At 44.4% G+C, this 144,179-nt stretch overlaps 2 protein-coding genes across 2 annotated transcripts; both read right to left on the reverse strand.

The window, feature by feature from the left end:
* Positions 1–20,638: 20,638 nt before the first annotated feature.
* On the reverse strand, positions 20,639–35,045 carry LOC309406840 (annexin A8-like protein 1; the record flags this gene model as incomplete). Its single annotated transcript, XM_082002185.1, has 12 exons — positions 20,639–20,695; positions 22,922–23,044; positions 23,917–23,975; positions 24,222–24,317; positions 26,137–26,230; positions 26,762–26,821; positions 27,441–27,520; positions 28,153–28,243; positions 29,097–29,210; positions 30,428–30,522; positions 30,785–30,875; positions 35,025–35,045. 12 exons carry the CDS (start codon positions 35,043–35,045, stop codon positions 20,639–20,641), a joined length of 981 nt encoding a protein of 326 aa, XP_081858311.1.
* Positions 35,046–53,362: 18,317 nt separating this feature from the next.
* Positions 53,363–112,430, reverse strand: ANTXRL (ANTXR like). The gene is made up of 18 exons (XM_082002167.1): positions 111,591–112,430; positions 98,676–98,747; positions 98,466–98,537; positions 96,235–96,316; positions 96,098–96,131; positions 94,020–94,099; positions 93,840–93,908; positions 93,556–93,636; positions 93,393–93,453; positions 86,643–86,741; positions 84,270–84,339; positions 83,118–83,196; positions 78,795–78,890; positions 78,037–78,075; positions 74,853–74,951; positions 73,047–73,214; positions 71,875–71,955; positions 53,363–53,986 (listed from the first exon to the last, which is right to left on the reverse strand). Exons 1-18 carry the CDS (start codon positions 111,749–111,751, stop codon positions 53,756–53,758), a joined length of 1,674 nt encoding a protein of 557 aa, XP_081858293.1. The 5' UTR covers positions 111,752–112,430; the 3' UTR covers positions 53,363–53,755.
* Between the last annotated feature and the right edge of the window lie 31,749 nt (positions 112,431–144,179).

Below are 144,179 nucleotides of genomic sequence, written 5' to 3' on the forward strand. Positions count from 1 at the left end.
AAGCTGACAGGCACTGTGGTTAATATTTTTAAAGCTGATGAAGTCATCTAACAACACTGGTTCCATTTAAAATTCAGTGTGTACTCAACTCCATTCATCAGAAACACAGCTATACTAGTGCAAGATGTGAAATGTCCTTTCATAATAACCCACATTCCACAAGCCACCACAGAAGTCCCACATGACACACACAGGCATGCATAACTTCACACCAAGCAAGCTAGCCTTCACTAGCAGGCCAAAACGTCTGCTATTAAACTTACAAGCTGCTAGTATAGTGTGTGTATATCCCCTCAGGAATACACTATGAAACATGGGTCTCACAGGATGGATATATTCCCCATGCACTGCAAGGGAAATCTTCACGGCAGTATAGTTGCATTCTGTGCCTGGGCGAGTTGCTTACAGACAACAGGGTGGAGACGTCCTAAATAAGGAGTATCTCACTATTTGTGCTAAGGAAAAGAATTATTTGGCTGAAACAAAAGGAAGTGTTCTATCTGTACTCAGAGCGACAGGCAATATATTTGCAAGTAAAACCCTGATCCAGCACATGCTCAATTCTTTGTACTGCAGAACTAATATTATTACATTCCAGATTTGCAAAGGTTGAGCTTTAAGTGAAGACAATACGAGATTTTATGTTTCAAAACATTTTCACTGATCTGCTTCCCACAAGCCACAACTGATTAGAACAACAATATGCAAAGCATTCCAGGATGGAAATACATAAGATGAATCATAAACCCATATAATTTTTCAAAAACTAGGCCATGGAACAAGTGTAGACTATACATTTTAAAAACAACTCGTTAAGAAAAATCCATTTTTTATTTTGACAGTTTCCAAGCAACGCAGAAGGATGAAAAACAGTCCCTCATTCTGCAAGCAGGTTGAATGCCATAAAAAATTTGTTTTACTTGAAGTTATGTCCGGAACCTTGGTTTTAGTCTTCCTAGGTTGACACAAGAGCTTCACTAGAAAAAAACCAAAGAAATAGTACAGTAACGATAAACACTGTAAAGCACACAAATGCACTATTGTGACTGGACTGTTAAGTAAATGGTATGATTTGGTGCAGTACAGAACAGCTAATAGCTTCTCTTCAGTATAATAAGAAGGATGCGCCTTTATTTCAGCCAGCTTAACTCAGTATCACTTTTTACAAATAGAATTCACATGAAAGTAGTAGTAGCAGGCATCTGTGTGTACAGAGAGAGTATTTGAGCATAAGGAACAGATTTAAGACATTAACCTTAATCTTCTTGTACCTAGGAGACTACGTAAAGTCTTTATTAGTTTTAGACCTGGAAACAAATCAGTTGATGCTGTTGCTATGATTCAGCAATCAGCTGGACTGGCTGCCTTCACTTTTGTCTCCATAGGCTGTTATATTTAGGGAATGAAAATAACCACTGTGATACCCATTTTAAGCATGTTTATCAGTGCCAATCTCCCATTTTTATACTAAGAGCAAATGATACTTAATAGTTCCTTTTATAACTAAATACAAATTAAGAGGTATGGGGCCTATTAGTAGTACCAGCTTCCAGGAACATCCATTCTTTATCAAACTGTTTTTTAAAATAGCATTTATAATATCTATTCAGGAAAACAGTCAAGTGTTTTAATAGAGGTTTACAAATCGCTGCCCTGTTAGGAAAGAATATCTGCGTTGCACCGTCTGTTAACACGCATTAGTTGTTAATAATTACCAGCAGCATCTCCTACAATGAGTTCCAGGCCTCCCAGTGCCATCATGATACACAGGAATTAACTGTAGGCAGCTACGGGGAACACACCGACTTGGACACCACTAGGTGCTTTCCCACATGCCACAAGCACAGGCGTGGATACGTAGACGCGTTCAGGGCTGCAGACACAGCCACAGAGCACCCGCTCTTTGCCGCATGAGACAGCAACGAGGTGCAGATAATTAACTCCTGGGAACAGAATACACTAACAAATTAAATAGGTTTACAACTTACCTTTCTCTTTTCAGAGCCCTAAAGACACAGGTAGGTAATTTTGCTTATCTACCTGTGCTACAAATACAGCTCTCTGCTACCGCAGAAGCTGTGCAGGAAAGTGAAAGCCTCACGTGCACGGCCTGTACACCGTGGTACGACTCGGTGGTCGTATCAGAGCACAGGGGAAGGGTGTTGCCTTGCCCAAGCTGCTGGTGCACATCTCATGGAGCGGGTCTTTGGGGAAGCACAGGCTGGGCAGAACCTGCCCTGGGTGAATGGCTCATTGGTGGTGACAAGACCAAGGGGACATGGCCACAGCAGGATTTCAGGTGGACCAGGGAAGTGGCACAAAGCAGAGGTCTAAGGTTAGGAAGAGCTTTGAGGGTCCCATTTTGGAATACAGATGCCTAAGCTCCATCTAAATCTAATGGATAATTCAACTCCAAGGTGACGTGCTGAAGTCATGCAGGCAGTTTGTACCTGAGCAGGTGTTGAACTCAGTACTACACTAGCACACCAATCAATACTGCACCTCCACCTTAACTGCACCTGAATCTCTGAAAACTGCAAGCCCCAGCATCTTCAATCCAGAGTAGACTCGGGGAGTAAGAGCCTATTATTAGCCTATTGAAAAGGAGATGGGGCTGTACAAGGTGACCTGAATAAGGCTGGGCTGTCACACAATTAGAACAATTCCCCTTCTTGAGGAATCACTTGATTTTTATAACAAACTTTGAATGAGTTCATTCCTTGCAGGCTCTGTAGTACTAATGAGCCATCCAGCCCCTGAGGAACATGTACCTGTACAGAATTTGCTGGATATACTTTCATACAATTTTAATTTCTATTTGGTTAACTGTTAGGCTTCCTCAGCTGCACCTACAGAAAGCATACCTGGTTTTGTATGTTCTGCCTATCCCCATAAGATGAGTACTCAAGAGGTAGTCAGCTGAAGACAGAGGCCTGATTTTAATTAACATAACAAATATTCCTGCTTTCAGCAAGAGACAGTGCAAGTCAGCGTGCAATTATACAATAAGTTGGATCCAGGCATCATGTTGGTCTCTTCCCAGCTTTCCCCCCACCCACTTGTTCATCACACCATGTGCTGTGACAGTACATCCCAGCAGATCTAGGAACTGGATAGCTGAACTGGCATGCATTTAAAAATAACACTCAAAAAACCCAAACATTCTAAACAAAACTTATTTTTAACCTTGTCTCATCATTGATCCAGTTAATGCTGTGGCCCTATAAATAGTTATATCACCACAAGTAAAGAGACAGTGACCTTGCAGCATGGAAAAAAGCAGAGGAGGGAGCACGTCAGGGACAGGATTTCTTAAGCCAGCTTCATGACCAAAATCAACATTCTGCCTAAATAAACCCTCAGTCTCTGGATTTGTTCTTTACCCATACTGAGGGGAGTGTCATCAGAACCCTCACAGAATCACAGAGTGGCTGAGGTTGGAAGGGATGTCTTGAGGTCACCTTGTCCAACCCCTGAGCTCAAGCAGGGCCACCATAAGCAAGTCACCCAGGACCATGACCAGATGGGTTTTGAATATCTCCATGGATGGAAATTCCACAACCTCTTTGGGGAACCCTGTTCCAGTGCTGCCACCTTGCACAAGCAAGTGTATCACTACTTCATCTCACTGTCTTAAGCTACAGACTTCATCACATGAAGACCAGTATGTCTGTACTAATTGCAATGAGATGTCATTGATTTACATCAACTAGAAATCTGTCCCCTACTTTGTTTTCTTTAAGTCCAAGTTTCTCACTATTATTTGAAATTGCAAATTCAGCTGCAGGCTCATATTGCCCATCTGGGGTCACATTAGCTCACAGGCCAAGACAGAGTCTTAAGTTTGATCACAGAAAGTAGTGCCTTTGAACTTCTTCGTGAATAAGAATTCAGTAAGAAGTTCACAGGCACTACCTTTCTGTGATCAAAACATGACCCCAGAATGCTTGAGCAGTGCTGCAATCCAAACCTTTAGGAATGGACTGGATGCATCAGACCAGCAAAATGTCAGCTCATCTTTTCCTCTACTGGGGTCTTATTTTTTTGAAAGCAATTTTTTTTTCCTAAGCTGCCCTGATTAGATAGTACTAACAACATTAAGCTAAACTGGTTCCTTGGGAGATGTCCCAATTAAATGTCTATCCTAATTAAGCACATCCTGATTAAGCAGAAGATCCTATAATTATAATAATAGCATGTAATAAAAACTAGCCCATAGTTTTGTTCAGACAGAAAGCATTTTGCAAGCCTTATTTACAGGAACCACTTTATCCAGCATTGAAAAAACAAGCAGCTCTTGGGTGAAATGCTACATCTGTTTGACAATGTTCAGTAGAACTAAACAGTCTTTCAGGGCAGGAAACGAAAAATTCTGCGCCACGCTGACAATGCAGGCAGTGTTATCATAAGGCAGAAGGTACTTAGAATGTAATTTGGAGCAAGTATTTTGACTGCTCTTAGCAGAATTGCTGCAGTATTTACAATTGTTGCAAGTGATCACAAGTGTACCCAAAAGTGAAGCTCCTAACTTGAACCTTCAAGTTCCATACTGAATGGAGGAAAAGTACCCCATGTTGAACTTTTGCCTTATAAGTTCTAAAAAAATACTCATTCCTACATTGACACCAAGAACTTTTCTGAGCTTACAATACTGAGAGTGTAGCACAAGAAGCCCAGTAGCCTAGTGTAAGTACTAATGAGAATAAACTAGCAAGTCCATTTTCTCCAGCAAGTTGTAAAGTCGAGATCCTGACCCTCTGTCGTTGTTGCAAACGTATGGCATGGTTTTTGAGTGCCACTGTGCCAGGGGTAATTCCTACTGTGTTTTGGATTCTGTTCGTGTTCCAGCTTGCATAATTGTATTTAGCTGGCTCAGTTCCTCTCTGGATCACAGTGGAGTATGACAGCCTCATTTTCTAGTTTGCCCTACGCAGCAAAGTAGAGAAGATGTTAAGTAACTCTCAGGAAGGAGAGTTGGATAAACAACCTGAACAAACATATTTAGTTATTATAATTACTTTTTGTTGCCTTTTAGTGGCAAAAGAGCAGAAACAAGGAACCAACATGAAGCTCAAATGCTCAGAAGTGTCAGCTGATAAAAACCAAGTGAATACATATGTAAGCAGCCATGAACTGGTAAATTATCACTGAACAGAAAAGTTGGCAAAGGCCATCACAAATCATTATTCCAGGGAGTATGTATAACAACTCCCTACATCTCTCATAATTGTCCTGCCATTGTAATTTCTGAGCACTTGAGTACTATAGAGATATTGCTATACCTCTGTATTCAATATTATTTCAGTATTAGGTGGGTGTGGAGTCTTTAGAACTACCACAGTCCTGATGAGCAGAGTCTGATCCCTGCACAGGCTCAAGAATATTTATAATGCAGGTGCACAACAACAAGGTAGATGCCTGAGTACATCTTCGAGGTACCATCATAAGATACTGTAGTGCCTTTGGAAGAAAGCAACGGTTACTGGTGCTGCTAGATGACAACAAATGCTGTCCTTCCAGCATCACAGCACCTAACGCGAGGCAGCTCTGAAGTGCACGTGCAGCCTGAGGATGCATAGAGCAATGGAGCTGCAGTACCTGACAAGAGTGCTGTTGTACAAGGACGTCGTGCAGAGTACACAGACCCGCATTGAGGAAAGATCTATAAAGTAGTAAGATCACAAGGATCTACAAAGAAAGTAAGGTTACTAGGATCAGAGAAACAGCCAATCTATATACCAAAGATGACTAGAAGAGCTTTGCTATTCAGGCTGCAATTGCCATTTGTACCTGCATGAGGCAGATTAAATCAGAGAGAAATAAGAGGCAGTTCAGGTAAAGCAGTAATGTTAGCATGAAAACAAGTTAATGAAGGGTTTGAAACTGGAAAGCTTTCATTGAGGTATCTCTTAATCATATTACCTTTAAGAATAAAGCTTGGTTAGCCAGTAAACAAGTTTACCTGATACTGCAGCAGACCATAGCTGTGGACCAGCTCTTACAGTCCTGTGCTCTGCTGCCCAGTAGTTGTGATACCAGACTGACTATCACAATCTCAACGCCAGCCTTGCTTGAAGTCTCCTTCTTTTGTCCCAGTCTACCAAGTCACTGAGCTCTCCATACATTGATATGTCTTTCTGTGATGCAGAGAAAAATTAACAATTTTGCAGAAGCTGCCTGTGGGCAAGCTTCCCCCGTATGGCATTAGCTTGGGCTACCCTCCTTCTTAAGGAACTAGCATAAATCTTTTAGCAGTTCACAGCAGCACAACAGTTACTCCTTTTTCCCTTCAGGTAAAGGCAGGAAATTTTTCTTTTTGGATAGAAACATACCTTGAAGCTTCCAGATCACCAGATAAATATTTCTATAAGTAACAAGTGTCTCAGAATAGGACACTTAAAAAAAAAAAAACCCAAAAAAACCCCCACCTTTTAGTTAGACCTCCAACAATAATCACTCTATGGGGAAATACACCAAGCTTTAGTAACAAAGGCCACACTAGCTTGCTGCCTCTTTTCAAGTTCACCTTCCCCAGCAACACACCTAAGAGCCCCATGTTTAGCCCCTTAAATAACATAAATGAAAAGCAAGTCTTCTGGGTTCATCCCTAGCAATTAACACTCAATTAATTATCTTAGATTGGAATTATATGAAGTTTGATTTCCTCAGCTCTCCATGTCCTGATGTCTCAGGTGGTGATTTTATACCCAGGTGTACCAAATAAACTTCAATCAATGTGCTTCCTGATTTTATGACTTTTTTTCAGCATTAAAGATCGTAAAACTGCATCATGCTTAAAAAGCTACTTTCTCCACAGACATTCATAAAGCCTCAAAAAATCTTGAAAGTGGGGCAAAGTTTATGATAGATGAAGTGGCAGATACCCCAGTAGGGGAGGCTGGAAGAGTGTTTTATTTTAAAAAGCCTATTTCCACACAGTCAGGACTTTGCCCAGCCTTTGGGAATTAACAGCTGGTTGAATTAAAACCAGATTTTCAGCTGCTGTAAAGCAGCAAAGCACCATCCGGAGTCAGTGAAACAAGCTTCCCTCTGCAAATGGAAATGGATTCTGCAACTCTGCAAAGTCATTACCACGGGGGAGCTGGGCCAAAGCTCAGTCCCCACCGAGGCTAGGCAATTTTGAACCATCCTGAAGTATGCTTAGTTAGCAGGTTGTTTCATTCTTCATTTCAGTGAGGCATCCTGAACTGGGACCTCTGGCATGAGCAAACACACTATTTTTTTCTACAGGTACATCACCGAGTGAATCTGTGTCACAAAATATTTTTTTCTGTCAAAACAATGATCCTTTCCTACATCCTGTAAGTTGAAGTCTGCTCAGATTTCCATTCCTAAGTGATTCCATGACTACTGAGAATTTTGTCCTTAAAAGGAGCGTCGTAATTTGGGAGTAACCTTAACAGCGCTGTCCACTATTCATGTGAACCTGCTGTTTTTTTCTTCAGGCAGGCTTTTGTCTCATGGTCTAAAGATCAAAGTTGGTTGGGTCCTAACAGTATCACTCTTGTAGGATGGACAAAGGTTAATTTTTCCCTTATTATGGTATAAAAGGCATTGTACAAACCCTGTTTTCTTCAACAGGCCTTCTGTTAAATTGTAAGAGCTTCAAAATTTGAGGTGAATTTTCCTGCCTGCCCTACACATCTTTGCAAAATGGGGACCCATTCTTCCATGTGCCGTGACAAAAATATTATTATTATTATTGTGGTTGCCTTGGGAAGAGGCATGAAATAATAGAAGAAGCTTTACTTCTGAATTGACATATCAGCCAGCATGAAGTGGGCTTTATTTGTTTTCCAGTGACCTGGGTTCAGTTTTTGGGAGTCTTGGCACTAAGCACACTGCAGGTGGCAAAGCCCGGTCTGCGCACATGGCTCTGCTCTTCTGCTCATGCAGACCGAGCGACTAGGTGCTGATTTAGTTTCACTGTCTTTGACCTGTGTCATCTCTAGGGATCATCTCTGCCAGGAGGAGTGACAGGCATATGGGGTTTATGAACTAGTCACAGTATGTATGTTACCAGTATTACCAATCTCACAAATGAAACTCTAAGACACCCTTAATTAATATATCTGTTTTTAAAAAAATCCTCTGGTGTACCCAGACAACACCAACATCTTCTGATCTCATAGCCTGGGCTGTGTCAGAGCAGAAGTAGAAGCAAACTTCATACTGCATAGCCATCCAGTCTCTGCCTCCAAATTATAACACCTGGGAACCACAAGCAGGAGAAGCTGAGCTCTGAGAGCATGGTCAAGACTGCAGAGTGGGAAACCACTCTCAGGACTGTGTCCTGGTATTCACATGCAAATAATTTGAGCCTTTAGAAGTAAAAATCTTGTGTTGCATATGTTTCTAGGGCAGATATGTAGCACAATCTATAGCAAAAGCAGGACCCAGGTAGTGATCTGCCAGAGCTTGCACTAGCAGATCCTTCTGGAGAGTCCCTTCACATTGCTGTGATTCAGCATCTACTTCTGTCTGTTTACTATGACAAACACTTTATACACATATATTTATTTATTATTAGAGCTGTTCAGCCTCCACACTTCTTATTAAAGTCATTGGGAAAAGCAAGTTTTGTGCAGCTCTCTGCTCCGACTATAGGTTATGATCTTGAGAAAGATGTTGACTGGACCTCTGCACTCCAAAACAACTTCATCAAAATCCATGGTCCTTAGTCCTAGCATTGAATCTGTCCAGACAAATCAACTATAACGACTGTATCCCAGACAATCTCAGATGTTAATAAATCCTTTTAAAGAGAGTTATTTCTGTGGTAAGGTTTCAATTTACTTTGCACACAACGTCAAGGTCTCATTGATAGTCGCATGCTAAAATTAACAAGAAACATAAGTGTGTTTTTTCAACTGGTTTATTCTAGAGGAAAATGGGAAATATTTTAAGAACTATGTTGCAAGTTCAGTCTTGACCCCTGGGATTACTTAGCCTTAAGCCTGGATGTAATAACTTCACCCTGCCCTCAAGACAGAAATGTTGCTGTACTTGGTAGGATGTCCATCTCAGCACAAACTTTTGAGACTTCAGAATATAATGTCTCCACTCATCACCAGGTGAGGGAAGTGTCGTAACAAGTGTTATAACAATGATCAATGGGACAACCTCCCTCATTAAACCAACTCACAAACAAGTATTTTTAAAAACAGTTTTGGCTTCTCTTTAAAAGGCCTCTGGGTCTTGCAAAGTAGGACCTGTGGTGGTGTTAAGCTCCCAGTTCCTTGGCTGGAGACTCACAAAACCTGCAGGATGTATGAAAACATAGCACTATTCCACTGGTTTGCGAGAGGGAGGTCTTGCAGATTATTTGTTACATTGCCACCTCACCAGGTAGCATCATGTCAGGTCCTTACAGGTCACCTTTGCACTGGAGGAAAAAGGTAAGCATAGCAAACTGTATTTGTACATTATATGCAAGTCCTTGAAAAGCAGTGGTTACAAACACAGATGATTTGAGAGTTATGTGAGACAGTCCAAACATCAAAATTCAGTTCCCAAGAAGCAACAAGCCTCAAGAGCTGGTTCCAAGTAGACAGAAAGGCAAATCGTGCCACAGCTCTATCCAGTGGGGTGGCAGGTTCCTTTAGAGCTCCAACTCTATTGCCTGATTCAGAGAGCATCAAAAATCAAAGCAAACTGTACCACGTGGTGAATCCTGCCCTATATGTTTTATAGCAATTACTTACCTTCCAGCACACTTCATGTCTGTCAAAATCTACTGTTCTAGGAAGTGAGGATTTCAATTTATCCAGAATACAGAGAGCACAGGGGCAGCAACACCACAAACTTCCACTTTCCTGTTCTTACTCTGGCAATGGCACACAGACCTACCTTTTCTTGGTCCCTTTGACCATGTCAGCTTATGACTGATTCCGATGAAAGTTGTTTAGAGAGTGCAAATATTCACCTGGATCCACAATAAAAGAGGGAGAGACTGTTGGCAGAGTACCAGCCTTAGACCCGGGAAGATGTGATTTTGTTCCTTGCAGCGTCACAGTTTTCCTACCTGCCAAGCCCTACAGTAGGGAGTAGCAAAAATCCCCATATTCACTTAGTTCTATACTCTAAAACAGAAGCGAAATGTAACAGGGCTTTACACACACAAGGGAGTATTCAGATACCACAATAAAGGTGTTGTGTAAATACCTCCAACTAACAGCAAGAGATGTTTGTCCTGTATGGTTATCATCATGACATCCAAAACTCACTGCACCAGATTTATTTATCAGTAGGACACAATCATAAATACATGATGGCCTTCAAGCCCTGTGACATTCCCTTCCTGCAGATGGCTGGAAATGTTCTTAGATACAATATTTGCAATTAGCTTGCTGATGAAATTAGTGCTCTGAAATGGTTAGTTTTATAGATACCCATGTTGCTCCCTCTGTGGCTATTACTGCTTTAACCTCTTTGAGACCCTGGCGGAGAGCACTTTCTCAGGACTGCAATATTGAGAGCGTCGGTCAGAAAGAAACAGCCCAGCACAAGCAGAGAGAAGAGGTGGAGTCCCTGGGCAGGTGATTTGCCTGGGGCTCTGACAAACTGCATCACAATCCCTGTTCCACTGCTGACCCTGAACCAGTGGCTCTCCTCTGTTTCTGCCTCAGCAAAATGAGGACAGTGCTACTTCCTTCCTTCCAGTCGTGCTGCCCCTGGCAGAAGACATGCTATGGGAGAGCTCAGTCATCAGTGTTCCCAGTGGCCAGTTCTGGCACCTCATTTTTGCATGTGTAATCATAATTCCTGACATGTGCTGCCCTGCCCCCCTCATTTATCCACCAATAGGGTTTGGGACCTGTGTTAAAAACATTCAGGAAAAATCCCACCAATTCATCCTGGTGCACACACTGCGGAGGATACCTGTCCCTTGCCTGCCAAATGGAAGCATGAGTGATGGAAAGGATCCATCAGGAATACAGGGACTTCATAGGTCACATCAGGGGGCTCGAGGGGTCCCATACATCCAGGGCAAAGTTGCTTCAACCCACTTTGCCCCTGTTGACTGCTTCATGCCGTTGGGATGTACCAGAGCAGAATCTCTTCCACAGGAAGCAACCAGGAAACTCAGAATGTAATGAAGCCTGGATTCCTACTCTCTTTGCACCTAAGCCCATCAACGTCTTGGGCTGGTTTTCACCTTTCAACTGACAATAAAGTAATTTGTTCATAATAAACAGCTTCTCCTCTGAAAGAGGCCTGACATGAAGCATAGCAGAAGCATGAATCAAAGAGGACTGGCGTGAAAAGCTCATGCTCATTTTTGAACGCCGCATTATGCCCCGATTAATTGAAAGTGACTTATGGCTCTATCAATAGGACATGCTCCCTGGAAGTATGACACATTTCTGAGAAATCCTCAACAGACTCAAGGCTGTATTATTGATGAGCTAGGAGAAAATCACCTGGGTCTTGTTACAAACCCGAGGTTTAAATCAGTTTTCCTGGAAGGTCTGCCAGTTTTTTTGATTATAGCTCCCCTCTGAAATAAATTCAATTTCCCTTGAGGGAGCGGATTTAGTTATGGCCCTAACCTGCAGCTCAGGAGACCTGTACTCTCTCCCTGGTTCTGCTTCAGACACCATGGGTGATCCTGGACAAGACACGTTGAATAGGTTTCCTATGCCTGCTGAGCTGGCGTCCCATTTTTCAAAGCACCTATGGGGGCAATGTCAAAACCCAAGGAAGGCAACCCAGTGGGCTGGCTGGCATGGCCATACCCTCCCCTCTGCCCACCCTGCTGTTTCCCCTGTAGTGGTACCAGGAGTCTGATGATCCGACCAGGGGCCTGAGCTGGAAGGAAAGGGGTCTGAAAGGAGGGAGGCAGGTTTGTTGTTACTGAGCTCCCTGCCCACTGAAGGGCATTTCTCCCTTGCCTTGGCTGTGATTTCAGGCTAAGGTGATGCAATTCCCTTCCTAGGCAAAAAAGGGCTAAGCTAGCCTTTTGCTGTTTAGCAAGCTGAGTAGGGCCAGCGTGTGGTCTGGGAGCAATGACAGGCAGGAGTACCTGGACGGGACCAGGACGGTGGGGTGGAACAGCCTACTTTCACCCTGAGCAAGCTGTTCAGTTGGTTCAAACAATCCCTTGAAACAAATTTGCAGCCTGAGGCTACAAATATTGATGTAAGTTCTCTGCTGATTTGTCCCCAGAACCAGCTCATCACCGAGTCAGGTAAGTGCCAGAGTAAAGGGAGTAACGCAGGGCTACCAGGGCAGGAGGTAGCTACCACAGCAGCTAACCTGCATCATTAAACCACACCCTAAAACACTTATTTTCCACTTGGCTAGCTCTACCTCCTGTCCCATACATTGTGTGGTTTTTCTCTTCAGACTCGGCTTTGGAGCAGGAAATTCTCCTTAACGTACACTTGTGCGATGCCTAACACTATGGGGGTCTGATCTTAATTGTATGCCTAGAGTTCATAACTACTCTTTAAGTAGTCTCACAAAAAATGAAAGGCATTCAATAATCCTGGCTATCTAGTAGCGCTCCCTCTTCACCGCAGTATTTGCAGACATACTTTGGAGAACTTTTCCATCTTCTCCTGTTTCCTGCAGGGGTATTATCTGTGCTTGCGAGGATTCAATTAATGCCATTGATGTGAAATGTTGCTCCATTCATCACCAGCCACTGCATCTAATGAATCGGATAATCTAATTCTCCCCAAATAAATATGACACAAAATTAAAAGAGTTCATAAACAGCCTCCAAAATGGAGTGAGTTTGTTTCAATTTATTGCCTTTTAAATTGCACTGGATCCCTCAAGTATCAAACTAGCTATAAACAGGTCAGTGACTGAGGTTGAAAGTTTATTATCACTAATGTTTGCCTTTATTTATACTAGAATTGAGTATTAGTATTAGCTGGAATAACAGCAAAAGGAAGGTCATCCAAATGCCACAGTTTTTAACCACAATTTTCCTAAACTAGTGAGAGAGCTTTAAAGCACAGTGTATTCTAGACAATTATTTTTGCTGTGTTTACTGTCACTGAAGCATTTAACAAAGTGGTAATGACCTATCATTAGAACCATGTGAAAAGTTCACCAGGAACCTGGGAAAAAGTAGTAATGTCTACTGGGTACTTGCCTGGTTTAAGAAGAGACTTCTCTCCCTATCTTCCACCAAAACCCAAACCAACAGTTCTTCCAACTTTTTGCCTGATCTTACTCTGTTTGGGAATCAGCTGTTAGACAAATGATTATGTACGTGAAGACAAATGATCTTGTCAAGCTCTTCTTTGAATGTAGCCTGTCTTTCAGTGCCGTAGGTTGTCTGACCCGCATTTCCAGAATACTTGGCAGGAAAAGAGATAATTAGTGTGGCTGTGGATTCCTTACAGGATGATCTAGATGAAAGAGGAAGAGAAAGTTGACGGTTGGACTTGATGATCTTAGAGGTCTTTTCCAACCTTAATGATTCTATGATTAAAGGAACTAGAGACTTAGTTTGGTGCTACAAAGTATATCATATGGGATCACCAGTTTCTTCATTGTGGACAATATCTGGTGCTTCAGAAGAAACCGATCTTGTGCTTTAGTGCTTGCAAATCCGATTTGTTTAACAGCTTCTACCACAGAATCTGAACACTTTCCTGAAATTAATCAATTTAGCCGCACTACAGACACTCTTTGGAAGTAAAGATCTATCTCTACCTGTCTTTTACAGTTAGCATATTACTCACAGTAACCCAGCTCTGGCTTAGAAATCCAGAGCTATGATGTCTGCAGAGCAGAAAACTGCCTTGTGCAGGGATGATCTTTCAGTCCCAGAAGCATGACAAGCAGTGAGGAATAAGTGGATTTATATAATGATTTTCAAAGGACAGGACAGTTTTCATGTCAGCCCTAGGCTCAGCCTTTAATACTCCATGTGTGTGGCGTGGACTCCGAAAACATTTTCTGCCTTGCCTGCAAGAAAAGAGATAAGAGATGGTGACTGCATGGGGATAATCATGAGATCCTGTTGTATTTGAGCAGTAATTTCTTGCATTAATATGAATGATTTATATGATTTAAGGGAAAGGAGTAACTCTGTTTCTTTAGTAAGGCATCTTTTTTTGTGTCTAGGATACCAGAGTTCTGAATGAATATTCTAGTATTTTAGTTTAGGGGAAAATAATTCTAAATAGTTAATAAACTTCTGAACAATAAGCTGTGTTTGAAAATGTTCAGTACAGAGTGTGCACAAGTTTCTGCACCTTCCTTTTGCTGCTTTTCTGCTGCAAACTAGAAAGTTGACCATGACTTAGCGTTTCTTACAAAAATACTTCATATTCATGTGTCATAATTGCTTCCTAGCAAAGGAATGAAGTAAGGTTAAGGTGAAACCCTGGAAACTATGGAAAGGAATAGCTGACTAACACAGGAAGGTAGCAAAGCTGTTGGGTGATTCTGGTATAGAATCATAGAAATATTTAGGTTGGGAAAAGAGCTTTAAGTTCATTAGGTCAAACCATTAACCTAACACCGCCAAGTCCACCACTAAACCATGTCCCTAAGCACCACATCTACACGTCTTTTAAATACCTCCAGGGATGGTGACTCCACCACTCCACTGGGCAGCCTGTTCCAATGCTTGATAACCCTTTCAGTGAAGAAATTTTTCCTCATATCCAACCTAAACTTCCCCTGGAACAACTTGAGGCCATTTCCTCTTGTCCTATTGCTTGTTACTTGGCAGAAGAGACCAACACCCACCTCACTACAATCTCCTTTCAGGTAGTTGTAGAGAGCAGTAAGGTCTATGCTTCATAAGCTTTGATCAGAAAGTTTTGGCAAAGCCTGAAGTTGAATTCAGCTGTACTCTTTCTATTTTTCTTATCTAGACCTTTTAGGATATGTTTAAACTCAGAATTTATCCCCCTCAACACTGGTATTTTCTGTTGGAGCAGATTGCTAGTGATATTTAAAGTAATGACTCTTCCCTACCTTTTGAAGAACATCAGCTTTTATTGTGACTAAAATAACAAAGGATCTTTCAGCTCAGTTCAACCAAGGAACTGAAGGGGAAATTGTGGTTCTTTGGCTTAAACTAAAAGAAAAATTTAGGAGATATTTTGGAAAGTAAAAAAAAATATTCTGAGGCAAAGTGAAATATTCAACTTTCTTCCCTCCAAAATGTCATGTTTCAGCTTCAGATTAATGAAACCTTTTAATAATTGTTTTTCAGCTTGAAACAGTTTTTAAAATAAAGTTGCCATTTTTAAATCAATTCATAGAAGTGTTGACTTTCTTTTTTTCTCCTATTTTTCTGTCTGACATTCATTTATAAGCTCAGTTAAGTTTAATCTACGTCCTCCAAATGCCATTTTTCAGTGAATATACTACTGTCAATAATGCTTTGCCCAGTGCTGACTGTGATCCTCTGCTTCCCTAGAACATTGCTACACATGACTCAGTTCCTGCTTGGACTGTAACTCAATTTCAGAGCTCACTGTCATCTATAACTCCAAAGAGAAATTTCAGCTGAAATCCTAAATTGAATTACAGATTTGTAGTGCATTGCTCACTATTTATTAATAATATTGTGCCTACAACACATCCTGTTCTTCATTACCACAGAGAGAACAGTACTGGTTCCTCTGTGTGATCCAGAGCTATTTATTTCTCAGATGTTAGATCCCTGCATGTAGAGAGTCTACGGACATCTGCATTTCTTTTGTAATAAGTATTTTTGTCTAGCCAGTAATGAGGAAAAGGTTTCCCAGGACTATAAAACCACTTGGATGTATCCATATGATTTATATGTCATAGAAAATGATCACCACGCACGTTCTTCTAGTTTCGAAGAAATATTAAGTATTATAGGATAAAGTCTCTGGGAGCTCTGAACCCCCATACCAATGAGACTCTTAAGTGTCAGGCATGCAACTTTTGGTCAGAAATGCCAGTCCTAAGCCTCCAACAGGCATGAGCAGTCCAAGGCATGATGCTGACACACCATGGCTAATTGAGATTTGGAAAACAGAAGCACAGCTTGAACAAATCATACTCTCCTCCAAACAAACGGGAGCCCAGGTCCCCAGGGCTGCCTATTTCTATCATCTTCTGGGAGACAGACAGACAGACAGACAGACAAAATCTAAAGTACAAATATTTTCCTGCAGTCTAACATGAGGTTTTTTGTAAACAACAAATTCTCTACTGATAATTTCTTGGAACCTCAGGGATGAGTCTTTTGGGTTCAAATGGATGACACCAGAAGACTGAACGACAGCTACTTACAAAGCCAGTATTGTTTGCAGTGATGGGATTGATGCAGAATTGGAGTGACCTTCTTGTTTACATGTGGTCTGAGGTCTGAGGAGAAAAGGTCACTGCACTGTGCCAAACAAAACATCTTTGTGCTGCTGCGGTATCCAAGGCACGGGGATGTGCTGCACTTATTGACCCCAACCGCTAAAGAAGTGAAGAGTCTTTGGAGTCAGCTCGGGCATTTGGGTTCAGGGCAGAAGTTTAAGGAAAGCCTGTTAAGTTTTTAGCACAGTCCCATCTTAGCACCTTACAGTTTGGTACTATCTTCCCTGCAAGGGCGATACCACCTAATAGGTCCTGAGGAAAGTCTACAATTTCATCATCAGAGGGCCACCTTGCCAGCAAAACAGGCTCCTTCAAGAAAGCCAGGCAATAAGCCACAACACTAGGAGACTCCATTATCCCATCTGGATGCCTACGGCAGGCAGTATTTCCTCACTGCAGCACGTTACCTTAATAAATCATCACTAATTTACCATTAATTTATTAATTTAAGAATAAAAAGTAATCAGCAGGTTTCATTCAGAAAGCCTCCCATCTGCCCAGCAATGGGAGATGCTCCCCTCGAGCCTCCCTTCAGCCCACCCCAGAGCAACCGATGAGGCCATCCATGCTAGCACAACCCACTTTCCCTTCCCCCCCGGGCCACACTCTGTGCTGCCCTGTGTTTTGGCAAACCCACCCTCTGCTCTGAAGAGGAGCAGTGCTGTCTGGGCTGCCTCACAGATGCTCCAGTGCCAGCTCTGGTGCCTCAGGAAAGGCCCTTCCCCAGCCCCAGCTGTACACCAGCCATGGGTGCCTCCATGAGCTGCTGGGGAAACCACAGAGAACCAGGGAGATTGAACATCCTTCTCAGATGATTTCCTTCCCCTTAGAAAACATTCCTAAGCATGGGGAAATGGGAAAGAGACCTCCCAGTTTGCCAAACTAAGATAGTTGGTGTTCTCTTCTTCCACTTCCCAACAGGAAAGCTGGTTTTTTTTAAGCTCAGTTTGAACGCTTAAATACATTTTATCCAGAAATTACTACAAACTGTTGCAAAATAGAAATTCAAATGAAGCCAGACCCATCCAATCTTTTCTTCTTCTCCCCAGAAGTCACAGTGATGAGATACCTCTTAGGCAGAGTCTTTGCTTGCCTGTGGCTGGCCACTGTCTGGGGATCCTGCGGTTAGACTTCTGGGTCTCGGGCCACATCTGCACTGGGATTCTGGGAGAATTAAGCAGCACTATATAAAGTCAGCTTTCTATGGAATGGGAGCCCTCAGGGATTAAACATGATTTACGTGCATTGTCATCATATCTGGAATAGAATTTTGTTAGTTTTCTTAGGTGTCAGGAACAGAGCCAGTAGAGACAATTATTCCTACATACACCTGGGTGTGAGTTGAGCGGAGAACTAAAGTACCTACATCCCACCATGCTGCCGGTTAGCACAGCTCCTGCCGTTTGTGCGCTGTGTCCGAGGACACAGAGCAGCCATCCGCGGAGGGACAGCAAGGTGGCATCAGTGCAGTCCCTGGAGACTCCCCGCACTCAGGTCTTCCTGCAGCACAGGAGGTGGAAAAAGGCTGGCACACAGGCAGCGGAAGACCTGCACCAGTCCTGGGCATTTTTTGCATTGCCCCTGTTACCTTTTCCTTACTGAGCATTTATCTTGATCTTTTGTGCAATAAAATCATGTTAATTAAACTGTGAATGAATAGAAAGGCCCTAAGTCAATATTTGCATTTGGAAAAGACTGGTTAGAACAGCTTAGGAATTGATTCCACTTTATTAAAGCACCTGTTCACCCAGGGAACATTTTAGCGGCAATCAATATGTAATTAAATCTTTATTGATGTTTTACAATTGTTTTGTTTCCCAGCAATTAGGGTGATAGAATCAGCTTCCCTCAGTTGCTCCTCCTTCCCAGCTTTACGACTGATCTGTGAGCCTGTGGGCAACTCACCTTACATCTCCCAAGCTGTTATTAATAAATTGGGACTACAATCACACTGAAACAACTCTAATCCTAACCCACTGTGCTAAGCACAGGCCGACGAGAAAAGCCAACCTCTGGCCTGAGTAACAGGAGCTCCAAACGATAATAAGCACAAAAGTTTCAGTGAAATCAACAGACAACTCTGAACTAAAATATCTTTGAAGCTGAGCTCTTACTAGGCTTTTTCTGTTCAGATTTTAAGCCCCTCACTGCTGGGATCATTTCTCACTCGCTGTCTGTCCAATCTCAGGAAATGCAAATGCCAACGGTACAACCAGAGAAATCATCCACGCTCCCCTTAGGCAGTTACAAATTCCCATTTGCCCTTTCTTAAATAATACCCTAAACACTGAGGGAATGGCTTGTGTTGTCACTAAAGCCTCACCATGCAGAGCTAGTCAGAGGAGAGCATTTCTGCAGAGCCTCTTAGCCACACCAGAGCTAAGTGGCTGCAGGGTGAGAGTCCCTAAACTCCAAGTCACGAAGGGGACCCCAGTCAGCAGATGCCCCCCATCATTACAGATTTTAAGACAGCTGGGAGGGGAAGCACGCATTGCTTAAAGGAGAGCAAATCTCCCCACCCCGTGCCTGTTCTGCATCTCTCCCGCTGCAGCCCTGGCCTCTGCCCGAGGCGTTCGGGCACTGCGCGGGGCGGCCGGGAGGCTCACTCCCCTAACCCTAACCTAACCCTAACCCGTCCGCTTCGGCTGACAGGTCTCCGGGGGCGGGCACGACACGCGGGCAGGGTCCCGCTTGGGTCCGTGAGCTCCCCGCCGCAGTCCCGCCGGCCGGGCTGCACGCAGGCTGTCACCCACAAGATGGTGGTGTAAGCACGGTTTTCTCCGCAGCAGGCATCCCATCCCCGGTGCTGGCACCCCTCTCGCTAGAAATCAGCGCCTGAACCTGCTCTGGAGAAAAAACCGGGGGAGGCTGATCATCACTGTCAATGAGAGCAAGTGGCGCTCTGAAAAATCAAGTGGGTCCTCTGGCCAGCAGAAGGCACATGTCATTTCTGGTCCTTTGATGCCCAGAGCTGTCCCACATCCCCTAAAAAAATGAGTGAAGAACCTCCCCTTGATGCTCGGTTTAGAGATGTATCTCCAGCTCATTTTAGTCCATGGGAGAAATTGGGATATCACTGAAAACACAAGCACTTAAAAGGATTGGAGAGTGAAACCTCCTCCTCTCCAGCAGATACCCTGACCCCAGCTCTGAGTCCTGGAGTCCTTAAGACTTTTTCAGTTCACCACTCTCACTGCACCAGTTCCTGCTCATTTCAGCAGTGCAAGGGAGGAACAACCGTTCTGCCAGAAAATTGACCCACTCAATCAGAAAAGCTACTTCTCTGAGCCCAAGGGCTTTTGGTATTTACACGTATAAATGAGTTGTTTTAAGTGTGGAGAATCACTGGTCAAGGCAGACCTGAGCTTCTCAAAACATTTCATCCTATTCTCTCTGTATCACTGTCCAAATCTGGGGCATTACTCAGCAAGTGGTAGGTGCAGTCATGGAGATGGAGGTGAATTTCCAAAGGAGTCCACTGACCTCTGTGAAGTTACTGTGAAAATAGGAGCAGAAACTGGTCTGCTCCCAAGAGCAGGATATCCTATATTCACCAAAAACAAATCACCTGCCCCAGTTTTGATTTCCCCACAGTCTGACATTGATGTCACAGCCTGAACTTGCTGGTCGGCCCCTGCAGACACTCACACAAGCAAGAAGGAAAATCAGGCACACAGCTTTCAACTTTCACATGCTTACATGGAGTTTAGCTTTGCCCTTCCCTGCTCCTTGAGGAGTCCCCACTGAAGTTATGCGGATAAGGCTGCTAAACCAGCCTCCCCTGGGACTGAATTCTCCATTCTGATCCATGCCTTAAAGCCCCATAAATATCTGGGACTCCTTCCAGACCCACCCTGCTAGCACTAAGTGGTTGGTACTGTACCAGCTTGTCCTAGTGAAATTAGCAAGGTTTCAGAACAGCCCAAGCTTTACAGGGTTGTTCAGACATGTGAAACGCCTACCGAGGGCTCAGTGACTCAAAAAGCCCTTTAATTTCATGTCTAAGTGCCACCCTTCACAGTGCATTAAAAGGCAAGGGAAATTGCACAGAATGAAATGAAACAAAAAAGAAACACTCGCACATGCGTTTGAAAAACCATTAGGGAAGTGAATAGCTTTTAATGTGTAATGAGCATCCACATCCTTCAGCGAGATTTGGAGATCTTGACCATTAATTTGACCTTCTTTTTCTCCCCACTTGGAACAATAGAAGATTTTCCACATGTACATTTTCAGAGCCTTGTTCACTGTTGATCTTCCCTCTGTATCCATTTCAGCATCTTCCTTCTAAATTTTGTCAGTCACTGCCACAGAGATTCAGCAAGGCTGTCTTGTAGTCGCCACTGGTGTCATCCTGACAAGAGTGGGGGGGGGGGGGGGAAAAGGTGAGTGTGGAAGTTCCTCTGCACACTTTGAGTGCTGACTTTGTCAGTCCATGGAATATGCCTACACAGGAAAAGGACTTTGGAAAGAGCAAGGCAGACTTCAGAGTTACTGCCAGCTGACACACCATCAAAAGTGAAAGGAGAAATAAGGCTTGTAGCTGCTGCCTGAATAACATGTATTAAGTTCAATTCTTTTCTTTGGCATCCAGGTGAGCAATTAATCATGGCTCCATCCCACAGAGCTGCACAAAGTCAGCATGAATGAGAGCAACCAAGCCTCTTGTGTTCAAATCCTATGTCCCTGGGTGTTTGTGTAGCATTCGCTCTCCTACAGGAAGGGAAAGGGCAGTAGAGTTAGCCCTGACACATGACATTTTTTTAATGAGCCATAAATACGGTCATTTTGATCCAGAGAAGCACTACAGAGAATATCACTAGATAAAAAAAATTGCTCCCTTTGAATATTTTGTGACGACAGGTGTAAAGCCAGTTCCAATTCCCAGAAGGAATGAATATTCCATACAGACCCTTGAAGACTGATCATTAATCAACATGACAGACACTGACAGTGTCAATTAGAAGAAAGGGCCTTCATTACAGAACCAGATTTCCCATGGAGACTGCTAAGGATAGGGCTTCTGTGCCATTTGCACTGGATGAGAGGAATGTGCCAGAGTCCTTAGGACAAATAGAAAAACCCGGCATTTCAGCCCTAATACGGGAGGGTCATTTACTCAGAGCTGAGACTCAAACCCCAAAAGCTACCATAAGCTTTGACAAGGTTCAGTTTCTAAACCTATCTCACCACAGTATAGACCAGGCCTTCATATGGGATAAATAAGTTTAAAAAACAAAAACAAACCCCCCAAAACCCAACAAAACCCAAACAAACAACAAAAAGAAAAGAAAACAAAAAACCCAGCAGTTTTTACTTATATGGCACTGGCTTGAGGTAGTTAAGGACAGCAGAGAGATAGAGAGGAGAAAATAGCACAGCTTTGTGGGAAAGATGTAAAAGGGAGGATTAAATTAATGTAGATTCATCTAGGAGATCATGAAGTGCATGGGTAGAGTCTGATCCATGAAAAACCTAGAGCAGTTTCTCCTCAGGTTTGGCTTTTTCATAGAATAGTTCGGATTGGAAGGGATCTTTTAAGGTCATCTAGTCCAAACCCCCTGCAATGAGCAGGGACACCTTCAACTAAGGCAGGTTGCTCAGAGCCCTGTCCAACCTGACCTGGAACGTTTTCGGGGATGGGGCATCTATCACCTCTCTGGGAAACCTGTGCCAGTGCTTCAGCACCCTCATTGTAAAAAATCTCTTCCTTATATCTAGTCTAAATCTACCCTCTTTTAGTTTAAAACCATTACCCCTTGTCCTATTGCAACAGCTCCTGCTAAAAAATCTGTCCCCATCTTTCTTATAAGCCCCCTTTAAGTACTGGCAGGCTGCAATAAGGTCTCCATGGAGCCTTCTCTTCTCCAGGCTGAACAACCCCAACTCTCTCAGCCTGTCCTCACAGGAGAGGTGCTTCATCCCTCTCATTTTAGTGGCCTCCTCTGGACCCACTCCAACAGGTCCATGTCTTTCCTGTGCTGAGGGCTCCACAGCTGGATGCAGGACTCCAGGTGGGGTCTCACCAGAGCAGAGTAGAGGGGCAGAATCACCTCCTTCGACCTGCTGGCCACGCTTCTTTTGATGCAGCCCAGAGTACAGCTGGCCTTCGGAGCTGTGAGCGCACATTGCTGGCTCACGTCCAGCTTTTCATGCACCAGTAGCCCCAAGTCCTTCTCGGCAGGGCTGGTCTCAATCCCTTCATCATCCACCCTGTATTGATACCAGGAGTTGCTCTGACTGCAGGACCCTGTACTTGGCCTTGTTGAACCTCATGAGGTTCATGTGGGACCAATTCTTGAGCTTGTCCAGGTCCCTCTGGATGGCATCCCGTCCCTCAGGCATGTCAACCGCACCACTCAGCTTTGCCCAAGTCACTTATAGAGCATACAATCTACCTCACCTTTTGGGCATATATGGCTCTCAAGGAGCTGATTTTTAAAAGGCCTAATGAAGGAAATCTGTGATCCTAGCAGAAATGACATTTTTACTGAAAACAACCATGGAAACAACCCACAGTGCCAGACAGGTTAGGAATGTATATGATGGCTAAGAATCATCATAGCAAGATGCTGCTTACCAGAATCATACTGGAGAGAGACTTTCCTGCAATATGCTTGAATTCAACCTTTATAAGATTTAAGTCAACTTCACTTCGAGAAACAATCACCCTTATAAGAGTTCCATCATGGGTGCCAGCCCCCTGGAATAACAGATATGTCAGTCTGTGATGTTAGTGGGTGTTCAAAGAATAAGCTGTTGCAAACTGGTCCAGGACAGGAGGAGAGAGCTTTCAAACATTGCTTGGCACATGTTCTGCAGCACATCTGCTTCTCCTTCCAGAGGGCCAGCCCCCAGCCCCCTCGCAGGGGCCACTGTCAATACCACAAGCCCACCATGGAAGTGTGCTTTGGAAGTCTTTGCACATATCAAATGCAAAAGCAAACATGCTACGGAGTTGGAAGTGGGCACTGAATAGATATTGTCCTCCTGCAGCACCACCCATACAACACTTCGATTCAACCAATATTGTTTAAACACTGACAGGAAAATTAAGACCACATCAATAACAAAAATAATCACTCATCTCAGCTTTCCATAAAGTTGGGAGAGCTGACATCTTTGACATATCAGTTAAGAGTTACAGGGTTACAATCTGCAGATGTCTGATGTGTCCCAATTTGGAATTCTTTCATTTGATATTGCCATTGAGAGAATTGCTTCCTAAGAAGAAAATATTGTGGTTCAGTCCATTAAGTTAACATTATGGGCAAAACTCCACCATGATCAACTGCCTAGAAAAGCATCCTCCAGAAGTTTTGTCCATGTTCGGAAGGTGGGACTGGGCTCCTTGCAGACTCCTAAGTCAGAAAAGCCAGACTCCCTTGGTATCTCAAGTTTAAAGGGTACTTTTCTGCCCATGATGTTTGAAGGGATTCTGATATTACTTGCAACAATAGCAGTAAACTTGCTGGATTTCACCAAAACCTTCGCTTTTCTAATTTGAATTGGTGGAAGCCGGTTTACAAGTCAAGCCCAGTATGAAGACAAGTATGTTGCAATGAAGAGTCTTACCTTTAAAGCATGGTACAGCCTCTCTGCAAAGTAGCAATGGACATTCCTGGTGCATTTCACTAGGCATACAAAAAGGCTCAGTAAGAATTAATAGTAATTCCAGTCAGGGCAACAGGTAACAAAGATTCAACATGCTTTCCATTAATTCAGTGCGCCCCTGGGATCTGAGTTTATCTTACCTAAGAAGTACCCTTTACTTCCTACCAGATACCTTTATAAAGTAGATCCATCCCGTAACAGTCAACTGCTGCAGGAGAAAAGGCAGCAGACTCAGACCAAAGAAAGGGAATTGTAGCCACTCTTACCAATAGCCAGCATGGCATCCTCAAGTGAACCATGAGTTTCACTCTTGATAGAGTCTTCTATGCTCTTACCAGCCAGTTTCTGGTATTCTTCAAACACTGTTTGAAACACAAAGAACTTCATTTTTTTTTACCCAGCAACTGCTCAGGCATTTTGTGCCCAATATTTACAGCTATTATTTGTGTGGCGATATGAAAACATTGATCCTGCTAAAGCAATGGCGACATTTGCACCAACTTCAGGAGGCTTTAGTCAAACCCAGAAATCAGCTACAAAAATGGATGGCAACGTTCACAAAAACCCAACCCATCTATGGGTCTGAATTCCCTGCCTTCATTTGAAAATGCAAGTTCAGTTACCTCATATTCATGTGGAAATCTGACCCTTTATCACTGTCTTTAACCACAGAAATGAAGCAGACATCAGAAGGTTAGGCACAACTCTATCATTTGGTCTTGTGTTTGTTGATGTCACTAGCTTCAGGAGCCAAAATAAAATCAAATTAAATCTAGGACTATGTCGCTAATGGCCCTTGGAGTTTTAAATTATGAACACCGTTTGGGAAAACTTACTATTTCAACCACAATTTAAAAAAACAACTCAGGAAAGATGAGCAAAACACAGGTGCAGATTCCAAGATATTTGAACTCCCACATTAACAAAAGCTCAGCAACAGATTTGTTGTTCACCTTATACACTCTGGATACGCCAGGGTTCAGAATTATAGATCTCTGTTTTGATTTCTAGCTTTCAGACTAACAGAGAAGGAAAACCACTATGTAATGCAATGGACATTTTAATGATGTTTCCTCAGCATTCAAGATCAGATGCCTAAACATTAACACACAGATACTTCAGGGAAAGGCAATATCACAGAATAGACAGATGGATACAACCTTCTCAACTCAGGCCTACTCTCCATATTAAAAACAAACAAACAAACAAACAAACAAACAAACAGAAACCTGCAATAATTACATTCAAGATTTAAAGATAGACAGTTACAGGCTGCCATAGCACAGACGAAATTACTTGCTTGGTGATACAGTAGGTTCCAAAGATTGGTTGCATCCTGACAGTAACTAGCTGAAATTCAGTTCTTAAAGGCAGACACAGTCAGAGACTGGAGACCACTTTTTTTGTGTGTTTTCGAAGTAATGCTTGGAGATTACATTTGAAACACAAAGGGGAGCTGGGCTCCAGGGCCTAGAAAACAGCCTCAGAAGACCTCAGCTGGAAAAAACTCAGGCCTACCTAATTTATCAGCAGCTAAATTTGTCAGCTGAGGTCTCACTGATTTACACAATACTTGATACGCTTAGATTTAGCCAATATAACAAAAGGTGTTAGTCAGAGCCTTGGACTGCCTCAAAAGTCTTGAGATGACAAGGCCAGGTCTCTGCTGCACAGGGCAGTGGGAAGCTGAGGGCTCCCTTAGCTAGAGCTGGGTTAGTGTCTTCCCTCCCAGCAGCCTCTGATGCCCTCAGAAGAAGCTGGGGCAGAAATGCAGGGTGCACTCTGTGATTCTCCAGCACTAAGTAACCAGCTACTTTTTCGGTGATTTTTTCCCCAGAGGAGCCCACATCCAGAGTCATGGGTCTGTCCACTGCATGCTCTTACCTGGTTAGAAAGGGACTCTCTCTCTCCTTGGGTGTATAAAAACAGCTATACCATCCAGCCATCACCACTGTATAAGGACTCCTAGATAAGCCACTTGATTTTCAGCAGCCCTAACTCTCAATAAGTTTTCACAAAAGCTGCTGGCAGCTTTTGGTCACGGAGTGACCAAGGATTAGGAGATAGACTCAGGTACTTACTTCTGACCACGCATCTCTCCCATCTATAGCCCTGCCTCTTCTTTTTGGTTAGAGTGAGTTCTCATTTCAGAGGCTTGGGAGCGTGGGCTCTGCTCCATACCTTTCAGCAAGTGTGTGGCACTCCTTGTGCACAAGATGGTGATGAACTGTATCTCGTCAGTGCCCCGTATCTTCTCCCCAGCAGCATAGAGAGTCTGTAATTTAACATACAATTGTTAGAGAGATGTTCTGTGTGTGCAGCTGGTCAAGGAACAGAGTTTGGCTTGAGGAACTGCTAGGGTAAACGGGTTTGGAGTAACCTAAAACACTATGTGAACTAGCCTCTCCTAAAATGGATTACGAAAAGCCTTGACCGTATCTTCTAGTCAAATTGGAGCAGCCACTATCTTCACTCTGCCCAGCCCTCCTGCAGCAGCCGGAGCAGCCAACAATATCCTTGAGGTTTCTTCCCTATTCTTTGCTGACCCACTCCACCATATCCGTATATGTTCACATATCAAAAGCAGCTGAGCACAAGCACAGCTCTCATCACATCTCTTTGGAACAGCAAGGCTCAGCAGTGCAGGCAAAATTGAAGAACCTCAAGCGGCTTCTCTTGAAGACTCCTCCCCAAACTATTGTGTCTCTAACCCTCTGCTGACCAGGGCTCTGCTGCCCACTGAAGCACTCTGAAGATCGAGACAGGTGGAGGCAGGCATATCACTATCACAGGTATTTGAGAGTACCTCTGCATCCTGGAGAGCCAGTGCAGTGTCCACGTAGAGAGTGGCATTGTCCCTCTCACCCTGTGAGAAGAAAAAGAAAGGTAACCATTTTGTCTTGCGAAGATTCTTCCATATATAAGGATCACAGTGTACACTCTGGGAAAAGATCAATTATCCTTCTGGGCTATCTATTTCTGCAGAGTGGTCAAGCACTAATGTTTCAGACAGCACAAGTGCTAACCCCTTCACTGAAAGGCACTGAAATCAGTCATATGAACTGAGGCCAAAAAATTGCTAAGTTATTCTGCTGTTTGGCAGGAAAATTCAGAAAATGAGATAGGATAAATGCATCCGAATGCACTTAGTATTGAGGGGACAGACTGTGGAAGACTGGCGAATCATAGTTAAGGGGCATTTTTTCTAAGACCCTTGTAGAGTGCAATGGCTTTAAGCATATGAAGAAGTGAGGTGTCTCCCTGCAGCAGAGCTGACAGTTTTCTTACTGCCATGAAGGGAGGGGGTTTCCCCTCTTCAGTCACACTGAGGATGAAACACGGATCCAGTTCAAGTGACTTGTTTGTCTCTGCAGTTTACCTGGTGATCAGGGCTGCCTTGCCTCCTCTATTGCATGTCTTCTTCAGTAAGGAAGAGAAAAAAAAGTGAAGATCTTTATATTCTTATTTCTCTTCTCTAGCATTACCTGAAGAAGGCAAACCAGAATCTGTTCAAAGTAGCCACTTGTTTCTGATTTTATGTCTTCCTCCAGATCAGAACCGTATTCTACCCGAGGGAAAGAGAAAGATGAGGGAAGTATTTGTTATTTTGATGATACAGTCAGGATATTACCAGTCACCCAAGGACACACAATAGCCTGACACTAGTCAAGAAGGTCATTAGGGAAAAAAGCCAGGGCTGAGATCAACTCACACCTTCAGCGATACCTAGAACAGCATTCACATCCAGCTGAGTCACTAGCTCCACTGATGTCCAAGGCGTAAACACAGAGCTAATGTTAGAGATATAGTTTAAGGGACCAAATAGGTACCAAATATTTACAAATATGTATTTGATAAATTCCCATCTACAGTGTATTTGATGGGGAGAAAAAGCCAACTGCATAGCTATAGTTTTGTCTGCATTATGACAATAGCCTGTGTGGCCAAGCCGAACCAAATTTGTGATTTGTTGACCTTTTCCTCTAGCTGTATGGAGAGTTAGAAAGGGATTTTCAAATTCTATCAGCATAGCCATGTTCTGTTTGCCAAGCTGAAAGCAGAGTTTTGTTGCACCTTCTTGCTTTTAAAAATCCAATTTTCCTGCTGACAGTGCTAGTTGGTAACGTCATTCCTGCTGTGCAATCAGGCAGCCACACATTGCTCTGACCACACAAATCAGAGCCCCAGGCACTTTACCTTCTTTGTACGCCTTGATTATCTCTTTGATCTGCGCTTTTGTCCGGGATGCCAGGATCTCTATGATAACACCTTCACTTGTTCCCACACCCTTTAATAGAAAACATAGTGGAGAAATAAAGGTGGGGAAAGGCATCTAGTCATGGACTGTAATTTATTGCCAGAGAAGTATGGTCAAGTGAGGAGTCGGATGGCAGCAAAGTGTTAGGCTGTATGCTGAGCTGTGAGAAACTGTCAGGGTGAAAGCTGGAGACACAAAGCACATTTGGTTTGAACATGGTTTCTTTTACCGAGATACCTAATTCGTAAAGGATGATTTTATATAACCCTGCACTTCTGCAACGCATTTCTGTATCTGGGTCTTTGATGACAGACAATGTTAGAGGGATGTGGGGAGACCAATGCTTGCCTTGTCAGTCCATCTTTATACCATTTTAATAGACCTCTCTGCATCTGAAACTTGAAAAGATACTGTATCAATAGGTAGGATCCCAGCCAAACCCAGCCTGGCCCTCACACTACCCCACCTTGATTTCTTAAAGGTTTCAAGTCTCAGGTGGCATCAGGGCAGTAGCTTTGGCCCAAGGTCATTAAGCTCCATTCATAAGACGCACTATGGAAATCAGCAAAGAGATGTTTAACTGAAAATTGTCATCTGTAGATGTTCATTCCTTGCCAAAGCTGAGTTTAGTTTTGCCATTGCCTTCCCCAGACTCTGAGACATGTAAGTACAGAAACTCTCATACACCTCTAAATATTAAAGCAGCCTTTTCCCCCAGATATGCATTGATAGCACAATTGACTATTCCTCATAGGCTACTGCTAATAACAAACTTAATCACGTAGCAGTCCAGTTACTTATCGCTTGCGTTAATAAGCACGGTTATAGGAAATTAACACTGGATCCATGCTACTACTTAAATATCAGCATGCAATTCGCTTACCTTCATGGCATCGTGGAGCTCCTTGGCATCATACTTGAATGGGGAGTACATGAGAGCTACAATGAGCCTCTCAAAGTTGCCACTCAGTTCAGATCTCAGGCTTTCAATCAGATCCTGTTAAACATGTACCACACAGTTAGAGCCTCAGAGTATCTCTTTACTGCCCAGTGCTGTTTCCATCTCTGTGGCCTACAGCAACGAAGCTGAATGACAGTATTGTGTTGATGGTTTATTAGAAAAGGTCCTGGGACTGAAAAAGGCACCTAACTCCAAAACAGGATTTGTCTAGGTCCTTCCACATTCCCTGTTTTCCCGTTACTCAAGCTTCTCCCAGGTACTAATTAATTCTGCAGCAGAGTAAAGAAGATAAAAATCTTCCTCCGCCCTGCTTTACGCAGTGAGCAGAACCAGGCAGCTGAAGGCCTTGAACCGAGCAAGGGATGTATCTTCAGACAGGGCCGATTCCCAACGCCTGCATACACACATGCACCCAGGACTTTTGCAGAATCAAACATGCAGCCTGTGTGAAGGCAGACGTCAGACCTTCCTTTCGCTATAATGCGGGTTTTTAGGGTACGACTCACGCTGTTTTAGCGGGATGCAAGCACTCTGTTCATCGTCCCATACTGCCATACACCCACCTGCCATTTGCTTCCCTTTCTTCGGCCCTTGCACGGCAGTCCCCTTTCCAGCAAGGGTCATTGAGACTCCTGCTTCTGTGCTGACCCAAGAGCCTGTGTTGCTCTTTCCCAATACGTTTCCTTCTTTCCCCCTCTTTAACTGTGACTCTCAGACAACTGGCTCCAGAGTAGGGCTGGTGGAAAGGTTTTCCCAATAAATGTATGATTTTATCAAAGACAGAAAGATAGCCACAGGAAAACATGGTTGTCAATAACCCCAGTTTGTCTTCATTTTCAGAATTTCCAAACAAATGAAATTGAATAAATCTTTAAATTGAACTTTCTTTGGCATTTAAAAGGGCCCCAAACCAATGTTTTATTCAAAATGACATGCAGAAAAGTATCAGGTTTTGTTATAGCTTTGAAAGCTGTAAGAAGTTACACTAAGTTAAAATAGATTTAAAAAAAATATTTCTGGTCAAAATGCATTTAAAACAAACCAAAAAACATCCTTTGTGGGAAAACCAGTATTTCCAACCAAAAATTAATTTCACGCATCTACCCCAGGCCTTATAAATAAATATTAAACTACTTATTTGCAGAAGACCTGCATATTGTTTACATGATGCTTGCAGGATGAACTGTACGCCCATTTCCTACAGCCTGCATGCAGTGAAACAGTGACTGAATATGGCTTTGTTTTGGAAGGACCTTTCCAAACTGTCCTTTGAAGGATTTGGCAATCTGTTGACGCTGCACATTGCTCCTCTTGGTTAGGACATCAATTATAGCTTGTTCATCAGTCCCTGCGGAGAGCAACAATAAGCCATAAACACAGTGCATAGAATAAGTTGAGACTAGTCCAAAATCTCAATTCAAGTATTCAGATAACCCTCACTAGTTCATTGCCTTCATAATGTACAATTCTAAGTATGTATCAAGGAAACTTCAACTTTTAATTTTGCACATTAAAAAATGGTATGTCTGCAATTTTCTTAAGGAATGGCTTTCAACTGGGCAATTATAAGTAGAATATAGAATTTACAGATGTGGTTGAAGTCAACTCACCAAGCCCCTTCATGGCCTTGTACAGAGTCTGAGCATCAGGTGTAGGGTCAAAGTTTAAAGCACCTGTCACAGACTTGCCCTCTGCTTCACTCTGAAAGAAGAAGAAAAATATGGGACTTTTCACCACTGCTTTTCATCAGCTGAAGAAAAAGTATTCTGGAAAGTAAATTAATATCATTCATTGCCTACACAGGGGGAAGGCACAGAAGAGTGGAGGCATTGGTTGAAAGTGTCTCAGCAAAGGTCCGAAGAGAACACAAGTTTCCTGCCTCCACCTGCCTCTACCAGCCTTCAGCTCCTGTGCAAAGCATGACTGACAGTGCTGCAACAGTCAGTAGGTGCAGGCAGTCTGGTAGAAAAAGCTGAGTAGGCTAGACTTACTCACATTTATTCATATTCATTCTTATTCTTTAAATACAATACTTCATAACATGTATGCCATCGTATTATATGCTATAGGAACTGCGTTTGCTGGTGGTTTGATGCAGGGTAGTTTTTATCCATAGGTTTTTGATTTCACAGAATAGTTATGCTCTCACGGATCATTTTTCTAGGTAGCAGCTTTATTGTCCTGTGGGAAGGAAGTATCTCTGCTGGAAGGATCTGGGCCAAGAGACTACTTTGAAGGAAGAGATCCATTTGGAGAAGTGCAGGTTTGATGTTCTCCCCTGAACCAAGGGCCGACTACACAGGAAGCCTCCAGACAGACCCTTAAGGGACCAGTGCCAGGGGACCAGGGCAGATAGACACACTGAGACTTATTCCAGTCACCACAAGGTAGTGGAGCCATCAACCAGAACTCAGGCTTAAGAGCTTGAATTTAACAAAAGCTGTTAGTCAAGGGACTGGCTTGAATATATTGGCGCATGTCTAACAATAAGGTCCTATCAACAGGGAAGTACATGAGTGGTTAGTCATAGACAGTCATCACCTCCTTATTTCAATAATTGACGGAATTTTCTTTTCCTTAGCAGCAGTGGGATTTAAGTCACCCCAGGAAACTACTATATTCTCATAAATTTACTTGCAGGGATGTGGTTGATATTGAACTAACGGTATCTGTATGAGTTGATTGATTTTCAATGAGGGTGGCCTCAGAGTCAGGTAAAAAGCACCTTCAAATCAGAGCTTATAGATCGTAAGGAATCGCTATGGTTGGTGCCATCTGACTGGTATAACATGGACCACCAAGTGCCACACAGCAGATTTGCTATGGTATAAATCCCTTTTGCTCTTATCTCCTATGCTAAAGATGGCTCTGATCCTCTTCTCCTAGAGTCTCGTCAAAGTCCTCCCCAGAGAAAAAGCCTTCAAGTGATCCTTGCCAGGTAGAAAATCTTGCAGAAATTCCCTTCAGGACTTCTATTCCTGGTTTTTAATGAGAGGCTGGAAGATTAATTGCTGTGTGCTCAGGAGTGCCTGTCAACAAATGCCAGGTCTAGCCTAGTGCCATAGCTGAAGCATACCCACACTGTGCTGCACAGATGCTCAGGCTGGCTCCGGGCAAGCCAGCTCAGGTGTCCTTGTTGAGCGCTTTACCGGTAGATATAGCGGGTACATATTTGCATGCTGGCCCTTTGCCAGCCAAGCTCCGGGAGCAGTGACAAGCAAGCAAGAGGCAAGGACGAGTATCAAGAGAGGCAGTATGTTCATCAGTCAGGAAGATCTGGAAAAGGTCTTTGGTTTGCAGAAGTTTGCTTTAGAGCCAGCACAGAGACAGACTCTTGTGCTACCACACCCTGATCCCAGCGGAGAGCAGCTGCAGAGCAGACCGTGTCTACAGGGAACTTCTCATTAGATACAGCTTTGAATCCCAATGACTGCTGAGCAGCAAATTTAAGGCTGTGGTAGAGCTGTCACTGCAGAAAGAGCAATGAGAGACTAAAGCATTGCCACCCCCAAAGGTTTATCATCAGTATGGAACAGGAGGTTTGGCTGAGCTGGTAGGACCATTGCAAGAGGTCCTTTTCTGCTCCCCTGTGAAGTCAGCCAGCACCATCCCAACTGCCTTGGAAAGCAGGTTACACTCAACCATCTGATTCTGCTCTGAAAAAGATGCACAGTCCTCTAGCTTCATACAAGGGCTGATGTGAAACAAACACTCTGGACCCGTGCCCGGTGACTCAGAGAAAGAGGGAGTGCAAAGCTGAGCTTTCATTTGGCAACAGCGGAAACAACTTTAAACAATAGTCCTTTTTTTTGGTACTAATTCCAATAAACATTTACAGCCCATCCTGGCTCAGATAGCACACTCATGACTCACTCATACGCCTCATTCTCCATGTATTTAGTTGTTCCAGCACAGGTACAATCACAACAGGTTTCCAGAGTAACCCTGTTCAGTGTGGTCTTTTTTCCCAGACAAATTGATCCTACAGTTACCCAACTGAAACTCCTCAAGGCATCTGTGTAACACTTACATCACGCGAAGATGAATAATCGGCATGAAAGCAATGGAATCAGTGTACCTTCCAGCTGATGCTCTGGAAAGTTTTACCTATAAACAAGGGGGAAGGGAATTAAAAGTTTTCCTACCAAAATATTTTCAAACCTAAACAGTAGTTTATTGAAAAGCTGGGATTTGGTGGCAGGTGGAGTTACTGGTTTTTTTTCAGTGGAATGTTTCTGAAGAAGTTTCACATTTTTTCATTCTGCTCGCTTTTGAACTCCAAAGCAATTTTCTACCATCCACCCTTTGTCCTCTCCTCGTCTGTCTCCACCCCTTACAACACCAACAGGTAAGAGATCGCTGGAGCTTTCAAGGGCTTTTCTCCTTCTCCTTTTCTCACTCTAAGTTTTCAAAAGATTTCCAGCCTGGGGGGAGTGGGGTGGAACAGATCAGCAGAAAGGGAAACATTAAAGTCAGAACTACTCCAAGCTTTGGAAAAAGTCCGTTTTACTGTACTAAACTTCCAAAAGGAACTAGGGAGGCAGAGGGAGATCAACGGAAAGGAAGATAACAATTTTAATCTTTCGGGGGTGGCGGGGGGGATCATGATATGTTTTGAGATCAGGAAAGTTGCCGACCTGAAGTTTATCTGAAGGAAAGTAGGAATTAGCTTGGTATTCCCCAACCCCCAAGGTGTTTCATTTTGGTTTTGTTTCTCCAGTTCCCACCCTTGGGTTGCAAAATTGTAACTGAGAACCTGAAAAATGGTTGTGTCTGTGCAAAGTGGTTTCTCATTCCTTGATGATATATTGAACCTGAGGTAATAGAATTCGCTGCACGACAGCTCTCCGATGCTTCACGGGCACCTTCGGTGGCACGTGGCAGCAGGGGTCCTTTTGAGGGCCCCTGCTCAGCTCACCCCTTGCACAAGCTGCTGAAACACGAAGCCTTCTTCACAAGAAGGCAGAGGGGGGACAGAAATCTTTCCAAAGACACAAAAGCAGTCAAGAGAAACCCTGTGCACTACAGGCAGTGGTGCCGGGCAGGGGACTGTGCTGGGAAAGACGATGACTCTACCAGTATTCCTCCATTGCATGTCTCCAGCAGGTCTCTTCTAGGCCTTGGCTTGTAGGTATGTGGAGATAAGGTCCAGGGGTAAATCTGGCCTTCCACATCGGCAGCTCTCTCCTTAGCCTTCGATGGCGATGGAGCTACGCGCATCGCCAGAGCTGCCTGCCGCCGGGCGCGAGCCGTGCCCTAGAGGCTGCCTCAGCACAGCCCACGAGCATCCCCCATCCTGCCACATTCCTCCCAAAGCCACACGAGTGTGGAAGAGAACATAGACAGCATTTCTGGCTCCTAGCAGACAGGCAGGGTGTCCAAGTCCACATCGTCACTGCGATATTAAAAACCCACCGAGGAAAGAGACAACTGTGGCTTGACCACATCTCTCTCTGTGACCACAGCCTGCCAGCACAACCGGGGACAAACCAGTGCCCTGAACTCGCTGCCAGAAGAGAAGGGAGCAGATGAAGAGCCCACAGCTCTCAGGTTTAATGCAGACCTTCGTTACTTTGCTGCTCCCCACTACAGTCTCACCATGTACAAAGGCACACAAACACCCCCGCACCACTCAACTGAGGGACCAGGGAGAGTCTGCTTTTCTTAAAGCCAGCAATCATGTTAACACCTTCCTTAATCAAGGTTTTGGAAGTGCTGAAAACTATTTTATAGTCAGAAAAATCAGTAAATAGGTCTGGCTGCTTTTTAAAGGGAACCATTTCATTTCCACACAGTGCCTGATGCAACTTATAAATCAAGATGTCTTACTTCAGTATTTCCTCTACTTACCCAGGCCCTCCACCATGCCATTGCAGTCTCAGCAGTGATACCTGGGTCTGTTGGTGAAGAAAACCACATGCATCACGGTTAGGGAAACTGAGATTTGAAAGGTGTAGGGGGAGAAAGAAAGAAAGAAAAATTACTTTCAATAAACTTACCACAAGAAAATTGGAATAACTGTACTCCTCAGGAGGCTTATTCCCTCTGGAAGCTGCAGAATGTAACTGCTCTCTCTGTGCTGGGAACACACAGGTATAAACCACCTTTATCTACAAATTCTGTGGGGAAACGCCCTCAGACATGGCTCAACCTGTTTTCACATATGATCTCACAGGGAGCGATCAAGTTGCTTAATAAACCAGGCTTCCCTTGTCAGAAGCCCTACATTCAACCCTGTTGACTAAAGCTCATTGTAATTTTTCCACTGCTTCTCCCCCCACACACCCTTCCTTGCTAACATTTTGGCCTCTGGCACCAACACAACATGCAAATTACAACCAGGTAATTTCTCAGCATAAAACTCCACTAAGACTCGGTGAGTTCTGCTACAATGGAATAAGGCACTCACTCGTTACTACAAACTCTTTCTACTTCTACCAATCTGGAACACAGCAAAACAGGACCCTAGGAACTTAACAAACCCTCCTCTACCTCCCTTTCTTCAAAAAAAACTTATTTAAAAACGAAACAGATGAAAAACACACAACAAGCACAGCCACACACCACACGTCCTACATCTTACAGTAAAGCTCAATAAAGCAACAGACTGTACAGAGACTTGGGAGGTCCCCCCCCATCCCATACCTAGACTTGCATGGCATGAGCCAAGAAGCATCTCTAGGCTAACATAGGACCACTACATTTAAGGCTAACAACTTTCAGCAATATCAGTTGTCACAGGGCTTGCACTAGCTACTGTAACATATTAAGGCTTAGGAGTGAAGTGTGATACTTTTTTTTTTTTTTTGCTTTTTGCATTTGTTTTAAAAAGAGCTGAACAGCTCTTAGTGCTTTAATTTGGAGAAATGTTTCTGTGAAATCAGCTGATATCTTAGGGTTGTAGCAATATTTTCCTGTCTAGACTTTTGTCAGAATCCACCCATGCCAGCATTTATTTATTTATTTTAAATGGAAAGCTGCCCTGATGGAAACGTTCCCACCAGCTATATCTTAACCCTTGCTATATAGGAGCTTTGTCCCCTCTCACGTTTACAAACCCACATGGGACACTGGGTAAACACCAAACTCTGGGCTTCTCATTTCCTTCCCACACACTGCTATTTCATTTAACCCAGCAGGGTCCCCGATGGCCTGGGAAGCTGCCCTGGCCATTCCCAAGAGAACAAGCTGTGTCAGCTGCTCCAGCCTCAAACACATCCATTATATGGTCAGGACAAGTTGTGAAGGAGGAGGCATTGCCCTTGGAATAAGCATGTCGATAGGATCTGCACTGCCTTAGCGTCTAGCCACGTTTGAGAGGCAGGTTCATCAACAGCACACAGCAAGGAGAGCTCATGAGTGGTCCTTCACTCCCCCTCCTCCTGGAGGGAAGGTGGATTCACAAGCAGGGTGGATTTGCTTTTGCTGGATCCCAAGGCTGTGCCTGGCTGGTTACATGTGCCTTTTCCCTGCGTTGGGATTTGACTGGGTCAGCTTGCCTTAGAGGTCAGCTTTCTTGAGGACTCCAAGGACAAAGCAGCCCTGCTAGACAGAAAATTGCAGACTTAAAACAAACAGCTGTAGGTCACTGAGCAGAGCAGAAACCAAACCAGACTGAAAATGGGAGAAAGCCTAAGCAGTCGTTTTTGCCAGCATGAGCTACGAAGTCTGCAAAGAGACACAGAGAATTTTAATGCAGAGGATCAGTAGCCGGATTTTAAGAAATGGATGGGCTAGGTAAGGTCTGGAGAACCCGAACCCTGCAGCAAGGCTCAGAGCAGTGCTGCACAGTCTTAGTACAGGCCGGAGCAGTCAGCGGAGCAGCAGGCAGACACTACAGTCCAATATTCCTCTTGCTTGCACGGATGCTTTGACTGAAGCCGCTCAATTTAACATTTACAGACCCATCCTCACTGCACTTCTTGTCCCTCCCTTAACACACATGCCGCGCATGTCACTGAGTTTATCTGTGGTTCATACGCTTTGCTACTGTGTGCCAGAGACAGACACACGTCTTTCACAGCACCAGTAAGCTCTATAAAGCACAATCTCACATATAGCTCAATGATTACCCTCAGGAACATGTAAAACTTCAGAAAAGGGGCACAAGATGATGCATGGGTTCTCCCAAGCCTCATTGTCTCACACCCTGCCCACCCTAACCCCCCCCATCCCAGAGGCCCCAAGGCCATTTTTGCCTCTCAGGTTATACTCCTTTTTGGAAAATTAATTCCAAATCCACTAACAAGACTGTCAATAGAAACTCTGCCCAACATCATATTAAGGTGTTAGAATTTGACTGAGACAGTGATACTGTTTGCTTGTACTGTGGGGTACTGTAGTCACCTCTCGGCTATCTGCAAGAAGGCTACCTGGGCCGTGGGTCAGTTGTGCTGTGGGTACAGACACCCGTGAAGTGTCTCCACAGTGAACCCTTCTCGAGCCTCATCCACAGGCACTTACTTATTCCTGCCTCCTCTAGGCTTGCAGAGAGCCGCTGCTCCTGCCAATATGCCCAGCACAGCCATCAGCCAACAAGAGGGGGTAGAAACCTCCAGCAGAAGCAGCATATACACCATAATCAGGTTTGGTTTGTGGGTTTTTAAGCCATTTGGTCCAAATCAATTTTCAGATAGACAAAATGAAGAAGCTACCAGGGTACTTAGCTTTTCTCGATTCCACCCTTGGGACTTTCCAAGCTTGAATCAGTGACATTGGGGCTGCTCCCAATATATACTTAACAGTGTAAGGAAAGTGTCCTGGTTTCAGCTGGGATAGAGTTAAGACAGCCTCACACTAGCTTCTGTGAAGAAAATTAACTCCATCCCAGCTGAAACCAGGACAGAAAGTTATGGAAAAAAATCACAAGCAGGGTTTTGCTTAACCTTTTTCAACCACCAAAAATATTTAAGGCATGAAATAAAGTTGCTGATAGCCTTAGAACGGTGCATTACTGTCATTGTTTCAAGGAGCTTTTACCGCCCGTTAAGCTCTGACTGCTCTGTTTTAGGTCAAATGAGAGCAGTCTAAAGGGTACTCTAATTTAGACTGCGGGTGACTAAAGTCTTGTAGGGTGCAGAAGCAGCCCCCTTTTCCCATTTGTAGGTTTGTAAAGTCTGGCCCTGTACCTGGAAAGCTTCAGGCCAGGAGCTGACTGCTTTGGAACATGAAAGTTTATGAAAACCAGGTTCTCAACTGCTCAGCAATTTCATTTACTCCATGGCTTTCACTTCTGCTAGAACTTCTTCAAGCCTAATAGCAATGGCACAGCTCATTGGGAATTTCACCCCAAAGTTTGTAGTGTTTGTTTTTTTCAGCCAGGAACTTGGAAATCAAGTCGAATCATTGTGAAAACAACAGGCTAAACACACAGAGATTCTTTTGTGCAAAGTTATAGTCTGACAAATAGTATAACTACTTAAATTTGAGGAGATCAGAGCTCACTTCACAGACCAAAGAGGAGACAAGTATTCTGTTACAAGGCTAAAAGATTAATAACTTTCTCCAATCTAGTCTATAAGTAATACCATGTAGAACTGTAGCTCTGAGGAGGAGAAGATAGTTCAGAAAACTACAGATCTTTCTTTTATACATAAAAGAAATCACCTAACTTACGCAGTCCTATGCATTCCAGGTCTGAACAGTACCTCCTTACTTGCAAGTCTTTTAGCTCTACACCCATTATTAAACACTTTGCCCTACCTTCAAGTGACTTACACCAGTCTCTTACCCCAGCAGCTGCTGTGTTTGCAGACAGGCTTGTACTCTCCCGCTGTGCAAACTACACTGGTTTCATCCTGCAGATTTTAAGCCACTGTGTAAACAAGTCCCAAGACCAGGCACTATTTCACTACCTCCACCTCCTGCTGCTTCTACTTCTTCTTCTTCTACTACTATTATTATTATTACTACCACCGCCACAGACACTACTGCTCATGCTCTTTTTTTTTTTTTTTAAATTCCTGTGTATCATTACTTAGATGGATATGAGCAGCTGAATGCCCTCACAATTCTTAAGAGCAAATGTCCTTACATCTGCTAATCAGCTCACTATCACCTGGAATCAGATCATTATATGGGAGAGCTGTGTAAATTTGCCAGCAAGCCAATCCAAACAAGAAGTTATTGTCTGTTTATGAAAGAGGTGTGGGCTGGGGAAAATGAGCAGATGGGGAAGGCAGCAGTTTTGAACAAGGAGAGCATCTGTAATGCAAAAATAAAGTCACTAAAGCCTCAAAAATTTGTACTTACATACCTGGCAGCTCAGTGTGCCTTTGAACCATCTTTCACAGTGAAAATTACCCCAAAATAGGATTATTTTCACTTGAAAATCACTACCGCAGCTTAATTTTTCAAGTTTCCCTTACTACAGCAAGCAGCTTTGTGCCAAGTATCACAAGAGAAAATTCATGTCTATATGTTGTGGGGGGTGTTCAATCACAGAAGCAGCAATAGAGTGAAAACTCAGGGCTTGATTCCCCTCAGCACCTTCATAGCTGACAAGCCCTGGGGTCAGCAGGGACAGCCAGTGCCGCCGGGGACTGCACAGAGGTTCGCCCAGGTTAGCAAAGGGTGTGTTGACTTTGCCTTCCCAGAGCACCTTTGCTGCACAGGGCCCCTCCGCTGCTGGTGGGAGAGCCAGGGTGAGGCACCCACGCAAACACAGCAGAGCACGTCCCCTTGGCTTGCTCCGGCTCTGCTCTGCTTCTGGCTGAATCTGGCTGAGCGTTTTTCTGCTCATTCCTTTCTTGTACTAGTGCTGGTGCCAAGGAATTCCTCCCGGTCGCCCTAACAACGGTTGCCCACACAAAGCAAGCAATTGCTGCTCTTGTTTAACCCCAAAGGCCAGCAAAGAAAGCATCCCCACAATCAAAATGGGCAAAGGCAGACACTTGGGTCTGATGGGGACATGACAGATGCCAAGAGTTCAAATGCCACCAGCGGGTGAAAGGCAGCAATCGGGAAGCATTTGGGTGCTTGCGCATGAAATATTTTGTGCATGTCCCCATCTGCCTCTGTGGGGATTATTTTTGTGTAGTCCTTGACGGAATAAGTACAGGTGTCTGTACACGATTAAAGCCAGTCCTGCTGTTTGAAATGACCTTGCAATGGAGACAGACTTATACAGAGCAGTCTGAGGGAGAGGAGAAAAAGTCGCTGGATGTGCCTGAAGTCCAGCTGTTTGTAGCAAGGCAGCAACATACCCTTTACTGTTTGCACCGATTGGCATGTTGGACAGCATTTCTTGGTAAGATGTGCTTTTCTCCAGCTTTTACACACTTATTGGTAGTGGTGGAGACATAAATTGCTTTTACTAAGAGTAGAAAAATAGCATGTTTGTTAGACTGCTAGGATGGCGTACAATGTATGCGTCCAGCCTCCTTGATCAGCCAAGGTATCTACCAATGTCATTGTATGGCCAAGAGCCACAGATTACACGCTATCTAGCTCAGAGATGAGAGAGAAGCATTTGGTTAGGGACAGGAGACAATAATAACTCTTCAGAAATCCTGCTGTTCTGCTGAGGGCTGGGATAGGCTGGACACAGATGGGACCAGGGGCTACCACCTGATGCCATCCTTTGTAGCGCCTACTGACTTTCTTCACTTTGTGGCAGGAATTGAGCCGCAGCCCCTGTCACAGGCTCACCCTTATGCTGATCATGCACTATTGCCCCAAAAGTAGCAGCTGCATCTGTACGACTTGAGATCTACAGAGTTCAAGCATTGTGGAATGATCTGTGCCGAAGGAGGTTAAGATTAACAAACAAGAGAACATGATGTCACTTCTGATTTCCTGGTAAAATCAGAGGTAATACTAGTGCTTCAGGGAATATCCAGCTTTGGCATTGACTCCTTGTCTGCTTATATATCTCATTTTGATTGCATTTAGTGTTCTTTTTCATGTCCTTCTCTACAGCTAGATTTGCCTTGAGCTTTCAAGTGGCCATATTCCAGCCTAGAACTGGCTACACAGAAGAGAACATCCTGGAGCAGGCTCCATGAGATGCTACCAGTTTTTCTAGGCTAGGAAAGATAGCTTGTAATTGCTCAGTGGCACAGCCTAGGAACACTGCATAGTAGTACTGTGTCTGGACTCTAGTACCAAGGGCCTATAACACTCCAGACCATGGCCCTGTTGACTCTGGAGAAGTAGGGAGCCAAAGAGCAATCCCTGGTTTAAAGAGCTCACAGACTATTAGGGTACAATATTATCATGTCGTTGTCATCAAAATAAACAAGGATAGGATTGATACACTGGGAAGAACTTTTCCACTGGGTGCAGAAATTTCTTTGTGTACCTCTGCCACCTGTGAAACTGGTGGAAGCTCTTACAATGACTGCAGTGAGTGTTGAGACAGATCCATGGCCTTTTGGTTGACTTTGGTCCCCCTCCCACTGCTGCAGAATTGCTACTGAAGTCAGCATGGCCGTGCCAGCTACACTGGTGACACTGCAGTATCAGTATCCAGAGGTATCCAGACCTCTGCTGGCATACATTCAGATCTCTTGGTGGACATAACAAAGGCATTTGTGTCTCAAAATCTTGACAAAAGAAAACAGAGGAGAAGAGGCATGAAGTATTGCTTTCCTCTCCCAGGGACACAGCATTCAGTCTCTACTCAAGCACCTATGATCTTCATCACCTAAGCAAACCGCTGGCGACACTTTACATGAGCACTCACTTGTGCTTATGGGCAGGAGCAAGGTTTTGATAAATGGGTCTGCCTGTGACAATTTGTCATTCAAGGTATAGACAGGTCACTGAGCCAGACCTTACAACAATGTGGACACACACATCTTTCTCCTCACCTGGATGCCAGCTTCTAGGACCCATTGAAGAATTCACAGTTACTGGCAATGTGTGTGGAAGAATTGTTTGATTTTGCATTTTCTTGTGTTCTTACACAATGGCTGTTGGCAAGAGAAACCAACATATTTCACAGATTTCTTTTGTAGTAATAACAGAAAACAGGGCAAATAATCTTACAACAGAGAAGAATTTTGCATTAAAGCAAAATTGCACTAAAATTAGCAACAATGCTGCTAAAACAGCCAGCTCTCCTTAAGCTGAGGGCTGTGGTCTAGCTGCTTGTTGAAAATCTTTCAAGTGTTTAAGTTTTTTCTTGGAAAAAATATGGATGGGTGATCTAAGACCAGATCCTCTGTGATACTGGTGATCAGAGTCCACTGGGTCAAACCAGAGAGGATGTGTTTGGGGTCACGGAGGGAGCAAGAAATCAAAAGCAGCTCTCCTGAGAGCCAGACTCACAGTGCCATAGTGTCTCAGTTGCAGAATGGCATGAAATATTCATTCATACCTTAACAGACTACCTTGTGTCCCAAACTGTGTGTTATTTTCAGCATCAATTTTTGTCACAAAGGTGATAAATGAGGGCTGAACATTTCCGACATGTAATCATTGTCATCAGCTCATAGATCAGCTCAGTTAGGTGCAAGAACATAAGAGGGCAGATAGTCAGGGATTGCCCACCTGGAGGATTTTACTCAGCACATGTTTCAGGGTTGATCTGTGTCTCTTTGATGATGATACAGCAGCCGTCTCACACCTCACCAGTGACTGTACCTGTAGGAAAATTGCAGTGTAGAGAACTCAGCACAAGTTTATGCATGCTGCTACATTACCAGCTTGGTTCTGCATGGAGGCTGCAAGACGCAGGGGTATGGCCAAGGAAGGAGTGGCTTTGAGGAAGGTGAAGCAAAGAGCTGGGAAAGAGGGACTGACCATGGAAGGAGTTGAGGAGGGACCGGTTGTGGCAGAGGTCTACAAAGGCTGGAAGGAGGAAAGGTGGCAACCCCAAGGCCTGCCCCAAACTTTCTTCATGGGTCAGTCTGCAGTGGAACCAGAGAGCAATGAGCAGTGGATCTACCAGGCTACAGTTACCTAGCTGCAGTTCTGCTATTGAATGGCCCAGAAATGCTGAACCCTTCCAGGTCCAAGAACTGAACTTCAGTGGGAGCCCTTAGCCATCAGACTGTTTTTAATTGCAGAGATGTAGTTTGGTGAAAGATGTGTAACAAAATACGCTGTTGGCATAGAAGACAGACATCTTCTCCTATGCTGGGCATTAGCGAAAGCATCACATTGCTGCAGAAACTGTGTGATGTCTGGAGGCTTGCTTTTGCTAGGTCAGTCATGTCTGGTTCTATGAGCTTTTGGGAATCCCAACTAAGACTTGGGCAATTCCTATATGAGCAGGAAAAGTACTGCATTGCATCACAAGTTGATGGTAACTGCAAAACAAATGACAATTCTTATCCCACAGGACTTTTACGATTCTCATTTCCAATTTCCATTTGTATGAAAAGGCAGTTCTCCCTCCTGTGCCTGTGTGTGCCTGTGCGTCTACATGAAGCAGCAGGTCAACCACATAGATATGCATCTGCATTAACTCCCTTCTGAGATTATAGGTGAGCAACACTATGGACAAAAGCAACTTGACTACCAGGGCGAGCACCTATTTCCAGCCGCAAGCTGTTCTTTGCTCAGTGACTGTGCGAGCCCCAGCTGAGCACGTAGACCTCATGCTCCTTGCGGCTCCGATAGGTGCTGGTGGGTGGTGAAGGTGAGAGGGACCAGACGGAGAATGGCAGCGATGTGGCCCACAGGTTTTACAGCCAGGGAGTTGCTCGGGAGAGACGAACAGAGAGCACCCTGAGCGCATGTGCCCTTTGTGGGCGGTAGAAGAGGCTGTTGCAGGAGCTGGAACTGCTGGTTTAAGCAGGGTTTCCACAGCAACACCAGCTTGAAACAGATCCTTTCTGTTTTAGAGCAATGCCGATTTCCCACTCTGCTCCGGAGAAGTCGCTGCGCGCTGGGAAATAGGCTGTCGAGTCCTGCCCTCCAGCGGCAGCCCGGCCAGGCCCGCCTCCCCCGGCCACGGCCCGCGTCCCCGCCCGCGTCCTCTCCTCCGCCCCGGCGAGCCCCGCACAGCCCTTACCAGAGCACTGGGCGCTGTCGGGGGGCTGCAGCCTAAATGGCCGCTCAGGGGTGATGCCATGCGCCATAATGTCCCCACGCCCGTGTGCGGTGGCCTCTCCTCCGCAGGTGACAGCCCTGCCAAGGAGCATCTCCTGGCTGGCATTGACTTGGGTCTCACAGCATCGGTACTGGGAAAGGCTCTGCCAGCCCTCACAGGACAAACACACGTTAACTATTTCCTTGGTGTGTGCAGCCGGAGGGTCAGGATTCCCACCGGCGAGGGGAGAGAAACTCCATGCGTGCTGCAGGAGGAAGAGCTGGGGGGCATTCACTCCTCAAGCAGAGGGGCAGGGGAGGTGTGGGGCAGCCAGGGTCCTCACTGGGACTCCCACCTCTCGCAGGGATGCTCAGCCAACGTGACAGGGGTACAGTGAAGCTGCAATCGCTCATGGCCCCTTTTCCACCCTGGGATGTGGAAGAGCTCTGCTCAGAGCGGACAGCTTCAGGCACCTCCCTCTTTGTTGTGCTGAAGACAGGCAGTGACAGAGCACCTTGGGGCTCATGAGCAATCCTACAGTAACAAGCCAACAGGTTCTGGGGGCTGACATTGGCCCTCAGCCCGCTGTCTGACCAACAGCAGACTTAACAGGGGCAAGTGCTTCTCCACAGTTCGTCCTTTTTGTCCCGCTCTCCAAGAGCGGGTTAGGAAAGGGATGGCTGGGGCCAGATTCTGGCAGAGAGACATCATGCACTTTGCTTGGCTGCAAACACACTGACGGGCTATTTTTACGCTTATTTCCGGCTGTTGGGTTGGGGCTGCTCCTGAACTACCAAAAATACTGGGATGCCAGACGCGAGTCATGCACATGGCCAGCACCAGGAGCCTCTCCCGCCTCTTCCCTCTGCCCCAGGGCGAGCTGCAAAGATACACAGAGAGGAAAGCTGGCAGCTGCTGAGTCCGAGAGGAGCTACCATAGCTACAGCTGCAGAGACTGGCTGGCCAGGAGCGCTGAGCTGTACGGTTCAAACAGCTCGAGCTGGGCTCTGTCTTTCCGCCAAGGGAAACTGAGGCATGAAATGGAGGGAAGAGAAACAGTCATAGCCTGACTGGCTTGTGTAGCATCATAGGAGGGAAGGAAAGGCTTACCGGTGGCTGTGCCACCCCGCAAGAACGACTCAGCAGAGTTAGTGAACCCAGAGGCGCTCTGTCAGCTCCTCAGAGCCCCTCTTGGCACCAGCAGGCTCAGCTCAGGCCCCCGGGGAGCAGACAGCCACTGCCTCTTGTGTGGCTCAGGAAAAGGAGAAGAAGAGGATTCATGTGGGGTGCCGAAAATTCACCCTCCAGATACACCTTCCAGGAAACCACGGCAGAGCCGCTGTCTGAGGCCACCTGGGAAGCATCCCGCCTGCTCCTCCCAGGGCAGTGCTGGGTCCGGCTGGCCTGCGTTAGAGGCAGACCTGCTCCTGTGCGTGGCTGGGAAGGAAATGAGCTATTTCCTATTTTGACCTGTGAGTCACTTCAGCGATGCAAACCATTAGTATTGCCAAAAAATAGACAGAGGGCTGGGAAACTCCAGAGCCTGCAGAGAGCTGCAGTTTCTCCCTTCCCACTTTCTCCCCTAGAGAAGGTCAAGTGCTGTGAGGCACCAGTGGCATACCTGGTGGTATGCCATATGCCATATGGCACCGGGCCATACCTGGTAGCTTGGGAACAGACAGACCCCACCAGGGTCTCGGTGACTGTTCCAGTGGACAGGCTGTCACCCATGGTGTTTCAGACACAGGCTGAGTGCATTCCTGGAGCAGGTGGTTTCTGGTGACCCATGGTAGATCCAAGTCTACCATGATGATGATGATGGCTTGCAAGGGTTATTAACTACCTTCTGAAGGCACCTGTCCACTGAGGACATTGCAGCATTTCTCAGCTGGCACCAGGCATCACTGCTGTACTGACATCCTCTTAGCACTGAAGATCCCAACACACCTTACACAGGTGCATCAGAAAAGAATAGAAAAAACCCTAAAGCTGACCAGGACTAACCACTATATCTAGGCATGTTCACTTTTAATGTAGCTATCCCAACGCATAAGGAAAGAGAAGCACAAAGCAGCCACAGTTGTGTTTTTGAAGAGGATGAGCTGCCACATATGCTTGCCATATTTTCCCATTGGTTTTTATTGGTGAAATATTTCTTTGATGATGAAGGGGAATGTTGGGACTCCTGTTTTCAGCTCAAAACATCTTCCTACGTACTGAAAAAATGGAGACTAGAAAAACATTTGAGGGCACTTAGTATTTTACCTTTGTGCACGAGCCATGATCAATAAGGAAAGAGTCACTTTATTTAGTAACCTGCACCAAACATACGCGTGTTTATTACATGTGGTTATGTCTTGACTGCTGGGTTCCCCTGTGCCTTCTAGGAAGACTCATGCTCTAAATCCATACCCCTCTGCCATCAGAGGGAAAAGTGTATACCTCCAATGTGAGGTGTTCTGGGTCACAGGACCTAGAACATTTCTGAAGGTCCCTATTTCTATCATGAAGAAACAAGTCTGCATGCAAGAGCCGTGGCCCAGAGGCTCAGCAGGATGCAGGAGGAGCCAGCATGGACAAAGGGCAACTCAGCTGCTACATGGTAGTGATAGGCTGGTATGAGGAGAGCTCACTTCAATAACCTCTGTGGCAGAGACACAGATGGGACTAAGCACCTTCAGTGACATATTTATCCATGCACAACAATCATGCATCTCTGAAAGCTTAAAAGGAAACATTTCTCAATCTGTGTCGCAGGCAAAACCTTTCAGCGGGATGTTCCCTTTCTTTCAGGGAACTCTTTAGTCTCATCGTCTCACAGTTCTCCTGACCTGCAGTCAGAAATCGGAGTAATACTTGGGTGGGAAACTTCCAGTGTAGCCTCCCTTGCAGTGAAAAGGGGGTCCTCAGTGTGCGGGGAGGGAGGAACTTTGCTGCAGAAACTGAGGAAACTTGAGATGAGTCCTAACCCAAAGGGTAAAGCATGTTCACAGAGTAAAGATCAAACAGCTTCCAGCATGGGCAATATGCTTTGCCTGTGGTTTCTTAGGGAATGGGAGGATATGAGGAAAAGGGCATTTTTTCAGTTCCTGGCTTAGATTGCTGAAGCCAGTAAAATTCTTGCTGCTGACTTCCATGGAGCCAAATTGGGTATTGCTGGTGTATGTTCACATGTAAATGCCACTCCTGAGACTGTGAAGTATGATTGATGAAAGATGCTAAATCAGCACTAGGGGCTATTTATAGCCAAGCCTGTAACCAAAGCCCTGGATCTGCACATTCCCGGTCTCTGGGGAAGTTCAGGTCAAATCTGAGTTTTGTTGTCTCAGGCATGCATAAACCTAACCAGCCACAGCTGCAGCCAGTGTTGGGTTTTTGTTAATGCAGAACAAAAATGCCCAGAGCCCTGGCTCCAGGACCGCTTTTGTTTATCTGCTCTCTTTCGAGAGCCCAAGCCTGCCTTTCGCGGAAGGAGCAGATGGAGGAACAAAAAAAGAGCGAAGGCTACAAAACCATTCTGGCTGAGTATTGTCTTGCCGGCTTGGGGAGCAGAGCAAAAGCAAGCCGGGCTTTTTGTCAGAGCCCCTGACTCCACCAGGGAGGAGCACAGCTCCAGGCAGAGGATTTCGGCTCCCATTAGCAGCACAGCCAGTTGGAGCTGCCAGAGGGAGGGGGGTGCCCGGCTCAGCCACCACGCAACTCCCACCTGCTTTGCCACGATGACTTCATGTGGCTACCAGACCCCTAAAAATCAGTGCCCACCGTTTCTGCAGATGAGGCTCACATGGGCTCAGGGGGCTGCATGTGCGCAAGGACCAGCTTCCTTTCCCATTGCACACAGGGCTGTGGCTGCCATGCTGGGCAGACTGAATGCGTAGCAGAGCTCAGCAGCTTTGCAGCAGCCCTGATTACCCATAATTGCAGCTTGCTGGGGCTGGAGATTTTTGTGGCCTACCCCTGTTGACCTTCTTGCTTGTCTTATGTTTCCACCAGCCCCCACCCTGCTCAAATCTTCAATGGGGCTTGAAGAGATACAGAGGAAGCATTAGCAGCACCGAGGCAAGACAAAATTAACTTCACAGACAGTGAGGGAGAAGTGTTCTTATGATCCAGTCCTGTGTCCTTCAGGCAAGACTCCTAAAAAACAGTAGTTGTGCTTGAGTACAGACCTTGGTTAGAGGCTGGTGACTGCACTGCTTCCATAGGTGTAGGATTTACCATAGGATTTCTCAATGCTAAAGTCTTGAGCTCTAGCATCTTATCTTGCATGGCTTTTACTTTGCTGTTTCTATGTGTTAGATGATTTCTCTTCAAGATAGCAGCAGCAAGTTCAGATCCTGGCCCCTGTGTCAATCAATGTTTGAGCACTGACTCCAGTGGAATCTACTCAGCATTTCTACCCTGCTACCTGAAATCTAAAACGGTTTCCAACAAACAATGCCTTACCTTTGAATTAGGCAAAGATTGAAATTCTCAGGCTAGAAACAGGAAACTGGGGCACAGAACATACCCTTGTCTCTAGTCAAATAATGAATCAGTAGCAACTTGGGGATGGGAAGGCTGACAACCCAACCCTGTGTTCTCCTCCTGACCATTAGATGACTGAACTGATTAGAAAATAGGTAGACAAGCTTATCCCCTCTTAAAATGACCATGCAATGAAATTCTATGTAGTGTTTAACCAGTAAGCACTTTTATTGTTGATTTTGAATCCATTAAGACTACATTATGTTGGATTATAAGACTTTGGCTACATCTCCCACATTTGCATGCAGGCATTACATTTGCAAGGTTTTCTCAGAAAAATGGAGCAGGCGCATAAAATGCATAAAGGTTACATGGTTATAACATGGAAGCAGCATGTCAGTTACAGAAATTTGTACCGCATGTACCAGTTACAAACCCACACCCCATGTAAAACTTCTTTCTCCCTCAAAAATCCAACTGCTTCCTCTGTCCCGCATCTCCATGCCCCGGCTGTCTATCAGCCCACATCCCCACTGTTTCTGAAAACACGCATCTTTTTCTAAAAAAAGTTTAGTACAGTACATTTTTCCCCTTAAAACCTAAAACATTTCGCCTTCACTACCCCCTCCCCCCCAAAATGAAAAAAATCTATCATAATCTACACATCTGTTCAAGCACTGTTATATGTTAGGAATCTCTATTGCATTATTCAAAAGTATCAGATCAGTAACAAATTAGGATGACGCAAAAATTCCCCTTCCCCCAAAACTACAGAGAACTGAAAATGCTATACTGCATTATCACACTTGCATGCATGTATCCTGAGCCACCTGTATTTATTCACCTTAAGCCCCTTTTAATAAATAACTGTCCAGCAGTAACATCCAGAAGTGTGCTGTCTCCTCCAAATTAAACTCTATATTTACAGAAGTAGGGCTGTTTTCTCAGTGAAATGTGTTTCTTTTTTTTTAAACAAAACAACAACAATAAAAAACAGCAAACAATTAAAGAGAGAAAGCACATTATTGATCGTGTTGTCTAAAGACCAACAGGAGTAAAAAGCATTAGGAGCACCAGGTGCACATGCATTTGAACTGGTACAGTTCATGAAATAATGTCATTCATTGTTATGCTCGCTCATTCAGAAGAGGAGCTGATTCTTTTTCTTTCTTTTTTTTTCCTTTTTACGTTTAGGACCGTCTGCTCTGCAGGTTACTCCCACAGATGGCAATACATGCACTGAGGTTGAAAGATGGCCATAAATACGCTTTGATCAATGTGGTTCTGTATCAGCTTTAAACACATGGGGTTTCCCTCCCCGCTGCTTTGCACCTCGTGTCATTTCACATCTGTGCTAAGTGTGAGCCAAAGGTCCCCTGAATCCACATTTTTCTCTTGGATTTCGGGAAGCATTAGATACCCACTTTTTGTGAGTTTCAAATGATGCTACGTGCTGGAAAATACAGGGAGATCGTCCCACATGAGAACGTTTCTTAGCAGTGTAGCTACTGTAATCACAACTGACGTACAAGCATGCCGAAACAAACATACTGAAATATCAAGCCAGTTAGAGGATTTTGTCTCTTCATTTATTTTAAGCCAGCTCTCAGCTGATAGACACCAGTATTACTGCCTTGATTTCAGTTGGCCTATGTTGATTTACACCAGGTAAGGATCAAGTTCAATAGATGGTAAAATAGCAACCAGTTTCTCCTACTGCATTGTTACAGTGCCTGAGATCACTGCAAACAGGTACATTTCCTTTCTGTAGCCAGTGCAGCATATTCACGCCCCCACCTTTGCAAAGGCAATTCAGTTCAGGTTCACTTTCTCTTCTTCCCACTTCACTGGCAAACTAAACCTGCAGTACTCCCATCACAGAAGCTGCAGCCAAAACTTGAGTTACACACCAAATGCTTAATTTTATATAGTGAAAATGCTAGGAATTCCATTTATGCTGAATCTGATTTTCAAATTCATGGTGCTTCCTGCTTTATCATACATGGATCTGATCTCCTGGAAGCCCAAACCACTGCTGTCCTTGCTGCACTTTCAAGTTATGCAGAAATTGTTAGTATCTGTTATCTCCACAAGACTGACTATTCCAGTAAAGAAAAATATTCTCCTCAACCGCAAACAACAGGCATGTTGAGCGTGTGACCGTGAGAAGCCCCCCACCAACATCTCCATTCTCACTGGAAGCGAGTCAAATTCTAACATTAACATCAATGCAAATCTGCAACAAATCTACTGACCCCGCTCAAGATCTGTACAGGTGCAAGACAATACAAAAGCTGGCTCCCAGGCTTTTTTATTAGATGAAGTTTACTCCTGACCCATCAATTCAACTTTATTAGCAGATACTAATTATGTAAGTAAGCTTTTCCTTTTATTATTACATTATCTCTGAGGTTCACCATTGTTTCAGTCTCATCACCGCCTGCTGATAAGAGACTTGGCATCTACAGAACAGTGGTCTGCCCCACTCCCACAAGCAGCTAAACCTCAAACACCGTGTTTTGTCCTGGCAGGGGAATCAGTTTTATTACCCTCTGACATTTCAGTTCCTGGTAGCATTTGTTGGCTAATTATTCTTAGACAGACAACATGAGAGGCTGTTAGGTTCAACTGTACGTACACATTACAACTGGTCTCAGACCCAGCAAGTTTATTTCACATAGGCTTCCATACGACCAAAATAACGTCAGCCAAAGATCTCTGCTTGTAAAGCACCTTCCCCCACATCCAGGTCCCTACCCCCTCGCTGGAGTCATGCAGTTCCTTTCACTCGTGTCACAACTGCAGCTTCACCAGAACTACGGTGAAAATTGGACATATTTTAGTTTTACCCTTCAACTGAAAGAAACGCAGATAAGTGATCACTGTGTTTTGCACTGGCTGCAAAAGGCCTTTCTGTTCACAGAAGTGCTAGTCTCCGAGTGATTTTTGTCAAGGAAGAGAAACGAAACAAAAACCTACACAGTTCCCACACACAAACACAGACACACGCACACACATACACACTCACTTCTCTCTCCTACAAACAGAAATCCATTCTTATGGACCAAATTATGCAGACTGTATTCAAGTGACTAAAAAGAATGAGCATAGGGTTGAGTGCATCCCAATTCTCCTTTTTGATCACAATGAAGTCACAGATCAGCAAAGTTCTTGGGCATAAGGATGTTCCTCTTGACCCGCAGGACATTTTAATGCATGTAGAAGTCCTTTGCTGGCTCAGGCCTAAATTAGGAACAGCTCCAAGGCCAGCTGGCACCCACGAGTGTGATTCCACTACCTGCACCAATATACATGAGGTAAGAGCATAACTCAAGAGAGGAGAGCAGTGCAAGAGGAGAAAGAGGCTCTGTGGTCCTTCTGAGTTTATCTTTGACAGCCTCAGCTGCATACGCACGGCGTGTCACAGTGATCAGCACAGACTGATGAGAGCTTGGTATGGTGTTCTGCAAGTGGGACTTCCACTGGAAATAGTAGGCCTGATTTCTATTTGTACCAGTGCAACTTTATATGCCTGTAACAACTGCATGAAGAGGCCTTAAATCTGGAGTAACTGCACAATACAGTTAGTGTTTTATCTTGGGCTTATGTGCCAATAACTACTGTGATGTGCTACACACCCACACCTACACACAGGTGGAGAGATAGGTATATGCTGTGTCATAAATGCAACATAAACATTGTTTCTACAACTGTCCTAATAACACAGCCAGTGCCAAAGTGAACCAGCACAGGGATTTGCAGCCACCCTCTCCAAGACAATATGATAGGCAGTGGTGGAGAAAAAGCAAACTCAGGTGTTATTTTGATTCACTAGGGAATGATCCGGGCACAACCCATTCAGGTATCGCTTACTGAACACTATTCATGGGCTGTGCCACAGTCCCGCGTCGTAAATTCCCACCTCTGTGTGGGTGCTCGCATCGCTTTCTGATGACACACAGAATTGAGGTCATAGGTAAGCAGTCACAATGTTTGGGAACTCTCCTAGCCAAACATTGTATAAAACAGGGATAAAAGCTCATACTGAGACATCACGCCATGCCTCTCAACCACAGGTACACTGCAAGGTTACATATTAGTGGGATCTGGGCTGTCTAAAGAAAGAGCTACTCAGAGGAATTCATGTTTGAATCACAAGAGGATCTAGTTCTGCTTGGCAGTAAGATCAAAAGGAAATTTATCTGATTAAACAGCAGTGGAATCAGTCCCCCAAAGCTGCTGATAATAGCTGATAACATGTGCTGTTTGTATATTACAGCATTCATACTCAAATTGCATGTATATTTGCTCCATTTTGGACCATGTTTCTGTAAATGAAAACTAAACACCTAGACAAAACATTTTTCTCTGAACTTTGGACAAATCTGAACTCAGGTCTTGTTCAAGGTATGGATATCTAGAACCAATACCTGGCCTTCAGTGGCTATCCTGTGCAACCAAGTCTAAACATATGCAGAGATGGCAGGCTCAAAACTGATTTTCTCAGGAGAAAATGATACCTCTCTTCTATGCTAGATTACTGTTGCTAGATTATTGGCACATAGTCTCATCTTACCTCATTATTGTTATAGACTTCTTATAAACTTTCATGGAAATTCCACCTGCAGAACCAAAGACAGAAAGTTATCTTTGCAATTATTGTTCCATATTAACATCTGGATGCAGTACTGTTGGGGAAAAAAAAGCAAATTCCTCAATGAACTATTTTTAACCAACTTGCAGGTGGCAGCTATCAAAACGTGTACCGGCCTAAAGTTATTAATGAATAATCTGACATACCAAGTCAGACAAATGTCATATGTAAATAGATCTTCAAATGTATACATACAAAAGCTGCTACTGTATCTAGATGATCATTTTGGTTTGTTTCTATACCCCATAGCTCTGAATCTATCCACTGAATGCTTACTCAGCACGTGTGGTATAAATATATTCATAAACTAAAATTGACACTTGGCAATTTTTCTTTTTTTTTTTTTTTTTTTTTGTTCTTTCTTCTTTTGTTTTGCTGACCAGCAACAAATTCAGATATCTTTAACTGTAAACCAAAACTCAATAAATATGCCGTGTTCAGCAAAGAGACATGTTTTGTCGATCAGGGTTTTGCTGCACTCTAAGCCACAGGCTGCGGGGGTGGGCGCGAAGGAGGAGGTCCAGGAGGGGCTCGGGATGGGGGTGGTCCAGGAGGTGGCTGCCTGGAAGGGGGCTGCAGAGACACAGGAGGAGAAGGATTCCTTGGAGCATTGTTGAGAGGAACATCGTTGCGCCTCGGCAGCTTTGGCGGTGGGCTGTAAGGGGCAGAGGTTCCATCCGATTTCATCCGAGTGAAGTTTATGCATCTTCCCTAGAGGTAAAGAAAAATTCATTATCCATAAAAAGCAGGTGTTTTGACTCATCAGCACCTAGCCAAAGGGACTATAAGCAGACGGGTGAGGCTGCACTTAGAGATCTTAATCCAGTATAATTCACTGGGTCCTAGACATGACATTCAGACTATGCTGAACTGAAGGTCAGCGCTAGAAACCAATGCCTGCCTTGGGTTTCAGAGCTCCTGCCTACAGAGGATAGCCTAGGACTGGTTGAAACCAAAAGGGACCCCAGTGTGACTTTGCTCATACATGTCCTCTACTCTGCTACAAAGAGCTACGCAGAATAAAGCTACAGCTCCAAAGTCATTCCTGCCTTGGTGAGATCCCTGACTGACAAAACTCATGGCAGAGACAGGATTATACCAGAGGAAGAAACTTAGCAAAGACACCATCTGTAGCTTTCATTTTCACAGTAATGCTAGCCTAGCTGGTGTCCATGCTTTGAACACTATGCTGGGATAGTACATCTGCCTTCTGTGCTCCAGATGTAGCTGTGGCTTCCCTCACAAACACCAACACGGTGTGGGACTTGCACAAAGGGTTCTCCAATGGAGTGTTTTCAGAATGGATGTCTGCAGGCACGCAGGACCTGATGGGAGAACTGTGGATGGAGATTTTAAAACAAGAGTAGCTTGGGTTTGAAAAAACCGCAAACACCAGGCGTGACCTAGTCAACTAGGGGCTAAATGAAGTACGTCAGGGTTTCCTTTAGCCAAAACAAAGCTTTGTGTAGGTTCCCACTAACCAAGTTGTGGGCAAGAAGAGAAACAGAGACACCCCGAAGACCACCTAGGCTTTCCTGTAGGGAGCAGCCAGAGGCTCCCGGAAACTTCAAAACCTACATGGCAACCTCAGTCACACACCAAGATCTTTTCTTGTCTGCTGTACTTGTCCCTCCCCATGACCCCTAAAAGTTTTTTTATAAACTGACCCACTATTTCTGTGGAGACCGCATGAAATCCTGCAGAAACAACCTTGTGTGAGCAGATGCAACACTTGGCATCACTGTCTCTACCTCCTCACCTAGGGATGTGGGTGATGCTTATGAAAGAACCCAGCACCTTAAACTCAAAAAGGCCTCTCATCGTGTACGAAGGCTGGAGATGATGACTGCCTGAAAATGCAGGAGTGACACTGCCCACAGCCCATTTACAGGAGCCGAGATGTGGTTTCCAACTGCATAACTGTGGACTGGAAAACACCTATCCCATCAGTGATAAACTTCATTTGCCAGCAGGCCTTTTTTGTTCCAGGTAGCAATCATCCTAATGAAAATGGCCTCTACAGTTTAGCATGGAGGGGAACGTTACCTGTTTCTCTCTTTTCAAGGCAAACACTAGCTGAGGGAAAAGGAATAAACCTGTTTGGTTTGTTTAGAAAATATCTGTCCCAGGAGGCCTCTTCCCTCCGTTGTTTTGAAAGACCCACAGAGTCACAATGCGGATGACAGCCATAGGTTTAGGTTGCATGCTGGAATCAACAAACCAAATTCAGCTCATGGTTATGCCAACATCCCCCAAGAAAAATTCAGAAGGACTCCAGATTTAGAAAAGCTTATGTCAGAGCTAAGCAGCTGCGGGTCACAACCCCCATAGCTACCAATGGCTGTGATAACAGGTGAATACAAGAACCCGCACCACTGACAGATAGCTGCTAGCTCAGTGCTGCCTGGCATGAGGAAACTCTGAAGGTTCTTAGGGAATGGCCTGAATTTCTGTGGCAACACCACAAATCACAGTTTCCCCTGGAATCCAGGCAAAAGCCATCACAGCTGAACCACAGATATCTCTTTTGTTAAGTGACTTCCAATGCCTGCACCTTCATTCATGAAAACTACTTATTCAAAAAGAAGGGAATCACTTAAATCTATGGCTTCTCTGAAGAAAGGCAAGCAGCATATCAAGAGAGCTCAGAAAATGATTCAACAAATGTACTAACGCCCAAAGGGTACCGCCCTACCACTTACTTGGATTGGAAGGCTCAAGGCTTCAAGAGCTCAGCTGCAACAAAGGGTTGTTTGAATGGGCATGTTGTTGCCTGTACATGAGACATCATACTCAGTAGCTCTCAGTCCCAGCTTTCACCATCACCATTCACCACTACACTTAAACAGCTGCCTCAATAAGTAGGATAAAATCCCCTTTCTAAAAATCCAGGCTTGTTACAGCAGACTTTGGTCAGGAACCAGGTTCAAGGCAGTACTACACTGAGGTCAGAGCCTTTGCATGGAGGCAAAGGGCAAAAAGCCAAGGTCTTGGTTACTTCTGCAACAAAGATAAACCATTGGATCAAAAAAACTGAGTTGATACTTTGCTCTACTCCATCACAGAACTCAAGTCCTCACCAGCAAGCAGCCATCCTTGTCAGCTATTGTATTCTGCTGTGCTCCATTGTATTCAGAGTACACTTGGAAATTCAGCAACATTTACTGCCGTGCAATAAACATTACAGATATATTTAACAGCTGTACTACCAATATATTTAAGAAAACTCAGCCTTGATGTTTAGAAAGTTATGAATTTAAAACAGCTAAATAATTACCCAGGACAGAAAAAAAAAAAGTCAGAGATACTCAGATGAGATGCACCATATGGGGAAGGAAAAAAATCAAGGACAGAACGATCTCCCTCATAGTAAATGCAAAGCTGCAAACCCAACACCAGTGCTTTTGCCTAAAAGCCTTTCCTGCCTCTCTGTTGTGTCTCTCTCCCAAACATCAATCCCAAATATATTCATAGTCTATAATCAAAGGGGATCCCATAAATCTGTTTGCATTACTTTCACTTCAGTTAAAGTGATAGGCGACGTCAAACTGCTGCCAGTTTCTGCCACACGCACTGATTTGTCAGACAGATGGGTAATTTAAAGGCCATGCGCTGCATTGTGTCACGAAAAATACGGTTGGGTTGGGAGAGTCTGACAGATAGAGGCTTGGATGATCGATGTATGTATTGTGACACTTCCTCACAAAAGATTATCGGTGTTAGCCTACAATCACGTATATCAAAGACTTCTGGTGAATACTGGAGCAAATCCTCCTGAGCACTTCAAGCAGCCATTGATAAAATGAGGCCAACCTCTTAGCCAGTGTTGGGATTAACAGCCAAAAGGGAAAGGGAGGAACAACTGTTAATAAATCATAAGTCATAGTTTGGACTTACCAAGCATATTTCATCACAGGATTTCTAGGTTGAAGAATTAAGCCCTTCACTCATTACACTCTCCTAATAACAGAGTGCGACAGCTATTCTACCCAACATGCATATCCCTCTGGGGTTAGTTTATAAAAAAAATCCGTGTTTCTCAAACAAACATACTAGTCACAGGATTTTTAATATTCTGTGTTTGAAAGGATTAAGTAATGTCCTCTTCAAAGGTATTTAAAGGCTTTTAAACCATAGAGAACATGGACAGAAATCAGGTATCCTGCACAGTCACCTATGCTCTCGCTGCACAGGGTATTAACAGAGATTAAGAGCTACCACCACGTTAGTAGCGGTAACAGTATTTTTCTCCCTGAAGTATGGTATATACTAAATGTTTTAGGGAAGGTGTCAGAGCTGCAAGGTGCAGTAATACCATGATGATCTCGGGCACAACAGCCGTCAGTAGCTGCTTTATTGTTTCCTGGGAAGCAGATGATCTGTGTAAATCCAGTTCTGTCTGGTTTCAGCCCCGCTCCCAGTACAGCATCCCTCAGATGGTGCGACCTGCACCGCGTACTGTCATTCAGGCACCAACTGAAGGTCAGCCATGCGCCATATGGAGTTACGCCCTTACTTCAGCTCACATCTGCACGGTCTTCCTAATGCACAATTATTTTGCCTCCCCATATGTCCATCCACTTGTTAGGCTCTTGTTATGCTGCTTGCCAAATTGGCTTTTCAAAAAGTACAAATACTGAAGCAGCGGGATCTGCCCTTGTCCCGACTCCAGCTTTCATCCCAGTGTAACAATCACATGTGCAATTCAGGCACTTTGTACTTCTAGGCAATGCCTCCTCGACCACCTAGGATGTGTTTTTGTGTGTGGTTTAAGGGGGGAAGGAAGGGAGGGATGAACTTCTTGAAAGCCACCACATCTTGTTTCAGAGTGCTCAGTACACGATTCCCCACGACTTTTTCCCCAAAAAATCTTTAGCTACTACTCAGCAAGTTTTCAACGGAAAGGAACAATTGTTAAAAGGATCCAGGCAATTCAAAGAGTGCCATGGGCAAGCCTCTTCACCCACGATGCTAAGAGCACTTCAGCAAAAAGAATTTTAAAAATCCACCCCATCTGCCAGTAGCTGTCCCTTTTCTCTGTTCATTTTAATACATGCATTGGTGTTTGTTTAACAAAAATCAAATCCAGCTTCATCTCTGTGCATGCCAGGGTGTTTGGTACACAAAAGTATGTCAGTTTCTTATTTTTAGCTGCATTAGTTGACCTAATAAAAGATATCGTTCCTGTTACAAATTTTGCTTGAGTTTTCATTCACTCTTGGTTTTGCTTATGGAGTCTCAGTGGTGCACTTCTGACTAGCAGAGGAGGGTATCTGACTGAGGAAGAGTTGGCTTCACTTAAACGTTTATTGAAATTTCTGGGTCTTTGACTTTGTAAGAATATGATACTTGCTTTTACATTTTAGAATGGATTAAAATAAAATAATTCTTTAAAGTTTGCGCATAGCCATCCAAACCACTGGACCACTAAATTAAAAAAATAAAGTAGCTCCCAGTCAAAAGTATTACATTTAGCATGCTGAAATTTGAAATTAACATAATTTCCTTGGGCTCAAATAAGTAGTCACCTTTCTCCCCAATTTTGTTTACGAATGTCACTGGGATGACTCTGCCAGCTTGCTATAGATGTTGCTTGTCAGCCTGTAGCTTCACTTCTATCTATTGATAGTTCAGTGTAAAAGTGGAGCTCTAAAACTCAAAAGAATAGATTTTTTTATGCTACCTACAAAACCACAAGAGCAAGCATCTACAAAGTCAGAATCACGTTAGCTAAGTGAAGATTTTGATCCACACACCCAGAAAACAATGTGATATACACCTTTAAGATCAGTGACTTTTGCAAAAGTTGAATCTTGGGATTACCTTGTCCTCTAATAAAGAACAAAAGTGTTCCAGCAGAAACAGCTACAGTGAATGCACTTAAACAGCAACAGTACGGGAAATTTGTTTAGCAAATGTATTTATGAATGAGGTAGATTATGGATATAGTTAATTTTATAGAGAAAGAGCTGGACAGAGGTGGTACAGAGTTCCCACTATTCGAGTTCCCTGGGCAAGTGTCAGGATTACCAGCTGGCTCCTCAGGAGCCAGGATCTATGTGCATCAGGCTTTGCCAAAAGCTTCCTCACACTGCGCTGCTTCATGCTGACTGTGCACTGAACATGTCATGGCTCATTAAAACCTTCATGGATTTCCTGGGAATTGCACTGATTACCCTGCAGCATACAGGCTAGAAATTAGTGAGCTGCTGAAACAGTTTGTCACATAAAACCTAAGCCTGCCTGGTTTTCAGGCATATTCAAGTACTTCTACTAAGCCTCACTCTTACATTTGGGACCAAGGTACTGTTTTTGTGTTGAAAGATGAAGTACTGGAAATGTCAGAGATTCCCATATCAGCAGTTTTGTGGCTGATCATGCTTTCAGGTCAATAAATATGTAATTTATAATTAATTTCTAATTATATTAACAATTAAATTTTAATCATGACCATTAATAATACTGTGGTTGTTGCATTAATCATTAACAACTGATGTATTACCCTGTAATTAATTTTAATATGAAGCCATTTCAGTTATTAGGTCTCAAATCAAAACATTAAGCACCATCAACATAAAATATTTGTTTACATGAGAATCTAACTCTTTAAATATCTTCCAGTTTAGTAAGTCCTCTCTTGTTGAGAATTTTTTTTTGATCTATTAGGCAGCTCTGCGCTGATGCCTAAAATGCTGGTAATCCAAAACTATGAAGATGTAAGAGAAAATGGGGTTGACTGAAGAGCAGAGGATTTTAAAAGTAAGGTCCAGTAAAGTGGCAGTGTCCAACAATGAGAATATAATTATTTTCTTCAGTGCTGCTTTTAAAAAGGAAAATCAGTTCAGCCCTTTTTTTTATCCAGTGTATTATTTGGCCTCTTTACAAGTAAACTCCTATCACTTCTGTTCCCTCCTTCTGTGATGGAGTTATTGGAGGGGAAGGAAATCACTGCGTTGTGGATCACTCGTATCGTAACAGTGAGGACCCTATTATGGCCTTAGGTACATCACGAAGTCAAATTGAAAATTACAAAATGATGAACGCAAACGCACAGGGATGATCCAAGCAGCCACAGAACACTGTTGACAGCACAGCACGAGTGAGGTGATGCTGCCAAGAGGTGTAACCTACTGGGCTCACTCAATGTGCTTCACACCACAAAAGGAATTAGACTGAGCTTTAAGATGTGGGAGACAACACGATTTTAAGCAGGAGGCGTGTCCTGACCCAAGGAGGGGCAGTGATATTTAAAAGCAGCTGAGGCACGCATGGATCCTTCACACAGTCCACAAAAGACACCTTAGAAGCAACTTTTGAGCCTTTTCCCTTACTTAGCAACCAAACTAAACTGCTCACAAGCCCCAGCCACTGACTCCCAGTGCCAGGGAGGCACAGCACGGGAAGCTGGTCCCTGCTCCAGAAGGCCTGACGCCCAAGTGACGGACGAGCAGGTAGCTGTGCAGGGGCTGGCGGCAGAGCGCATGTGACGGCAAGACACAGCAAAGCAACGCCGTGGGCTGCTGACGCATTCCGAGTAAGACTGGTTGTCTTAGCCGCGACACAGCCCACGCCGCTGCCCAGAAAGCCCAGGCGAGAGCTGAAATGCCCAAGTCCCTCTCACACAGGCAAAGGGAGACCAGGCGTTGCTTTGTAAAGGGGCTGGGAGAAGAAATTCTTCAGAAGCCCAGTATGCCCTGACGCACCCTGACTACGGGAGCCAACCAGCTGGGAAAGTAGGGTTTATGGAGTGGGGAAGGGAGGAGAGAGCACAGGAGCTCTTCTTCTGATATGAAGTGTGTGATAACCCCAGCCAGGGGATCCCCCAGGGGCTGAGGGAGGTGCGTTGCCAGGGCAAACTCACAAACAGCCTCATGGCATGTTTGTGGCACATAAAAGTCATCTTTCAGTTCACTTGCTGGCCAAGGAAAAAAAGCCAACAACAACCAAAAGCCTTCATTTTTCAGGTAGAAGAAATATGTCAAAATAAGTTTCACTTGGGCTTGAAACACGTAAGTTGTTCAATTCAAAACATCTTTGAGTTCCGGATGGAAAAGGTGTTTCAAACCAAAAATTGAAAATATTAATTTTTTTTCAAAGGTATTTTTTCCACTTCAGATAATTCTACTAACACTCAAAAATATGTACAGACCATCTAAAGAAGCAGTTTTTAGCCAAAACAAAAAGAGTCATCTGGAAAACAGTGTCCAGATCTACTAGGGAATTATGATACAGATAGGAGCTGTTTTGCAGTGAGGTTAATAGCTGCAGTATCTCAGGCTACTGTAGCTTCTTTAATCAGAATACCAAGAGTTGAATACAATCAAGTACTGATAGGTTCCCAAGACATGCACATCTGCAGACACTACTCCCCAGTTCACAGTCGCAGCTGTGCATGGCACTGCTTGAAACCAGGGATGGGTCCTCTGGGAGCAGTCTCTTCAGTTAGCTTGAAGAGCGGTGCAGGAATTCGCTAAAGAGAAGTGGGTTACTTCCAACTTACACCTGGAGACATCAGCCAATACTGAGGAATCTGAAGGAGGAATAGTTTGGCCAAGGAAACTGGCCTTTTAAGCTAGGACCAGAACCCTTCAGCAAAATAAACTTTGTGCTGAGCACATCCCCACCATCCAGCTCTCACATGCCTGATACCACTTTTCCAGCTTAGGCACACAAGGAAAGCGACATGGAGAACCCATCCCAGTATTGAAGACAGGGCTATTCAAATGATTTCTACCACAATCCATTCAGCAGGGAGCTACACGTTGTTTCCAGCCCTGCCTTAGCAGGAAAACACAGAAATGGGCTACAGACACCTCCTGAAAGAATGGCCAGAGTCACAAGATATCTTGCAGGAATGCACAAAACATCACATCTTGGACCTTGCTGAGGTTGTGGCTGAAGTAACGCACAGTGAAGATCCATAAAAAAGCCTGTTGATTCTGAGCCCTAAAAAAGCTGAAGTGGTAAAGGGAACAGAAAAGGGTAACACTGGCATAATCAAAGTTAATGTCTATCAGGAATGCTTTATATTCAGTACTGATCTCAAAGTACCATCACGCCAGACCAAATCCCACCAAATCTGAAAGAAATATCTTAACCTAAACTTGCACTCACAATGCACAATTTACTTCCTCTTTTCTGACAGCTTTTATGGGTGATGCTCCCAGAGTGAGGAGAGCCACTGTCAAGTCATGTCATCTACCCAAGGTTATACAGCAGCTTCAGGGGGGAAAAAAAAAAACAAACCCACAACAAAAAACAAAAAACCCCACAACAAAAAACAAATGGTATTTACAAGTTCAGGACTCGTGACTCATATCCCTTGTTTTAACCACAGCACCACACATTTCCACACTTGAATGCTGACCAGACTAGAATGTGGTTCAAGAAGAAAACAAGAGTGGTTGGTTTGCAAAAGATTTTCTCTTTCCTTTGGCATTTTCAGGAAAAGGAGATTGCATTTGTCCATCACCTAGAACAGGGAGGGCTTTGCAGCATAGCAACAAGAGCAACAAACATTTGCTGGGTGCAAAAGGCTCAGCCTTGAGGTATTGGCGGCTTGCTGGGAGGAGCAAATTAGGCCACAAAGGACCATAACTGGTCTTGTTCAAACTGTAATTAAGTGTCATCATGCTTTCCAGGGTGAATTGTTTGACTGTCTTTTCAGGAGCAAACTGGGATTATGGTGTGCACAGAGGAAGAGCACAATGCTCTTTACCAACCTAGGACATAGGATAACGCTGGAGACTGTCAGCATTTTTTGGTGAAAATGGTTATTATTTTTCCTTGTCGCAGCCAAAAAGATAAGATCCTGGACCACCACACAGACAATCTGCCTTTGTTTAGAGTCTGGAAACAGCTACAAGTATCCCCAACCCATCTCTGGGTAACTGGCCCCTACATGACTCTGCTGCTACCTAGAGCAAGTAGATGCTAAACCCACAGTTCCCAGGTTCCTCTGTGCTTGTCACAAGGATTTTCTTCTCTTGGGATGAGACTCATACAGTTCATTACCAGTGATGGAGTATTTACAAAGCACAGAAAAGCTCTCCTCTGTCAAAAGCTCCTATGTTAAACTGGATGGAAAAGCTCTTTGGGACATCACCACCACATTATTTCCAGGAATGAACACACCAGGGAAGCAACTCAAGTACCAAAGTCCCCACATGGAGGTCTCCTTCCCATTTCAAGTATGCTATAGAGACCTAACACTCTATGCAAATATATCCCTGCCATGTTTCCGCTATGCAGCTTGACCAGTCTAACAAGCACCAGATCTGCATTTTGAAGTTACTCTTTTCCATAAGCACCCCATTGCCACCTCTCTCATACAAAGTCTGTTACATACGCTGGTATCAGCTTACCAGAGACAGTGGCCTGTCCTCCAGCAATAGAAAAAAAACAGGTACACCTCCTTTCATTTTTCAAAGCTCTGCTCCACTCAGAGTGCCTGGCCTTTAGCATTGCAAGAGGGACATTGCTCTTGGTAGGCTTTGCTTCAAAGTTCCTGTATATCCCACTCCTTAAAGTTCTCAGCCAGTGAAGACTGAGGTTTCTACTCAGGTAACTACATTCCCTAGAAGAAACCCAAAAATGAGGGGAAAAGAAGGGATATATTCACATTAAAAAAAAAAAAAAAAAAAAAAATCTTAAAATGCTGCAGAAGCCTCCAGCATTGCTGCAAAGAGCGCAAAGTGTTTGCAGTCTTCTTGTTCTAGTTCCTATCTGAGATTAAAACTGGCAAATAAAACTGGAGGATTTTATTATCAACCTGATGTTTATGTTCAAAGCAAGATGAAGTTAAGATTAAGATTTAACAGACATAGCTCACAAGCTCTTCAGTTTGGGTAGTATCTTTGTGTTATTTGTACAATGGCAGACACAGTGATTTGGGTTTTCTTCTGGTACCACGACATGAACCACAATAGTTTATACAAGAACAGAAGGATCCAGAACTACAGCTCCCCTGTAGCGAGCAATGATGCAACACCTTTTCACCTTCAGTTATCACTCGGTACAATAACTTTAGTATGAATAACAGTATTAATATGTTTTCTTACACAGTGTTTTTTATTTCTAGAGCTCAAACACATTCAGAGGAAGTTCAAAGCATTACTCATTCTGCATATGGGGAAACTGATTTGTACATAGTTACTAGAAGTATGTAAGCAGAGAGCTAAGGAAGGCTGGGTAGATTAAGTTCTGGACCCTTACCCAACTCAGAAAACAATGAGGAATGCAGAGCTCCCACCAATTCAACTGAAACAAGGTTACCATGGGGTTCTGCCCAAGGTCATCCAGGGGTGCTGCCAAGGAATGAATAAACGTATTTGCCGCAGCCTATCTGTTCACTTGCATGTGCAAACCATGGATCTGTACAGGCAATCCTAGTAAGCAACTGCATGTGCATTTGCGCACTTGTCTTTTCAGAAGAGATATATTTTCAGTTGTGGGCTTCCTCCTAAGCCCCAAGATAGTTACCTGACTCTGAGCCAGGCCTGCATAGCTTAGACACACTGTACTTTTAAGTGTGCTTGTGGAGCATCAATGAAATGCTGCCTGGAAAACTGTGATAACAACATGCAAGAGCTTATTCCTCCAAGGCAGACATGTCACAGTTGCAGTTAACAAGGGACTAAGTCACCAGTTCTTATCCCAAAGTCACGTTCCCTACAAAAAAAAAATGAGAATCAGACCTGATTAACCTGTTCCTTTACCATAAAAATCACAGAAATATCAAAGTGGTACATATGCTTTAAGAGTAGCAGAAGAGCCCCCAGTCCACCTAACAGACTCAATCTATGAAGTGCTCAAAGTGCCATTAGGAACATGGTGTCACCCTCCTAGAATTTACTGTTCATCTCATTTATTACTGTGGAACAGAACTGTATTATTACCGTACAGCAGAAGCAAAGTAACTTAGATCAGTTACAGCCAGGGTCTCTGAAGCCACAGCACAGTGTCTTAACCACAATTCACCTTCATCCTGGTGTGTAGCCTGTCCTAAGTAGCACCAGTCCTGGAATTTGTACCCAACCTTCAGAAGAGCCTCCAGCTCCCAAAGATATGGACACACTGCTAGTTCCACCCAGGGGCAGAGAAGCAGCATCCATCCCCAAAGCCCATTTGGGAATTCTTCTTCCACATCAGAAGTAACATGCTCCTGGCACAAGGGAGAAGTAATGCCCATACGGCGGCTTCTTACAGGACAGGAAATTAATTTGTCATCCATTATATATTTCCAGCTTCAGTGCTCAGCACATCCCGGGAACTGCACATTAGGACAGTGGTCCCACACCAAGGAGCTTCTTTCCCCATACAGCAGGAATAAACCTTACAGATACCGGTATCCTTTGCAAAAAGGAAAAAAAGGAAAATGGGGGCTACATGTGTCACACCTTCATTGAAAGTGACGAAGTGAGATCACCTACTGTGGCAGGTGATGTCCCCATCTATTTAATTTTTCATCAGCTTATGAAGGTAATTGGCTCCAGAAAGGTTAAGCAAAGGGAGAAAAGCCCCAGAACCAGGCAGCGGTCTCTGATGAATACAGCCTGAAGGAGCTCAGTGCTGCTTTTCCAGCACCCCCTGCAGCTCTGCCAATTACTACTTGGGTGATTACAACGCATCTCCAAGCCAGTGGCAGGGAAGCCTGTTAAAGGCCGTTACTTGGTCTTGAAACGAAGTAATTAGTATGAGCTCCAAACAGCACTGGTACACGGGCAGCTAGCATGGAGTGCCATCCCCATAGGCTGCATTCAGACTGACGACCACCTGTGGGCAGCAGCCAGAAAATAATTACTAGTCATTAATAATCCATAGGCTTGATGTCCCACCATTCATCTGGGGCCTTAACTAAACCTCGCAGCTGTAAGGAAGGTAAATACTGTGTTCTCACGATTATTTTGCCGTTGGGAAAACTAAGGCACATAGGTTTCATGGCCAGCATTACAGGGAATCACTAAAAATTTGAGGGTAATCAGACCTTCTGAGCTTTAACAAACTATCAGCTTAAGAGTGATCATTTTGAAAGGGACGCACAGGATAAGGAACCTGAGCAGTCCTGTTCTCATTTCAGAGGCTGGTGTTTAAAATGCCAGCTGCTGTGCATTGTTTAAAGTCACACAGTGACTCAATGGTGAGAACCTGAAAGGACCCAGAAGTCCTGGCTTCAATATGACCAGCAGCTCATAGTTTGTGAAATTTTTGCCTGCACAGCAGCCCTTTTACCTTCAGTTTTATGGAATGAAGAAGGTAAAAAAAGGCTTTCAGATTTTTGTACAACAGCCTGCTTCTAGTCCCCTTCCCCAGGAAAGGGCTTTGCATGTGCAAACCACAGGGTAGTACTGCTAAAGCATTGCTTTTTTCTAAGTCCCATGAGTATACAAGGGTGATGGTGACAGCAAAATCCAGTCTACACTCTCACTCTCTCTTGCACGTAATTTTCAGTGACAAAAATGAGATAACTTTCTAAAGCTTTAAAGTAAACAAGAGCAATTCTGCCTGGGGGGAAAAATGTCCGGTGTGTCGTCCCCCCCCCCCCCTTCCTTTTTTTAGTTGAGGTTTTTGGTAAACCGAGCCTCTGAGAATTTCCTGTGACAGTATGTGCCAAAATGCAAAATGGAATGGGTTTGCTGAAAGCAGCAACTAAGCAGAACATTTGAAAGACGCATCTCACCTTCCTCTCTGCACATATTGAGGCTTTTAATGTTTATTTGTTGGTGCTGGGAACAGGCCCACTTTTGATCCATAAGGCCAAGAAGAGGAGCTTGAAAGTTCCCTTTCGCAGAGATTATTGACAACCTGCCCCAGAACATACTGAGGTTTCTATGAGATACGTCAAGATAGCCAGACATTAATATTTCCCAAACTCCAATCTTCACAGCAGCGCCCTGCAAGCTCATAGCCAACCTCAGGAAGACACCAACACAGAGCGAAGGGGAAGTCCTCAAGGCAGCCTGAGTATCCTGAGCAGCGCAGAGCTTGCCAGGCCCTTTAGCCACTCTGACATGCTCCCTGTTGCTGGATGAGCACAGTGTCCCCACCTCAGAGCCATCAATCCCTTTGATGGGCCAGAAGAGTGACTGCTGGTTCCCTAAGTCCCAAATTTCTGGGGGAGGAAGGGAAGAATAGTAGCCTAGCTCTGAGGGATCCATCACTGCAGCAGTAGCACAAATGCCTATCAAGGCTTCACCTTTGTACATCACTGCAAGGAAGAAAGCCCAGCAATCTGCAGGAGAGCCGCTAGCTCTTTTTCATCTCTTTACTCCTCTGCTGATGCTGTCGGAGAGCTCAGCAAAAAGCCATCCCACAAATAGCAGCCTCTCTGCTAATGATGGGGTAGAGCTAAGTGCGTGTTTATCCCTTGCTGTCCCATCCTGGTGCAACAGGAGCTCCTGCCGAGGTGACCTGCAAAAGCCGAGTGAGCAGAGTCCCGTGACCCTTTACTGAGGTATTTGCCAAACTAATAACAACCAATTTCAGTGGTGGGACCATGACATGATCTTGAACGGAGACCAAGAGGAGGAGCTGTCTGCAAAGCCAAGCAAAACACTGCAGGCACAGCTTCCAGGACAAGGGGCATCAGAGCTTGTGCTTGGCTGGTTTTCTTTAGTCAGTTCCGAAAAGCACCTGTGGTTTTAACACATTAATACAATCCTGTTGAATACTGCTGGGCCATCCATCCTGCCATCCTTTTCTTGAGAAGTCCCTGCCATGCCCTGGAAAGCACCAGCCAGGACAGGAGAGCTCTGGGGAGCCTCAGTCAGCTCTGCATCAAAGCCATACCCAGGGCACGCTCCTACCAGTGGCTCTGTTCCCGCAGCATGGGAGGAACAGGGGAAAGAGGCTGGCCACCAGCCCATCGCTTTCAGGATGGGCTTTCCTCCATCGGGCAGGACTGCGGGGCACCAGTCTGCCTCATCGAGGGGAGGTGCAGGGAAACAAGGACTGACAGAGACCACACGGAGAGGAAGAAACCACAGAAGGAAACAGAAGAGAATGTCTAGGGCAGGAGTCCCAGGGGGTCACAAGTAGGGAAAAGAGCAGGTGGTTTGGGAAAGGCAACAGGATCATGATAAAGGAAGAAATGAGGAGGGACAGACAGCAGCCCTGGCCACCCAGAACAAAGGGCAACAGAGCCCCTTGCAGCAGTCAGCCCCGTATTCCTGCACACACACACACGCTTCAGCCTGAATTTCCACTTGCAAGGCTCTCACACACACTCTGGAATATGCTGCACCACATGAGGGCTCAAGAAGTACAAACAGTGCCATTTTTAACCTCGTATCATGATGGGAGTTGGGTAGAAGTCATGTTTTGAAAACCTAGGGCAGCAATACTGCCTTCCCTGCATGTTCTGCAGAGCCAAAGAGGGCTGTGTTGTGGGGGAAGATGCTGAACAGCTCTGAAAAATGTTTAACTTCTTTTTGCTTCTCTGACAAAACCAGATACATCAGTGAACCAATGAAAAACATTAACATCTTTTGTTTTTCACCAAAACTATCAAGGAAACTATCAAATACTTCTTCTACAAGTACTTTTCACATTTTTTGGGGGGAGAAAAGCTCCCAAATTGAAAGTACTCATTTTCAAATGAGGAAAGAAATTACATTTTCCAAAAGAGTTTTTAAAGAGTGTTTTAATGTAAAAAAATTCTGATTGGACATCTTTCCCCTGTCCCAAAAGCTTTGCAAAATATACAGGAAGAAAAATATTGTAGATGTTCTTTTAGTACTATAACTAGTATTTTCATTATGCAGAAAAAAAAAAAATGTTCTTCTATAATTTCCCACAATGGCTACAAAAAGTAGCCCCACTGTAGCAATAAAAATGGAGACTGACAACTTTTTTTTAGTGAGGTAAACTGTGAAAAAAAAATTTGGAAAATGTAACTTCAATGAGTTATCTTGTTCCAGTACGAAACAACCTACACCTCTGGTAATCCCTGAAAATGTAAAAATCGTAATTTGACTGATTTTAGGATATTCAGAGATCGGAATTTTTTGAGTTACAAATCCAAATGCCACTCCCAAAACACAATTAAAATTGTGTGTTCCTTCTGCCTTCTGAGCTCTAAGTTTTCCTGAACAACCAAGACAACTATGAAATTACCTTGAAATAAAAAAAAAAAAAAAAAAACAAACAAAACATCCCCAAAGAACTCTTCCAGCCTGCCCACCCCACCCCAACCCCCAAAAAAAAAACCCCAAAACCCAACCACAAAGCAAAGCAATGCCCCTCTCCAAGATCACCACACAGTCACCGGCGACTGGATGGTGCAGTCTGGAAGAACATGGTGCACTAAGGCACGTCAGGCTGTACTTTCATGTCTACCCAACAGTAAACCAAAATCCATCCACTGCTGCCAGCACACCTGTACAGGATGAGTGACCTTGTCCCCACTGGGGCTGGGTTGAGCGGAGCTGTGAGCTTGCTCCTGGGCTCCTCCAGCTCGGCACAGCCAGAGCTCCAGCCTCTCCATGCTGCTGGTCACTCATAGCACTGACTTGACTTCCTCATTCTTCAGCCACAAAGTAAGTAATTGCGTGCACGTGTGTGTATACTCGTATAGACGTATGTATGTACTCCCCTCCGCCAAAAGCCTAGCTCACAAGGAGCCAATTCTCCACCGAGGGATTGCTACTAGAAAAGCCAACCAATCAATAATAATCTTGCTCTTTTCTGTGCTAGCTTTCTCCATGAAATACAGGCCTGTGATATACTTTATTTTTTACAGCAGAAGGGTGTCTAGTCATTTTCTTGATTCACTTTCAAGATTCTTCAGCTTTAGCTAATTTCACAGGCCAGGGAACAGAGATGATCCTATTCTTCCACCAAATCCGGCTCAATAGGATTCTTTCCACCCTATTTCCCAGATGTATGTTTGATTTTCTAATGTTCTCCCTGGTACAATAATCCCTCAGCTTGCTCTGTTTTACATTGCCTCTTTTGAGTCCCTCGTCCTCCCCACAGCAGACCTGGAAGGCGAGGAACTGAGGATCCCTGTTCGGAGCCAGACCCCTGCATGTTTTTTGACCGCACAGGCTAACAGAGGCTCTGTTGTGCGCTGCACTGATCGAAACGTACCAACCCAGGGAGTGAAAAGCTGAGGATAGATTCACATTATACAATGTTAGTGCTATCAAAATACAGCTGGGCCTAAAGAGCCTTTTCAGAAGCTCTAGATCGTGCTTAAAAAGTAAATAAGGTGTCTCAAGGCACAGCTGCCTCAAAAATGCAGCTTAGTGAAACAGTTAAGACCATTTTACAACGTAGCATAGGAGGAAGCTGTATCTGTTCTCTTAGTTTCCTTACACACCAAAAGAAAAAGGGAAGAGACTAAACTTTAAATACTGAAGCTGCATATGTTTGGTTAATAACTAGACAAATGCCCTAACAGTATTTTGCCAAAAGTTATAGGGATGTAATATATTTGCCCTAGATACACAAATTAGGGCTGCTTTTTCAGACTGTTATTAGGTGTAAAAATCATCCAGGCAGACAAGCCCAGCACAAGGGCCTCTGCACCACTCCTACCCCAGGAAAGCGCTCCATGGCCCCTGCGGCTGTAACTCTAGCCCCTTCCCCTAAAGCAAAGGTGACAAAATGTATGGACTCTGGCCAGAGAAGGGCCACTGAAGGGAGAAAGATGGTGTCTCTGCTCGGTCCTCGTGCTTCAAAGCTCCACTGCAGAAAGCCAAATCTGGAGGTGCAACAGCCCAAAGCAGCAGCAGCACTCAATTCTTACAGAGTTGTGCCCCCAGAATAACAAGATAGAGACAACTATAACAGTGCCAGGCTCTCAGAGGGAAATCATGAGAGAGCTCTGAACTAAGCTCTCATGAGTGACCCGGGGCAGCACAGACTTCTCTGGGGCTCTGAAAGGCACAAACTCCCTGCATCCTCCCAGGAGGAATCTACTCCTGACCTATGTTTGGCCAATAGACTTTATCAAGGCAGGAGATGCTCTCTGCCTCCATATAGGATATGACCAAGAAATGAGTCTTTGCATGGAATTCTGCAGCAACTTTATTCTCCTTTATTGTTGCTATAATTTGTTCCTTCATCACCACCTGCACAGTTAATGAATTATATCTCATGAATCACTTAACTGTATTACTAAATCTGAGAAGAATCTTTATGAAGTTGGGTAGGAAGGATAATTACTGTTGTTGAACTACTGTATATTACATTCAAAACATTCTAGTTCCTCAGAACCCACTAAGAACCTCTCCTTTGACTTCAACACAAGTTCCCAGAAAAAAAAAGGCTAAGAGCTTATATGGCTGAAGAAGATCTCATACACTACTGTGGCCAGCCAGCTTCTTCCTTAGTCTGCTCAAATCATCACAGTGGAGACATTGCTGTTGGCCTCTTGGGGCAGTACTTTTAAATAGATGCCACAGCAAACATTTTAGCTCATTTTGAAATCTCTGGTTCTTATGACAAATTTTTAGACTTAGGGTAATATGAAGAGAGACAAGCTCACCAAAAAAAAAAAAAAAGAAGAAAAAAAAAAAAGATGGGGTGGTTGGGGGCAAAGAGCATTGCTGCAGCTAACAGAGAAGTGACATGCCAGTATGTTTCTGACACCTTACCTTATCCCCTGGCTGCGGTCTCATAAGAGATACTTGATCATAGCCTCGTCGAACCAAAGCCCACAGCGCATCAAGTTTGCCCTGTAATAATAATTAAAAACGTGACCAAGAAATTTGGGGAAAACAGCATGAGATTAAAGTACAGGTGAGTTAATCCAGTCTTTCTGTATTAAACCATCTGCATCAACATCGCTCCTGTGCCCTTGCCCTCTGTATACCACTCATCTGGACAGACAGAAAAGAGACCTCAGTGGGGTAACATGTACCTGATATGCAATGGGCCAAATTCAGCCTGCTCAAAACTCACTAAGGATGACTGTAGTTTAATGTGAACAATTCCCCTAAGAGGTACAATTAGACAGGTGTTATGTTAACAAAAGGCAGAACAACAAAAGTACTGTACTGATGGGAGACAAGCTGGAGCATGGATAAACAGCCACAAGACTACCTACCTAGGCAGGCTGTAAAATTCACAGGTACTTTCCAGACAATAAATTCGAGCACTGTTAAACTGATCTGTGCTCCCTTGGCCTGCGCTAGCCCTCCAGCTTCCTTCTCTGTGAGCAGAGGTAACAGCTCTGCCCTGCCTCAAGGGTTGTGTGAGGATACATACATTAAAAGACAGAGAGACACCAGATACTATAATGACATGGGAGAAATGAGGAAAGTGTGGAGAGACTGAGCGACTTGCCCAAAAAAATCAAACACTACATCTTGTGGCTGGACTAGAGGGGAACAGAGCTGAATCCCAACCCAAGGCCTTAGCCACAGTGCAGTCAAAGCAATGATGGTGCAGTTTTTTTGATCCTCTTTATATACTGTCTTGAGGTGGCACAAAACAGCACACGCACCCCCCCACCCTCCCTAAGAGTCAAGATAGCTGCTGTTGCAATCCAGGCTGTGCAAAAGTACTTGAAAAGAAGATGTGAGCTGAGAGAGAGAAAGTTTCTACTCATGCCCCCCCACACCCTCCAGTCTTCATCAAAAAGCCATGGCCACACAGTGCCAGGTGAAATGCATGTTCCAAGATACAGGCAAAGTTGAGGGTTACTGGCCATTTTTCTAAATAAGGTCTCCCAGCTCCGCTCTAAGAAAGGCTGCGCTAAGGAAGCGGGATGTAGTAACACAAGTGATGTAAGAGACTTAGTAGAAGTGAGGGGCAGATGCATTACCTTGATCGGAGTATACCATTTCCGCTGGGAAGTTGGTTTTCTCACATGGGGCTTTTTCGGCTTGGGTTCCCATGGCTCATACTCCTGTTCTGGCAACTTAATAATAGCATTTTTGGGTTTCTCCAGTTTTGCTCCTTCCTCTGTTGACCCCTTGTCTCCCCATCGCACCTGAAGTCAGGAGACCACACTGTAAGTAGAGACACTTCAGCAGTTCCCACCAGCAGATAGTTTTCACAGCCATTAATCTAGTTCCCCCAGATAACCCAGTGGCACCAGACATGAAACCAAATTTATGAAGGCACCAAACTCCCACTGTAATCAGAAATACACGTTTAAAAGTCCAACAGTCTCACTCAAATGCAGCTTGAACTAGTAATCTTTGCACCTTCCAGTAACCTAAGGTGTTGTGAGACTTCACAGCATCCAGGGCAGATTAACCCATTTCCAAGGGAAATCTGAAGCACTCTGCCCAGCTCTGATAGGACACAGGTGTAATACACTTCCCATTGCCTCATGCAAAAAGCAGGGAGCAGCACCACCAGCTGAAGGTAGACAGTCTTTACAATTAGCTCTAAGCAGCTCCTGTGGTTCAGTTCAAAAGTGAAAAAAGGGTCAATGGACAAGCATGTGAATGGTTTATCAGACCTCAAACTTGTGCAGCTACTGCTAAGAACAGCCCTTCCAAAGATGACCTTGCACAGTCACAAGAGAGGTCAGTAACTTTATCTTCACACACTATATGCTATTTTTTTCAAGCTGAAATTTGGCTGACTTACCTCAAACAGAAATGTGATCCTGCTTTCAAGGGCAATATACACTCCATAGGGTTACTCAGCATCAATGATAAAATTCTCTCAAGGGAAATGGTTAAGGATATTAAGATGCAATACTTCAAGTGCAGACTTGTAGAGACTTGCTGGGAAGCCATCACTTTTATTCTGTTAGCTCTAGTTTGGTCCAGATCCTCAGATGGATTACATTAGTCCCCCTCTCTCAGCTGCCAGTTAGATCTAGTGGGAGTTTCATTAGGCCCTCAGCTGATACAGGTGAGTGACAATTCCCTGCTTTGTATTATCCATGGTTAGGAATACTGGATTGATTTCACTAACATGGTTATTTACAGGAGTTATCAGGTGATCATAGCATTATGCACTGACTCTCTGGAGTATATATGCAATAGGACAGCACAAGGCAGATTTCTTTCACAGTAACTGTACACATGAGGACTGGCTTGTGCATGAATCCCAGGGCAAGATTTGATTTGTTAGCTAATTTCAACACAGATGTGCATTAGGAGCTAATGCTCAACAGAAAAAAAAAAAAGAAACCAACAAAAAAAGCTCCCAACAAACCCAAAACCAAACAAAAAAAAAGAAAAAAGAGGGGAAAAGAAAGAAAAATCAGTGGTTTAAATTCCCCAAACCAACTGTTTCCAGCCAGCCAGGCACAGTGTAGATGGTACCCTCAAATACTCAAAAGCAGTGTAGCTCTGCCTGAGACACGAGAACTGGACCCAACTGCACTGAAGGGTTTGGTTCAGTAAATCAAAACTTCTTTTGGTGCTTATCCCATTTCTTAATCTGCAAATTTTCTGTCTCATAATATTAGAATCATTAAATTATTCATGCAAATGATGGCAGCTTGCTGTCTGTTACTTGGACAGCAGGTGCAATCAGATGGACAAGCCCTAATTAAATCCCAGTCTCTAGTCCATCAAGGTAGCTTTAAGAATCACATAAGAACATATTGTTACAATTTATAATTAAACGTGCTGATCTTTACAACGCTAAAGAACAAGCCAAATACCTCCATCCTCTTAATCCCACCAACACCTCGACCTCCATAGTAAGATGCATCCACAGTTGGCCACTTTTTCTTTGGCAATCCATCTTCATCATCTGAGTCCTATGGGAAAGGCAGGGAGATATTACAGCTGTTCTCACATAAACACCATAAACTATGGAAAACAAATTAACATCCTACGGTCCAATCCTTGGATATCTGGCTTTCTGTGTTATACTTATTTGCTGACAAATAACAAAAGTCTCTTGTCTCTGCAGCTGCAATTTTAACTAGGGAAGCCAAAGAGGATTGCCTATTCCTCTCTCCGGGCAGCTTTTATTTAGTCAAACATGCACTGAGCTTCAAAATCACAACTGACTTGTAAGGGAAGGCAAAGTGGCGATGAATCATACATTATACTGACTTGCCACTATGCTATGCAGAAAATGCAGCCATCAGTTAGCCCAAAGAAATCGTTTATTAACTGCGCTTTTAGAACTTAATGTCACCTAACAGGGAAAAAAGCTACCACTGTGAGTTTTCTAACATGTGCATCAGACTTTTTCTCATGGCAGCTGTAACCAGTCATTCTACGCTGCCTGATTCTTTGTAGAGTCTGGTTCAAGCTGTACAGTTTTGAACAGACTCAGACTGGAGCACCTCCAAATTGTCAGGAAGCTCAGATCCAGTTTTTGACCCACAATTATAAAGACTGCAGATTATTTTTCTGGAACGTGGGAGAGCCTGAATCAGGGTTTTACTTCATTGTTCTGTTCTCGCTTAACTAAAAGCTGGCAAATGTTTCTGGTTTGACAACCCTGGAAACACATCTCCAGCTCTATCACCTTGAGCTGATAGAAGTCACTGGGATTTCTCAAACTCCCTATCATTACACTGAGTTGAGGCAGCCAAAAGTCACAACATGATACTCTCCAAGTACACACGTAACTGAGGAAAGGGCCCAACAAACCTCCCACAAGACCATATTCATCCCTCACGCCCTTTTAATAAAGACAAATTACTACACCTTATGCTGATATGCAGATGTGTGTGCTGCTCTTGGACTGGCCATATGCAGTGCTTGCCACTAACTTTCATCAGTACAAGTATGTTCCTAGAAACACTGCCTGGACTTATTTTTCACTAAAAAAAAAATTTAAAAATCAAGTGAAATCCAAATACTAGAGAAGGACACCAATTGTTGTCAGATTACTAGGTGACATTTTCTGAAAATTGCCCTACATGTTTCTACTGGAATATAAAAAGAATTGAGAGTCCAAAAGCCAGTAACAGCTTTTAAAAAGTATGCTTTAATTTTTGTTTGTTCATATTTAACTCTCAGGTTATGCCTTGGAGAAAGGTATTTCCATCAGCTATTCAGTGACATCTGATCTCTCAGCTATGGTTCATGGGTCAGTTCCTCCAACAAATTCTTTACTAAGTCCAGGCAAGACTAGAGTTGACATTTCCATTAACTAGTAAGGTTAATTTTGGCTTTGGGTTTTTTTTGTTTTTTTGTTTGGTTGGTTTGGTTTTTTGGTTGAGGTTTTTTGAAGTTGTTTTGTCTTTATCCTAAGTCAGGGAAATAAATATACAAGGAAGGCACTGTGGTTTGGTGTTAGGTTTTGTTGTTATTTTAGTTTGGATTTGTTTTTGTTTTTTTTTTTATGAAGAGTATAACAAATACACAAACAAGTTTTATCCCATTTCATGCCACATCTAAAACAGTACCCAGCGAACTACATCAGCAGTTTTAATTCATTTATATTTGATTTCATTGTGAACTTGAGTACTACATAAAATATCCTGCCTCTTCCATGGGATCTAGCACAGGTTTTTCAGCTGAGAAAGGATTTATATCAAATATCCCCTACACTGCACACACAGAAAAGCAACATCAACAGCTACTACATACATTTTGAAAAGCCAGGGAAATCTAATGCTTGTGGTTTAGAACAAGTTTTAGATAACTATATTCAGTTTAATAGCAGCAATACCAGACTATGTCAGCTAAAGAGCAGGTCACCATACCTAGGGAGGCTAGTGCTAAGTATAAGAAAACAGCAATCCATACTGGATAAAAACAAGGCCAAATAAAGGGATGGATAACATCTGTATTCTGTGTTATTCCTGGAGGCTTACATCAGCTCACAGTCTCTTTGATTGCGTTTAAAATCTCTGCTGATCAGAATAATTGCAAAGCATCTGGGAACCCTGCTGCAGGGGTGCGATGCTCTCTGAAACCTCCCCCAAACACAGCACGGCTGCAATTGCGTGCTTCGTGACAACACTAATCACCCTAAAACCAGCGTGATTTTTGGTGCCCGTTCGAAAGTCACAGTGCTGCTGCCTAGGACAAGCAACAGGATCACATACAGAGTAATGGTGGCCTCTGGCAACCTCAAAACAGCAGCTGTGGTTGCCTCCTGATATTCATGCCAAGTTACAGCAAGTTAGCAGCAAACTGTAAGCTTCTCTTGTGGGTTAGGCAAGTATTTTTCCATCATTTAACTGTCTAGGCCTAGGAAAAATAAAGGCAGGCATAAGTTTTCTCTGGAGGTACTTCTATTTATTACTTTCATGCAATTAGTACAGTCAAACTAAGCTGAGGTCAGAGTCAGTGAGGTCAGGGTCAGAGTGTTACTGTCCCAAAAAGAGCTAAATACAACCCTGCCTCACACAGCTCACAAGCTAAATGGAGAAAGACTAAATGTCCTTTTAAAGGTGACTCTTCAGCAGAGTCACAGCCAGGCCAGGCTCTTGTCTCCCTCTCCTGTACTAAAGCCACAAGAAAGTGGCCTTCACTGTCCTTTCTGCCAGCTGCCAGACTTTGTTCCTTACTGCCAAACCGGGCTAAACTCCTGCCGGGAACAACGGCAGCTTTACAGGAGGAGGGACAGCTTTCAGTACAGCTTGAGAAGCAAGGACTTGCTTACAACCTGTTTGATGCGCAGCAAAAGGAGCAAAACACCATAGGAACTGTTGGTCTGTGGACTTCTGAGGTACACAATTACTGTCCCCGTGGATGGAAATAATCTGAATGTATATAAAGAGGCCAGAAGGCAGAAATAACTGTCCTGACCCACGAGACTTCCCCTCACAGCCTTCATGGTGTCATTAAGACACCCACCGGGCTGATGTTCCCTGGGCAGCACAATACGCTACAGCGGCTGCAGACAGTGCAACGGCTCCAAAATAGCATACTTACAGGCTCTGGAGGTGGAGGTGGCGGCGGCTCCTTGATCACCTGGAATATATAAACAATGGGAGAAATCTGAGATAATGGTGGGGTTTATCCACCTGTCCTCTCTGCTTTCTTGCTCATATCACAGATGGGTTGCTCTGCTCCGTTCCCCCACATTCAATCCTCTCATTAGTCCCATTGCTTTTCAGCAGGCATAAAATAAATGCAGATGAGAAACTAAATCTATCACACTGAACTATCTGATTAGTCAAGAAGTACCCTATTAAAGTAACTCAGAATACAGCTTCATATTCTGGCAGTTCTGCCTTAATAATGTCATATAATTACTAAGCTAGTGCAAAGTATTCACTCAGAATCTGCAGCTCCTCTGAATAAAAAAAACCACAAATCTAACTCTTGTCTCTAAAAAGGACAGTTAACAGCTTATGCACATATGAGTAAATCAGTTCCATTACACTTTTCTGCAGCAGGTTTCAAATATTGTTCTAAGGAGGTCTCAATCCCTACAGAAACTTGGGTCATGTCCACGAGCTCACGCAAACTTCTCATTCGGTGTCAAAAATCACATAGGTCTTGCAGCGTTCAAAAACCCAGACCAGAGTGACTTCAACAAGCACTTTAAGTAATTTGTTGAATCAGGGCCTTACAAACCAGGCAGCATTTTTCTTAGACAAAGTTAACCACCCACTCCAACACTTTAACGCTGTGCTTTCACAGAGAAGAGATGAAACCAAGTCAAAAGAATAAAAACCTGTACTTACCACCGTGCAGCAAAGGGGCCAGAACCACCACAGAAGAGCCAGAGCCAGCAGCAGAAAGAGAATCAGGAGAGAAATGAAAAGGATGGTCCCAGTCAGCTGCAAACAAGATGATTACTTCTGAGTAATCTGTGCACGTCACAAACAAGGCAGGAGCCCTGAAGCTACACATTTAGACTGGGCAAAACAAGCCCGGTTTCACTCGCTACGAGGTCTCAGGTAGATCGTGCAGTCAATCACTGGTATCATTAGGGTCACATCAGTATTTGGTGTGACAAATCTGTATCTGAAGTCAGGATTCAGGGAAGCACCTCCTGTTTGTGGTGTGTATATGTATAATTGAGGTATAAAATTATGGTATGTTTATAGCCCACTAGATTCAAGGGTGTTAAACTTGTATACAAACCATTCCCAAATCTGTGCTGACACATCACTTAATACTGTCAGAGAGGCATTGCGAACTACACGACCACAGACTCTCAGGTGTGCAGAGTAACCCTTCATCACTAGAGATGCAGAATATGTAAATGCTGATATTCAAAGAATGGGAATATTGGAGCTAAGAGCTTATGGGTAACTGTTTGCATCTCAACATCAACGGAGCACAACTTACACGCTCAGCCTCATCAGCTCCCAAGTCTGCCCGTATTGCCTCTTGACTCAAAATGCACACGCAACCCCAGCCTGAGTGATTATGCAAACTAGTCCTTAATACTGCTCGTTCTTGGTCTGCTTCCTAGGGCTGGTTGGACTATTTTTAATGAGATGCTGTAATCTTGATCTTAAGCATTTCTGATTCTTTCAGAATTTATTTCTCTGCAGAAAACAGTGGGACTCTGGGGCTACATTCAACATCAAAGTTAAATTTTCTTTAAAATTACTAGAATCCAAAAAATGTCAAGTGTTAACACTTGAAATTAGCTTTCCAGAGCAGCCAGGCAACCAGAAAGAATCACAGCTCTCATTTTCCTGGGTAAATCTTGATGGATTCTTTGCACTTGGAGCTTTTCACGTCAGTGTGTTCAGAAGAGGTATTAACTCTGTGTACTGCTCTGATGACTACAGGAAAGCAGGTCTTCATATGCCACTTGGTCCCCGCAAAACATGCAGAGCACATGTTTTTTTGGAAATTAAACGTTTCTTGCAGATGGGCAGTGGTGTGCTGGGACATGCTCTTTCCTTGGACTGCACTCGGCTCTGGGATGAGAGAAAGATTAGCTATGGTGCTCCAGCCGCTTCTTTTATACTGGGATAAGAAACCTCTTTAATGGTAGATTTTCTGAGTTTGAGAAGAGGTTCAATTCACCAGCAAGAGAGGTACCAGAGAACAGGCAAAACCTGGCAGCAAACTAGAGGAGAGCCTGGGACTAAGAAGATGTGAAAAGAGCTTGAAGAAAGGTCTGTGAATCAAGCTGAGGGGATAGGAGTTGGCTAGAAAGGAAGCTGTACAAGATTTTAAAGAAGGATAGGTGGGAGGATAAATGGAAAGCAAGCAAATTCCAAAGAAGATTTATGGAGGATAAAGTCTATGAGATTCACCTTATTAAATCTGACACTACTTGCTGAATTTCCATGACACCAGAAACTTACGTCATGTTCGCCAGAAACTAAACTTGCTTAGCCCCTTCTTACAACAGGAGTTCCCTTCACTGTTACAACTGGGTTTGTTTTCCCCTCAGACAATGAAAAGGCCGAGGTGGAAAAGAAAGTACCAGCTGATACAGCTTTTCAAAGTCTGGATGAGATCCCAAGTGTCTGATTTGGGCGCTACCTAGTTCTTTCTCAGGCCAAATCCTAGTCCTGTCAGGACTGACACGTTCAAGACGGGACTAACACAACCACAGCTCTGACTCCGTGTTTTGTAGGCAGGTAGCCCAGTATCCCATATCTCTGTGTCACAGCACCACCATCTCTCTGCTGCGCTGTGTGGCTTCTTGTTATAGATGCCACAAACCATCCTGTTTTGGGACACACTATTTAGCTCACCTACTCATTTAACCAGGGAGCAGCTGAAAGCCAAGGTGGAGTGCTGCGACATGTGCCAGACCTCTCTGGCCCTCCTACAGCCCCATGTAGTACTAAGGCATCTGGAAAGTAGACACCTGGGCAGCATGAATTCCCAGTGAAGTCAGTTTGCTGAGAAAAAGATGACTTTTCAAGCATAACTTTAAGAGGTATTGCTGTACTCCTTAAGAACAAATCCAAGCAAAGCACCAATGCAGTGCATGAACCACAGATGCACATACCACTGCTGCTGTCACTCCAAACACACATTACCTCTTTGTTTTGTAGCCTTCGTTCCCAGGCATTGCTTTTCCCATGCTAAGCGCTCGTCTAAATCGCCAAGACGTTTGCCAGCAGCAGCTCAGGAGCTGCTGGCAGCAAGAAACTAGAGAGTCCTCTTTTAATGATTAAATATACAAAGCATCATAGTGAAGCTGGACTTCGAAAAGGAAATAGCAGAATTCATGCAGCTGAACAGAAATAAGCACAAGAATCACACAGAGGCTTTAGGAGTAAAGTGAAGAGAAGATACTTACTGTACAGAAAGGACAGAAGGGCCAGCTGGGGAGGAGAGCTGAGCAGGCCAGCTGACTGCCACCCACAGAAAAGGAAACGGGAGAGGAAAGGAAATGGAGGGAGTCTCTAAAACGAGAAGAGGAAAACGCATGAAATTAAGACAAAGTTGGAAACTGAACTGCCAACCTCCCTGCTTACGGGGTATAACTGGAGAGAGACAGTCTTTTTGTGTACCAGCTGAGGATCAGGCTCCCTGCCTCCTTCACATTCAATCTGCAAGAGGCTGGTCAAAAATTGTCAGATTGACGGGACTGGAAATTGGATTCCTCTCTCTGTCCTAAGGCTACTGAGAGGAAAGCTTCCTCCATCCATGTTCTGGCCTGCAGGAAGCCCAGCTAGGGCTAAGACATCAGTCTTCATCAGAAATAAACTACATATGGGTAACTAAATGTACCAGTTAACACTTATGTGTGACTGCAGATTCAAAAGGTTTTATTGTACCTGAGGTAGAAGAGAGGAATGAAAAAATGTGAAAATATCAGTCTTCAGTGTAGAAAATTTGGAGGAAAGTTTTGGAAAAACAAAAATAATCAGGTGAAGCAGCGAACACATCTCTGCTAAATTCTGAGTCCCTGCACCCCAGACTGTTCCAGTAATTTGATGTGAGATTTCCCAGCTTCATTGCTGAAAACATCAGAAAATCAGATTTGCAAGTTCCAGTCACTGCCTCTGTCTTCATTCCTGCCCTTCTGTTCTGCAGCTGTCAAAAAGGCCAACAATGATTACAAACCAATATGACAGCATTTGGCATAGGCTATGAAAGTCCTTTTGACAATAAAGCTCACCTTTGAAGCAAAGTGTTTGCTATCAGGTACTTCAGCAAACGTTGTTTAGTCCACAAGCACAAGGCCAAATCTTTAGCTACTGTATTTGCTTGCACCAGTTATGGGCATTACTTATTTTTTACTCCAAGGCAAGGAAGAAGATGGCTTATCTAGCAGGCAGCTTCTTCATTTTGATTCTTTGATTCTAAAATCAGATTTTGATAAAGGATCACTCTAGCTATTGGTTCCTGATACTCCACCTGGGGGTAGGTGGTCTTTTTGACAAGGAGACGCTCATATTGCAGCCATCGCTGTCCCACAGCAGCACATTCTCCCTCACCTGGGCTAAGCAGCAGTCTTTTATCCAGAAGCTCATCCCAGGATATGAGGCTGCTATCTCTTTCTGGTCATCCCCCATGACGCCAAGAGAAAAGCAACCAGCTCTTGTCCCTAAAACTGTAAAAATCTTGTAGCAAATCCTGGACTAGTAAAGGCAAATTGTGGTGATCTAAGAACAAATGCTGTAAGCTCCAACCAAAAAATAACCATATAAATTTAGAGGACCTTTCATGCTGTGGCCCCTCCAGATCCAAATCCTGGCAGTTGCACCTTCTACCCCAAATTCCAAAGGGCTCCCAAAGCTCAACAGGATGCTGCTTCCTGATGCGACTTCCCTCATATTCCCAGATTCCCTTCTAGTCAGATCCTAGCTTTGAAGATCTCTCTTTCCTGGGATAGGAATGGGTAGGGTGCCTTTTGTTGTAATTTTTTATTCAGTAAATCTCTCATGATCTATGCATCATTAATAATGATTTATTCTTAACTAGCCTTGGTCATTTTTCAAAGAACTGCTGAGATCCAGTCAATAACCGTGATGCAGAAGCTGTAGAGAGTTCATGCTCACTCAAGGAGGCTTTGCCTGAAGAGCCACAGTCTCTTTCCAAGACTGGTTTCTCTGTCAAGCCCCATTGCAATTACTTACACACTGTGTGCTGGTGATGCTGACAGAGCTGGAGATGAACGTTAGCCCGTTGTTCATGCTGACTTGTAGGAAAACCACCCTAAAGCACAAACCAGATACACTTATTTTTAGTGTCATCCTTATACCCATTGTTCCCTTTAATCTGGCTGTGTTCTAGCCATTGGCTCATGAATGCGCATGGATAAAATGTCCTGCTGAGTCAAGGCATTTTCATGGCTTCAAGTGCTTACCTGCATTTGTATTTGTTTGCCCATGAGCTAACCTTTTTACGTTGGCTTGAGTCGGGGCATATGCTCTTTACTAAAAAATCTCCATCCTACCTGGGGCAAAGGGCACTAGGACAGTGAGTCATAACAAAAGTCTCAGACATTTGCAATACAACCCTAGATAGCACAAGAAAATGTAAGGCTTTTTTTTTTTTTTCTTTTAAACCCTTCTGCAGCTTAAAGAGCCAGAATGTGTTTTCTTTCATATCCAAGTAAATCGAGAAGACCTGCACTGAGGTTAAGGGGTAAAAACACTGAAATGACAGTGAAATTAAAGAAGAACCTGGTCCTAGCTCTTCTCCAATATCACAGAAAGGGTCCAAGCAAAAAAACCCAACAACCAACCAACCAAACAAAAAACCACAAAAAAAAACACCAAACCACCTTCCCTCACCCACAAATAGGAAAGGGGAGGGAGGCATTTCCCCACACCCCCAGTATTTAAGCACCCACAAGATCACCCAGGGGGGAAGGCAGGGCCTTGTGCCATGTCTCCCAAGAGCCTGCAGGATTACAACAGCTTAAAAACCCGCATCTCTCTCTTCAATCCAAATGAAAAGTTTGCCTGGAATTCAATTACCTTTTGGTCTGAAAAAACGGGATATAGGAACAGAGAAGACATCACCATTCTATGATTCTGTGATATGGGACCATAGTCTAACAAGGCCTTTAGTTAAGCTGTGCTAAAGACCCAACCTTGAATAGAGCTGTGCTGGCTCATACCAGGAGAGGATTTGGCACAAGGGGGATGGAGATAATCTCACACACACACAAAAAAGTTTATTAGCTTGGCACTTTGAGCAAAATTCTGAACCGTTCGCTCAGTAATAACAACCTCAACCACAAGTCCCCTCTTCCTTGACACGTGCTGGAAAGCAATACTTACTGTCCAGCATCTTCTATCACTGGGGCAGGACAAAGTAAGTAAGTATCGTGAACAAGGGTCGGCTTTTCATCTGGAAAGAAATGAATATGACTGTCAGGGATGAAAAAAATAAATTGTCCCAAGCAGGCGAATTGTCCCCACTCCCTCAAAAAGCATTGACACCTATATACCATATTTGTCTGTGGCTCCAATTGCTAAGTACGAATATTCCCCAACGGTACTGACTACAAAGCCAAGTACTAGGATGACCATTCTTGTTGATGCCAATATAATCTTACTAGGCTAGAGATAGTACAGCTAAGAAATGGAAGTACACCTCTGTTCCTGACGGTAATGATCAGCCATTCTGAAGCCAGCTTTGAGCAATATCCATCTTGACTATCTCACAAGTGCATGCAAACTCTACTTATACTGAATAGTCTGATCCCACAAGTTACTCAAGGGGTCAAAAGTATAGAGTTCAATTTTTGCCTACCCGCTTCCAAACACACACACACACAGAGGAGAATCCAAGGCTGCACTGTTTGAGCCCAGCGAAAAGAACAGAGATGGGGTGGAGCTGAAGTGGACAGACACCAGAGGAAAAATAAAAAAAACCCCAAACCAAAACACCTGGTTAGTCACATACAGGAGACAGGCAGAGAGAGGCCATGACTAATGTGAGGACCTATCCTGCACTAGCTGCTGCTTCTCCTGTCCCCAAACTCACCTCTGTGGCAGCACCATCCCATGTTTACAGGGGCCTGGCGCAGGCAGAGTCAAAAGCGAGGCCATGGGTGTTCGCCGGCCTCCCTGCACTCTGCTGCTCCAAGAGTCAGCACTGCTAATCCTGTTGCTTACAAAAGCCACATCCAGAAAGCCAAGTCCCATGAACACAGAGAGGAGGCCCAGCAGCAATCCTGCAATGCCACCCCACTGAAAGTGTGTAAGCTGAGGCACAAGAGCAGACAAGTCACTGCTGTGACTGCACCTTAGCTCCAAATGGCCCAAAGCAGCTAAGGTACTAGTCCAGGAAAAGACTGGTTCACAGAAGTCCAACCCAAGTGAATTAGGGCCTGGTAAAAGCTGCCAGCTTATTTAAACCTTAGAGGCTTGATTACTCTTTCTACCTCGGAAAAAAAAATTAACTCGAGCAACAACAGATATGACAGTTGTTCTTCCATGCTTCACGCACCCCAAGCACACCTCAAGACAAAGCCCACTTCCTTGTTTTGGCAGAGATGAGACCATGGAAATTACAGCGGTGTTTTAGGGCCAGCTTGAGGGGAAAAAAGCCAGCCAGCATAGTTCAGCATCTCATCACAACATCTGCTGCAGACAACCCAAGGAGAACACAGCATGGAGGAGATGTGGAATTAAGGTAGCTTTCCTCCTGTGTACTTCCAGGCCCGGGTCAGCACTCACTGTGTGAAGTCCAGTCAAGGTGCCAGTGCATTAGCGACAAGGAAGAAAAAAACAAGTGTCTGTCTACCTGGTAAACCACACGAAAAACCCCTGGCAAAGGGCGTCTGTAAGTGGAACGAGAGTGAGACCACCACAGTTTATTTAATGCAGCCTCCACGTAGGCAACTAGGATGGGAAATGAAGGAGCAATTCATGTGCTCCCTCTTGTAAGTGAATTCACTGCTAGGGAAGGCACCAGTCTGACCACAACAGGATATGAAAGCCTCTACTGTGCTCAACCAACAAGGGTAGCATATACAGAAAAGGAGCAAAGCTCCCCCCCCCACGCCGTGCTTCACCCTGCCAGACATACACTGCTTCTCAGGAATGAGAGAGGACTGCTGAGAAACTGGACACTCAATCTTTTTTGGCCATTCAGTCCTTTGCCTGGCTGCTGAAACAGCAAACAAAAGACCCTGTTTAGCACAGCGATGACAGCGAGCTTCCGCGTTACATGCTCATTATGATGAGAGCAGCAACTGGCTGGGAAGGCCCTGCTTTATGGCGAGTGTCTCCTGAATTGGTGAATGAAGAGTCTGAAGACACCATTGGGGGATCAAGACAGCATTATTTCTTTTTACTGGTGATAAACAAAGGAATAGGGAGCAATTTTATTTCTCCCTCTTTAAAACCTGATACCCAGTCCTCACTGGCTGTATGCATCACCCCCATGCACCATTACAATGATGTCAAAATGCATCGTGCAGCAGCACACCCCACGGAAGCCCTCGTGAGACAAAGCCCACAGGTCACAGGATTGACTAAAAGATGCATTTCAAGCTTCTGTTAGGTGTAGGTCCCTACTCAGCTCCCCCCACACTGACTGTGAGGACTCCCCAACACGGATGAGAGGTGGGCTGTGTCACCTCTGTCATTCATGAGGTGACACAGTCCCGGTGGGCACTGGACTCCATCAGCCTGCAAACTTACTTATAGTAAGGCTGTCGTTGAGTTTGAAGCTGCAGAGTACCTGGTCGATATTTCTTGCGTGATAAAAGCCGTTGCCTCTTACCACAACTTGAAATGATTCTGTAAGTAAAAACACAGAAAAGTAATGAAAAATAGCTCAAATACCGCATTTTCTTCCAGGGTGATCTGGATTACAACATGACAATGGCTGCTCTCTGCCCTGTGCCTGAAACACAACAGTCACACTGACACTCTCAATATTCAGCAGCAATGGTCAAGAGTGCTACAGTGGCACTGGTGCTTCACAGAGCAACGCTCTTCTCAAGGTTGTTCCCGCAGGCATCCTGTTGAACCCCAGTGCCTTAATGAAAGGTGGCACAGCAACACTATAAGCCTGACACGGCTGATGAACTCTCACGGTTCTTCCATGGCTTTTGGGCCAGACCCTTTGCTAACCATAAGCACGAGGCCTTCCTCCTATCTCCACAGCAGATGGCACTTGGCTTTCAGCAGCAGCTCCGTTCAGACAGATGCAGACAGGACTCCCCTCATAACCTCCCTGTGAATCAGATAGGAAGCTTTGCATCTGGTAAAAGTCCTGGAAAAATACAGTCTTTTAGTCCAGGTAAGAACTGCGCCTGTGCACAGCCCTGTCGGCATCTGCTGCGCACGGGAATAACTAAAGACCCAGGTGCTGCAATTTTCTTTGCGCTCTTCCCCCACACCCCTGCCCCAGCAGCGGAAACCACCGGTGGCACAAGAGGAGACCTGCCACGTCGGACACACTGTCTGCTGGCCCGCGCAGGCGCTCCTCAGCCCACCCTTCAGTTTCAGCTGCTCTCGGCTTCCGTTGCTTCAGTCCTGACGGGGCGGCGGGGGGAACCCGTGGTTTCTGTCATTACTGTGATAAGCAACTGTGATTTGTTCATTCAAGCAGGAAAAGCATTGTCAGGGTTTTCCCAGCCAACCTTTCAATGGTGTTTTTACTGATAGAGCAGCTTCACACCTGAGTAAAGCCAGCCGAGGAAGGCTGCTGCCAGGGGTGAGATCCCAGCCGCACGTGCCCTCCACTGCTGGCACCAGCGATCGTGCAGCACCGCGCTGCGCACATCCCTGAAGAATAACCCTCTGTTTGTTGCGAGAGAGATCAGTAAGGTGACCTGCCTGGCTGAGCATCTGCTGGAAATAGGAACGTGCAGGAGAAGGGAAAGGACAGAGACAAGCCATGGTAGCATCAAGTGAGTTATGTCTACTGTGAAACCCCCGCGAGTCAGTGTAGCCAGGACAGTCAGAAAGGTAATTTGAGGAAAAAGGTATGAAGAAGCCTGGTTTGGTTTCTCAGCTTCTCCACAGCAGGCTTTTAAAATTATTTCTTAGTAACTTACACCGGTAGCACTTCTCAGAGCTCTGGTAACAGCACAACACAACTCTTTGCTGCTCTTCCTTCCCTTTTACTTTACACAGGCGGAGCCCAACACAGAGCCACAGTCCCCTTCCTGCTGGGGCCAGCCCAAGGCTCCGAGCCAGGCACAAGGTGTACCGGGGGGACACGGCACGCGAACCTCCCCTCTGGGTCACCAAATGCGCTGTAGCTGCTACAGTGACCGCAGAGGTAACACCTTTATCACAGGCCGGTGCAGAGACATCACAAACTTTTTCTGTGCCACATGTATTTTTGAAACTCCCTTTGATGCTACGTGCAAGAAGCCAGCTGGCGGCAGACAGCCGGGGCACGCAGCAAGGGAAAGCGCAGAAGCTGCACTTTCACACGTAAATCTCCTGTTTTAGCTGAGTCCTCCACAGAGCTCACTTACACCAGCTGCTGAGCAGCGTCCGAGACCAGCCCAATACCGGGGGAAATACCAGCACAACACAGGACCCATTAATCTTCAAGGTGCACACAGGAAAATAAGAATAAAAGTTCTCCACTAGCAGCAAGTAAACCCAGGAACAAGTCCACACGCATTATCAATTATATTTTGACCAACATACTAAAAATGAGAGGAAAACCATGTTGATAGGACTGAGCGGAGCAGTACCTAATTTTTAGTGATAAAAGATCTCGCTTTTGATAACATTTCATATAATGCGCTGCCACGTTATTTGTAAGCTTTGGAGGAAGGACTTGTTATTGGAAAACACTACATGAGGCCCAAAAGGTGGCTGAAATACATATTCAGCTTAGTCTGCCTACTCTTCACTATCAAGTTACTGCAAGGCAAGCTAGCATGAGGATGTGGAGTGCTTTAACTTCCCCGTGCAAACAGCTTGTTCTCGCCAAAACCAGACTCTCACTACATTGAGGTCTAATGCAACTCCGGGTAACCTGGACAAGGGCATGCACCAAGTTATGATCAAGCGCTGGAAACCCACACTCTGGTTTTCCTTGTGGTAACTTTCCTGTAGAGCATTGCTCTGAACTGACACAGGCTGCAAGGAACATGGGAATTGGAGAGGATATTTTGCTTTTCCTCTCCCAAAATATCCACTGGAGTGCATATCAAAGCGAAACACATGCGTTGGCACTTTGCAGAAGGAAGATGATTAAATTTGAGACCTCACTGAGCACATCAAGAGCCAAACGCACAAAGCCAGCATCAGAATTAGGCCTCTTTTTTAAGCGGACGGTTGTACCTCCTGGTTCCCACTGGGTGTGGAGGGCACTTCTTTAAACAAAAATGGACTGTAGGGCAGATTCAGCTGCTTCTTACTCCACTAAGAATCTGGAGTTACTCTGATTCATGCCTTGAGCCATGCCACATCTAACCCAGCTGATTTGCTGAGAGTTATTCTTGATGCGCATCCCTTCTTTTGCCAGGAGAGCTGAGAGTCATGGCCAGCCCTGAGGGCAGGTGGGCCTCTGCCCACCTGCCAGAGCTACCTGCCTGGGTCCACGCATTACCCCAGACTTACTTGTAGCTAGTCCACTCCATAATGACTTGAACACCCAGCTAAGATCGTAACTTCTTTTCTTCTCTCAATTTTATGTTATAAAAGCAGCTTGCTGAAATAAAATTGGACTTAAGATTATTTTTTTCCCTTTCCCTGAACTAGTGGTCTTCAAGGCAACTACCAATCAAGCCTTTGTGGTTGCTATTTCAGTGGCTTTAAAAAGATGCAGCAAGTAAGAGACTTCCAACACAAAACAAAGCTACATCTAGAAGTTTAGTCTTGTCAAGACAGTTTACCTCTCCTGCCGTTCTTTTCACCGTCACTGCCACTCTGCACAGTCAGTCGTGAACAACTGACTGGATAGTGACCTGTCTACCAACACAAGCTGACAAAATAGTTTCAACACCAGATTTGCATGGAAATGTAAACAGCTGGTACCAGATTTGGTTGTTGCGGTTAAGAAGCCTGCCCCTTCAGATGCTCCAGAGCATTAGCGTGTTCCGGATGATGGTCTGTTGAAATGGCTAATTCCATTTAATTTTGCGCCCTGGCTCTGGCTGCGTCCTTTTCTTCCTTAGTTACTGTCAGATCATAGATTGTAGCTTTTGACAAGACAGTGAAGGGAAAAAAGGTCAGCACTGAAATAACCAGGCGGCGCTGGCAGCGAGATGGTAGGTTGAGGCTGGTGTGCGCTAGCTGCGCTGTCGTCTTCGCTTCCGTGACTCTGATGAGAAGCTGACGGCTTGCATCCACACCTGGTAGTTGATGTGGCCAGTAGGATGCCGCATCCAACAAAACCTTTCAATCACATCTGCGTACCATAAGCATAATCAAAGCAATGATGCTGTCAAACAGGATATGAGGCACCTCCAGTTCCGCACTGATAGCCTGTTTACCGGCTGCATGTCTTGGTCACTTTAAATCAGAGCGAACAGGAGGGACCCAACTACATTGTTCCACATTGGGGATGATGAATTTGCAGGGTCAAGAAGCATTAAGCATCAGATAGCTGTCACTGAGATCAATTTATAAGCGGACTTGCCAGATAGCTTCGTCACAGAGAGCCAGAGTCACAACTGGAATTGCCACCACATGGAAATCATTTCATCAGCATTTTACTAAACCTCTGGCAAGGCAAAAATGAAGCCGAGATCACCAGTAATCACCAGCACAGTGGTAATTATGAGGTGCAAGAACAGCTATAAGGAGTGGGTCAGTCTGCTCTAGGCCCTGATCATGACTGGCTTCCACCGAGCAGCACAAAGCCCTCATGATCTCATATCAGATTCTAAAAATTAGAAATAACACTGAATAAAAGCCAAACCATTTATCTATTTTTTCTAAAAAACAATCAAAATTCCTAACTTAGAAAAAAGGGGCAGGAATGCTGTGTTTCTAGAAAATCTTATGTTCTAATTTTCAGTCAGTTCTAAATGCAGGTGTATGTATATTTTTATGTAGGATTCTACATCTATATAAATATATCTTACCTATACATTATCAATAAACTGTATTAGTAATTACCTAAATCTAAAATGCATTAAAATGCTGGGATGACTTCATAGGCTTCAGTATTTTTTGCATTAAAGTCCAAATAAAGTACATTAAAAAAAATAAGTCACATTACATATAGAGTAGAACCATATCTGACTGTCCAGTGAACTGGATTCAGGATCTGGATTTCCACTACCATGAAAAAAGTTTTTCAATCCCAGGAGATACCCTCCAGGAGACAGTGGTGCACACAGCTACAGAGATCAACCTCCGGCTACGCTGAAGTAAGTGAGATAATACAGGATAATAAAGCCAAGCACAAGTGTAAATATTTGCAGCCTCACACTGTAAAAGCTCTTGCAGGAGTTCAGTTCGGATAAGGCTTGCAGGACTAGACTCATAATAAAAGCTGTTACCAGCCTGACTCTTGCTGCTAGAGCCAGTTTAACCCACAACGACAGCATGCACCACTTGGAGCTGGAGTTTTGGCTTCCTCCTGTTTTCGGGCTCCCTGCTGCTATAAGCAAAGCTTCAAGCACGCAGGATCCAAGCCTTCATGCCCTGGTGACGCAGCACCGCACTTCGCCGTGTGCCAGCCTTGGCTGGATGGCTTTGTCCACAGGGACAGAACAAACCTCGGACTTTAAGCGAAGCAAGCGCTGTTATTTTGCTGAATCAGCAGCAATGCACAGAAACTGGTTCTGCCCGATTTATATTGGTCTGATTTGAAAGCCACAAAGACAGCGAAAAACTTTTACAGATGCAAGTAATGCAACAATTTTTTTTTTTAAGAAGGGCAAACTATTTTTAAGTGTATGTGTGTATTTTTAATCACATTTGTGATTAATTAGTTACCTAGCATACTTGGCAAAAAATGAAGTGCTTTTGAACTCATGAATCAGGAATCAAATTGATTCCTTTTGAAAAACAGAAATCTACTTCTTGCTGAAATATATCCATTTTTGAAAAGCAATTCTTTGCTTGAAAATTTATTTTCTAAAATACTTTAGAGTAATATTTTCAAATTTCCACTTGGAAAAACGGTTTCAAATGCAACTTTCCAATATTGTTAACATTGTCCCAAACAATTACAAGAATACTACTGAAATCCCTCCTATTGGAACACTCACATTGTCATGCAGCTAAAAGCAATTTTTGGTGGACAGGAAAGATTGCAAGAAGCTGTTGCACAAAAAATTGTCTGGTATACAATAAGAAAGCAAAAAAAAGAATTTATCACTGTGAAATAAAAAAGCTTTGAAATGTCAAAGCTTTAAAATTGTTTTCTTATCAACTCCCCAAGCAGATTTTTAAAAGCAAAACCATTACTTTTTTAATTTTTCCACAGACAGGATTTTATCACAAACGTCTATTCCACAACTATATATTTAGGAATAGTTAAATAAATAGAAAGATATTTCATTGTAAATGATTTTTAAAAAATACTCAGGGCAAGATCATATTGTGATCGACATGTGGAAGAGTGAACAATTTCTCTTCTCCATGATATTTATTAGATTCTTCCCGAGTTTCCTATTTTTATCTGTTTTCAAGGTCAGATTTCATGCATCATTGCTATTTTATTTTTATGTGCTCATTTTTACAGTCTATAAGGAAATGAACACAAGACAGGAAGCATCAGATCTAAATAACCGTGCTGTAAACCGTACCTTCCAGCAAACTTACGGTGTCACTCTTACTCTGCTGCAATAGCCTCTTAAGTAGGCAAAAGCACAGCAAGTGAATTGCTAACGCAAACCAGAACAAATCCCCGTTAAATATACTAGACATGAAAGGCATGAAATTATCAACAGCTCCCCTGGGGATTCTTCTTCTCTACCATATACACTCACGGGTCTTTCACTGCAAGTAAGTACAACATCAGTACTTTGGAAAACACACCAGCTACCTTGGCCTACACAGGTAATTATATCCGGTTCGATATAATTCAGGTTCAAACCTGAAATTTCTGTGAACGTTTTGCAAAATCTCATTGTAACTGCTCACAAGTCCTCGCAGATCCCAGGAATGCAGTCTTTCCAGAAATCTGAGAGACATCACCTCTAGACCCTAAAGCACCTCTGGCAGCCTGGCTTTACCATCCCTTCTGCCTCCTCCTCTCAGGTATTTTAAAAACCAGTATCCCCAGTTCCCCGAGTGCCACCTCAGCCAACTCTTCAAGCGGGCATTCAGCTGCAGCCGCTACGTGTTTATTGGCACAATTTTTTCCCTCAAGTCAGAGGGAACACACAGGGCTTTAGCCGCGGCCCGAAGGGATGCTCCAACACATCCACGGGCTTCAGCTCCAATATCACATTAGGTAGTTACTGACATTTCATCACTGTCGTTCGTTTGCCTTATCACATTGCTCTTGTGGAAACTTACCTCCTGCACAAACACTTGATGGTTCAGCCGCTAGGATCTCAATGCAAGACTTCTTGAGAATCTAGAAGATTTAGATAATGGCATTTTTGGCAATCATTTTTATCTATTCTTTATTCATACAGGAAGGGGTGCCTTTTTCTGGGTTTCAGAATATGCAACTTACTGAATCAATGGTTCCTCTGAGGGCATAGAAGCCTCCCGTAACTGGAAAAACATGATCGATGCTGTCAGCAATTGTTGACAGCTGCAAAGAAAGACAATCATAAATCATGAGGAAAACAAAATTACAGTGAACAAAACTGGGCCCTTTCATACTTGCTGAAAGACATCATACTGACATGAAATGATTTATGCCTCAAGTAATTAAATAAATGCCTTCATCCGATGCTGTTACTTGTGCACTAGTATAACAGAAAAACAAAACAAGAAGAAAGCAAGCAAAGTTACCTGAGTTTCATTGAAATCTTTCACTCCAACACAATAAACAATAGCTCCAAAGCTTCTGGCTCTGTTTGCCTAAAAAAAAAAAAATGACATTAAGTGTAACGCCATATAATCAGTGGCACCAGCAGTAAATGCCTACAGGTTTGACATAAGGTAGTTTGGATAAACGTGAAGGTGACTTACTTCTTGTTCTGCATAATAAAACTGAACATCTTGCAATTCTCCATCCGTCAGAGCAATAATCACGCTAGCAGTCCGAACTCCTACATGGAGGATAGTTAACAGATTGCATAGGTATGACACAAGATTCAGCAATGAAAAGAAAGTTCAAAGTGAGGCATTCCTTTTTGCTGACAAATAAACGCAAAACCGTAAGGCCAGTCTCTCGGCCTGATCTGTATGGACTTCACTGGAGATATACCAGCTGAAGGTCAGATGCATAACAGCATGCAATAAGCCAAAACCCGTGCACCTTCATATCACACGCATCACTGAAGGGGGAGCACTGCTCTAACAAGGTCCACGCACAAGCTTCTCCCTTCCAAGTAAAATACAGCACCCACCAAGATTACATCTAGACCCTTCATGTGGAGAAGCGGCAAATGGATCTGCAGAGAGGGAGAGGTTTCCTCTTTTGTCTTAACAAACGTGTCTCTACACAAACCTGGCCCAGAGATTGTGGTAGGAGATACCTCTGCAAAAGGAGCTTTCCTGCCTTCCCCTCCAGCAGACTTTCGAGGAGCAACCTCAGTGAACGTGGCACGAAATGTGCTTCTATAGGGGGTTCAGTCCTACACTTCTTGAGCAACAAAAGCTGCCAGTGAAGTTCATAGGAATTCAGAGCGTGTGAAAACCTTAAGATCAGGTTCATTGGATAAAATTCATGTTTTGTGATTGAGACACTTCATATCTCACCTCAGCTTAAGTGAAAAGGTTGAAAAGACTTTGGATAGCTATGTATGTAATGTAGTATAGAATACAACGCTACCTAGAAAAATGCAACATGCTAACAAAATTAAACCAAATTAATATGCAAACTATGGTTCAATCAACCATTCTGCTTCAATAGTTCTTAAGCAAAGTAACTAATACACATAAACATTACTTTCAGGGAAGTAGTTGTTATTTTTTCAAAATAATCTGTTACAATCTCAAGTGTCTTTCCCCATACTGTCTGAAATTAAAGACTGATCAGTTCTGACAGGTTTCTTATGCCGTTCAGTCCTTCCCATGTCATGTCAGGCACAAACATAAATCTTAAAAAAATGACCTGCAACTTGGGGGTAAAAAAAAGGTGGATTCCTGTACTCCTTTTTCTTTTTTTTTTTTTTTTCCCAATGCCCAGCATGTTTGAAAAAGGATGAAAAACCAGAGACCTTATTTTGTTTTCTTTCAAACACTTGTTTCTTCCCTGATATTTTAGCTTATAAATCCAGATCTCATCTACTCCTTTTTCCTTCCTAATCGACTTACAGAATAGTTGATTAGTTCTTAGTTATATGTTATGAAGAGGTAAAATAGTTTTCAGGTGGACTCCTCAGGACTCTTGATTTCACTGGCAGAAGTGCTGAAGAAGCCAAGCAGAGATGCTGCTGAAGACTCTACACTCACAGCCTATTTCATTAAAAAGGCACTGACCCATTTCTCCATCTTCCAAAGAGACCATCGGCCCACAAATGAGAACCACCTCACAGCAGGGTACAAGCCAGGCAAGAAGTGTTCCATTTAACCAATTAGACCTTCTTTTGGCACAGACAAAAAAAGACAAATGCATTTCCCTCTCAAAATTTAGTGAAAATTTACATTTTGAACTAAAATGTAGTTGTAGCTTCATTACAACTCAGATTCTGATCCCAAATCATTCACACTGATGCAAAGCTGAGTGCGTTCATACCTACACTAATGAGAACGAGGACTTGGACGCACAAGACAGACAGCGCTGAGTGCGTCGGGACAGAAGGGCGCAGGAAAATCTGGGTATTCCTGTCCCCTGGGGCAGGACAGGCAGTTCTGGCTGTAATGCTTTGGTCTGTATTCTGCACTGGGTCAGATCTGTGATCATACTGGTCTCCTCTGGTCTTAATAAACCATGAATCATGCATTTATAAGTAGGGCTGTAGTCAAAAAGGAATTTAGTGATTGTGTAACACCAATTCCTTCTCCAACACTTCTTTTGGCGGGTTTACTGCAGGTCATAAAAAGAACCCTCACCCCTGCCTTTTCAATGCAGATATATAACGTGAGTGATATACGACACATACCTCCATAGGTTTCATGGTAAATCTGCTCATTTGCCTGCAACGAAGTGTAGAACATTGTTAGCTCTTAAGTACACCGGCAGCAAGCAAAGCAAAGTTTATATGTATGAATCAGAGAAAGGAGGTACTGTGACGTGTACCCTTTTAAATCCTTCATGCATGAACGTGTCTCCTCCAGGCACTTCATACTGAAGAATGTCGAGCCCTCGTCTTATGGCTTCCCTTGGGATTAAAAAAAAAAAAAAAACAAAATAAAACAGGAGAAAGTGTTATTAAAAGTTCTTTTTTCATTTGTTGAGATATTCCTGTATCATGGCTAGATTATGCACCCTGTCAATACAGAGTGCGTGCACACCAGCTAAAACACTGGTAAACCCAAGATTTTTCAAAAAGCACAATTTTGCAGCCAAACAGCCATGGGAGCACAAAACTGGACATATGATACAATGTTAGTGTTAACACAGTTTAAGGGTGCAATTCTGTCCCAGCTCCCTCATTCTGGTGTACTGTCAGTCAGGTTAATATTGAATTAAAGCAAATGCCAGATATTAAACTCCGACAAACTGCAGACAGAATAGAATTTAAAAGCTTATGACCCTGTCACAAAAATGGGACAAATAAAAACTCCTTATTCAATCAATCATCAGGACAGCTGGGATAAAGACTTTTCCGTTATAAAAGACAGAGGCCAAAAGATAAGAGAACAGGATGAGAATGATGAGAATTTCCTATCCTAGACCAGGGAATGATCAACCTCCACGGAGCACAGATTGCTCCCTGGTAAGAGCGGGACTTTGATACCATGACCCCCTGTTGCATAGCTTCTTACTCCACAAATACCTGTTAACCAAGAGGATCACTCAGGGAAATTAATAATTTAATTGATCACTGGTCATTAGAAAGCCCTGATCCTTGGCAAAGTTTTCATTATATCAATGGAAAACAAATAAGGCAAATAAGGCACAAATATTCAACAGGCAAGATGTAAGCAGTCCATACATCAGCCCCAGATGCTATGGGGCATCCTTTTTTAAAAAAGATAGTTAAGAGCATCTCTAAGCTCCATTTTGTGATTGGGCATTTTTGGCAGCAAAACCTCAATTACAGAGGAAACAGGAGTCTATGTGGGATGAAAGTAAAATCCGGAGCTGGGATGGGGGATGTCCTTAGGGCAAAAAGGATGTTTTTGCCTTTTCTAAGTATAAAATGAGCTGAAAAGGCACACGTGGTGACCCATACAGAGAACAGGAGTTTGGGAGAGGGAACATTCTAATACCATGTTCAACATATTGGCACAGGGTTCCTGTCTACTTTCCACCTTGCAAAGAACAAATCCACCTGGGAGAAGGATTTGAGCAGGTTTGAGCTCTGTCACCAAGGTACAAGATGGACACCTGAGCCAAAACTCAGTGGAGCCAGAAGGAATGCAAGACCCCTGCGGGGTTTCTGGTTTTGGATGAGGCCCTGGGGTACAAAATGGAGGGGGGGGGGGTGTTATTCTTTCAAGACTGCTCCAGAGCCCCCCCTTATTTATTTGGTACACTGTACTACTGAGGTCCTCTCACACAGACAGAAACAATAGCAAAAGCAAGGGCTTTAAGCCAAAATTAAAAAAAAAATACTTGGAAACACCTCCACGATAGGCCTTTCTGTGCATGAGGCAAATTAGATCCAAAATTATTTGAGTGTTTTATTTGCTTTTTGGGATAGGGTTTTTGGTGGTTTTTGGGTTCTGGTGTTTTTTGTTGAGGGTTTGTTTTTTGGCTTTTGTTTTTTGTTTTTTTTTTAGAGAGGATTTTGTTGCAAAGGTGGCAACAAGAATTTTGATCCAGCCTCAGACTCTCCTTTTCTGAAGAAGCCTGTCGCTTGACTTTGCAAACCGTCTCTGGCATGGGTGCTGCCTGAAGGGTACTGCTCCAGCACCGGGTACGGCCGGCCGCTGGTGTAACGTTCGGGGCTTTGGGTCACCTCAAGGAGAACTGTGGGACTCTCACACAGTCTTTTGCTCATCAGCTGAGGGTCTGAGGTCTCTTACACAAAATCTGCCCTTATTTGGGTAGCTGGGGATAGCGAGGATATACAGGAATCCTCGACTGGAAACGCAGTTTCTCCCAAAAATACCACAATAAAGAACAAGACAGCCCAGCGCTGACTTTCTCTTACAAAGCTGGAAGCAAAATGGTAATGGGAGGCCCAAAGGCCTTCTAAGCCCTCTTCCAGCTGGGAATGGTGGAAAGGATTTCAGTTGGTGCCTGGGTTGGTGCCACACCAAGCACCGAGGTGGACCTCCGAATTCTGGTTGTGAGGCCACTCACTGCTTGAGAGGAGGGATGGAGGCTACTTCTGGATGAAAGCTGTGTGAAGTACTTGCCTGTTTTCCGTTAGTTTCATGACTGTAGTGCCTCGTGAAGAAAAAACGATGAAAGACATCCTCAACATTGGACTGAAACAGAAGAACAAGCCAGATCCACGTCACACACACACATTACTTCAGCAGATTTTCATTTGCTAAGAAGCAGTGAATAAAAAAATGAGTTATATATACATAGCAAATTAAAATATCCCCTTAAGAAAACTTTACCTTATGAACTTCTCAGCTAGGCTTTCCACAAAAGAGTAAATCTCAGTCCAATGATTTCTGACACTTCCAGACCTGTGTACAAAACATAATTGATTACATCAATCTTATTTCACATCGAAATTCCTTGTTCCACTCTGAATTTTAAGCCTGGGCTACTCCAAAGGTGGTTAGGGACACAAATTACATGGAGGTCTATGGAGACGAGGCAGCTAACTCTTGAGGCTTCTACAGCAGCTGTGTTGGAGGCTGTAACAGGGCCATCATGACAAAACCCACTGACTCAAAGAGAAGTAGAAATAGGTCTGAAATGGTTTACCATACAAATTTGAAACAAGTTCAGTAACTCTTCCATCTGCTTTTGTTCCTTTTATAACATAAAATATAAATATTTTCTTCTAGTGTAATTACTTTTATTTGACTTCACTACATCATCTGCTAGCAGATTATTTACTTTCCTAGAGCACAGCTCTGCCCTTGCAGCCACACAGAAAGTCTTGACTGATCTTCTATTCCCTCAGAATGCGTGGGAGAATGTTTGCATGAATTACTGTTTGTTTCAAAAGAGAAAGCTTTTGAAGTAATTCAGAAAGGAAAGGCAGTACTCATAGCTAATTCACTGGGCTAGCATTCTGGACAGTCAATCCCTGGCTCTGTTACAGATTTCTTCTGAAAACTTGGGCAGCTTAGTTCCATGGACAAACTTACACGTTCGTGCTGCTGTTCCCAATATATGAAGCTGCATTACTGGCACTCCCTGGCATTTTTCCTGCTTAGTCTTATATTCTCAGGGACCCCCACAGTCTGCTGGGACTCAGATCACAAACAGAGCCTTGCACGCAGCAACTCTACAGTAAATGATAAGTGATTTCTACCACGTGGATCTAAGCCGTACACTTTCAAGCTATTAAAAAGGCCACAAAGCATGAGAAGCCAATGGTGTTACAAGCCCTGCCGAGGACTGTGGTGTTTATGAAAGAACAGCTCGTTCGCTTTCCTTGCCAGGCAAACTCACGTATCAGGTGTCTTACGCAGAAAGATAACAGAAAACAGCACATACAGCAGGATTGCAGGGGCTTAGACACAGAACTAAAAAAATTCTGAAATTTAACTATGGTAAAGCAGTAGGTTCCCTCTAACTGCTGTTAAACAATTTTCTGTGTAAATGTATAAAAAAGTGACAAAATGATCCTATATTACAATCCTCAGCTCTACTATGGGTTTTCCAAGCAACCCTGTGCCAGTCACTCCCACCTCTGTATGTCAGGTACAGATCAGCATACAGACGCCCACGTCTGCAATACAATATGATGCTGCCTGCCCTGCAACAGTGCTGCTGAAGTGGAGAAGAGCAAAGATAAAGAGACAAGGACCGAAAGGAGACCCCTGAAATAAGCCAGAATAAGCTTGCTCATGTAACCCTGTGCTTTCACGCTGCTCTTCTGGAGAACTGGTCATTCATTCGCAGAACAAACCGGTTATGGAAGAATGAAGAAATTGCCAGGCAGTCTGGCAATTGCCTCTGCAGTCTTCGACCCATGTGTGCTACGCAATGACATGTTTATATATGTGTCACCAGCACCAGTGAAAAGTGCTGGCACTACCAGCAAACGAGCCCTTTTCTCATCATTAAAAAAATAAACCATACTAGTGTGAGGTATGTACTTTAACGACTGCTTTTCCAAAAGGGATTTGAGGCAGTCCAACACCTATAGTTCTCCTGGATCTTTCTGAAAGTCCCAGGCTAAATTTCTAAACATGATGAACTCAAAAAGATTTTCCCTGAATCTATTCAAGATGCATTTACAGCTCCCCAATTCTTTTTCATTCTTCCCCCCCCAGGAGTTGTCACTTTCAGTTTCATTCTGAGCTTGCCATCCCACTTAAATCCAGTTCCTGCAATTTCCAATGGAGTCACTTCCTTACATAGAATGGCCACAGTTTCTCACTTGGAAAAGGCTGGCCTATTTTGGATGAGGTATCAAATTTCTGCTGCCTGCTGCAGAGGCACTAACGTAATCCAAAAAAGAAAGTAATGAATTTTCTTTCTAACAGCAACAAACCACAATTTCCAGTACCTTCTTCAGACCGTCAGAATTACATCTTTTTTCCTCCTTCTTTTTTTAAATCTACCCCTCAGGCAAAGAACAGCTTAGCAAAACAGCCCAGACATCAAAAATTTAAGAAAATCATAAGCCATTAATGGTGGAAAACCATGAAGACTTTTAAAGGGAAAATGCTCGGATAACCTTAATACTATGTATTTCCATGTACTCCGACTATAAATGGAACACCTTCTTGGAAACAGAACAACCAGTGAGACTAAGAGTAACTAGAATTGGCTGTAATAAATTAATAGATGTCCACCACTGAAAAGCTAGGGAGATCTCTGAGGTCTCACGGGAAGCATACTGTGCCCTCAGAGTGCCTGGCTCTACATCGCTGAGCCACAACCCTGTTGAGCAGAGGTCCTTCAGCATGGCAGTGGGTCTCCTCCCCTAGGAAAAATTCTGCACCCACGTGTTGCTTCTCAGCTGGGAAGTGTCAAAGCCGGGCATAAATACCAGCAAGAAAATTCTCATGTTTCAAAATCTCAAATAAGGAGTACCAGTGGTCAGCACTTAATCTCTTCCCTCACCACACTCCTCCAAGCCCAGGTGTCTCATCTCCCTCTGCAAATGATGCCCAAGTGCCACTGACACCAGTCATGTCATACCCTCCACAAACACCAGTGGGGGTGGCCTGACTTACAGAAGAACCTGATTTCCCCTCCCTCCCCCTTAAACTTGCCTCTAAATATCCCTGTTTGTAAAGTCTTTTTATTTGCTGTTTTGTGTGAGCGTGCGTGCGTGTGTGTTCTGGAGGCTTCTGGGGTTTGTCCTGATATAGTTTCATCTGTTGCCCCAGAGGCCTGACCCCCCATCACCAGCAACAGCAGTTTTAATAGCAAATTAAACAAAAAATTTACAACAACAAAATATTTGCTAAACTATATTCTAAGTTGCCAAATACTGTCAAATATCACTCCCAACACCGACAAACAGAAGCTGCCCAAGACTATTGAAAATGCTGATGTACTTCACTGCTTTTGGGATCTTGTCTTTCACACTGTACAATCACTTTTACTGGCAGCATAAACTAAACTGCTGTGCTTCACGGCTGGATCAGACTAGGAGGTTTCTGCCTTGGTTTCCCACAGCAAATAAGGAGGCTCCAAGCATACTCTAAGCACCTTTCTGACCATGCCCAATGCTTGAAAGCCATACTCACTTTTAACTTCGCAGTTACCAAGCCTGGAGAAAGCACGGGGTCTTACAAGTGATGCTCTGCATCACAGGTTATTCTTGAACACCTACACAAAATTATTTTTACAGCAGTTTTGGTGCTTTTGTTGTTTCCCTTCGAACTTTACAGTAACCAAGAACAAGCTCCTGTTCATCTTATACCTATGCTAATCCTATACCTGTGCTAATAGGAGCCTCGGACACAGCTGGCACGTTGTCCCAAAGTGCCATCAGTAAATAAACACAAACAGATTCCTGGCCCAGCCTGTTTGGCCACCAAATGATACACTCCTGTAGGATTTCAGAGGAACTGTGAAGAATTCTGAATAATGAGGAAAGAATAATGAAGCATGGAAAAGACGAGCACTGTGCAGAAAAAGCACTGGGCGTGGGACGCACGCTCATCCGTAACTGGGGGAAGCAACGCAGCCAGGGAATCCTACGTATCCTGCTGTGGAGGTTTGCACCAGTGGATCCACTGAGCCAGTGCTGTGGCTGTCTGCAAAGACAGACCGTGTTACAGATAGACCTATCTTGTTGGCTCGCGCCTTAGAGACGTCCTGCTGTCAGTCATCAGATACCTGGTTCAACTCATCACCTCAATCAAAACGGCCGCCATCACCAAGCCGAGCCCCAGGCTTCATCCCTGCGCTCTCCCCGCTGAAGAAGTCCAGTAAGCCTGACGTTCTCTGCGCGGTACCAAGCCCCACAAGCCAAAGGTCTCTGTGGGTAGTGACCCACAGCTTACAAGCGGTTCGTGTGCCTCGGAGTCAAGCGGGGTGGTGAGGTCTCAGCCCACGGCGGTTACATAATTCCCATGGCAAAGGCAAACGCAACGCAATAAACAGCTGCTGCGGCGGCCGGAGCACGGCAGAAAGTACTTCAGGGCCTGTTTCTGCTGCCGGTTCCACTGGGGTGAACCTGGAGTGGGTCCAGAGAAACAGCAGCATTTTCCCAGGTTCATACCTACGCAACCGAGACCAGAATTAGGACCAAGCAAAGTGAAAAAACCCACAGGAGCCATTTGTTATGAGCGTGCTCCCCACTCCACGAGCCCTGTTCCCATTACACACGAGACAAAGAGAAGAGTCAGCAAACCACAACATAGGAAAGAATGTGCTCCCGGCCTCATCGGGACTCAGCTCGGAGGAGCAGCTGCTGCCGCAGCTCCTGCTGCTGCTGTTTCCCTGAATTTCACATTGCTACCGCTTGACGGGAGGGAAAAAGAGGAGGTCAGTGAGTATTTCTGGGGGTGGAAGGAAGTGATGCGATTGCAAGGCTTGATTTTGCTCCTGCTTACTTTGGAGGGACCACTCCTAGCTTAGCAGAGCTCTGTGTCGGTATAAAAACAGCGAGCACGCTAGAGCCATGCCTACCTCAATCTGAGGTATTTCACTGTCTGTGAAGACAAAGTGTGAGATGGGCTGGAAACCTCCTTGTCTTTCCCAACAGCCTCCCACAGGCGGTGGAAGCCGGAGCCCAGAGACATCAAGCAGCACAAACCTGGCATCTGGGTGCCGCGCTCGGCCCCCCGACTTCAGCAGCCAAGGCCCGGGAGGGCCAGCTGGAGGCTGCCTGTCCCAGGGCAGGCGCGATTCACAGCCACAGCTGAACTCACCGCCAGGAGCCCGTACAGATCAGCCTACCGCAACACACATCAGACCTGCAGCTTAGCAGCGAACGTTAAAAGCCCAGCACTACCCAAACGGTAAACACTTTCATTACCATGTGTACACAGGGAGAAGGTAGAAGGATCCAAAACCTTCCTCCGTGCTGAAAGTGAGAGAGCGAAACCCCTTGAAGATACACAGCTGCCCCTAGGCCTATTCCCCCACCATGCACATTTGCCTCTGTTACAGATTAGCTGAAGGCAGCAATTCCAGAGATCCTGGAGCAAAAAGCTGCCCCGTTATTACTGATGCTGGCTTCAGTTTCAGTATGGTGTCAGGGGAGTACAACACCCATTCGGTTTGCAGGTCCCTGTAAGGCTCTATCCCCTCGAGCTAACGGTGGCCCTGTACCCGGCCCATTGCTCAGAAACGTGGCACTTTGTTGTCGTTATTTGGAGAGCTCTTTGTGGCCACAACCACATTGTAGACAACAGAATTCTTGCACATGGCTAATAACGGCTCTGCAATAAAAGCAAACCCTGGGGCATCTAGTTTGTTGTGGTTTCAGACACGCACAGGCGTGTTCATCCACCCCTCTGCTCCCTTCTGAGCCAGCGGGGCATTCAAAGCGACAAGAATCCTCCTCTCCCAAACAATGCTTCTTGCAAGCATGGAAGGGACCTTGACTGGGTGATTCATCCAGGCAAGGAAGGACTAGTTTACATTATCTGCTCCAGAGGCAATTAGAAACGCTGGCAGAGACAGCCATTCTGAGACGGTCCTTGCTTCAGAGTGCCGGCAACATTAATGGGCAAGACAGGGGTTGGAATGGGGAGGGGAAGATGTGGAGAAGTGACTGGAAAACGGATTTTAGTCCTAGGCCGGCACCCCAAGCCCAGGACCCAAAGTACTTGAATCCAAAAGGTTTCATAACCAAAACCATTAATTTTTATAGATAGCTTTTCTCCTGTAAAACTACGTCTGCAGCAACATTACAGACTTCTGTAAGTCATGCTTCAAAACACTGCCCTTTGCTCCTACAGTAATCCAACTAATCCACAAGTCCTGTCCACCTGGTGCTATAGCTCTCGCTATGTCCCCAGCCAACAAAAGAGCGCAAAGTGAAATTCAGAAGCCGTGCTCAGACTGCATCCAACCACTTCAGGTCTCCCTGCAAAGCTCCAGAGTTGCTCTGAGCAGCATCAGGGCTGGAAGACCCACTCTGAGCATCCCGGTCCTCTTCAGCACAATGCAGGGAGCAAAGCAGGGCGCTCAATCCCAGTCACGCTGCAGCACTCTTAACAAGGTGGAAAGGATAGCCAGGAGCAGGAAGATACAACTCTTGAGCTGTGAACAACTCACAGGAGTCAATTGATCTTCTCTGCATTTGAGACGAAAAGCTTCAGTCCTACTACGTCTCATACAAACTCACAATTCACGCCGGCGCTTGGCCTGCAAGCTCAGACAAAAGTAATGAAATTCTCAATCACTGAGCGCACGCAAACAAAAATCCTAGGTCAGTGGGAATCTTATGGTTTACTTCCTTGGCTCAAGCCCCAAATAAATCAGATTTAGTTACATGCATAAATAGACTGCAAATGACAAGCTGCCACGGCTTTTTCTTCCTGTTAACTGTACATGTTTTATGTTGAATAACCACTACCCATTAGCTTTTCCTTGTGTTGTACAAAGATTTGGGCGGGGGGGGGAGGCAGAGGGGAGGAGAATTGGTTTTCGTGAATATTTTTTTCCTGCCAAATGGCAAATCTGGCAGAATAATATCAGACAAAATACAAACAAATAAAACCTGGTTCCAATAACATAGGTATGTCTGAAGCTGAATGAAAATTTGCTTTGGAACATTCCAAGCAATTATACCTTGTTGTAAGAAAATCGCAAGCACCGGCTGCGATATAACCACAACAAAGAAAGATGCAAAGGCAAAATCCAACAGATTATGTTTTGAAAACAGTAAAGAATATTGCTTACAGGCAGCTGGAGAGCATGAGAGGTGTCATGTAGATGATGTGGTTACATTCAAAGGAGAAAAAAAAAAACTCAGACAGCAAAGGAGGAAGACGGATAGACACAACCATTTTTAAATATACATGCATAGTAATCAATGCCCTTTAAGGAACAAAGCTGATACTTTTGTTCAGACAGAAACTCCTCTCAATCTCAACGGGCAGCTGACCTGCATCAGGGTCCCACACCTTTCGATGAAGTCTGGCTGCAGTAGGTAGGCAGTCTCGCTTACAGAAGAGGGAGTTCAGCAGCGGTTTAAGTCAGTCAATACAAGATGTGCAAATGCAATTAAGTGACAGAACATATGTTCAGGCATTTATCTTTGCCAGCAGTCTGATTTCCAACCACAACAATGCCGATAGACACACCCTTCCCCTCCTCACACGCTGCGCACAGAACAGCATCAGACCGAGACAGTGCAGAGAAAGAAGCCACAGAAGTTCCTACAGGTCCAGCTCCATCCTAACACTCTTGGGCTGGGACTATGTGGGTGCTGGAAGAGAGGCAGAGGGCTACAGTGAGAGCCTAAGGCCAAAAATACTTGCTCTCACCAGTACATGTAATTCATGAGTGCTAAATTCATTCAAATCATCGGCAAGGAAATCATGGGAGGGCAAAATGTGTTTACCAAACTACCATCTTTATTTTAAATATGGCATGTTGTGAAAAAACAAGGTATGTGGAGACTAGCAATTCACTGTAGTTGCCTTAAAATGCTAAAAGCTGGCCCAAAATAGCAGCTCCTGAAATGCCTTTTGTTCTGATGTCTTTTTGGCTTGCCTGAAGTGAATTAAGAAGTATCATAGAATAGTTCGGATTGGAAGGGACCTTTAAAGGCCATCTAGTCCAACCCCCCTGCCATGAGTAGGGACATCTTCAACTAGATCAGGTTGCTCAGAGCCCCGTCCAGCCTGACCTGGAATGTTTTCAGGGATGGGGCATCTACCATCTCTCATTGTGAAAAAGTTCTCCTTCATACCTAGTCTAAATCTGCCCTCTTTTAGTTTAAAACCATTACCCCTTGCCCTATCTCAACAGACCCTGCCAAAAAGTCTGTCCCCATCTTTCGTACAAGCCCTCTTTAAGTACTGGCAGGCTGCAATAAGGTCTCCCCGGAGCCGTCTCTTATCCAGGCTGTACAACCCCAACTCTCTCAGCCTGTCCTCATAGGAGAGGTGCTCCATGCCTCTCAGCATTTCTGTGGCCTCCTCTGGACCCTCTCCAACAGGTCCATGTCTTTCCTGTGCTGAGGGCTCCAGAGCTGGACGCAGGACTCCAGGTGGGGTCTCACCAGAGCGGAGTAGAGGGGCAGAATCACCTCCCTCAACCTGCGGACCACGCTGCTTTTGGTGCAGCCCAGGACACAGTTGGCCTTCTGGGCTGTGAGCGCTCATTGCTGGTTCATGTTCAGCTTTTCATCTGCCAGCACGCCCAAGTCCTTCTTGGGCAGGGCTGCTCTTGATCCCTTCATTCCCCAGCCTGTAGCAATCTGTGTCCCTCCTGCCGCCTTCCTCCCCCACAAAAATGGCATTTCAAGGGGACGTTGGGGAGGGGGACACAGACACAAAAACCAAAACCAGGAAGCAGATGGGACAGGGTAGGTAATTTCCCATCTAATCAGAGGTTGTGCTTTTCCCCATCAGCTCCCTACCAGTGACACTCGCCTCTGGAGCAAGGCTTACCAAGTTTAAAGAGAGGCAGCTGGAAAATGGATTACAAGTGCGAGGCTGGCCACATTGTAGTGATGTCTTTATCAAAGTTGCTGTTGACAGGGATGCTCTTGGGACCACAGGAGATGAAGCAAAACTGATGTGAAGGGCAATATTGTTGTGGGCCCGAGAGACCTGAGTACCATGAAGAGCGAGTACCCAGAAGTTCAGAGGGAAGATAAGGAGTGGAGAAAGGATAGTTAGGCCAGCCTCCCCCCAAAAAAAGAGTTATAATCACTGCTCTAAAAGAAAAGCAGCCAGGGCCTTACTCAAGACATTTGCGCTGCCATGGTCTGTGCTGTGGAAAAACAAAACTAAACAAAAAAAACCCAAAACACAAACATTTTCCCAAGGCTGTGCAGCTCATTTTTCCTCAAAATCTAAGCAATTTCTTAGCAAACATCCCAGCAGGAAAAATGAGAAAATACTTTTGACTACCAACATTCTCCCCGCCCCCCATTTCCCATCCTGTCCTACAGTCAAAAAATAATCAAAAAGATTTCTTCGTATTTGGTAAATATAAAACACAGACAGCTCTGCAGCTCAGATCTGTCATGTCAAGCATCGCCAGCAGCAGATATTTATGGCAGTTGTAAGTCCTTACTTTAAAAGGGTTTCTATTTGTTGCACTAATAAACAATCATAACGATGCTACCAGGCACTGTTATAATTAGAAAACACTAGAGGTCAGTCATCCTTTCTGCTGTGCAAGTGCATTTCAATACGATTACAAACAACAGCTGGATGTTAACAGAAAGGCAAGGATGAAAGGGAGTTATTTACACACTCAAGCACAAGGATGCCGCTACAAGACCTGATAGCCAAGCAATCAGATCCCGAAGAGGACCTGTCCTCAGCAATTTGGGATGGGAGTGAACCAAATTCTTCACGCACCTGGACAACCAAACCAAATGAAGCAACCAAAGCAAGAGAGAGCTACTTAACTATCCATTATGTTGGTCTTAAAAGCTATACAAGTTTGAAGGTAAACATGCTACCTTTGACATCACATGTGGCTTGATCTTATTACCACATGCCACAGGAGAGACAGGTATGCCAACTACACTGTATACTGCCTTACCTCATGCAGAGGGAGTGACTTAGCTGCAAACCGAAAAATTTCTGCTGCTTCAGTATTATACTTTAACGTCTTCCACTACACCTCCAAATAAGCTCAAGCCTGCATAACTGGTAAAGTATGACATACAGACAGCACACGATGGCAGACTCTAGGCAGCTGCCTCTGCAGCCAGCAAACACCCAATTCTCCTAGCTTCAAGAGATTTGCTCATTTAAGCATCCCCAGAGACGAGGTAGTCCTAACGTGGCACCGGCACGGTCAGACAATCCCAAGGAGGATGGTGGCAGGTCTCCCTCTCACACATGCTGCTTTTCCCTTTTGCCATGCCAGCTGCTTGGGCATCCAAGGCTTAGTTCCACTGCTCTGATCTTACCCATCCCACGGAGTTAACATAACGGGCTGCAGTCAACTTCATGCAGAGAAAAACTGTAAGAAATCAGTGAGTTTCTTTTTCTAATTGGCAGCATATATATTATACCAATAACTTCACCGGCAGATGATCTTTCCCATCTGATGGTTGTTGCCTGCAGGATTAAATCCCCACAGACTTTGCCTGGCAGAATGCAAAGTAAAAATCATGCCCCAATAAAGTCATTGCAGTAACACACAGTGCTTACATACATAAGGAGAAAGGTTTGTCGTCGTCTTCCAATTTGCCTCCTACTGATGTGAGATTACATCTTTCTATGAAGAAACAAAGAAGCGGATTTAAAGTAATTTTGGTTCACCCAGGCTGACTTTAGAGATGGGGCCTGTCATTCAGCTAAAGAGCGTGCTACAGGGTCGCAGGATTAAAGCCTGGAGTTTTCGCAGAGCCAGCGCTTCAATCCCGTTGTCAGACAGCTAATTAAGACTGAATGTATCTAACTCCAGACTGGCAAGGCACCAATGAAGGGTGGAAATCCCCCGGCCATGTGGGGCTACTCTGTGTGTACAGGGCTGGGTTTTTCTGGGGATTCTCCCATTAGAAATTAGAGCCAGAATTCTTCCAAGATATGTATCAGCATGGATCCAATTAAAAAAAAAAAAAATGCATCCACTGCATTTTCAGAGTTGACCAGTTGCTTCTGATTGGCTTCCTGCTTTCTCCCTTACCAGGAATACCCCAACCCTTCTCAACACTAATGGAATACCCAGATCCTTCCTGATGAACTGTCCAAAGATCCAGAACCTATCCACTCAGTCAACTCTCCCTGCCTCCATAAAGCTGCTTGTGCTGTGCCAGATGTCACAGAGTACAGCTGGGACTAAATATACCCTCAGCCAGCATGGGACCTATGGCTCCTAAGATCTGGCCCTCTTAATATTACCCATATGGATTGTAATGCAATCTCATTGAGGCCAAAAGCAGCTTTGCCACCACATTGTCACAGACTTGGTAGAAGCAGGGGTGGATTCGAACACCACTCGGGCCCAAGTAGCGTTTACTACAGCTTTTTACCAAAGAGGAACCCTTTGGTGTAACTCTCAAAGGTTAATGCAACTGAAACCACAGAGAACTTTCCCACTAGAACCAAAGTGCATGACTTTTACTTCAACCATAATCAGGTCCAGTCTCCAGTGGATCACTGTACTGAGTGGATAGCACCTGAGCCAAGATACAAGACCTGCAGCCCGCTAAAAGAAAACTTATGATTTCATGTCCACAATACTGAGGAGGAACTTGCTTACACAAACAACTTCCTATTGCTTGACATAACAGTAACTCTGAGCAAATCACTCTCTTCTCTGTCTTGATTACCCCAAATACAACGTGAGTGATAACAGCCATCACCCCAGTAGAGATCAGTGCTTTCTGATCTACAGATGAAAAGCAGCATAGAAGCACAGTGTGGTGATCGCTAGGGGTACACAATGCCATTGTAAACAAGGAAATTGCACTGTAGAAGACAAGTATCATGCCATGGAGAGAACCCATACTGCAATCACCAACATCTGTTGTTACAGGGAATTTAATACGGGAAGTGAGCATAACAACAGTACCAGTCAAATCTTGAAAGCCTGGCGAGAATGAATTTGAGAATTAACAATAGCCCCCCACAGAGCTCTTTCTAGACACGAAGGTTACTTCAGGAACAAGTTCTTAGTGAAAGAAAACAAAACAATGACCACATGGTGTGTTGATGTGTTAATGCATCTTTTAGAAAGGCAGAATGTCTTTGGTCTTCAGATCCTTTTGCTCTAAAAACAGAATTACTACTTAATGATACTTTTTTCTTCTTCTTGAATATAGGAATACACTGGCTCCTGGGTGACAGTGGCTTTTTGCCTCATGCAGGCTGTGCAGAAGGCCTGATGGACTGAACAGTTCTCCCAAATGGGAAACAGCACAATGCAGACTTCATGCAGACTTCATACCAGGCTTGTGGGTAAGAATCACAAAGACAAGGCTTCTGTCTTTCATAATACCACACACATAACCTAGGATGTATTAGATAACAGAACCATCCCACTGAGTATATGTGTAAGACTAACAATTTACTCCCTGAGTTTAACCCGTGGCTGTCAAGCTGGAGCAGTGCACCAGGAGAAACAGAAATTTGTGCCTTCTGAAAAACACCTGTGGGTGCACTAGTTTACCATTCACTTTGCTAGTGCTTGCTATAACATGCCTATAAATGTGAGCTTAACCACACCCTCTGGCCATACCTAAAGCAGGCTAACATAGTATTAAAGTATTTGCCAACCTATTTTAATAGATGTAACGCAAACACAGGTTTAGATCATTATGAAGAAGTTAAATAGGCAGGTTTTATAAAACCTTACCGTCAGTCTGAAAAAAAGCAACAACTACATACAAGCAGTCTAGTCTTAACTCTAGGTAGGTCTGCACAGACCTGGTGCTGCTAAACCCCACAGGTGACATCTCGGCGCTTAGCCCAAGTCTTGACACCAAACTCCAGGGGTGCTGGGGGCACTGACCAACATCCCCTCAAAATCCAATGCTCACAGCCCACACACCACACGCTACAACCTGAAGGCGACCCAATTTCCGGGATTTGCATGTGCAACTAACCCAGGACAAAGCACAGTGCTCCCCTAGATGCTCCGCTTGGGAAACGTGCAAGTTTTGGGGAGCAAAAATAGGGACCATGCCGCACACGTCATGTTTGGCACACGGGGAGGTGAGGGGAAGGCAGCCGAGGGAACGGGGCTGCAAGGAAGCACTGAAGGGGGAATAAACGTTTTTAAATGCGACTGTCACTTACTTATCCAGGACGAAGTAGAGATCAAAGGCACCGTGACAGGAGCGCTGCTCTTCTTGCTCTTCCTCCTCCTCCGGCCGGGCGCAGGAGGTTAGGCTCCCCACTGCCAGCAAGCAGCAGCACAAAAATGCTGCTTTCTCCACGCCGCTCCTGCAACTCGCCATCTTTTCCTTTCCTTAATTCTTCCTCCTCCCCCAGTCTCCCTCTCTCGCTGCAGACCTTACGGGCTCTTCGGAAGCACCGAGGGCGGCGTGGGAGGGAGAAAAGAAAAAAAAAAAATCGCTAACTTCAAGATCTGTGCTCTGCCCCGCGGGCTCAAGGCAGCCCTGCCCGCCGGGCGCCGGACTGCTGGCTCAGGACAGGGGGCTGAGCCCGGCCGGATGGTCCCCGGAGCCCCGTCCCCATGCCCCGCCGCCCCGGCGGCTGCCCCGAGCGGCTCAGCCCCGTCCTGCGCGGAGGGGAGCGGCTCCTCTCGCAAGGGCCGGCGGCAGGAAGGGGCAGAGGGAGGGGAACGGGGGGCGGGAGACAGGATCTTATGGGGGAAAAGTTGAACTGGGACTTTCCTGTTCCGGGATACCGCGGGGGGGAAAGGCTGCTGCGAGGCGGGGACCGAGGTTAGGGACCGCTGCGCCCCGGACCCGCCGCCCCCGCGGGCACAGGGCGGGCGGGCGTCCCTCCCTCCTTCCCGGGCTGCCCGCGGGGCGCCTGGCAGCCGCAGCGGGGAAGGGAGCGCGGCCGCCCCTGCGCGCTGCTCCGCAGAGGCGGCTCCGCGCCGGTTGCCCCCGGGGCAGGGCAGCGGGGGAAGGGACCGGGGTGCTCCGCCGCCGGCGGGAGGGAGGGAGAGCGGGCTGTCCGGCCCAGGGCAGGGGCAGCCCGGCCGCTCTCCGTGGCATCGCAGGCTCAGGGAGCGGCGGGGACCCTGAGGTGCCTGGCGCCTCAGCCGCCCAGCTGTGGGGCCCTCAGCACGGGAAAGACATGGACCTGTTGGAGAGAGTCCAGAGGAGGCCACAGAAATGCTCAGAGGCATGGAGCACCTCTCCTGTGAGGACAGGCTGAGAGAGTTGGGTGTGTTCAGCCTGGAGAAGAGACGGCTCCGGGGAGACCTTATTGCAGCCTGTCAGTACTTAAAGAGGGCTTGTAAGAAAGATGGGGACAGACTTTTTGGCAGGGTCTGTTGAGATAGGGCAAGGGGTAATGGTTTTAAACTAAAAGAGGGCAGATTTAGACTAGATATGAAGGAGAACTTTTTCACAATGAGGGTGGTGAAACACTGGCACAGGTTGCCCAGAGAGATGGTAGATGCCCCATCCCTGAAAACATTCCAGGTCAGGCTGGACGGGGCTCTGAGCAACCTGATCTAGTTGAAGATGTCCCTACTCATGGCAGGGGGGTTGGACTAGATGGCCTTTAAAGGTCCCTTCCAATCCGAACTATTCTATGATACTTCTTAATTCACTTCAGGCAAGCCAAAAAGACATCAGAACAAAAAGAGACGGCGCGATTGGGGCACTTGTGAAAAATTTAATTGCAGGAGATAAGTGCAATTAAAAATGTTATTTTCTGGGGGCGGGTGTATGGGCAGGTTTTAACGACCCTCTCATGCCACAGCAAATTGTTTCTCCTCCGTGTCGAAAAACCTCCAGCCTTAGTTTACTCACAGTGGAGTCTGCACACATCCTTGCAGGCAATGAGTAATGATGAAATGAAATCTCTTAACGGAGGCTTTGCACAGTAGCTTAATCGCTCCCCGCCTGATACACACAGGTTACAAAGCACGGCCCCTAAAGAGCTGACCCAGCTCATCTGGATGCGGTCTCCACAGTTTGATTAGTGGCTTCCAGCCGCTTCCCCCTCCCCCACAACCTTTGCAGCCCCTAATTAATGAAAAGAGCCACGGGGAGAGATGCGAGCAGAGTCACTTTGCATGACAGAGTGGGGACTAGACGTTTCTCTCTCTTTCTGCGGGGGGAGGCTTTTGAACGCGAGTCAAGGTGGAGGGAATCCATTCCTTGTGGGGTGCTGGCACGCTGCGCCATCGGGCAGTAGCCCGCCCCGAACACCCATCGCTTCGCCGGGGTTCTCTCCATCCGGGGAGCCGAGCGGTAACGCTCCGGCCAGGAGCCGCCCTTACGTGCCAACAGCAAAAAGTGACACCTCCTCTCCCCGACTACGCTGGTACCCGGGGGGCGCAGGGCCCACCCGCGCGGGGCTCAGCCCGCTGTCCTGCAGCGAGGCGCTGGAAGGGCCGCGGCGTGCGAGGTGTTTCTCCGCGGCTCACGGCAGCTCCGTCCCGGGCCCCGCCTGCTCCACGGCAGCGGTGCGGCTCCACCGGGAGGCGGCGGGATGCCCCCACGCAGCCGGCCGGCCCTTTCCCTCTGCGCCCGACAAGGACACGCGGGGACGCGGCGCGCCTGCCCTTGCCGCGCAGAGCTCCTTCCCCGGCGGACCCGGTGCCCCCTCCAGCAGCCCTTCGCGTGTTTTGCGCGGCGTCGGTTGCCGCCCGAAAGTCTGAAACAAAGTTTGCGTTGCGGGGAAAGCATCTCGGTTTCAGTTCCCTGTTCCTGTGCCGGACGAGTTCAGAACATCCAACCGCGGCGGTTGCCGGGGACTTAGCAAGAAAAGATTAGAGGGTGAGCGGGTTTGCAGCCCGCTCGCCCAGCTTCAACTATGCGCAGCTCGAATTCGAAAGCACTGCTTGAGCTAACCACTTTAAACGGTTTTTGTGCATTGGCCAGTTGAGACCCAGCGATTACTTAGATCATGGAGAAATACAAGAAACCCACATCCTCCCTGGCGACATTCACAAAAAATGAGCAAGCGGCTGCTGGGCAGCAGGAATCCCCCTTCCTCCTGCTCCGCCGGGCTTCGGCCTCGACGGTGCCCACTAGCGTCCGCAGCCTCCGCGGACCCCGGGAGCCGCGGCCCCGGCCGCGCGTCCCGGCCGCCACCGCTACCCCCTGCCCCAAGCAGCCGTCCTCCCCCACAGCCACCGCGACCCTTCAAAACGAGATAAAGGTGCGGATAGCTTCAGATTGCCTCGGTGCTTCGTGAATGTCCGATTGTTTCGTAAAATAAGGCGACAGACTTCAAGGGAGCCTCCAAAGCAGAATAAGGCATCGCAAAGAAAAATTTGGCTATGACTATTTTCCGCTAACGTGCATTGCCCTGCTCTGATCGCTAATAAATCATCTTACTCTGCAAGGAGAGCAGGCTGCCTGACCTGCCTACTCCAAAGGATATGCGGTCCCAGCGAGGGGGGCATGTTTTAGGGCTCTGGGCGCAGGCGAAAGCGCGGGTCCCGCCGCGATGAGCGCTGGCTGGCCACGGCCACGGCGCCGGGTAGTGCCGAACGGCCAACACGCGGGGGAGCGCCCAGCCGGCGCTCCTGCCCTGCGGGGCGGGCCGGGCACGGCGGGGGGCTGCGGGAGAGAGCCGCCTCCCGGCCTCACAGCCTCCATTTTTCGCCGAAACAGGTTTTCCGATCTGCCTGAGCCCCTCCAGTGGCTGTCACACACACCGGGCAAGCCCGAGAGGTCCGAAAGCCGGAGCGAGGTGCGCGGGGGGTGAGTGCCGTGGCCCGAGGGAGGGCAGCGGGCGGGGCGGGCGGGCCGGGGGCGCCGCCAGCGCCGGGGCCAGGCCGGGGCCCCGGGAGTGCCGGCGACCCGGGCGGCCGGTCTCATTTGCTCGCGTATTGCTCGAAGGAAAATCAAACCAACCATCAGCTGAGCTGACCGTAAGGTGCGGATCTTACCCTGGGACACGGGTTACCTCAGCGCACTGCCTGACAGGGGTTCAGGCTCCGTGAGGCAGGTGACAACGTCTAATTAGCCCTTCCTACGCCTTCTATAGCAATTTGCATAACGGCTGCAAAAATGCAAGCTCCTGCGGTATGAAGCGCGGTGGGAATTGCTCATCTCGGTTTCCTGAGGTCTGCACCCCAAATCAGGAAGCGTTCCCAAAGAAGGATTAAGAGATGCTACCGGCACATAAACCCGTCCCTGGGAGGGTGGCAGGATGCGGATCTTCCCACAGCGGTGGGGCAGCTACCAAACCCCCGTTATGCTCTATAACGTTGTTCCTTCTGCCTGAGCTGAATTTTAGGAGGAGACACAAACTCTTGACTTCATCCTCCTCAATCCCTTCAACAGCACAGAACACGTAGAGGGTGATTCACTCTCTTTATTGCTATAAGATTACTCTTTAATTGCAGAGAAAATCCATCCTTTCAAAAGCATTAAAGGATTGACGTTTCTTTTCCCCAATACAAGCCAATATTCAGATTACATGGACACTAATCAAATAACCCGGGTTATTTCATTTGTCAACATGTTCATAAGAATTTTCTACCAGGCGTTAAAGGCGTTTATATGGAACGACATCTTTCAAAAGCAATGTCGCCAGTCCAGATTTAGGGAATATTTGATTATGACAAGACGCTTGATGGTTTTATTTTACATACCAGCTGTGCCACAAATCGTTTCATACCTCAGAAAAATTCCTAATTTTGTATCCTATGAGTACCTTCTGTGCAGCAGTAATTTTCGTTGTAAGCCATTCTTGTCACTACCTGCAGCTCCCAGAACAGCCTTATACTTAAACGTGTTGTCAGATGCTCTGAAAGACAGCAGGCAAGAAGCCTTTGGAGGAGGTTTTGGGTTGTTCGGGTTTTTTTTTCCCCAACTTTAAAAGAAACTCCTCTTTTTAACGTGCGGTTTCAAGGGGGAATCCCGTCCACCTTCTGCTCCCCCCGCGCTGCGGTTGGCAGCCGCCCCGGGACGGCTCCTGCCTCGGGAGAGGCTCCGCGCCCCGCGCGGGAGGGGGTGGCAGCGGGTCCCGGGGCGGGGGAGAGCCGGGCGCGGGGCCGGGACCGAGACCAGGGACCGGGGACAGGGGGGCCGGCGCTGCGGTGGGCGTTCCCCGGGGTCTGCGCTGGGCGGGGAGCCGTGGCGGGGGAGGTGGCCGCCGCCGTGCTGGGGCGGTGCGGCGGCGGGGGGGGCTGCCGGCCCCGGCGGCGGCGGGGTGAGCGGGCGCGGCCGTAGAGGGATCCCGGGCGAGGGCTGCGCCCTGCAAGCTGGCACGGCGGGGACGCCGGTGCCGGAGACCCCTGCCCGCGGAAAGGCGGCGGCGGGACCCCCAGGTGAGCGTGGCCGGGGCAGGGGGGGCCGCGGTGGTCCCGCGGGCGGGGGGGTGGTGTACGGCGCGGCTGCCCTGCCGCCGGCAGGGCGCAGGCAGCGCGCGGTGAAGCGGGCAGCGCCGAGCCGTCCCTCCCGCCCAGGCTGCGCGGCCGCGGAGCGCGGCGCTGCCCTCCCGGAGCGGGCAAGGGCGGCGGCGAGGAGCCGCGGCGTTGCGGGCCGTGCCGGCGGCCGGTGCGCACCGAGGGGGCGGCCCGAGGGGGACCCCTGCCAGCCCGGGCGCTGCCGTAGCGCCGGGACCTGCGGCGACCGGGGCCGGGCTGCCACGGGGGGGTTTGCCGGGGGGTAGGCGAGGGCAGGGGGCTGCCCCTTGGTGACTAGCGCTTAACCCCGACCTTGTCACCGCCGACTTCAGTGCGGCGACGAGGGGCCCCGGGGAGAGTCCCCCGGGCGGCGGGTACCGTCCGTGAGCTGCGGGGGGCGATGGGGAGGCGGCTGAGGGCGGGGGGAAGGCGGCCCCCCCGACAACCCCGAGGGCAGTAGCCCTCGTCCTCCCTCCCGGCTCCTCTTCTCTCGCCGAGACCTCTCGAGCATCAGTTGCCCTTTTCGCTGGTGGCAGCTCTCCTCATCCTTCCAGCCTCGACAGGTGATCGGAGCATCGCGGCGGTTTTCGGTACTGACGTAGGGTCGCATTGCTTTTAAGAAATCGATGAACTTTCTCTGGAATACCTGACATTGTTGTTCTCTATTTGTATCTAATAGCAGGATATCCGTGTTCCCTAGCAGAAATTTCCTACTGGCTAAGTAAGTTAGAAGCTGCTACTGTTGTCACTTTAAAATGTCACATTGGTCTTTATGTTTGCAAATCCTGCCATGAAAAGGTTTCTGTAGGAATTCAGTCCACTACAAATGTTTGAATCATTTTAATGTCTTTATTCTGTGATCAGAGAGGTACTAGTTGGAAGAAATGTCAATAAAAACTTGACGGAAGACATGATTTTTAAATAGTTTTATACTTTTAATATAGTTGATCTTAAGGAAAAAACAGTTGCTTTCATGCATGAAATTAGACATTTAAAAATAAATTGTTGCTCAGGAGATAGCCCTTATTTCTTGCTTTAAAAAAATGCAAATTTTAGTGCTCAGCAGTGCTTGTTGCCATTTATTAAATATAATTGGTACTAGAGAGAGGGATTTATTTAGGCAATGGGAAGATCGGGAGATTAAATTTAAGATTTATGTCTTGTAATGTGTATAACTACACCAAAGCATAAGCTGCTCTTTGAGAAAGCAAATTTAATCGGTATTTAAGCATCTTCCAGTATTTCAAAGGAAAGTAGAGCTGCCTTATAGAACTCTGTAGAGATATAATCTTATAGAAAAAAATTGCTTTATAGCCATAGCAATATTAGTGTAAAGTCAAAATATTACTTTAGCTTCTATTACCTGGAACGTAACATAACCAGATGAGAAAGTGTAAAAATAAATTCTGTGTGAAGAATTATAGAATGTACAGAAGATTTTGCAGAAGAAACTGCTTGGCTAAATCCTAGTATATTACATGCAGATATTTCCATGTCTGTAATGCTGTGAATCAGTTAATATAATTTTCCTACAGGACAGATATATTTACTTGCAAATGCTGTTAATAAACACCAGGTCAAAGAACAAAGTATCTTGTTGGGAAACAAATTATTTTAGGTCAGACCTATTACAATTTACAAAATGAATTTTCCATTGAAAGGTTTCTTTGCTTCATTCTAGTGTAAAATAAGTTATGTTGTTTCCTACAATTTCACATTACATAGTTTTCTTCAGCTCAGTTACTTGCTGTTAGTGGAGTTGACATTATGTAGTATTACTATAAATAAGATTAATGTAAGTTAATGTTACTTGGTACTGTTCAAGAAATCTCCAGTATTAACCATGTGAAAGTGACTGCTCTTAGTTTTTAAATATTCCTCTTCAAATACAGGTGATGAACAGGCAAAATTGGAAAAGATTATATAGCTGTATTTGTAGCTATACATATAGTTGTGAATGCATGTATGTCTATATATGTGTGTACATACATATGTATGTGCTTATACACCAATATATTAGTTTCCTGCCAGAAAGAAACGTTTGAACAGATATAACATTTTTTTAGATCAAGAGCTACCAAAAATAAATAGCAGGACTGTTAAAGAAGAACGTACCGTATATATCTTGAACATGAATCAGATGATAACATAATTTCTTGTAATCTGTGAAAAGGAGGCAGGAATGTGAAGTGTATGAAGAGAAAGGAACAATGATTTGTGGCTGTTTTCACAAGTTACAAGTTTTGGTTCAGTCAGGTTGTGTTTGGTTCAGTCTGGTTGGGTTTGGGCTGTACTGGTTGGTTGGCTGGTTGTTTCTCCATTTTCTCTGGCTACATGAAGGGAATGGTGGTTTTGTCTGCATGGATGCCTGGGTGAAGGGACACATGCACAAATCTGTGTGAGAACAAATGTTTTAGCACAGATTGGCATGGTCAGGGCTTTCTTGCACAATGTTGACAGATGAGTAGTTGCCTTCTCTCTTCCCCCTCCCATGGAATAACTTTGTTGCTTTAAAATCCATGTTTGTTGTGTGCTTTTTTGTGTGTGAGGAAAGTAGAGGCATTTTTACATCTACCTTCTCTCCCTTCCTGGTTGTCCCCTGTAAAATTCAAAACTCCTCTGACATTTTGGGGCATTATGCCTATTGCTGAATGCTGAACAATGCCGGAGCAGCAGGAGCAGAAACCAGACTAAGTTCCTGAGGTGGCCATGAGCACAATTCAGGTCTGGCATATGAAACACTGTGTGTTCTGAACTGCAATATATCCATGCAGTGTACTGCATGTACTGTGCAGCTGGCAATGATGTTAATTCGTAACATTTACAGTCTGATAATCCTCAAACCTGTCTGAAGAGTTAAAACATGGTGTCTTTATCCTCCAGGAACCCTGTTTTTTAGGTCTTAGGCCTTGAAACCACAAGAGCAAAGTGGTGGATAAAGGTAATGCTTCCATTAGATGGAACAGCCGTAGTCCAGTGAAGAGTCAACCCTTCAGTACAGTGCCCTGCGCACAAAAATTAAGTCTTTGAAAGCCAGCAGACTACAGAGCTGTAGTCAACTCCTCTTTATCCACACGTGGATTGTCTGATTTATGATTGACTTGTACAAGCCAGTACCATCCACCAGGGTCCGTTAGATCAGATGCAGTGCCAAACAGAAGCACTAATTCTGCCTTTGGGGCCAACCCAACTGGAAAGGAGTATTGACATTTTGTGCATCGTGGAGCCAAACTCCTAGACCCAGACTGTCTGAACCACCATAGCAGAAAATAAAGATATTTCATCCTTTCTAATTAGGGTAGCACGGTATTACTATTGCGCATTGTCCAGCTTGAAATATCAAGAGCCCTCCCAGTGCCTGCACTGCGTTTTTTTGTATTCAAGCACTGGGATGTGTGGACTCAGTGACTCTGTCACTCATGTTCCCCCAGATTTAAAACCTCCAGTTTACAATCCGGTCTGCTAAATCGAAGAAGGCTTCACATGGAGCTATGCAGACACTGTTGCATCACACATCCCAGCACATCAGTATTAACGAGGCTTTCCTCTGTGTGGGACAGTCCATTCCTCTCCTGCCTACCCCGTTTCCTGCCATGGAAGATAGTGGCAGTAGAAATGAGGGTTCAATGTGGAAATTTCCTAAGAACATAGAGAAGTTTGATGCTGAGCTGCCATTTGAAAGTCACTGGGGCTAGGGTACATGACTCTCCTGGGATTTGTTCAAATCTCAGTTATTTTCTCATCAGGCTAGATCTGACACTCAATCTCAGGCATTTTGTTCCTGGGATTCAGGTAAAGAGTGGAAATTGCATCCTTGGTGGTGATCTTGGAGAAGTGATTAAATCCACATCTACTTTGGAGAGGCAGCTCTGCATGTCTGTGGGGCAGCTACCATGCATCAGGAGAGATCGCACTTCAGCTTTCCCTATCTATCCTCAGGGAAAATAGGAAGAAACTTGGAAGCTTGTCTTTTAATGTCCACTTCCAAATGTCTCCTGTATTTCATAAGACTTGCTTCAGGTAAATATGGAGCTTGAGGTATTTACTCATTTCCATGCAGGGATTTTATCTCTGTCTTCTTCATTATTCCCACTGAAGTTTGAGAAATTGTTCATAATAAAAAGATTTGGCAGCTTCATGATTCACTAGGCTGGGTATCCAGCCAAGATATAATGATGGTTCATCAAGAGCTGTCAGCTTACATTGCATGTACTTGGGATTTCAGGTGGTGGAAGACAGTCTGAAGACCATGGAGCCTTGAAATAGTAAGAATTGGACAACTGCTCCCTGAAGATATCCTGACGATATAACAACAAAATTGTGAGCACCCCATAAGCTTGGAGGTCTCTGATTCACAATAAAACCTCCAGACTGGACTCACATTCCAGAAAAGGCCAGTTTCTGGAAGCTCAAACTAGACACCAGGCTCTTCAGTCTGAGCTGCCTCATGATCTTTTCAGGGGATGCTAGGCAGTGAGTTTCCCTGTTTCTCCCCACTGTTTTTAGGGGCTTGTGAAGTCAGAGTTGTGCAGTTGCTGTACAGGAAGGTATGATGAAAGCAAGCTGGGGATGCCTGGAATGCCAAGGGAAAACCATTTTCGGGCATCAGGCTAGTTCAGTCCCAGTTTTATTTCGCTCTCTTTAGATTCAGTTCATCACTGCAGTCAGCAAATTCCTCCTTGGTGCATAGCTGTATTTCCTTCTGCTTCTTCCCAGATGCCTAGCTCAGGCAAGGTGCAGGGACTGAGTCATCCCAGGAGTACAGGGGATATGTTCAGAGCAGCAGTACATCAAGGGCTGTGAGGAACTGAGAAGAGATGTACTCACAGTATGCTCCAGTTTTAGTCCTGGACAGCAAAAAAATTCCTGTCTTCACAGATTTTATTATCATTAGCTCAGGTATTTTATCAGTGCCCACCAGGCTGTTCTTAATGCATAGATGGGAAGTGGCTCCCTGGCAGGCAAGGGTCCTCTTTGGATCAGCTGCCCCTTTGCTTCCATGCAAAATCATTGCTGGGATCCAAATTTGCCACCAGTGAAAATTGGGAGGATGAAAGAGGTACTCAGAGCTCAGGAATTCTAGGAATACTGTCTAGGGGCTGCTTCTCAAAGATGGACAGGTTGCTAAACTTGAGACTCAGAAACAAGTGACACGTGACTAGTTTTCTTTCTTGAAATCAACAGCAATTCTCTCCTTTCTAAGGTAATCCAAAATTTTATGTACCCTGCTTGGGATATAATGGCTGTCCAAGGGGTAGCAAACCCACAGCTGGCTTTGTTCATCCCAGGCAGGCTGGGAATGGCAGCACGTAGCTGTATCTACCTGTCCTCTCCATGTACACTGGTACAATTTTATTCCCATATGTGGGATTTTCAGCAGGAAAGGTATGAAGGAACCACTTCATGCCCGAAAGCAAGCAGCTCCCAGACCTGTGCCCATGCTGAAGCAGAGAAGCTCTGTCTTGCAGCAGCAGTGAGCTAAAAGAAACAACTTGGTTAGACTTTTTATGCTTTAAAAGGACCTTCTCAGCTCGTAATTTAATAGATTTAGGAAACAGGTTGCAGTTTCTTTCAGGATTTATTTTGTGGGTTCTGGAATTACTTATTTTATCTTTTAAAAGAAGAATTTTCCATTCCTTTCTTTGATTTCCTGCCAGTGTCTTTCAGTTTTAGTTTTGATTCTTCTCCTTCGCAGTTCACAACTTGAATAAAAAGAGAAGAAAACCTTGCACAGAAGGAAAGTAAATGTATAAAACCCAAGAAATGGGTTTTCTCAATTTTCCATCTCTGACTCCCTTGGAATTCCCTTAATGTGTTAAGAATCCTCAGTTCCCTATAACAACAGAGAATAATAAATGCTGCAGACAGAAGCACTCTGTCTGCATCAGCTCAATTCCTTTAATATCTGTAGTTTATTGTGCGTGACACCGCATGTCTGATCACGGATTCCTCAGACCGACAGACCTACTATTGAAATCAAAGGCAGTTTTGGCAGCGGCCACAGGAGTGCATTGCCATGAAGTCATAGGTTATGTGCCTCAGGGAAAATGCCATCACACTTTTGAGTAGGGAGGAGTAAGTTAAAAGGTAAAGGAAATGATAGTTCCAGTATTTAATAGTTTTTTATTGGTTTTTTTTTCCTTTCAGTTTTGTTGACATGGCAAATGCAGAGCTATAATGTTTACGTTAATCCCTGCTCTGGAGGAAGTCTGGAGTAGGTGTAAAAATGGTTGGGGAGACTGTGGGATGATGATTTCCAGGATCAAATACTTTCATTAGGTTTTATGAGTAACTTCTGTGTTGGTTTTTTTTTTCCAAATAGGGTAATTGCTTTGAAAGTGATATCACTGTATGCAAATTAATCCACAGTTAAAATGGAATGTAAAGGTAAAATAGAAGCTATTGATTTTTTTTTAAATCAAATTAGTATAAGGGAAACAATTTTTATTGTCGCTTTCCATTTATGATTGTGAAGAGCTGAACTAGTTAATTAAGTTCTGACTGAAAAGGTTCCCCTCTTGCAGAGGTGATTCATTTGTTTCCTTCACACTTGCAAAGTCGATCATAATATTAAGCAAGGCTACCAGTGCTTTTATGACCACCAAGAAACTGCAAGTGATGCAACAGTTCAACATTGTCACGATGATAAGGAGAATCGGGCCAAGTCCTATGAAAATAGGAAGCAGGGGAGTCCTTGTTCAGATTGGTCTTTCTACATTTGGGCATTTCCAGACATTTCTTAAAAGAGCTTGCAGTGACACCTGAAGGCCATATTGCGGAAAATCAGGGACCTGAAAATCAGTTCAGAACTATTCCTGTGCCCTTCTGTCACTTCCCCTCTCTAGAAATATGTTTTTCTCATGAGGTGAGGGAGCTATGTAAAATTTTTTCAGGAAGGCAAGAGTTGTAACCCTAGTTAGTTAACGGGATGATATGCAGGTGCTAGGAAACGGGGAGAGAGGAAGGGAATGCTTTCTGCAGGGTTCCAGCTTGGAAGAGCATTCAGGAAACCAAAAGATGACCAGCAATGTGCGTGCTGCTTCTGGAAGCAGGCAGGCTGGGAGCAGTTGCTGGGAGCACCATCTATTTCATGTGCTTTTTGATGGAACATCCACAACTGCATAAACCATAGGGAGTTGCCTGCCCACAGGTACTTGTTGTTTGACAGATCTGTCACACTTCTCAGAAATCAAGATGCAAAATCTATCACTCAGGGACATGGTATATGTGGATCAGATACTCTCTGGGGGATGAAGAGTCCATTAAACAGCAAGTCCGTAAACTCATCCATATGAAGAATTCACATCTGTGACAGATAGAATATGGAGAGTACCCATCGTCTAACAGGTGATCTGACTCTCACGTGCTACTAAAGCAGTATAAATATTCATTTTATTTGATCCTTTCAGAGATGTGTGCGGGTGAGCCCAGGGGTATAGGAACTGCTTATGCAGAACATGAGCGAGAACAGCAGGATTATGTTGTGTGAGGGGGATCATGTCTCTGGGAGGCAATGGCACTCCCAGTACTGGCAGTTTGAGGCAAGCATATCATTGCCTGCATGATACAGAGCTGAAAATATGACCTTCACAAGGAGGCTTATGACAGAGTTCTGTAAGCTTTGCTATATAGTAGAAGAAGAGTGAATTAGCCAGATGTGTGACAGCTAGCAAATCTGTAAGAAATGAGAGCACGGCAGAATTATCGCTACTTAAAGGAGGTAGCCAAAATGTGGAAATCAGTAACATAAGACAAGAGTAATAAGTTAGGTAGAGTCTTGGAGAATTCCGTTATGATCATTTTCTCTGTCCTTCGCTCACTATGAAGAATGTGAACCATTCACCTACTTCAGCCCATCGAAGAAAACTGCCAGGCATTCTAGTATACCTTCTCCATTTCTCATTATGACTCCCTTTGTAGATTCTTAATAAGTATGACTTTCCTTAGACTATGAAGACTGTTGGCAAAGATGTGAGAGTTGCATTGAGACTCGATTTAGAATTAAAGAAGAGCTCAAGTACTGGGCTCATGGGTTTGTGTAGAATTCTCATTCAGGTTCAAGTCTGAGGTTCCTGAAAACTAAGGAAAGTTTTGCAAAAAACCAAGCATTCTTGGTTGTGGCTGAAGTTTTGGCTTTAGATTTAAACCAAATGAAAAACATGTGGAGGTTAGTCTAGATCCAAATCAAACCTCCATCCAAATTGAGAGGTCTTTCAGATTTGTATTCTGGCCTACTTAGACGTGATCTTACTTTGTTCTAGCTCATTTCTATCATCCGTTTTAAGCGCTGCAGGTGTTGCTGCTGTATTTCAGCAATGCTACGCTATCTGCTGGTGCTCTCAAGCTATGAGTTGCATTGACTGTTCCACAGCAAGCCTTCTGCACTGCGTGCTGCCGTAGTGTAGTCACACACCAGCTGATCCCCTCGGAGAATCCAGCAGATGCTCTTCTGGCAGCAGTCGGACCTGACCTTGCACACAGTCATCCCTCAGCTATCTCTGGGTTTGCAATGAGTGGTGGCAGGACTAGAAAAGAGCAGAGCTGATTAGGGCCCTGAGCAATCTCATGTCCATACCCTGTTCAGATTTACTCCTGTAAAGTGTCAATGAGTATTTTAGTGGACTTAGGGAAGAGCACTGGGCGGATTTAGGCTTGGGATACTGCTACACTTTCCCGAGCTTTGCTGAAAAGGCACCTCTGTGTGCATTTTCCAGACACTACCATCCTCAAACTCATGGGACAAAGGTAAAAACTATGTTAGTAAACTTTCTTAGAAAGTGCCATGCAGCCTGATAAGTTTCTTTAACACCATTAAAAAGTTATTTTAAAGTCTGCAGTGTAGAAATACATTGCCTAGGTTATCTGCGTGTGTGTGTGGGTAGCCTCTTTTATGCTGCAGCTGCTGAGTTGCACAATCGAGCCATAATATTGCAGTGATGCCTGTGAAGCTTTTGTAGATACTTAGCCCCCCTTCACCTCTTGCTGCTGTTGTCTGTGGTCCTTTTATCTCCCTTCAGCTCATCTGCTGTGCTTCCTTTGCTCCACCAGAGTGTTCAGAAAGTAAATCAATTCGATTTCTCTCTCTCCTCTCAAGTCATGTTTCAAGACTCAGCCTTTACTTTGGAGGAGGTCAGTATTTCAGTTCTCCAAGATAAGGGCTGTGGCTACCCGAGGGACCCCCCACCACCCCTTGCCTGGGCAGGAGGCAGGACTTGTTCCAGTATTGCCCTGTGGATGAATCTGCACTTTGCAGTGGAGACCTCTGAGCTAGTGCTGGCCCAGGTCAGAAAGCCCACAGGAAGCAGCACAGTCCTTTGCAGAGGTAGCAGCTCATTTTTGAAAGCAGTGCAGTCATGCTTGCTTGCCATTACCCCTCAGGTGATGAACCTGCCTCTGTAACACAAGCTGAAAACGCATCCATGCAGAGGGAGGAGCTTTCTCGTGCTATTTGGAGAGTGTAGAAAAAAGATTCACCCTTTTTCTTCTAAAGATATTGCAGAGTGACCACTCTCCACTCTGAGTACCAGCAGCACATCTTCAGCCTCCCTTCTCTGCTTCAAAAAGATAACGCTGTAGATTTATGTTACAGTCCCTACCTGACATAACAGTGACCAAACCCTATAAAATCCAGTACCTTTGGAGGCACCTAACCTCCTGTTGGGGCAGAGGGTGGCAGAGAAAATGACCTACTCATGAGAAAAGCGATTCATGCCTGACAGGGTGCTCAGGAGCTGTGGTGATGCAACAGGCTAAAACCACCAGGGACTCGGGGATGTCCTGCTGTTGCTTTGTCTCTTTGTCTTGGGACACTGTGTTATACTGAGATGTTACACTAGATGGTGCATTCGACAAATTATTTGAAGGGATTGATCTTCCCATGCCAAAAGCTTTTGGTGCAAGGCTGACCATAACAAGCCCATTTGGTGTGTACACACAATACATCCTTTTCATAACTTTTCACAAAGTTGACCCTTCCGTGCAAGAGTTGAAAACGGCCACAGCTACCAAGGCGGCACTTTGAGGCTTTGGCATTTGTGCCTGTAGGTTTGGGGAATTTTTTTATCCATCACAGATCTGTGACTAATTCAGAAGTCACTTAGAAACAAGCAAACCGTAATGGCATATTAAATTTGAGGGTTGCTTGAGTTTGGATAACAGAAAGATCTGTTAGAAAACCTCTGATATTCCTTATTAACCTGCATTTCCCCATATCCCATCAATCTAGGCCAATTAAATGGAACTTAAGATGTGCACATACTGTTTTATTTTCTGGAGAACAAATATAGATTTATTTGCCCCGTGGCCAGATACCTTTGCCGTAGGGCAGTGCTTCTAGTGAGGAGTGATGGCTTCCCTTCCTCTCCCCAGAAGGGAGCATTAGCCTGCAGGCAGCCCGTGGGACAGTGCGTACAGGACGAGACTCCTGTGTCCAGGGGATTAGTTCCTGCCCTTCCCTTTGGGTGTGTGGAAGCCCTTCTGTATTCAGGATTTGGGGCAGGGGAGCAGGCAGCACAGCAAGCAGAGCACACGTTGCGGGGAACTGTTGACAGCTTCACCAGGGAGCTCAGAAGAGCTGAGGGCTGGGAGCTGAGGGCTGCAGACCCATCCTGCAGGTGACAGTGCTAACGCATGTCCTCCCGCTTTGTGACTCTCTCTTTGGGAGTGTATTATGACAGAAATCACTAGGTGCTGCGGTTACACGTAAATCCTACGGTTTTTCTTGGCACCCGCAAATTTTCAGTCGTTGGACAAAGGGTTCTTGTTACGGTTGGGTTTACGGTACCCCTTTGAAAAGCTTCTGAAATAAAGTACTGGGCAGCAATAGAGCTGGAAGGGATCGTAGCTTCTTCAGACCCTCGTAACTGTGCTTGGGCTGAGATTTCTGGAGGAACAGACTGACTGCACACATGTAGCACCCATCCTCTTTCTAGGAAAAGCGCGTGTGCTCAAACCCAGCATCCTTCCCCATTGAGAACTCAGCTTTGAGGGCCCTGGATTTCTGTTTCCTCTGGGGTGACAGCAGTGCGCCAAGGCACAGCACTCTCTTAGTTTACATGGAGAAATTCAGATGAATTTCACAGAAAGGGAAATCTTAGTGAGAGGAGTTGCCTTCTAGAGTCCTAAGTGGGTAACTAAAACAATGTCAGAAGAGATTAGGAATTTCATTAATGTGGATTCTTTAGAAAAGGAACTGGCTCAGGTTATAATTTATTTCTAACCTTTTTCTTATTTAGAGAGATTTTTAAGCATTCTAGATCTCAAATTTATTTTTTGATTGGTTTGAAACTTTTTTTTGGTATTATTTAAAATAAATATGCCTTCACTGTTTCCCTTTATTAAAAATTGTTATAGTTTAAATGGAAACACACACATACATATGAATATGTTGTATTTATTTAGGTAGATTCTATATATTGTACAAATGTACACATAGATCCCATCATTCCGTTCTCACACCAACACTAACGTTAGGAGATTATTGGGAAACCAGCCAATGAAACTCCTTATTAACAGAAAGCAGAAACCCAGTTTGTCCTTCTTTTAGCGACTATCTCTGGCAAGCCATCCAACCTTTTTTTTACCTTTTACACCCCACTCTTTGCCTTGATTGTCTGGTTTAGGCCTTTGTCCTTCAGATGTTTACTACTTACTGCATATGTAAACATGTATTTTAATATTTTCAGGGTAGGATCTTAGACGTTGCCTACCAGGAAGAAATTACACTGAATTAACTATACTGATTTAGAAATTTATTTAGTTAAATCAGTGCAACTCTCCTGAGCACGTTATATCACTGCAGTTTAAGTCATGAGTCAGTAAGTAACAAATCAATTCTGTTGGCAGAGAGTGAGAAAGATTAGACTGGGTCTTCAGCCCTTCTATCTCATTATTTATTAGGCTAAGGCCTCTTCAGGGCTTGTTGCTGTTCTCTTTAATTTTCTTTGCCTAATGGACCTGATCCAGCTCTTGATAGTGTGAATTAGGGTTTTTCCATGACCTCCAGCTGGGAGCTGGAGATGGCAATATCTTTATTAAAAACCTAGAGAAGCTTAGAATGACAAATAACTCTAACCTGCCTCCTCACTGCATACAGAGTTCCCAGATTGTAGCTCATATTACAGAAATTGTTTCTGCTCTGAAAAACGTAATACTCTACATTCAGGGCAGGAAAACTCATGCTCTGAAGACAGCAGTTTCTACTAACATTATTCTAAGAGTATCACCATGCAAAGAGTCATAATCTGAGTCGATTTTTCCCACAACAGCAAATAAGTAAGATCTCATATATATTTTGAGATGCATTGAAAATAATCTTTTTGTCAATCTCCACAGATTTTGTGCATTCAGCTTGAATAGACTCAAGACTCAGATCATTCCTGGTTTTGTATTGGCTTAATCAGAAACTAGACTGATGTTGCACTCCCGAATCAAAAAGCACAGCTTTTTCAAAATGCATTTCAAAAAATGCTTTCTTTTTTGTTGTTGTTCTCCTTCTCTACCTTTCTTCACACTTTTGTGAACTTGTAATAATAAATGAGGGATACCTGAGAATATGCTGAAGAAGAATTTGCTGAGTTCCACTGGCTGAAAATTTTGCTTACTGTTCCCAAAGCTTCTTATTCCTAGCTGTAGAGAGTAGCAGTGTAACAGGAGTTGAACTCTTGGAGTGTCTGCCTATTCCAGAAAAGAGTAACTCACTTGTTTACAAACCTAAGATTTTGGCTTAGTGCAAAGTCATTTTTCTCTTTCTCAACTGGATGTTAATAAAGCTGTAAACTCTAACCAGCAAAGTCCTGGCATGCTCTTATAATTCACCTACAACTCCTGGAGAACTTTATATTGTAAGTAGTGATGGCCCCTTCCATTTCCATCCCCATTCCAAATGTGATTTCTTGTTTATTTTACAGGCTTATGATGGAACTTACATCTTTGCCGAAATTCCTTTGGACAAGTGACAACAAACTTCTGCATCACCATTTTCCGGACATATTGGCTACTGTCCATACCACACAAGACATTCCTGAAGAAGTTGTTTTTGGACCATGCATGCTCCAGAACACCCTGCTGGACACTGTAGCTTTTATTGCTCTCAAGTGTTCTGATAGACGGAACATCCACTATGTATTTACGGTAGGAGAAAGCAGCATTTAATGTTAGTCATATCAAAAAGGGTTGCACCATCCCTGAGAAGGTAACTTTGCCAAGGAGTAGATTTCTGTTTTGTTCAGCACAACTAACAGCTCTTTCAAAAGGGAGAAGTAGCCAGTGCCTTTCTGATTTATCAGCTATGGGCTGGGGGGACCTCAGTGAAAACTGTTTCCTTTGCAGGAAGAATACAAAGTCCCACTTCTATGCTGACGATTGATGACCTGCTTCAGCGCTGACTGGCGACAAATAGTTTAGAAACTTCACGCTCACGTTTTGTCCTTCCAAAGTACAAAGGAGGCTTATCAGGAGGTGCGACAGCCCTGTGAGAGCAGAGAGGGAAGACTGTGGCATTGCATTGATTCATGCAGGTGGTACATTCACAGCATTTATTGACGGATCTGAGGAAGCGCTAACCCATTTTGCTCAGTTATCCGTAAAGTGACATCACAATGTCAGTGATCTCAGCACAGGCTGTATGAACTGTAGAAGATATCAGTCAGGCAACTAGTCTTCTGCACAATCTTCAGGCAGCCACAACTTATTGCTATTAGTACACGGACCTCCTAAAGTTACCTTAGATATGTCTATCTGTGTTACAGCTGCACTTTTCAACCACTGTAGAAAAGTCACAGAGATACGTCTGTGAAACAAAAGGCACTGTCATGTAGGGAAAGTCAGAAACCCCAGGACTGTGATGGATTGTTAACTCTCCAGCTCAAGTTCCCCAAATTTTTTGTTCCCTAGCCACTGTTTATCATAACATTTTAATTTGGACAATGCATATTTTTCATGCTGGCTTCTTGCCTTGGCTTTCTGGGTCTTAGAGTACGTATAAGTTACCATTGGTCTAGATGAAGACAGGGAGGTAGTGTTTTACCATTGAGGCAAGCAAATTTTCCATATACTATGGCATGGATAGATCTGGGAGAGATCCAGGTTCTCCTAAGTTTTTCATGCTCTGGAGGAGACAAATCCCAGGGAGTATGTGTAATATGGAAGATGCAGCTGCTGGGAGATATCTGTTTGACACATTTGCTTTAAACAGATTAAGAAAGAGAAGAAGAGTCTTCAGGGTTTTTCTGACTGTTTGAGTCTCTGGCATAAATTTGCTTGCTTGGACAGTGTTGTTAGTACTCCAGGACAACTACAAGTTCTTTGGAGAAAGATGTCTCCTGAAACAAGGCTTTATTTATGGAATATTCCTGTATTTCTCCTGGGAGTTTTGGAATGACTGTAGACTCAGGAAAGAGCCTCAAAGGGTTTCTATGTTGGAAGAGCCCTCCAGAGGGATGGCTTTAGTGTTTTGCTACATTTGAGCTAAGTAATTGTTATGCAGCCATGAAATTGGATGCCTGAGTTGGCTCAGATCTCTGTCTTTTGGCAGTAAATACATCAAATTCTGTGCAAGTAGCTGTTTCAGATGCAATCGGTGGTCCCATATCCTGTTAGCTACTCATAATTAAAAGTAAACCTTCCAGAAATCAGGAGCTATTGCTAAGCTCCTAACTCTGTGTGTAGACAATTAATTAACAATTCAATCATGATGCTGTGTTGTTATCATGGCACTGAGGTGCAAAACAAGAAATGGGTTTTGATATGCTGACTATGGTACAAACAGAATACACGCAGGAATAATTTGGCAAGGTGAATTCTTTGCAGCTGAGGTTCATGTTCATCATAGTTCGGCAGCACTCCTGCAAGATTTTGGGGAATATTATTTCTAACAAGGGTTTCCTCATCTTGGGCTTTTATGTTTTGTCCAAAAGGGAGCTCTATGTTTTTTCTCTCATCCTCTTGGGGACCCTAATTTGAGCTCCTTGGGCCAATTTGTACTCTTGGGCAAAGAAAATGCCTTGGCAACCACTGGCACAGGTGGTTCTTTGCAGCCAGTTGTTCACCCCAGCAAAGCAAACCGGCCTCTTGCAAAGCTGTCTGTTCCACTGAGTTCCTCTGCCCCTTACAGCTTCTTGTGGGTTCCCAGGAAGAGTTTTATTCTCCCCCTTCTCCTCCAGCCTCTATCAAGGAAGCCATGTGGCCTCCCAACTGTGACTGAGCCTGTTTCCAAAAAGCCTTTACCTTGTGTATGGGTGCAAATCTGAGGGACTGCCGTCTCCAGATGAGGGTGGACTTGCAGGATTTGTAGTGTCTCTAAACACGGAAAAGCTAAAGCTGGTGCATGCTTCTAGTTGACAGCACCCAGATCTTATGTTCTGACCTCTACTCCTCTCCACCTTCTTTAAGCCCTCTCAGCTCTTTCCCTGGAGGTCTGGTTCCTGGAGGAGCCGTGTTCCATTTGACTTTGCTTAGGGCGCCGGGTGGATGCTCAGTATTTCTGAGACACAGAAACTAATAAATGACAGTCTTTGTCATAGCTATTAGTTACAACCGCTGTGTGTGGGTGGGTGTGCTTGTGTCACTGTCAGACTTTTGTATTTCTCAATCATTGTTAATTACCATGGCGTTTAGAGAGAACCAGCATGCTAATTTATTTTCTCCCTTATACTAATTGACTTTTATCCTAATGGCCCCTTAATGTTTTGTTCTTGTATTCGAGCTACTAATGTATCATTTTCATGGCAGGTAATAGTCAGAGAGAGTGAAAAACAGATAAAGAAATAGCCAAAATACTGTTTCCGATACAAAACAGCAATGAATGTCTGCCCTGCAATTAGTGGAAAACAAAGAGCTATACATTGCTTGGGGTGAAATTTAGATCATACTTGTCATAAGACATTTTTCATTTCCAAACTCCTTCCTTTCTAAACAATGACTTAGTGCTTCAAAAATTAATTGAGACTTTTTATGCATGTAAGTGTTGCCCTTGATTGCCCTGTGTTTCAGCCTCCAAGCTATGAAAATCTTCCCCATCTTTCAAATACTGCAGAGGACATAGATCTGCTGTGGTAAACACCAAAGAAAAACATGTAAAGGAATAAATCACGCCCTATTCAGAGGAAATGCAATAAAGTAACCAACATGGGAGCCACACACTGAATGAGGAAGACAAAGCCAAAAGTCTTATTTTTATATTATTTTCAGAGCATGGTCAACCTGTGACTAAATGACTCAGGAGTCCTATGGAGAAAGGAATATATGTGACTGAGGACTATGCTGTAATATACACACAGAAGGGAAATTTAATTTGAGCAGTAGACTTAATATTATTTTTTTAACTTCTGAGTGCCTGACCTTGTAACCTAAGCAACATTTTTTAACTTAATCTGCTTGGTATTGCTGAATGCACACATACTGGAAGTAAATCAACCCCTCACAACTGTCATAAATAAGTTAATGAAAAATATTAATCTGATCAGTTTTTGTCTATTTAGATACCTTGAAATGAATTTAATCAATTTATCAAAGGTGGGAATAGGAATATATCATTATATTTCTGAAAAAGTAAAGAGATCATGTAAGTGTTTTTTAGTTGTATTTATTAACATGTAATTTTTATGTAATCTAGCCAAACAGCTATACATGCAGATGTTGTCTCCTTGGGGTGTTGAATCAAATAACCAAGATTATTCTTACACCTCCTGAGCCATATCCTCTTACGTCAGTGCAAAACTCCACATGCAACTGCCCAGCGTGTGTGTTCATTGCACTGATCCAGGGGTCTGCACATCTCACACCCCCCCAGACCACAGCACTCGTACCTCTCCTGACTCATATCCCGTTCTCCCATGCGACTGAGACCCCTACTTACAGAGGAGGTCACCTTCTGTACCTCTGTGATCCACGCCTGACGCAGTCCCATGAGGCAACCTGCATTGGACAGAGGACATCATTCTTGCCATGACTGGGCTTGAGATTGACCAACATACCAGCCCTGACATTGCCATGAGAGGTTACATGTGAACATCGGTGTCTCCTTCTCCCTCCTATGCAGATCTACTCCCAGAGGAAGCACTTGCACCGAGGAAGCCTTCTCCCTATGGTGATTTTGGATTTGGTGACACTGGCATATGAATTGGGCTCACAGCTTTGGCATGCTGGCTGTGTATGAGGCAGAAAACAGGCTTTGTTCTTGAATTTGATGGTAATCTAGTTTGAGTCCCAAGACCTGAAACTTCCCTTGTGTCCTGTCTCACAGGTAGATGTTACGTCTGTGCATAGTCCCACAGGACTGCCTTGGATGAGACTTGTACAAGCAGCTGCCAATAGCAAGGAGCAGAACTTGGAAGCTTACTTAGAAAACAGTCAGCTATATTATCGCTCTACCAGGAAAATCAAGAAAAATGAGGAGCTACTTGTCTGGTATGATGAGGAGCTTTCCAGCCTCTTGAGTTTCAATGAGATAAAAGCTCAGAGTCCCCAGAATGGTAAGTACCAAATTGCTGACTGCAGGGGTCACTGAGGACTGAAGTGAGTCTGCAACTTCTTTTAGTATGTGGTGATCTTGTAATACAGAAAATAAAACCTGCCTAAATCCTTGTCCAGTCAGCTAAGAGAAAAGACCTTCTGCTTTGAGGATTGAGCTGGAGACAGAGAGCAAGAACAAATTTACAGTTCTCAATGCCATTTTCATTGCTACATCCAGCAGAGTATGGTGCACTAGGGATTAATGCTGAATTTTTTGAGCCGTGTAATGGAAGTTTATACACCTGACTACCCTGGAATCCTAAAAGACTAAAATATCAATTTGAAATATCCTTTTTTTAACTCATTGAAGAATCAGGTATAGGCCAGTGTTCAGCTTTATTCTTGTAAATGGGTAGGGCTATAAAAATACCTAACAACACAAACAGTACTGCATACAGCACAGGCTGCCTATTTAGCATGGGACATAGTGGGAATGAGGGGAAGGGCATGACTTTAGTTCTGAGATGTTGCTAGAAATTTATGGCTCTAAAAGAAATTGAGGTGGCAATTGTTGAAAAAATAAAAATCTATATTACAGAGAGACCAAGCAAAACACTGTCAGGTCCATGCCAAGGTTGTCTCCAGTTGTCGTTTGCTCAAAACTTTGATCTAGTTAGACTGGAACAAAACCTTTCTACATTCTCTTTGGTTGTTTTAAACACAGCTTATATAGGTTGGTTAGTAAAGGTGTAGGTTGGTAAAGGTATGAGTTAGTAAATTTATATGGTAATGTACTTGCCTGTAAATTAAATTAATATAGACACATTCATGGCAGGAACCCACTAAATCATTTTAACTTATTTCAGTGTATTCTGTTAGCTTCTGTGTAGACATGCACTGTCAGCCCTTTGAATTTACCAGGGCAAAGTCTTATCTACACAAGAAACACTGTATCTAGACTCAAGACTTTAAACTAGCAGGTATAATTCACCCAAATTTGCAGCCTTATTTTCTTATAAAAATTTCAGTTTCTGTAGTGTGGGAAGCAATCTAAGCTGTGCTGAGCCTACAAATTAGGGGTTTGTAGTTCTACCCAACCAATATATGCACTTTCCCATGTATCCCAGGCCTCAGGTGCTGTCCGGTATCATTTGCGTTTCAAAACTACTATGTGTTGTGAAATAATGTAGCATGGATACTGCTTACAAAGGTTAAGATGTGCCATACGTGTCTTGGTCGCTGCATTATGTACGGTCTATTCATGGGCAATCAACCTTCCCAATGAACCAGAGATGCAGTACATCTGAAGGCCAGAAGGAAACAGTGTTCCCCACTCCTCCTGCTCATCACTGGCATTGTTTCACTTTGAACATTGTTTTCTGTGCCAAAGGCAGCTGTGCCTTAAGGCATACAGCAGTTTGCCAAATGAGCACAAGTAAGGGCTTCGGATTATTGTCAGATGATTTGTGAAGGGTATTAAATTTCCAGAGTATCCTGTGCAGAAAATAGAGGCTCATGTAAAAAACTTTGAGTCCAGGTCTAAAACACATTATTACTTGGCTATATAGAGTTTAACATTCAGCCTGTATTAAAGCCAATGACTGACTTAGGAAATGTAGACCCAAATCTGTGTTCAGACTTCAAATTGTCATAAAGTCTGTATGGTTTTATCTAGACCATTGTGTACTGGCCTTTTTACATAATACAAACTTGGCTTGAGAGTCTAAATGAAAGCATTTCTGCAAGTAGCACACAGAGGCAAATATGAGTGAACCACTTTCCATAGCAGCAAGGGACCTGATTCTGCACTGGCATTAGCTTTACCACGTGTAATCTTGTATGACACAAGAGATGTTTCTGTTTTTTTTATTTGTGACAATGACAGGGTCAGGATCTGCATTAATCCATGATTCTACCTTTGCAAAACTCAAGATCTATTGTCTGTTTCTGCAGAGTTGAGATGCCAAGAATGCGACCGAGTCTTTAAATATGAGCATTCCTATCTCTCCCATGTCCGCTTCCTATGTGTCCCAGAGAAGAGTGCCCTGCTATGGAGAAAATTCCAGAACCCTGAGACTGAAAAGAGCAACTTATCTGAGCAGACCACAAATTTCCACAGCCTGGCAAGGGATCTAGAGGTCAAAATGGCAGCTTGCAAAGATGATGCCCAGGGTCTCACAGGAGAAAGGAGAGCAAAATCTGAAGAGCCTGAGAACAGCAGGAGCAGGAAAACAGTGCTGTTGGAGAAAAACAATAATTTGAGTAAGGAATATAACTGTAGGGGCAAGGAAGAGGTTGGGGTAGAGTATGCATCAGCTGGTTCTTTCTGGAAGCTTAGTTCAGGGAGGCAGTCAGCTAGGAAGGATGCTTTAGAGCAGAAGCAGAGCGCTTTCACTGAGGTCAAGAGGATGAAGGAGAAACTGAGGAATGAGAGACCAAAGGAGCCAGAACAGAAGGATGGCACGGTACCACTTGGTGAAGAGCAGGTGTCAAAGGAAGTGTTGCTGAACTCCTCCGGTAGTGCATTCTCCTTTGTGTGGCCCACCAGAGCCCGAGCAGAACAGAAGAGTGCTTTCAGCAAACCCAGTAGGTGTCTAACAGAAAGAGCTGCAATTAATTCTTCTCATCCCATGAGTGAGTCACCAAAGAGCCTGGGGGAGCTGTCTGGCTTCATTGCCACCACAGACATCGTGTGCTGCAGCACTCTTCTCAATTCAAAGTTCTTTGTCAGTGATTTGTGTAATGCTCAGATGCTGCAGACAAGCATCACTCGGAGCAATGTTTTCCCATATACCTCAGAACCGTGGCCCAAACAAGCAGGAGGACAGTTACAAAACACAACCACCACTTCTTCTTCCCCCTCCTCCTCTTCCTTGACTCTTCTTCCCCCCACCTTCACGTCCTTTGGAGTGGCTGCCCAGAACTGGTGTGCCAAATGCAACCTGTCCTTTCGTATGACATCTGATTTAGTCTTCCACATGCGGTCACATCACAAAAAAGAATATTCCTCAGCTGAATCCCAGTGCAAGAGGAGACGAGAGGAGAAGCTAACGTGTCCCATTTGTCATGAGTACTTCCAAGAACGCCATCATTTATCCCGGCACATGACTTCTCATAATTAGAGCTGTGCAGACAGATCTCACCAAGGGACTGGGCAGGTTGGGTAAAGAAGAGGAACATAGTTCACTTGTATCTATTTCTTTTTAAGTTTACATTAATTTCTTACAGGAAATCACTGTTTACAATAATTTATAATAGATGCTTTGCAAAAAAATATAAAATGTTTACAAGAGTCTGAGTCGGTTGTAAGTTTTGAAAACTCAACCTAGCCCTTGTCAATCTATTTTTGAGGAAATAAAACAGTAAAATGAATGCACATGCAGTATTCATTTGCAAAAACTTGGGAACAAAATTATTGTTTTGCAAACAGAGTTTTCTTTGCTCGTAATTGATTTGCTGGTGTCTGTGCAGTACAATGTAATTACAGAAGTAACAACCACCTCATTGAATAAGGAATCTTTATACACTGAAAAAATCAGAGCTTATATGCTGAAGGAGAAGAAATTACTGTTTCGAGTAGCTTTGGTGGACTCTTGCTCCTTTATGTTAGCTGAATCAGCTATCTTACCAGATTTGTGAGTCTGGGTAAAAAAACTTATATCTCTCTGTCTCGTTGGCTTTGAAAGGGACTTGAAATTAAGACTCTATCTGAATTTGTGATTGTCAACAACTGGCCAATAGACTGCCAAAGAGGATGTGACTGGTAAATCAGTGTATCTGAGTTCTGTTCTACGCTCTGCCACTTTTGAAATGTCTTTCACAAAGTCACATCAACCTGGATCTGTATCAAAATATGACCTGTTGTCAATGGTATTGTGTAGACAGGGAGCACAAATTCTGCCCTGATCTGTGCTTGCAAGATCTGTGTGACTTTAGTAGGCGTACAGATCAGATGGGGGTAGAGTGTGGCCTGTGGCTTTCAGGTTTTGGATATACTAAAGGAAGCAACTAGGGTATTTGAGTTATGATTAGCTATGGATAGATAGAATCTGCACACTTTAATTGTGGATGATGATAGGCTCTGTTCTGCTAACAGCTAGAAGAGGAATGTCCTTCACACAATGACTCAGGCATACATGAACTGCATTGCATTAGACCAGCTTGTCTACCCTCTGGTTTCTACATGGGCCTATTCAGCTTTTTTAAGAAGAAAGTGCCAAATTCTCTCTATAGCCTGTCCATATGAGACATTTTTCTCTTGCCTGCCTTGGTTTGAGTTCTGTTTAGTGTCAGAAGCAGATGAGTTTATACTGCTCTGGGTGTGGAGGTCGAAGCAACAATCTTTTCTATTGTTACTGCAGCTCATCTAATTAGCCTTTCATTACTTTTTTAAATCCATTTAGTGGCTTGCTCTTCATAGCTTATGACAACATGTTCTTCAAGCGAGCATTTATCTCTCTCTTGTATAGTATTTTTTCAGGTTGTCTGATGTTTTTGTGGCCTGTCTCTGAGCCTCATCTGCTATTATTCCCTTTCAGATAGAAAATGATCAGAAACCACTCATTTCCCAGCTAAGAGTAAAGGACATTGCAATATGCTCCTTATTATTTTCCACCATACTGATTATATAATCCAGTGTCTGCTGTACACTGGACCGAAGTTTTCTCTGAGTTCCCATGATGATGCCTAGGCTGATAATGCAAGTATCAGAAAGTAAACACATCTGAGTGATAAAAGACAGCCTGAGAGTCTTAGGCTCTCAGTTGGGATCAACATATTACACTCCTTGTCATCTCTTGGGAGATTTCTGTAAGTCAGGAGACTGTATTCTTCCCAATATATCGCTGTTGAACATTAATACGTGGCTGTTTCCTATTAACATAAACATTTGACTTATTGCAGGCCAACCACTGGCTGTGCACCCCAGCTTTATTTTCCCAACATAAAGTGATTAAACTGTTACATTATGCCTTTGAGTTCAGAAGACATAAATTGAGACTGGAAGTCTGGTTGGATTGTAACACAGCTTTCCAAGGTCAATGGTGGAAGCTCTTTCACTGGAGTCATTTAAAACCAAATTAAACAAAAGCTTTGAAACATGGAGCACAGGGAACAACCTTGCATTGAGCAGGGGATGATATGGTTTCCTTCTAATCTTTCCATCTCTATTTTGTGTCCAATAACATTTACTGTGTAAGGAATATATTTATGGCAAGGTTTAATAGGCCAAATTTCACTCCATCTGGTTTTACCTGGGTGCCAGCCAGTTTACTGTGAAGTCAGTGTCCATAAAGTGTAATGAAGGACTCCATGGTGTAACTGCATTCATATGTGGTTAGGGTTATAGTTAGTTCCCATTAGTAATTTAGGCCAGATTGTGATCTCACTTATTCCAGTGCAAATCCAGAATAATTCAATGTTGCTACTCCTGATTTACATCAATTACTTTAAGATCAGCCTGGCCCAGTATAAATAAGACTTAAGATTTTTTTTGGTACCATTGCTACAAAATGTTCTCTTCTGTACTCACTGAAAGATGCCATGTTTTCTTAACAGCTTTATGGTTAGAAACCTAGCTTCAGATTTCTTCTGGAAAAAGACAAGACCAGCTGTGTAATGCCCCCAGTATTATGTTGGCACATCGCTTCAACATTACCCTGCTCCAAGGGCCTGTTTTTCCAGTGTGCTGCACCTGGCATACCATTTAGATCAGAATGGAGCAGTACCAAATCTAACTGGTTACATATTTCCACTGCTTTTGTGTTGGTGTAAGTGATCTTGAGAAAGTGTGGAAAATTAGCCACTGATAAACAGCTGCTGAATCTCAAAACCTCTCCCAATGGTGTGTTAGATCTACATCCTTAGAGGTCTCATCAGTTACCAAAATGCTTCACTCTGCTTATGGTATGAGGCTAAAGCAAGGAGCAAGAATACAGGGACAGATAGCTTTCCTCTATGTCATGAAGTTGTTTTCTTTGGGGAAAAAAGAAGGTAAGAACTCTTACCCAATTTCTTTGTGGGCATATTTCAGCCATAGCAACTTACATACTGTGACAACAAGCAATGTATAAATGCCTTCTGTGCACAGAAAGGCAAGAGGACCAGTTATGAACTGGTGGCAGAGCTAATTCAAAACGCAAAAATGAAGAGGAGACGTTTTTAATCAGCTTTATTTCTGGTACTGTCCTCACCTCCTTCAGCTGCAGGGGCAGTGCAGTTTGGTTCTGGCACGTAAAGATTTGGGACTTTCCTCCTGCAACATGGAAATCACGCTGCAGGCAAATGTGTGCAATAATGCCCTTGCTCCTTTGTAGGCGGCCACTGGCATAAAAATTGAGTGATCAAATTGCTTCTTATGCCATACTAAAGTGTTTTGTGAACTGACTTGTTTACACACACAACTGACCAATATGTCATCTTGTTGCCTGCTACACCTGCGCTGACATCAGAGCAAAACATCACAGATGCCAACAGAACCAGAACTTGATTCCCTGTGTGTAAAACGAGCTCCTGTGTAAAGTCCCTTGGGCAGGCAGAGAGAATGTCTTTTATGTGTTTCAAGTTTAACTGAGTGTATCATCTAAGCTGGGTTACATAAACCACAGGGCTTATCCAAAATTTTTGCAGATTTTATTTCTTTAAATGAAAATATTCGTATTAAAACTGAGCGAACCAAATATTGCACAGGCAGAAGGAAGCCTAACGAGACAAAGAAAAACAAACTTCCTATAATTGAGTCATGCTGGAAGCTTTTTTCCCCTTACGTCTAGAAGTCTGAACATTTAAATTGGTGCAGATGAAAGGAAATCCTGCTGGAGGAAAGGCACTCCACTAGAGCAGGGGTTTCATGAAGAAATGAAGGGACTTAAGGAATTCATGAAGGACTGCATTCTGCCACAGTGCAATACTGTGATTTTACAGCAGGGCTCTGTGTCTTTTCTACAAGTAGAAATGCTTGGAAGAAAAAAATAGAATTTTGTTTTTTAAAACAGGAGGAGACAGTTTGAAGCCAGCAGACTGGTTCTTTTCCTGCCTTTGCTAGCAACTGCCTGTTGCCTGTCATTTTGATCAAACCACTGTTTCTCACAACATCTGTTTCTGGATCAGTGAAAAGGGACATAACACAATGCTGTCACGCTTAGCTGTTCAGGCTGTGTTTCTGCAGTGGGTTGTGAGTTTACTGATAGGGAATGCCAGTAGGGTATTTGTTCAGTCATCGATCCCTGAACTTTTTCCAGTGAAGGTGTGTTTCTCCGTAGAAGCGGCACTCAGATATGCTTTTAAAGAATATATATTTACTTGCTTTTTGGGGGTAATTTTTCATTAATTGATGCAGTCTGTGGGCTCCCACTGGTCCACAGAGCACAGTTTGAAAATCACTGGACTAAGGCAGCTTTTGTGGTATGATCATGGAAGACTACATTAGAAGCACTCTCCAGAGAGCAAGAATGCATCTTTTTGTAGCAAAAATATGAATAAGCTGGCTGCCATTTCTTGGTCAAAGTCCTGTGAATGCTAGAGGAGAAAGATCATACTGCTAGGAGGCCTGATACACCAACTTCTTTCTTCCTGCCTTTTAAAAGGACATGATTAGGATTAAACTTTAGGAAATTACTCTAGGTGGGATGGTAAGGAAATAGTGCTATAAACTGCTGAATGACCATGTCAGCTCTGGTACCAGAAGAGAGAGGAGTGGCAGTTTCAGCGTGTTTCCTGTTGTGCTGTGGAAGGGCACTTCTGAAATTGCTTGTCCCTCCCTAAGAAAACGTCTGTCTAACTTTCTCATTTAAACCACAAGCCATGGATTTTCCATAACTAACTTCCATGCATAGTTTTGTGATGTTCAAACCTTTCAATGCAATGTAATTTTCTATACAATTGCTGTCTGTAGTTTTGTGAGGTCTGTTGATCAAGCTGTGCTGTGGTCATGGTTTGGTTTGAGCTCACAGTTTTAGTGGTCACTAGAAACATCAAAAATGCCAGATGGAGCCAAATCTGGGGGACATACATACAAAGTGGGACATACTGCTCAGGACCTAAGTCTTCCCTGACATTGTAGATGAAGGTGGAAGATCCATGCAGAAAGCAGCTGTGGGGAAAAAAGCAAGTTCTTGACCACATAGATGACAGAGATCTGCTTTAGTACTGAAAGTGCAGGTTTAGGTTTCAGGGAAAGTTCTGTTACCTATCATAATTCCAGATGTTCTAGAAGTGTTTGGTACCTCTAAACAGTACAATCTCACTAGGTTCAATGCCACTGGCCTCAGTGAGTCCTGCAGGCTCTGTCCTTACATGCATTTCCTTTTTGCCTGTTCTGAATTTACCTCCTTTCAACTTCACGGTATTAAAGTGAGATTGGACAGGATATAGTTCACCTATCCTGCTTGTTACCTCTCCACCGTGAGATAAGAAAGCCAGTCTTTTCAGTGTCTTCAAACAAAATGTTTCCTGTGATCCTACCTTGAGCAAAAAGTACAATCTAACACAATTTACACTACACTGTGTCTAGGTTTTAAGCTTATTGAAATGGGAATAAAGATGACGTAGCACTTGTGAAGGCAGGAAAAAATTGTTTTTTAACACACTGGCCTTTGTTAAGCCTGATAGTTCCAATGCCAATTAGCCAGTAGATGACCTGTGAAATAGTAAATAATATTTTGTCAATTAGTAACATTTGTCAAAGTTGCACATTGATTTTCCAGTGAAATCAATCACTTCAGTGAACTAACAGCACTATTGATTTCAAATAGACTCATCAGCAAATGCATCTTCATTGTTTGTTTTCCCAGCTGGATTCCAGTTTCTAGACATATTTATTCTTCATAAGTACTTACCATATTACTATGGGAAGGAATTATTTGCTATTTGTGCCCATACGGTATAGCTTTTGATCCTTGAATGGATGGCTAAAGTTTTTTAAATATTGGGTTTAACAACTACTATTGTTTGTACATGACAGCACAACTGATTGTGTTTAGGAAAACAAAGAAGTATATCTGGATCATTTAGGTATTAAAGAGACTTAAAAGACATTAGAAGAAATACGTTAGTGTTGTTTACTCATTCATTGACTACTCCTGTCTTTTCCATATTAAGAATCTTTAATATTCTTCATACATACATCACTTTACACAAAATCCTGTATGAGTTTTAATTAATTTAAATATTTTTCTCAACAACTAGCTAGTGCATAAAAATCAGAACACAAAAATGACTCAAAAGAGTCCAGGTTAGTGATCGCACTGAGTGTAGTTAGTAAGACAAACAAGTAGTAAAAAAGATGGAAGGTCTATTTAGTTGTTAAAATTATTTCCCTGTAAATACTGAAAAAGATTCTCTGCAGTCAGATGTTTAAGCACAATTTATAAAAAAAACGGCAGTAACTTACAAATGAACAAGAAAACAGCAATGTGTAACTACTACAGACTAACTGACTGAGTTTTGGGGGACCATTTTCCTAACTTAATTGCCTTACATCTGGCATTTTGTAGAGATGAGAGATTTTGAAATCTGTATTAGTGTTACATGTATTGCTAAAAAATCACAAAGACAGATGGTTAGATAAGAATTGTAAAAAAGACAAGGAATGTTATGCACTGATTAAGCTCATGCCACTAACTCTGTTAGTTGCCCTGGAATACACCATTACTTAACAAGTAGCTTGTTAGCAGGGCGCAAAGGATGTTTCTCTGCTGCTGCTTGTCTTTGGGGCAGGACAGACAGCAATCTGGTTTTAGCCTTAAGTAAAAGCATATGATTCTTTTCCCTGAGTCTGTTGATCTCAGCACTGGGTGAAAGAGGCAATGTAATGCCTTTCTCCTGCTCATTCTCCATCCCTCTGCCAGATACTAGGGGAGAAGCAGGCATGTACCTAAGAAACACCAGGAGTCTGGACAACCCTGACAGACTGGGAATTGTTACTTTTG

Source organism: Phaethon aethereus (assembly GCF_964289735.1).
Source record: "Phaethon aethereus genome assembly, chromosome: 7".
NCBI classification, from domain to species: domain Eukaryota; kingdom Metazoa; phylum Chordata; class Aves; order Phaethontiformes; family Phaethontidae; genus Phaethon; species Phaethon aethereus.

What these genes read in the sequence shown, in the direction of transcription:
- ANTXRL (XM_082002167.1), bottom strand. Translation starts at nt 111,751, where the DNA reads ATGGCGAGTTGCAGGAGCGGCGTGGAGAAAGCAGCATTTTTGTGCTGC. An exon ending in TCAGAGGAACCATTGATTCA is followed by an intron (nt 93,454 to 93,555) that starts GTAAGTTGCATA and finishes TAAATCTTCTAG; the next exon opens with ATTCTCAAGAAGTCTTGCAT. An exon ending in GTGATAGAAGATGCTGGACA is followed by an intron (nt 83,197 to 84,269) that starts GTAAGTATTGCT and finishes TTTGTGCTTTAG; the next exon opens with GGTGGTTTTCCTACAAGTCA.